This window comes from Equus przewalskii, chromosome 8 (assembly GCF_037783145.1).
Source record: "Equus przewalskii isolate Varuska chromosome 8, EquPr2, whole genome shotgun sequence".
NCBI lineage: Eukaryota > Metazoa > Chordata > Mammalia > Perissodactyla > Equidae > Equus > Equus przewalskii.
In genome coordinates this window covers 85034619-85145959 of record NC_091838.1, presented here as the reverse complement: position 1 = coordinate 85145959, position 111341 = coordinate 85034619, and the positions used below count along the sequence as shown (strand labels likewise).

The 111341-nt window shown below is 41.5% G+C and overlaps 2 protein-coding genes and 1 long non-coding RNA gene across 23 annotated transcripts; 1 reads left to right on the top strand and 2 right to left on the bottom strand.

Annotated features, from left to right (window-relative positions):
- Window positions 1-19720: 19720 nt before the first annotated feature.
- On the bottom strand, window positions 19721-64932 carry C8H8orf33 (chromosome 8 C8orf33 homolog). 19 transcript variants are annotated; one of them, XR_011543588.1, is made up of 13 exons: window positions 64586-64921; window positions 62108-62168; window positions 57221-58128; window positions 57084-57129; window positions 56826-57007; window positions 56597-56681; window positions 56306-56452; window positions 52570-52858; window positions 29728-29748; window positions 29613-29639; window positions 29476-29502; window positions 28129-28287; window positions 19721-21785 (listed from the first exon to the last, which is right to left on the bottom strand). XR_011543588.1 is itself a non-coding variant. In XM_070632405.1 (8 exons), the coding sequence occupies exons 3-8, from the start codon at window positions 57224-57226 to the stop codon at window positions 55824-55826; spliced, it is 606 nt and encodes a 201-aa protein (XP_070488506.1). In that variant the 5' UTR covers window positions 57227-58128; window positions 62108-62251; window positions 64586-64915; the 3' UTR covers window positions 55353-55823. The 19 variants fall into 19 exon arrangements, 10 of the variants coding, with proteins under 10 accessions (XP_070488506.1, XP_070488504.1, XP_070488508.1 ...); XR_011543582.1 differs by having other exon boundaries at window positions 52570-52861; window positions 64586-64904; XR_011543584.1 differs by having other exon boundaries at window positions 52570-52861; window positions 57221-58032; window positions 62108-62251; window positions 64586-64895.
- On the bottom strand, window positions 54388-55047 carry LOC139085312 (uncharacterized). Its single transcript, XR_011543593.1, has 2 exons — window positions 54862-55047; window positions 54388-54722 (listed from the first exon to the last, which is right to left on the bottom strand). It is a non-coding gene; the product is annotated as an uncharacterized lncRNA (long non-coding RNA).
- A 55-nt stretch (window positions 64933-64987) lies between the features above and the next one.
- Window positions 64988-93218, top strand: LOC103554898 (zinc finger protein 3-like). Of its 3 annotated transcripts, XM_070632402.1 has the most exons (4): window positions 65010-65272; window positions 84336-84381; window positions 85491-86215; window positions 87359-93218. In XM_070632402.1, exons 3-4 carry the CDS (start codon window positions 86155-86157, stop codon window positions 88432-88434), a joined length of 1137 nt encoding a protein of 378 aa, XP_070488503.1. In that variant the 5' UTR covers window positions 65010-65272; window positions 84336-84381; window positions 85491-86154; the 3' UTR covers window positions 88435-93218. The 3 variants fall into 3 exon arrangements, 2 of the variants coding, with proteins under 2 accessions (XP_070488502.1, XP_070488503.1); XR_011543580.1 differs by lacking the exons at window positions 84336-84381; window positions 85491-86215 and having other exon boundaries at window positions 64988-65272; window positions 87359-92304; window positions 92409-93218; XM_070632401.1 differs by lacking the exons at window positions 84336-84381; window positions 85491-86215 and having other exon boundaries at window positions 64988-65272.
- Window positions 93219-111341: the final 18123 nt, after the last annotated feature.

The window sequence follows — 111341 nt, the reverse complement described above, 5'->3', positions numbered from 1 at the left end:
GGCAAATTGTGCTTTTCAAGGAGTTGGTCCACTGCCACAAAAATTTCTAAAGAGAGGAATAATAAGTATAGAAGATAAAATGGGATAATAATAAATATTTAATTAATATAAAAGGCAAAACAAGAAAGAAAGAAAATCACTTTAATGTGAATGATCTAAGCACACCAGATAAAAAACACAGATTATCAGACTGGACACCAATGCAAGGCTCAACTATATGCTATCTACATAATATTCACTTTAAATATAAATATATAGATAGGTTAAAAACAAAAAAAAATTTAAAAAGACATGCTATGCAAACATTAACCAAAAGAAAGCTAAATGCTGTGGAAGTGTTGAAATTTCCTACCTCTCTTCCATCACTCCTTCAGTGCCTTTCGTATACTTTATTTTTAGGCTGTACCTACACCACTTGACATTTCTTAAATATGATAATTTCTACTGTTGTTGATGTACTTTATTTTGTCTCTTATCTGCTTGAGGGTAAGGACAGTCCTATATTATCTACCGCTGCATTTATCTAAATATACTTATTTTATAGTTATTTACCTATCTATTTAAATCTCTCCTTATTAGATTAAGTTGATGAGATAAAAGGATGAATCACAATGGCATGATGCAAAAAAAAAAGAAGAGTCAGAATAACTCATTGTGAAACTATAATTACTAAAAAGGTCATGGTAATATAAATAAGGGACATTAAAATAGGGAAAGGTAAAAGGAGACATAAAGTGTAAGATGAAAGGTAGAATTAATAAGGAGAGAATAAGAACAAGGGGGATATAAGAAAGAATAAAGAGCTGAAGAATCTAATGGCTTTACCAGTGTCACCTGTAACCGTCAATGGAAAATATGCTTCATTGTAGAATGTTAGGGTTTGAAACACACAGCCATACATTCCTTCATCCCAAGGGTAAATGCCATGGAGCCTCGATGCAAAAATGCCTCAGGTAAGGTTTTCCATTAGAAACTCAGTTCTTGCGTGATGTTCCTTTCTTTGTAATTTCATATGATCCTGACCATCCTAATACATCTGTACCAGAAATGGGATTTGCTTCTGGAACCATCTAACTTCCACGTCCTAGGCATCAATTGAGGGACTGAGGTGGCAGGAGAACACAGTATCTTTATCAACATGAGCAATGATAGGTGGGGCAGGTCCAATTACTGTAAATTGTTCTGGAAAATAAGTCCAGAGACTGAGTCAGAAAAATAAAGTTAATCTAGATTGGGGATGAGTAAACAGGAATTGCAATGTATTTGGAAATTCAGCAATTAAGAAGAAATAACTCATGTATTTATTTGGTGACAAATAAAAATGGCAAGTAATAGGATATACTGGGGTATATGAGGAAGCCATTTTGTGTAAACCTAATTCGGCCTTACCTTGTCTTTTCAAAAGGGCCTGACTGCGGCCCTCGAGCATGCATTGTATATCTGCTTTAGATATTCCCTATGGCAAGAGCAAAGGCCCTTGAGATAAAGGTGCAACTCCCCGCCCCCACCCACCCACCCAACGTCAGCATTTCTTTAAGGATTAAGCATCTTCCCTTAGGCTAGAAACTGATTGCTGTGCTCACCTGTGACCACCAGCTCAAGACAATAGACTTGCCTCCTGCTATGCCCTCCGAGAGAGCAGACCCACTACCTGCTGTGTCCATCAAGCACTGTGCCGACAGGGCAATCTTGTGACTATTGTAGGAGGGACATTTCAATCATATGTGAAACGTCCTGTATGGGGGTATATAACCACTCTGTATACCTCACTTCCTTGGTGCCCTTTCTTCCTTCAGGAAGAAAGGCCCCAGGCCATGGTCCTCAGATTTCAGCTCAGAATAAACTCACCCAAATTTTCATTTATAGATTGGTTATGGATTATTTTCATTGACATTGGTAGTTCACTTACAAAACCATCTTTGAGTAGTTTTACACAAAGCTGCAAGTTAGAGATAAAACAACCGTAGGGGAGGAAGACATTTTCACTACCCTCTCTGGGCTCTTCTGGCCAGAGAACAAATTAAATTCACATGAGACAGAATAACAGGAGAAAATTAAAGCTTTATAACATGTATACATGGGAGAGGTTCAGGCAAGCAACTCACCAAAATGGCTGAAGCCCCCACCTTAAACATCATCTTCAGCTGACAACAAAGGAGGATGTTGAGGGTGGAGGGGGAGTCAATCGTGGGATATTACCTCACAAGTACAGTAAACAAATGCAGATTAAACCCTTGCCTTTGGCATTGATTAAGAGTTTCTAGAGATAAAGTCATCCTCCCTTCTTCCTGGCACAGAGAGGAAGACATCTTTACAGATAGAGATTTCCTTTACAATGTAAATGTCTCTTAACAAAGGGCAAGCAAGTTCCACTCCTCAGAGCCTCCTTCCCTGTCCCGGTTTATTAAAAGTAACCAGCCCCAAACAATCCTCATGCCAAAGAGACATATCTTGGTGTGACCAAGGCCGGTCCCCCACACAACTCACCCAATTTTAAGCAGAATAAATAAAAAAGACTTACAGCTTATACATGTAGTTGTGAAAATTGAGAGGACTAAGTGTTACCAAACCAAAGTGGGTCCCCTTCTGGCGAGTTAAATCCAACTCTACACCAGACGTAGTTGTCTCACAAAGTAGCGTATATTTGTGGCAAATAGGAGACAATGAGGAATCATTTCCAGAGTCCTAGTGTCCATGAACAAAGGGAAACAGGGGCATTTATTTTGGATGGGGAATGAATATTCAAAAGGGAGAGGTGGGTATCTCATTGCACAGGCTCAGTTGGAAAAAAATGCTTCCACCTACACTGCAGGTTATAGTAATAAGGCCTAAGCTCCTCCTGGAGAGATTGTAGCATTAAAAATAAAGCAAAGTTCACAGGCATAGCTCTTGTGGTGAGGCTTGGTCTGGTCCAGGGTGGTTGGTGACTACGTCTCCTTAACATAACAAAAGGAAAAAGAACAACTTGGAAAAACAGTTAAAATATCCAAACCCACCCTTGAGTTCCTCAGGGCAACCAGCCGGTGATAAAATCCCTCTAGTTTTTATCCTGCTCATTCTTGAGGGGCACAGGTCAAAAGTCCATCTTCTGTGACCACTTCCTGCTGAGTATGAGCATTGTTATAGGGACCAGCAGACGAGCAGAATTTCCAGCTAATCTCAAATAGGTTTGGAGGTCACCTCAGGCATAGCCCCAAGTTGTTCATAACAACTATCTGTAATTTTATAGCCTCAACGCATTTAGCGTATGTTTAGGATCTGGGCATACTTGCCCCTTCCCTCCAGATTCCACCAGCTCTTTTATAGTGTAGATACTGGGTTGCCCATCCTTCTCTAATGGACCTAGTCTTGATGCCCAGGAACATGCAACCTCCTTGGAAACATACTGTGGCTAAATGGTATGGGGTTCGTTAGGATCCAGGACAGAGCCTGGGGTGGATAGCCAGTCATTACTTACCTGTATAGTGTCACTGAAACAAGAGTTTCAAATCAGAGAGTGGTTTGCAGGAAACCTGGAGTCCTCAATTGTCTGTGATGACCTCTCTTGATATTCAGGCCTGGGTGCCTTTTTTTATTCATGTGTGGCAGAACCAAGGGGTGACTCCTTTTAATTTTAGGGAAGAGTGTGTGGACAGTAACACCAAGAGAGGCCCTACCCAAATAGGGTTTAGCTGATCTTGGGACAAACCACTTTTCCAAGTGTTAAGACAGCATGAGCACTCTTAAGGATCCCCCAAGCTATTTGTTTGGGGACACAAATCTACCCTTGATGGTTCATCATCCAGCCCTGACTATTGGGGACCACTGGTAACCCTGTGTAGAGGCTCCCCTTAGTTCATCAGGGGGATAGAGTGGTGTAAATTCATAGGAGGGTAGAGTGGGAGTTAATGGTAATTGGAGAAGCTCTCCTGGTAGAGTGGCCCTTTCTGCAGCGGCAGCTGCCAAGTTATTCCCTTTTATGGTCTCTGATTCCCCACTGTGATGGACTTTACAATGGACCACAGCTACTTCCTTGGGGCCCTGTACTGCTTCTAGTAGTTTAAGGATCTCTGATTCATGTTTAATTTCAATGGTTCACTCTGGAGATCCCTGTGGCTAGCAATCACTTCTGGGCAATGTCAATGAAAATAATCCATAACCAACCTATAAATGAAAATTGGGGTGATTTTATTCTGAACCAGATCTGAGGGCTAGCTTAGATAGGGGCTTCCTTCCCAAAGGAAGGGCATTAAAGAAGTGGGGGTGTACAGAATGGTTATATACCATCAAAGAGCATGTATCACATATGATTGAAATGTCCTTTTCACAATAGTTATGAGATTGCCTTGTTGGCACAGCGATTGATGGACACAGCAGGATGCAGGTCTGTCTTGAGCTGTGTGGTCACAGTGTGGGTGCAGCAATCAATTCCTAGCCTGGGGAGAGATGCATATCCTTAAGGAAATACCAGTGTAGGGGGAGTTGCAACTTTATCTTAAGGCCATTTGTTCTTGCTTTTGGGACATGCTTAAGCAAATGCTTAAAGTAGACATACAATGCATGCTCAATGGCCATGTCAGACCCTTTTGGAAAAACAAGGCCAGGCTAAATTAGGTTTATACCAAATGGCTTCCTCTTGTACTCCAATATCCTATTGCTTGCCATTTGTTTGTCAGCAAGCATGGGTAATAGGCCCATTGGAACCAGGGAGCAGAGTAAATCTAAGAGGAATCAGCATAGCCTGATATTGTAGTATTCTATTCTGGGATAGCCATAGGTGTCCTTTAGTCTCTAGTAGGCTAGAGACTTGATGGGGTGTCCACACCATCAGAGGTTGGCCCATAGTCAGTTTTACTGCTGTCTTGATTAAGAGGAAGGCGACAGCTACAGCTCTCAAGCATGGGGGCCATCCTTTCACCAGGGTGTCTAGCTGTTTTGAAAAAAACGCTACCACTCCTTTTAGGGGTCCCAACATTTGGGTTAGCCCTCCTATAGGTATTCCTTGTCTTTCATGAACCATATAGGTCAAACATTTTGCTCAAGTCTGGTAAGGCCAGTGCAGCTGTTTCCATTAGCAAGTTTTTAAGCTTACTGAACCCTTGGTTACATAGCTTATCCCACTCAAAGGGTTCCATTTCCAGCCCCTGTAGTTTCAATTGCAAGTTCAGGTTGTCATCTGTGCTTCTGACTAACCAGCCACAGGCCAGAGGTTCCCACAACCCCCTCCTTGGGTTTAATTTGATAGAGTGGCTCACCAAACTTGGGAAAATATTTTACTTAACCAGATGGAAGAGATGCATAGAACAAAATATGTGGGGAAGGGACGTGGAGCTCCCAGACTCTCTGGTTGTGCCCCTCTCCCCGAACCTCCATGTGTTCACCAACCCAGAAGCTCTCTGAACACCATCCTTTTGGGTTTTAATGGAGACTTCATCACGTAGGCATGGTCGATTAGATCATTGGGTGTTGACAATTGAACACAACCTTCAGCCCCTGTCCTCACCCAGGAGGTGTAGGGAGGGGGAGGGGGCTGAAAGTTCCAACCCCCAAATCATACAGTTTGTTTCCCTGGCAACAAATCTTCACCCTTAAGGGTTTCCAAAAGTCACCTTATTAACATACACTCAGGTGTGGTTGAAAGGGTCCTGTTAGGAATAACAAAAAATGCCCATTTCACCTTAATTGCTATGGAGCTATTTCAGGAACTAAGGACTAAATTGTTTATTATAACAAAAGATGCCCTTATGGTTCTTACATGGGCAATTACAAGAATTTTAGAAGCTCTATGCCAGAAACAAAGAGAAGTACTATTATAAGTCCAGTACTGTACAGCCTTGACAGCGCTAAGGTCTTGAACAAAACTAGAGTCCCCCATTCCAGCTTATTAAGTCCCCTAACTTAGATAGCATGTCCGCCCTAGAAGAGGAACAGGGCATTCTGGTACACAGAAAAGAATGCTTCAGCATTTTTTGTCCTATTTCACAAGTCAAGGGCTCCAGAAATCTTTTGGCTCTCCTTTTCCAGATACCTCTTTTATGTCACACTTTCCTTCAGAAAGGTTTCTCTTTGTGGGCATTCAACATGGAGAATGCGGCTCCAGTATTGAGCAAGAATTCAACCTGCTCTCCACCTACTGCCAAGGTCACCCAGGGCTCCTGGAGCCAACTGGGGAGACCCATAGCCCATCACACCTCATCTGTAGTCAAGGGAAGTTGCCACGGCTTGGTCTTTTTTGATCCCGTCCCTCTCTGGGGATTGTTCGGACAATCCTGCCGCCAACGCCTTTCCTGTTTGGAGTACGCACACCAATTAGCCCCAACTTTGTTGGTGGCTTTCTGGTCCCTTGGTGGGGACCAGGATCACCCACCCATAGCGTATTCCTTCTCTCCCTTGCGTTACCTTGAGGAGACTGGCGGGCCACAGCTAGCAAGGAGGCTTGCATTTTCATCTTCTTGTCTTCCTTTTCATCCTCAGCTTCATCCCGGTTATTGAGCACCCTCAGTGCAGCCTCTACTAGTTGTGCAGGACTGGTATCAGGACCTACAGCCAACTTTTGGCGTTTTCTATGGATATCTGGAGCACTTTTCAGATAGGAAATAAGTATTAAGAACCACTGTACTGCCCTGGGCCTCATGGTCCCAATTTGTATATTGTCTGAAGCAGTCCCACAGCCTCCAAACAAAAGTGGAGGGGTTTTCCTCAGGGCCTTGTTAGATCTCTCTTAAGTTAGATCAGTTAACGGGTGCTGGCATACTAGTTTCATGGCTTTCAAAAGCAGACCCCAAAAATATCCTAACTTTTCTTTTTTTTCTTCTTCTCAAAAAAAATTTTATTAGATATGAGTTGTTAAAATTATTGATCTGATCGCTAAGGGCCACTTAACAGATTAAGATTGAGAACAGCAGTTTTCACTCCTATTTTACTGAACATGGTCTTCCATTATACTTTTTTTATTTTTTATTTTTATTTTTATTTCTTTTAATTGAGTTCATAGTAGTTTATATCATTGTGAAATTTCAGTTGTACATTATTTCTTGTCTGTCACCACATAAGTGCTTCCCTTCACCTCTTGTGGCCATCCCCCACTCCCCTCCACCTGGTAACCACTCAACTGTTTTCTTTGTCCACGTGTTTGTTTATATTCCACATATGAGTGAAATCATCTGGTGAAATCATCTTTCTCAGTCTGGCATATTCACTTAGCATAATTCCCTCATGTTCTTGCAAATGGGATGATTTTGTCTTTGTTTATGGCTTAATAGTATTCCATTGTGTATATACATCACATCTTCTTTATCCAATCATCAGTCAATGGGCACTTGAGTTGTTTCCATGTCTTGGCTATTGTGAATAGTGCTGCAATGAACATAGGGGTGCATACCTTACTTTGGATTGTTGATTTCAAATTGTTTGGGTAGATATCCAGTGGTGGGATAGCTGGGTCACATGGTAGCTCTATTTTTAGTCTTTTGAGAAATCTCCATATTGTTTTCCATAATGGCTGCACCAGTTTGCATTCCCACCAGCAGTGGAGAAGGGTTCCCTTTCCAACATTTGTTATTTTTAGCCTTAGTGACTATAGCCATTTTAACAGGCATAAGGTGGTATCTTACTGTAGTTTTAATTTGTATTTCCCTGATGCTTAGTGCTGTTGAACATCTTTTCATGTGTTTATTGGCCATCTGTATATCTTCTTTGGAAAAATGTCTGTTCATATCCTCTGCCCAGTTTTTGATGGGGCTGTTTGTTTCTTTGTTGTTCAGTTGTGTGAGTTCCTTATATAATATGGAATTTAACCCCTTATTGGATATATGATTTTCAAAAATTTTCTCCCAGGGCCAGCCCGGTGGCACAGTGGTTAGGTTTGCATGTTCCACTTCTCGGCAGCCTGGGGTTCGCTGGATCGGATCCTGGGTGCAGACATGGCACCACTTGGCAAAAACCATCCTGTGGTAGGCATCCCATGTATAAAGTGGAGGAAGATGGGCATGGATGTTAGCTCAGGGCCAGTCTTCCTCAGCAAAAAGAGGAAGATTGGCAGTAGTTAGCTCAGGGCTAATCTTCCTCAAAAAAAAAAAAAAGACGAAGAAAAAATTTTTCTCCCAATTGGTGGCTTGTCTTTCTTGTTTTGATCCTAGTTTCTTTTGTCTTGCAGAAACTCTTTAGTCTGGTGAAGTCCCACTTGTTTATTTTTTCTTTTGTTTCCTTTGTCTGAGAAGACATGGTACTCAAAAAGATTCTTTTAAGTTTGACATCAAATAGTGTACTACCTATATTGTCTTCCAGGAGTTTTATGGTTTCAGGACTTATCTTCAAGTCTTTGATCCATTTTGAGTTTATTTTTGTGTAAGGCATGAGATGGTCTACTTTCATTCTTTTGCATGTGGCTGTCCAGTTTTCCCAACACCATTTATTGAAGAGACTATCTTTTCTGCATTGTATGTGCTTGGCACCTTTGTCAAAGATTAGCTGTCCATAAATGTGCAGTTTTATTTCTGGGCTTTGAGTTCTGTTCCATTGATCTGTGTACCTGTTTTTGTTCCAATACCATGCTGTTTTGAGCACTATGGCTTTGTAATACATTTTGAAGTCAAGGATTGTGATGCTTCCAGCTTTGTTCTTTTTTCTCAGGATTGCTTTAGCAATTTGGGGTCTTTGGTTGCCTCATATGAATTTTAGGATTCTTTGTGCTATTTCCATGAAGAATGTCATTAGAATTCTGATTGGGATTGCAGTGAATCTGTAGATTGCTTTGGGTAATATGGACATTTTAAATATGTTTATTCTTCCAATCCATGTGCATGGAATCTCTTTCCATCTCTTTATGTCATTATTTCTTTCAATAATGCCTTAGAGTTTTCTTTGTATAAGTCCTTCACCTCCTTGGTTAAATTTATTCCTAGGTACTTCATTCTTTTTGTTGCAATTGTAAATGGAATTGTATTCTTGAGTTCTCTTTTTGTAAGTCCATTATTAGAGTATTGTGGGGGCCTGGAATTGTCTCTTTGGCATGAGGATTATTTTGGTCTGGTTACTTTTAATAAACTGCAGACAGGAAAGCAACTGAAAAGTAGAATTTTACTTACCCTTTGTTAAGAGACATTTACATTGCAAAGGAAATCTCCATCTGTAGAGGTGTCTCCCTCTCTGTAGCAGGAAGAAGGGGGGATGACCTTATCTCTAGAAACTCTTAATCAATGCCAAAGGCAAGGACTTAAATCTGCATTTGTTTACTGTAGTTGTGTGGTAATCTCCCATGATCGACTCCCCCTCCATCCCCAATATCCTCCTTTGTCATTAGCTGAAGATGATATTTAAGGGGGGCTTCAGCCATTTTGGCAAGTTGCTCAGCTTGCCTGAGCCTCTCCCATTATACGTGTTATAAAGCTTTGTTTAATTTTCTCCTGTTATTCTGTCTCATGTGAATTTAATTTGTTCTCTGGCCAGAAGAACCCAGAGAGGGTAGAGGAAATGTCTTCCTCCCCCACAGAATAGATATGCTACTGATTTTTGTGAGTTGAGTTTGTACCCTGCAACTTTACTGTAGTTGTTAATTATTTCTAATAGTTTTCTGATGGGTTCCTTAGGGTTTTCTATATATAAGATCATGTCATCTGCAAACAGCGAGAGTTTCACTTCTTCACTCCCTAGTTGGATTCCTTTTATTCCTTTCTCTTGCCTAATTGCTCTGGCCAAAACCTCCAGTACTCTGTTGAATAAGAGTGGTGATAGTGGGCATCCTTGTTGTGCTCCTGTTCTCAGGGGGATGGTGTTCAGTTTTTCCCCATTGAGTATGATGTTGGCTATGGGTTTGTCATATATGGCCTTTATTATGTTGAGGTAACTTCCTTCCATCCCCATTTTGTTAAGAGTTTTTATCATAAACGGCTGTTGGATCTTGTCAAATGCTTTCTCTGCATCTATTGAGATGATCACGTGGTTTTTATTTCTCATTTTGTTAATGTGGTGTATCACATTGATTGATTTGACTGTGTCCCTGGTATAAATCTCACTTGATAATGATGTATGATCTTTTTGATGTATTGCTATATTCAATTTGCCAATATTTTGTTGAGGACTTTTGCATCTATGTTCATCAGTGATATTGGCCTGTAGTTTTCCTTTTTTGTGTTGTCCTTATCAGGCTTTGGTATCAGATTGATGTGGGCCTCATAGAATGTGTTAGGAAGAGTTCCATCTTCCCTAAATTTTTGGAATAGCTTAGAAGGATAGGTGTTAAATCCTCTCTGAAAGTTTGGTAGAATTCCCTAGGGAAGCCATCTGGTCCTGGGTTTTTATTCTTTTTGATGCTTTTGATTAGTGTTTCAATCTCTTTACTTGTGATTGGTCTGTTCAGATTATCTGTTTCTTCTTGATTCAGCTTTAGGAGGTTGTAAGAGTCTAAGAATTTATCCATTTCCTCTAGATTGTCTCTTTTTTTTTTGGCATATAGTTTTTCATTGTATTCTAAGATACTCCATTGTATTTCCGTGGCGTCCATTGTTATTTCTCCTCCTTTCATTTCTAATTTTATTTATCTGAGCTTTCTTTTTTTCTTTGTAGGTTTACCTAGGAGTTTGTCAATTTTATTTATCTTCCCAAAGAACCAGCTCTTATGTTTCATTGATCCTTTCTATTGTCTTTTTTGTTTCAATAGCATTTATTTCTGCTCTTGTTTTTGTTATTTCTCTCCTTCTGCTGACTTTGGGTTTTGTTTATTCTTCTTTTTCTAATTCAGTTAGGTGTAGTTTGAGATTGCTTATTTGGGATTTTTCTTGTTTGTTAAGGTGAGCCTGTATTGCGATGAATTTCCCTTTTAATATGGCTTTTGCTTCATCCCATATGAGTTGGCATGGTATGTTTTCATTTTCATTAGTCTCCAGATATTTTCTCAGTTGTCCTTTAATTTCTTTTATGATCCATTGCTTGTTCAATAGCATGTTGTTTAGTCTCCACATCTTTGTTCCTTTCCCACTTTTTTTCTTGTAGTTGATTTTTAATTTCATAGCATTATGGTTGGAAAAGATGCATGATTTGACTTCAATCTTCTTAAATTTATTGAGGCTTGCCTTGCTTCCCTACATATGATCTATCCTTGAGTATGTTCCATGCCTATTTGAGAAGAATGTCTATTCTGCTGGTTTTGGATGCAATGTTTTATTTCTATCAATTAAGTCCATTTGGTCTAGATTTCGTTACTTCCACAATTTCCTTGTTGACTTTCTGTCTGGATGATGTATCCATTGGTGTAAGTAGAGTCTTGAGGTCCCCTACTATTACTGTGTTGTTGTTAATATTTCCTTTTATGTTAGTTACTAGCTACTGTATGTACTTTGGTCCTCCTGTATTGGGTGCATAGATATTTATAAGTGTTACATCTTCTTGGTGGAGTGTCCCTTTTATCATTATATACTGCCCCTCTTTGTCTTTCTTTACCTGTTTTGTGTTGAAGTCTACTTTGTCTGATATAAGTATGGCAACATCTGCTTTCTTTTGTTCACCATTATCTTGGAGTACCATCTTCTATCCCTTCACTCTGAGTCTGTGTTTGTTGTTGGAGCTAGATGTGTTTCCTGGAAGCAGAATACTGTTAGGTCTTGTTTTTAAATCCATCCTGCCACTCTGTGTCTTTTTATTGTAGAATTCAATCTGCTTACTTTTAGAGTGATTATTGAAATATGAGGGCTTAATGCTGCCATTTTATCACTTGTTTTCCAGTTATCTGCATTTCCTTTGTTTCTCATCTTATGTATTTCAGACTACCAATTCGGGTAGGTACTTTTCTATGCTGGCTTTCTCAGTTGTCTCCTTATTTATTATTTGTGTCTCTGTTCTACTTAATTTTTCGTGGTTACCATGAGATTTGTATGAAAAATCTTGTATATGAGATAGTCCATTTTCTGATAATCTCTTATGTCCTTAGACTAGGCTGATTCAATCCCTTTCCTCTTCCCTTCGTATGTAGTTTTTGTCACACCTTATTCCATCTTCCGTTGTGAGTTTGTGGTTAAAATGACAAGATTATATTTCTTTTTGGCATTTTCCTTCTCTTTATGTTTAATGTTATACTTGAGTGTTTGCTAACCTGTTCTGACAGACAGCTACAATTTTTTTATTTTGTCTTCCTATTTATCTCCTTACTCAGGGCTTTGTAACTTTTTCTTATTTTTTTTTAGGAGTGAATGTCTTCTTGAGGATTTATTGTAGGGAGGGTCTTGTAGTGATGAACACTCTTAGCTTTTGTTTTTCCGGGAAAGTTTTTATTTCTCCATTATATCTGAAGGATATTTTTTGCTAGATAGAGTATTCTTGGCTGAAAGTTTTTGTCTTTCAAATATTTGAATATATCATTCCACTCTCTCCTATTCGTAAGGTTTCTGCTGACAAATCCACTAAAAGTCTGATAGGGGTTCCTTTCTGAGTTATTTTCTTCTGCCTTGCTGTTCTTAGTGTTTTTCTCTGTCATTGACTTTTGCCAGCTTCATTACTATTTACCTTGAAGGTCTTTTTACATTGATTTAGTTAGGAGATCTGTTGGCTTCTTTTATTTTCATTTCCAGCTCCTTCCCCAGGTTTGGGAAGTCCTCTGCTATTATTTCTTTGAACAAGCTTTCTGCTCCATTCTCCTTTTCTTCTCCCTCTTGAATATCTATAATCCTTATGTTGCATTTCCTAATTGAGTCAGATATTTCTCAGATAATTATTTATTTCTTATTAGTCTTAGTTCTCTCCTCCTCCATCCGAAGCATTTCTATATTTCTGTCCTCAATATTGCTGATCCTTTCCTCCATAATATCAGCTCTATTGTTCAGGGAATCCATATTCTTTATCTCATCCATTGTGTTTTTCATCTCCAATATTTCTTCTCTTCTCTTTCCATTTTTTTAATTTTAATTTTAATTTTTATAACAGTAACATTGGATTATAACATTATATAACTTTTAGATGTACATCATAATATATTTCCACTTCTGTGTAGATGACATCATGTTCACTCCCCAAAGACTAATCATAGTCCATCACCACACATGTGTGCTTAATCACCCCTTTCACCCTTCTCCCTCCCCCTTCCCCTCTGGTAACCATGAATCCAATCTCTGTTGCTGTGTGTTTGTCATTGTTTTTATCTTCTACTTATGAATGAGATAATATGGTATTTGATTTTCTCCAACTTATTTCACTTAGCATAATACCCTCAAGGTCCATCAATGTTGTCACAAATGGCTGGATTTCATCATTTCTTATGGCTGAGTAGTATTCCATTATGTATACATACCACATCTTCTTTATCCATTCATCCCTTGGTGGGCACCTAGGTTGCTTCCAAGTCTTGGCTATTGTGAATAATGCTGCGATGAACATAGGGGTGCATGTGTCTTTGTACATTCGTGTTTTTAAGTTCTTTGGATAAATACCCAGCAGTGGAATAGCTGGATCATATGGTAGATCTATTCTTAGTTTTCTGAGCAAACTCCATACTGTTTTCCGTAGCAGCTGCACCAGTTTGCACTCCCATGAGCAGTGTACAAGGGTTCCCTTCTCTCCACGTCTTCTCCAACACTTGTTTCCTGTTCTGTTAATTATAGCCATTCTGGCCGGACTGGGGTGATATCTCATTGTAGTTTTGATTTGCATTTCCCTGATAGTTAATGCTGTTGAAGATGTTTTCATGTACCTGTTGGCCATCCATATACCTTCTTTGGAGAAATCTCTGTTCAGATCTTTTGCCTATTTTTTAATTGGATTGTTGTTTTGTTGTTGTTGAGATGTATGTGTTCTTTGTATATTTTGGCTATTAACCCCTATCCAATATATGGTTTGAAAATATCTTCTCTCAGTTGTTAGGTTGTCTTTTTGTTTTGTTGATGGTTTCCTTTGCTGTGCAGAAGTCTTCTAGTTTGATGTAGTCCCATTTGTTTATTTTTTCTTTTGTTTCCCTTGCCCAGTCAGACACGGTACTTGAAAATATGCTGCTAAGACTTATGTCAAACAGCATGCTGCCTATGTTTTCGTTTAGAAGTTTCATGGCTTCAGGTCTTACATTCACGTCTTTAATCCATTTTGGGTTGATTTTTGTGCACAGTTTAAGATAACAGTCTACTTTCATTCTTTTACATGTGGCTGTCTAGTTTTCTTAATTTATTGAAAGACTCTCCTTTCTCCATTGGATGCTCTTGGCTCCCTTGTCAAAAATTAGCTGTCCGTATATGTGTGGGTTTATTTCTGTGCTCTTGATTCTGTTCCACTGATCTGTGTGTCTATTTTTGTGCCAGTACCATGCTGTTTTGGTTACCATAGCTTTGTAGTATATTTTTAAATCAGGGAGAGTACATCTCCAATATTTCTGATTGTTTCTTCTTTATAGTTTCAATCTCTTTTGTGAAGTACATCCTGAAATCATTGAACTGTCTATCTGCATTTACTTGTAACTCATTGAGTTTTTTTATGATAGCTATTTTGAATTCTTTGTCATTTAGATTATAGATTTCTGTGCCTTCAGGATTGATTCCTGGGTCTTTCTCATTTTCCTTCTTGTCTGGAAATTTACTATATTTTTTCATACTGCTAGATGGCATGCATTTCTGCTTCTGTATTCTGGTAGTATTTGATCACCACTACCACCTGCCACCACTGGGTGGGGTCAAGAGCTGCATATTCTGAGCCCTCCACAATCTGTGGCACAGTCCCAGGTGCCGGTCTGGGGTGCTGGGCAGGTGGAGGGGTGCTTTCCTCCTCCTGCATGATCCTGGGGTCTTCTCCCTCTGCCATTGCTATCTGCTCTTCTGGAGTGTTAGCTTGATGAAGACACCCCTAAAATAGTCACCTTTACGTGGGGCTTTCCCCAAGGCTGTGAGGGACCTTGGAGAGCAATGGTGTCCCCGTGGAGGGCCACACCCCCCATCCCTCTCAGAGCCATCACAATCCCTGGGTCACTGCCCTTCAGGGAGGAAGAGAAGATTTCTCTTACCTCATTCCACTTCTTCAGTGTGGGGGGTTCCAGCACCTCCACCTTCTGAAGTATAGCTGCATGGGTCTCTCAGACATCTTTTGTGTCGTGTAGGTGTTCTCTTTCATTGTATCTTTGAGGGAAGAGTTTTTGGGGAGAGCTCACTGTGCTATGATGCTAATGTCACCCTCACTCATTTTTAATTAAATGGACTGATTCAACCAAAGTAATTTAAAATATCAATGGCCATTATGGGAAACTTTTGAACTCCGTAAACTTGCTTTTCTTAAAATCAAATTGGACAATCATAGTTCTGTAATTTCCAAAACTGAAAGGAAGAGCTGTTTTTATTTGCATTTTGAGGCTTCCAAATGTTATCAGGAGTCTACAGTTACCTTTTTGAAAAATAAAATTTTAGTATTAACTGAGGCAAACAAATAATTAGAGAAAGGTAAAATGAGTTCTGAAGTCTCATGTCCCATTCCTTTGGTGCCATCTTGTTTCTCTTCCCTGGCTTCTTTGTCTTAGGCTCTGCCTTTGGTGCCATCATTTTTCTTTCCCGTGGCTCCTCATGCTCAGAGTCCATTTCTGGTGCCATCTTCCTCCTTCCTTTCTATACTGCCTACACCTCCTCTATACTCTCAATTCCCCCACACTAACACTCTCATTGAACTTTTTTTCTCTGGATCTTTCTTCACCCCTTTTCCTCTGAACCTATCAGAACCTGTCCCTTTAAAATTAAGCCTTCTTAAGATCCAACGTTTAAATTCTTAATTTTTTATTTTCCCTGGACTAAAGCTAGACTGCAAGCCATAGTCAAAGACTTTTTCCGAAGCAACCAAGGATTGTCACAGATTTGCTCAGGAGTTTAATATAGTCATTCAAACTTATTAACTTCATTTATCTGACTTATATTAGCTAGCTATATGCTTACTGGTAAAGGCCAGGCCCAGCATTGGATAAAAACTGGTAATTAGAAAAATTCTGAAAGGTCTCTAGAATAACAACCAGGAGACCAACCTGTTGTATGATCAAGCTTGGGAAACCATTAGATGATTTCATCAGGCAATTCTTAAGCCTTTTGCAAACACTGTTGATTGGAATAAAATTCACGGATGTGCACAAAAGCCTGATAAACTTAGTCATGACAATTACAATTGACTTCAGATTGATTTTAAAGAAAATTCCATTTTTTCATATATTGAATCTACCAAGTAGTTTTTCTTATTCTAAGATCTATGATAACTTTTATTATAGTATATTGTTATAATTGTTCTATTTTATTATTAGTTATTGTTAAACTTTTCATTTTTAAAAATTAATTAATTAATTAATTAATTAATGTTTTATTTCAATGACATTGGATTATAACATAGCCAAGTAGCTTTTAACTCTATGTTTATTAACGGGCTTAACTGGGACTTTTCCTTTATAACAAAAAGGGCCAGAGTGGAAAAATAAACTATATCCACTCTATTTAATTAATCTGGCAAAGCCACTCTCTCACACTCTAGATGAGTCACCTAAAAGAAAGACTCCTAAAATTCTTAATCTTCAACACCAGTAAATGAAGCTCTCTAAACAAAACAAAAAACCTCCTAGTTTTGTTATTATTGCAAATAGCCAGGACCTTGGAAAATAGATTTCTGCAAATTTAATTTTTGAAGCACCTTCAGCCTTCTAACCACGCTTTCCAGTGTCCTCCAAATTCTTAATGACAGGGCTCCAAGTGATGCGGGGTCAGTGAGCCAAGGAGTCAAAAGAAAGATTTCTTGGACTCTCAAGGTCTGGCAGTGGTGCTCTTTTTATTTAGAGAGTAGTGTGGAATAGCATGGGGACAGGACCCATGGGCAGTCAGAGCTTCTGCTGCATGGGGACAAGACCCATGGGCAGTGAAGAGCTGCTGCTGCTGCTGCATGAGGACAGGACCCATGGGCAGGAAGAGCTGGTGCATGGGGACAGGACCCATGGGCAGTCAGAGCTCCTGCTGCTGCTGCATGGGGACAGGACCCATGGGCAGTCAGAGCTCCTGCTGCTGCCCTGAGTTGAGGGTTAGGGCTAATTTTATAAGGCATGGGTACGTGACTTATTTTTACTGGTAAAAGAAAAGATGATGTAAAAAGTCATTAAATGATTTCAGTGCAGATGGGGTCTCATTATTGTGCGGTCATATAACTTTAGATATGAATCTGGTCGTATAGATTGGCATGTAGGTGAGGATGCCCTGGGCTTCTCTCCCTGGGGCAGCCCTAATTCATACCATAAAAAAATCCACTGGGTCATATAGTTTGGCATGTAGGCCAGGTCACCTTGGGCTTCTCCAGCTGGGGCAGCCTTAATCCACATCACAAGGAACTACAAGGGCTCTTCCCAATCCTCCCTCTTAATTAGATTGGAAAAACATTTCTCCAGGTTGGAGATGAATCTCTTTCTGTTCTAATTGAGACCAGAGACACACTGTCAGTGCTCAACTGCACTATTATAAAGCAGCCCTGCCTTGGAGTACTGAAACAGTTCAAACAGTGGGAATTTCTAATAAACCTCAAAATGTTCTTCTCTCTAAACCTATTCCCTTGTGGTCAGGCCCTTAGAGAGATGCACATCATTTTCTTCTTAGTTCCTCCACCCCTAATTATTTATTAGGCTGAGATTTCTTAGAAAAGTATCATGCTAGAATTTCTTTTTCCCCAAAGAGGGAAATAATTCTAGAATTTTACAATAACCATCAAAATGGCCAACCATGTGAATTAAATGACATTTGACCTGTTTTGTTTGCTCAATCTCTGACAGTACAAGGGCTGATTTGAGAAACACTGATTATTTTCCCTATTGAATCAGCTACAACCCTCCTTATGAGCAAAATTTCCAAATGATATTGGTAAAATTTACAGCACTCCTTCCATCAAAGTTCAAATAGATCCCTCAAAACTTCTCCCCAGAAGGAGTCAATACTCTATAAGTAAAAAAGCTCCTCAAGATATAAAGCCCATAATAGAAGATTATAAGGCTCAAGGCCATATTATCTCTTGTACTATTCCTGTAATACTCCTTTTTCACCTGTGAGAAAACCCAAGGACCAAGGGTGGAGGTTTGTCCAAGACCACTGAGCAATAAACAACATGTTACACTTGACACCCTATTGTTCCTAACCTTCATATGCTGCTAACATTTATTCCCAGTATAAGTAAATTCTTTATAGTAATTGATTCTTTAACATTCCAGTTGATGAAGCTAGTCAGTATCTTTTTGCCTTCACTTGGGAAGAAAAACAATTCACCTAGCCAGTAATGCCTCAGGGCTTTACTGATAGCCTTTATTTTTCAAAAATCCTGAAGGCTGATATATAGTTTCCTAGGGGTTCTCCTTTGTTGCAAAATTTCTCTTTGCTACTTTGCTCTCCCTTCCAAGTCTCCTCGCAGGAAGACAGCGTCCCCTTGGTAAAACTTTTAGCTTTAGAGAGACATAAGGTCACCAAAGAGAAACTGCAGTTTGCCCAAACCTAAGCTCAATATTTAGGGCATTTGATATCAGAACAAAGGCTATGTCTATATCCAGATAGGCTTCATTGTTTTCTAAGTTTCCCCAAACTCAAAACTAAGTGACAACTGTGAGTTTTTTCTCAGGCTAGTTGGTTATTGCCAAAATTTCATTCTAAATTTCTTTCTTATTGCCAAATTTCCATATGTTTTATTAAAGAATCACAATTCTGACCCAATTTTATGGGAAGAACTGAGTGACATAGCCTTTAAAATCTTAAAGAATTTAATAAGCCCATCTGTCTTTGGACATGCCAAATATCACATTCCCATTTTCTTTCTTGCATATCAAAAGAAAGAGAATGCCCTTGGGATACTCATCTAAAAATATGGGGACCATCATCGACTCCTAGTTTATTACAGCAAGCAACTGAATCCTGTCATGAGGGGATATATCTCTTGCTTTGGAGCCATTACTGCCACTGTCCTTTTGGTTAAGGCCACTGAAAAAAATTTTGTGGGATCTCCTTTAAACATTTTGTATCTTATGTGGTAGATGCCCTCCTGAATACTCATCAAACTCAACATATTTTAGTGAGCTCTCTCACGTCCTATGAAATTCTTCTGTTAACTGTTTCTCATGTAACTCTTTTACATTGTCATAACCTCAACTCTGCAACTTTTTCCCCTTCTCATCACTGTTAAATGCCAAATCTTAATTCTTTGTGAAGATCCGCAGGAAACTCCTTTGGGTAACGTCAACTTCTCATGATTTACTCATAATTCTTATTTAAAAGGTGATCATGGCCAATGTTGTACTGGGTATGTTATTGCAACTCCTTTTGATATCATTAAAGCAGAGTCTTTACCTATGGCTACTTCAGCCCAATGGGTTGAATTACATGGTCTTACACAAGTTTGTACTGTAGCTAAGGGCAAAACTGCCAATATTTATACTTGATAGTAGATACACTTTGAGAGTAACTCATGACATTTGAATGTTGTGAAAGTAACATGGCTTTTTTACCCCCAGTGGAAATAAAATTAAATGGACACTATGTTCAGAAATTATTAGATGCTATGATTTTACCTGCTGCTTTAGCTATTATTAAAATCCCAGGACATTCTAAACTTGACTCTCTGGAAGCTAATGGAAATTATCTTGCTGACATTTCCACAAGGAATTCAGCCCTTAAAGGACCCCAAAACATCAAAGCCTCTGTCATGGACCAAAGGGATATTTTCCTAAATCATAACTTAGAAAAACTGGCAAGAAACCTAACAATTGGCCTCAGAAAAAGAAAAATAAGATTAGAAATTCAGCAACTGTTGGTTTAATATAAAGAAAAAGCTCTCATTTGGACCAAATAACAACTCGGTCCTACTGGAAACTTTAAAATTCCCATGCCTAACTACTGTACATACAATAATCCATTGGTTTACTGACAAAATAACATTTATAAATCAATATTGATAGAAAATATTAACAAACCCACAAAAAGTACCTCCCTCCCTTGTCCCACTTGTCCAAAATACAATGGAAGAAAGTCTGTTTCTGCTGCTCCCAGATATTCTAAGCTGTCTAACGGACCACTTAAGTTTTGACAGATGGATTTAATACAACTTCCCTCACTTCATGAATATAAATATCTTTTAGTCATGGTTTGCATATTTTCTCACTGGAGTGAAGCCTTTCCCTGTAGATAGTCTACCACCTTTTCTGTGATGAAAGTCCTTTTTGAAAGAATTATCCTTACCTGGGGAACTAACTCATCTTGAGCTTTAGAGTGATAAAAAAAAAAAAATTTACTGGTCAGGTACTTTGGCAAGTCTGTGCTGTTTGATAACTTTTGCAACACTTTCATTGTGCTCACCACCCTCAATCTTCTGGTTCAGTTGAACACACATTATTTAGACTCAATTGGCAAAATTTGTAGAGAACCTCCAAATACTTTGGCCAAAAGCATTACCATTGGTTCTTCTAAAATTTAGATCTACCCTCTTTGGAACTCATAAACTCTCACCCTCCCAGATAGTCGTGGGATGCCCATGGCCCTGGGCTCCTGCCTCTTTTGACCCACCGCTAATAAAAGGAGATATACTCTAATATTGCAAATGCCTAATTGTTTCTATTAAAAATAACCATGTTTCAGCTGAGCAATCTTTTCACAGTGCACTTGAGGGAGATGAAAATCTTAAGCATCACACTTTGCAACCTGAGATTGTCTATTGGAAAAGACATTTCTAGAAGAATTCTCTTCAATCTCACTGAAAAGACCCTTATCTGGAACCACGAATTAACTTTTGTGCCATGAAACACCAGGGAATAAACTCATGGATTCATGTGACACACCTAAAGAAAGCATCGAACCCTGACTGCACCTGCACATCATCTGGTGACATGAAAGTAGAGATTTTCTGGAATTGAAGCAGACAGCATCTGATGAGACAGCTTTCCCAAGATGTCCAGACCAGGCCTGTTGAAAGTCTAACAAACTTTTGATAAAGACATAACACTTCAGATGATCTCCAATGTCTATGATCTTGATAACATATAAACTTTAGGGAAAAAATGCCTTAAAATTCTCCTTCTACCCCTCTTTGTTACTCAAATGTGGCCTCAGTAGGTTTCCAATTTGTGCATTTTCCCTCTGACGTGGGACATGACACCATAAAAAGATCCTCCCTGGCATTGAGAGACAAAAGACTGCTAAAACACAAAAACATGACTTTGTTTCTCTTAAAGTTCAGGTGTGCATCATTATATTTTGATTTCTGTGTAGACTACATCATGTTCACCATCCAAAGTCTAATTACCATCCATCACTGTGCACATGTGGCCTTTTACTCCTTTTGCATTCCCCCTCCTCCCTTCCCCCCAGTGACCCCCAATCTATTCTCTATATCTATGTTTTGTTTGTTGTCATTGTTGTTGTTTTTTATCTTCCACGTAAGAATGAAATCATAAGGTACTTGGCCTTCTCCATCTAACTTATTTCACTTAGCATAATGCTGTCCAGTTCCATCCATGTTGTCACAAATGGCAAGATTCCACCTTTTTTTAATGGTTGAGTAGTATTCCATTCGTCCATTGATGGGCCCTAGGCTGTTTAGGAATTTTCAACGTGACTGTATCAGGATTATTTCATCTGAAGCAAAACAATGCCAACTGAAATTGGACAGTACTGACTCAAAAAGATACAATTGCAAAAATAGCCAAGACTCTGGTTCCTTCAGTTCTTTGGGTATAATTTCAATTCTATGTAGTTCCTTTGGTTCTGCTTTCTTCTCTGTGTGAGTTTTATTCTTAGGCTTCTGAGAAGATGGTCCTCCAGATGAATCTTTGTTTTCCATTCTTGTCCGTATCGCCACCAACCTTCTCTCTACACAGTAGTCAGAACAAATTTTTAAAAACATAAGTCAGATCAATATTGCTTTTCTGCTCACAACTCCTACACTGGCTTCCTATCTTCATCATCATAAAACCCAAGGAATTTATAATGACCTGACGAATTTTTCTGATCTCAGCTTCTTCCATTCTCTCCTCACTCACTCTGCTCTAAACACCTTGGACCCTTGATGCTCTCAAACAAAGCAAAGAAGCTCCCCTTGGTGACTCTGCACCTACTAGTCCCTCTATACTTCTTATGGGGGTCCACCTGCATTGCTCCCTACATTCCCTTCAGATTTATATCTCATCACATGGCCTTGTTTGGCAGTGCCATAGCAAATATCTTTGTACATTTCCATTCCCTTAATCAGCTCTATTTTTCTCAACTAAGATGCTATGTATCTATTTGCTGGTTGTTTATTTCCCTGCAATATATTTTAAGCCTCTGAAAACAGTGACTAGTTTTGTTCCTTCTGTCTTTCTTGAACCCAGAACTGCAAATGGCATATATAAGGCAATAAATAAAATTTATTGAATAAATGTGTATAGCTCTTGTGGGCCTTGTATCATATAACACAAAAGATGAAAGAGAGAATACTGTTTCTGGAAACTATCTCAAAACAGCAAAAGAAAACTATATTTTCTGAAAGGCCTCCAGGAAATATATGCTTGTTCACACCCATTTTAATCTGTTCATTTGCCCATTTTATTGTCAATCTTTGGCAAGGAAGAATAATTAAACCTGACCTTGAGATTGGGGTTTCTGTCATTTTCCTTTAAGGCAGAGAGAGTCTAAGGTCATGGCCAAATTGGAATTATTTCAGGAAGGAAGAAGGGAAGAACGGTTATTAGGTAAGAAATCAAGACTATTTCTGTCATCAGACTCTTTAGGTATCAAATTCTTGGGCTGTTAAAACAATAATACAAAGCATATGTAATAAGGAATTTCAGACATTGCATTTTTTTCTCTTTTCTTCTAGCATACATGCACCTAATTTCTGTGAATGAGGGTATAGAATAGCTAGTGTTCTTAACAACAATATCTTCCGGTAAGTGCTAAATTTGTTCTGGATCATAGAATAGCAAGTGATGTGATCTCGATAGGTCACATTTAAAAGCTTTTTTACTAATCCTTTTTTATGTGGATGGTGGGTGAAATGTCAGGAAAGCCACTGGAAGAAGGAATATATTGTTACAAATTGGCTTACAATCTTACTGTGGAATATTTTTCTCTCCATTAGGGTTTTATCAACACTACCTTACTTCCACGATAGAAAATGACACGATGGATATGTATATTGATAGATATTATCTGTCCAATGCATTTTTAGAAGGAAGCAGAGGTTATTTGACTGGGGCCATTCAGTTACCTTTTGTTTCATTTTGTTTTGACATATAACATTATATTAGTTTCAAGTGTATGACATAAAAATTCTATATACGTGTGTGTGTTATATATATATATATATATATATATACATATATGGAAATAATTACTACGATAAGTCTAGCTTATTGTGGTAATGTTAGCATCCACTACCACACGTAGTTACAATATTTTTCTCTTATGATGAGAACTTTTAAGATCTGCTCTCAGCGGGGCCAGCCCCGTGGCTGAGTGGTTAAGTTCAGGCGCTGCGCTTTGGTGGCCCAGGGTTTCTCTGGTTTGGGTCCTGGTGCGGACGTGGCACAGCTCACCAGGCCATGCTGAGGCGGCATCCCACATGCCACAAATAGAAGGACGCACAACTAAAATATAAAACTATGTACTGGGGGCATTTGGGGAGAAAAAAAGCAGAAAAAAATCTACTCTCAGCAACATTCAAATATACAATACAGTATTAAGTATAGTCACCATGGTATAATTACATCTCTAGGATCCATTTATCTTATAAATAGAAGTTTATACCTTTTGACTACCTTCACTAATTTAACCCCCCAACTCCAACTGTGGCAACCACCAGTCTCTTCTCTGTATCTATGAGATTTTGTTTTGTTTTAGATTCCACATATAAGTGAGATCACACAGTATTTGTTATTCTCTGTCTCACTTATTTCACTTAGTATAATGTCCTCAAGGTCCATTTATTTGCTTTATATATGTGTAAATACATATAATTCTTGGACCCATTTGAAAATTAACTGAAGACACTGTGTTGTTTTTTTTAAAGATTGGCACCTGAGCTAACATCTGTTTCCAATCTTTTTTTTTCTTCTTCTTCTCCCCACAGCCCCCCAGTAAGTAGTTGTATATTCTAACTGTAGGTCCAACTGGTTGTGCTATATGGGACACTGCCTCAGCATGGCTTGACGAGCAGTGCTATGTCTGTGCCCAGGATCCAAACCAGCAAAACCCTGGGCCAAAGAAGCAGAGCATGTGAACTTAACCACACAGCCACAGGGCTGGCCCCAGAAACTGTGTTTTTATTTCACTCAATAATCTACTAACTTACTGTGCATTTCCAAAGAAGAAGGATATTTATGATACCAAGTACAATTTTTGAAGTCAAGAAACTTAACGTCAATGTAATACTATTATCTGATGCATAGTCCATATTCAAATTCTGTCATTTTTCCCAATGATGTCCTTTGTAACTATTTTTTTTCTGTTAGAGAATTAAATTTAGGACCATGTATTGCTTTGCATTCTCATGCTTTTAAGATTCTTTTCTTTGACCTTTAATTTTCTTCACTTTGCATTTTGAACAAGATAGTTATTCTATAGAATATTCTACAATTTGGTTTTGTCTGAAGTTTTCTCATGATTACATTTAAATTAAGTATTTTTGGAAGACAGATCAAGAAGGTGAGGTAGCATCACTCTCAGTGCATTATTAGGAGGCACATAATGTTGGCTTGTTCCAATATCTGATATTAGTGATCCTATGATCGTTTACTTTAGGTAGTGTCCATCAGGTCTATCAACTGTCAAGTTATGACATGAAACCACTATTTTGTAGGGAGATAATTTGAGACTATGTAAATAGCTTGTTTCATATCATACTTCTATCTTCCTTCTACACTTATTAGTTGGAATTGTAATGTTTGAAAGAACTTTCCATTTGTCGCTATTTATTCATTCGCTATTATTATTCTTTTTTTTTTTTATTTTTTGAGGAAGGTTAGCGCTGAACTAACATCTGCCACCAATCCTCCTCTTTTTGCTGAGGAAGGTTGGCCCTGAGATAAGGTCTGTGCCCATCTTCCTCTTTTATATGTGGGACACGTGCCACAGCATGACTTGACAAACGGTGCATAGGTCTGCACCAGGGATCCAAACTGGTGAACTCTGGGTCACTTAAGTGGAACGTGTGAACTTAACCACTGCAACACCAGGCTGGCCCCTAATAGACTAATTATTGATTTATATCAGTAAGAGCCACAGAATTTTATTTACTTAATTTCTATGATGACGATGATGATGATGAAGATGATGATGTCTCAAATTTAGCCAGAAGAACATTTCTAGTTGTCTTGTGTATCCTTTAAATACGTCCCCATTAATATTTGAGAACTCACTTTCTAGTATAAGATGTTGCAGGCTTATCTTATACTTTCTTTACCTTCCTCTTCCCTGGAATCAAGCTTTTCTCCAAAGATCCCTGGTTCCTTTTGGTGCAGAATAGTTAAAAATGAAAATCTGGTCACTAAGTGTGGTCATTGCTACTGGGCACGTAGGTCCTCTTCAGCAGACAGATGTATACGTATATATAATATTTACACAATATTATATATAATATGACATGATATGTATAATATTATTATAATTATATATTACAATCTATTATATAATTAATATTTTATGACAATGATTAATAATGTTAATAATAACACATATATTTATGTTAGGAGTTTATACTGATACATCCAATTTCAATTCAAAACATCATAGGGTACATTCTATCCTTCCCTCTTTTTCATAGGTATAACTATCTTTTCTACTGAAGAAAATTCTGGGTCTTATTATTCTTAATATATTTACTCATTTTTTAAACCTAAATAAACAAAAAATATTTTAGAATTGCTAAATAATAACATTGCAAAAAATATTAAACAGAGTTTTTATTTATAATTCATTACTTTTTGATTTAAAATTTACAAACATTGTACGTTACTTATTCAATGCCAGGTAGCAAATCATCTCAAAACTTAGTTACTTAAAAGAACAACAATCATTCATAGCAATTTTTCATGATTCCTGTGGTTCAGGCATTTGGGGACTTGGTTGGGTGGTTGTGGCTCCATCTCTCATGAAGTTGCAATCCAGTGTTGGTTAGACGGGGCTGGATGAGCCACTTCAAAGTGATTCATCCTCATGGCTATTAGCAGGAGGATTTGGTTTCTCTTCACATGAGCCTCTCAATAGGACTATTTGCACGCCCTCATGGCATAGCGCCTGATTTTCCCAGAGTGAGAGACCCAAGGGATAAAAGCAGATGCTGCAATGCCTTTTAGGACCTAACCTGGAGTGCTGTTAACTCCACTGTGTTCTATTGGTCATAACTCTTATTCAGTGATGGAGTATCTACAAAAAGGCATTAGTAACAGGAGACAAGGGACAGTGGGGCCACCTTGGAGAACGACAGCCACACCATGAAATGCAAAAATTTTCAATGTACACCCAGATGTATTTTGGCCCATGCATACATCAATGAAATCCTTATCCCTATTGAGATATATAACATTTCTATTACTCCAGAAAGTTAACTTATGCTCATTCCCAATCTGTCCCCAAAGCAACTACTTATCTGATTTGTTCATGATACATTAATTTTATCTCTAAGAACTTCCTTCATATGGAAATATAACACTATGTAAATTGTGTCGTTTCTCTTGCTCAGCATATCTTTGAGAATCATTCATATTATTGCATATATAAGTATTTATTATTTTTAAATTTCGAATACTACCCCACTGAATAAATGTCTTGAAATGTATTTATACATTCTCCCATTGATGGACATTTCTGTTGTTTCTAGTTTATAGCTATTGTTAATAAATCTGCCATGACCATTCTTGGACAAGCTCTTGTATCCATATGCTTTCATTTATCTGGAGTAAATATGTAGAAGTTGAATTGCTGATCATAGAATAGTTATATGTTTAACTATATAAGAAACTGCCAAGCTTTTTCTAAAACGTATTGTACCATTTTATACTCCCTCCAGCAACATGTGTCAGCTCTACTACTTCATTGTTTTTGTTTTCTTTAATTTTAGCCTGTCTATGGGTGGTACGTAGGACCATATACCATTTATATTAGACACCACAGTGTAATGGCATGGGCTTCAGAGGCAGATGGCATGGGTTATATCTCAGACGCATAATTTATAGTCATATGCCTTAAAGGAGCCAGAGAAGGGGCTACGAAAAATGGTAGAAGATGCATAAAAATGTCATTGAACACATGTGTCAGTCTGGTTGTAGATAGGATTCAATTATACTGAATTCAACGTTATCCAGTATAGGAACCTGCTTAAGGCACTCATTTTGACACAAAGATGGTAAAAAAACAAATAGCACATGGTCTCTGGCCTTGAGGAGCCGAAACTTATTGGTGAAACAGAAACATACATAAATCCATCTGGTATAATGCACACTGAGAAATGTAGTCAGTGATTTGTTGAGGAAAGTAGCTAACTAGTTTCAGAATCTTGCCCTCAAATCTAGGAAGGATGAGAGAGCTCTGCATTTCTTAAAATCAAAAGGGATAAAAGAAAGTGCATTAAGGGAAGATGGGTTGCAGAGATGAGCAGTGGAAATGCCCAATGAGAGGAATTATTCTCAGTCTCCCACAAGACTGTGAAGGAGACTGGGTCCTGAGAGCAAATCCTTACATTCCCCAGCTTACAGCCTTCTGGTTGGGAAATGGCTCCATGCTTTCATGATCCATGCAGATGAGCCCTGTATTATCTAGCTGTGTTCTAAAGAGAGACAGCAAGAGAGACAGCAGGATCTGTTGCTGATACCTCAAGAATGGTGAGGCCATTACTGTTATCTTGACTGAGACGTCCAGGATAGAAATATGGCTTCAGGGGCTGAGTAAACTTACTTTTGAAAGTGTGGAGAATGGTAAAGTCTGTCACATTGTAGAAAGAGATCAACCCTTTCTCGTATCTCAGAAAAATACCCACTATCAAGGGAGGTTCTGGGACATTAAGAACAGAACGGGGGGGTGGAAAGGGCTTTGTATACATCATTCTTCAGGGATATGGTCCAGAAGGCATTCTCAGGGCCAGCAGAGATGTCTTGCCCTTTCCGGTTAACTGAGTCCACACACAGTCCTATTGCCCACCTGTTCTTCCCTGCTACTTCAACCTCCCAGTAATGCTCACCATCAGAGAAGCTGTTTTGACCAAGCACAGCCACCAGAGTATCAAATCGCTCAGAATTGTCAGGAAGGTCCTGTTTTTCTGGAACAGATTTCACACATTTCTCATCATCTGACACAGCAAGGTAAGGGTGAGCAGTGGCTTTATCCAATATTATGTCTTCTGCAGAAAAAGGAGTACATCAATTGATTTTAAGACTTAAGATAAGACTTTTCAGCCTCTAAGAGAAAGGTCAAAGCAGGGGTGAGGAACAAAGTAGATTACATTCTAATTTCCTTTTTATATACACAGAAAATAAAAAAATAAACTTTGTCTGTATGCATCCCATACCATTTCATCTGTGAAAATGACTTGGTGTTATATCAGAAGTTCCAAGGATGCAGCCAATAAGGTTAGAGGGATACATGGGCACTGTCCTATGAAAGGTCTAACAATGGTCCAAATCTCAAAATGTTTCCTCAACATTTGTAATAGAAACATTATGCCAACCATAGATAAAGCGAAAAGTTTAACAGAGAGATAGAGAAATGTCAGGGAGAAAACCCTATCTGCAAAGAACAGAGGCTGAAGCATGCCCAGTGTGTTCAAGGAGAGGGAAGTGTCCAGTGAAGCTGAAGGAGAGTAAGAGAGAGAAGGAAGGGGATGGAATTAGAAAGGCAATAAGAAGAGAAAGGGGTCAGAGTCATTTATGCCTATCAAGATCATTTTCAGGATTTTGGCCTTTTTATGGATGAGATGAAGAGAAATGGGAGGATAAAAATTAGAGAGAATGTGTATTTACAACTATTTAGTAGAGTTTTGTTGTAAAGGAAAGATAAATTGGTTAGTAGTCATATAGAAAAAGAGTATCAACTGAGATTGTTCTTTACCTCTTTTTTTAAGATAGCTTGTTTGTATCCTGATGAGAATGACTTCATAGACATAAAGGAATTGAGGTTTCAAGATAAGACAGGAGAGACTAGAAATAAAATCTTGTATTTTACTCATCTTCCTTGGCTCTGGATAATCTGGTGGTTGCCATATTGTGGAAGTAGGATAAAATGAAGACATTTCTGACTGATCTACAACTTGCAATTCAGAAAAAGATGACCAATCACATTGTATCAGTGCTTTGCATAGCTTGGGTGTTCATTTAAAGCAGTCTTTTCTAAAATAAAATTTCTCCTATTTAGTAACTTGGTTCTTATTTAACATTAGGTCCAAATATCCAAAATCAAGTGATTTTCTAAGTTCAAATATGTCTTATAGATTAGGTGGGCAAAATCTTTTTCTTTTGCAATAGAATTCCAGAGACATTAAATGACAGGCATAAAGTCATTCTTAACCATATATTTTTCACTTGGCATTTACCTGCAAATCTTCGAGCTTTATTCAGACCTACAAATGGATAGAAACATTCTAGGTTAGCTAGATAACTGGGAAAGACATGGGCTGTTATAGGTAACAACATACGGTGTGTCAATAGTGAGAATCTTGACTTCACTTACCTGCCTCTCCCAGGACTTTTCTTCGGTCTGCAACCAATCAAAGAGATTGTTAAGTGTTCTGAGAAGACACAGGCATTGTTTTTAATTTGGCGTAGGAGAGAAACACAGAACTTACCAAGTTCTTCACTGATTTCATCTAAAAAAACATAATAAAGAAGAATATTAATTTCTGAGATTCCAAGGAATTTGATGCAAACTTTGGCTTTATATAAAGTTATCAGTGAATATTTGTGTCAGATTTATGGAATTTGAGGCTCAAAGACTGAAAGGGCAACTTGTACTAGATGTCTACATGAGATACCACTTAGTTAGTTAGAGCCAAACTGCCATTGAGGCTTGTATAATTTGCTCTCTATCATAAGCAAAACTCAAAATTAAACTTAAGACCTGATACCATAAAACTCCTAGAAGAAATATAAGGAAGAAGCTCCTTGACATGGATCCTGGCAATTAATTTTTTGAATATGACACCAAAAGCACAAGCAACAACAAACAAAAAAATTAAGTGGAACTACATAAAACTAAAAAGCTTCTGGACAGTAAAAGAAACGATCAACAAAATAAAAGGGAAACCTGTGAAATGGGACAAAATACTTGCAAACCATATATCAGATAAAAGCACTAATATCCAGAATATATAAAGAACTCATACAACTCAATACCAAAAACACAAGCAATCTGATTAAGAAATAGGCAGAGGAATTGAATAGACATTTTTCCAAAGAAACCATACAAATAACCAAAGGGCACATGAAAAGATCCTCAACATTACTAATAAGCAGAGGAATGCAAGTCAAAAACCACAATAAGATATCACTTCACACATGTTAAAATGACTATCATCAAGAAGACAAGATATAAGTGTTGGTGAGGATATGGAGAAAAGGGAACCCTTGTGCACTGTTGGTAAAAATGTAAATATGAGGTGATGGCAGCATCATGGTAGAGTGAGTTGTTCCTTTTGTCTCTCCCCTCTAAGTTACATCCAAATGGACATTCATTAACCAACAGAAGATTCCCTACACAAGAGGACACCTGAGAGATGCAGACAGCCATACATCTGAAGGTGGGTGGACTGGATCCCAGGAAGCAGTGGAACTAGGTGAGTGGACTTCTGTTCCTCCCTGGGGACAATGGTCCAGGTCACAGATTCTCACACAGCAGCCAGTGTGACTGTGAGTGCAGGCAGGGCAGCCCAGCCTGCGTGTGAACACTTTTGGAGTGGTAGCCCAGCCTGTGGGAGCACCCACCTACTGACGTGGTCCTGCCAACATGAATGCTCCCCACCAAGTGGTGGCAGCTTAGCCCATGTGGAGATGTCCCACACACCAAGCACAGCAGCTCTTGCAGACCCACCGAGAAGCACAGTGGCAGCCTGCACAAAAGCACCACTTCTGCCTAGTGCAGCAGCTTAGCCAGATCTGCATGCTGAGTGCAGTGGCCCTGCCCATGTGAGCACTATCCACCCACTGAGAGCAGTAGCCCAGCAGTGACCCACCTATAAGCACAGAGGCCACATCCTCATGAGCACAACCCTCTGAACAGCTGTGCCCAGCCCATGTGGCCCAACTGGTCTAACTGCCAACAAATGGGGTGGGATCAGAAAACACAGTTACTCCCCCCCCAGGTGGTGGCAAGTGGAATCTGGGATGTGCTACTACTAAAAATGCACCAGAAGAGGATCAATTCATCAAACACCATAAAGAACTATAGTAACACTGCAGAAGAGAAGGAAAATGACAAGTCTCCAGAAACTAATGCTGAAGTCACAGAAGATTACAATCTAAATGACAGAGAATTCAAAATAGCTCTCAGAAAGAAACTTAAAAAGTTACAAGAAAACTCAGAAAGACCAGCTCAATGAGTTCAGGAAAAAAATTAATGAATAGAAGGAATACTTCACCAAAGAGAATGAAGCCTTAAAAAAACTATACAGAAATTCTGAATATGAAGAGCACAATTAATGAGATAAAATATATTGTAGAAACCATAAAAAACAGAGTGGAATTTGTGGAGGACAGAATTAGTGAATTAGAGGATATAAATATAGAAATGCATCAGGTGGAGGAGGAAAGAGAACTAAGACTTTAAACAAAAAGGCAAAGGTCTACAAAGCTTTGGGCAAGGAGATAAATAGACAATCAGAAAATTGCAGCTCTCTATCAGAATAGGTTAGAAAACACTTAAATATAACATAAGAGATAAAGGGAAGGAAAGCATCAAAAATAAGTATGAACACTTCAATTTAGTGACAAACTCATAACACAAAAAATAATTTGTGACAGCAATAGCTCAGAAGGGGAAGAGGGAGGGATGGAATGCGAATAGGCTAATGGAGGTAAGAGGCTATCAGAAAACGGACTACCTCATCTACGTGATCTTTTATACAAACCTCATGGTAAACCAAACAAAAAATCAGAGCAGAGTCATAAATCACAAATAAAGAGAAAACTGAGAAAACCATCACAGAAAACCACCAAACTGAAATGGCAGTCAGAAATACAAGATAAAAGAAACAATGGAAATATAGAACACCCAGAAAACAAGAGATAAAATGGTAGTATCAAGCCCTCATATATAAATAATCTCTCTAAAGGTAAATGCATTGAATTTTCCAATCAAAAGACACAGAGTGGCCGGATGGATTAAAAAGCAAGATCCAAAAATACGTTGCCTCCAGGAAACACATCTCAGCTCTAAAGACAAACATAGGCTCAGAGTGAAAGGATGGAAGATGATACTCCAAGCAACTGTCAAGCTAAGGAAAGCAGGTGTTGCCATACTTATATCAGACAAAGCAAACATCAAGATAAAAAAGATAATGAGAGACAAAAAGGGGTAGTATTAGTAATAAAAGACACATTCCACCAAGAGGACATAAGATTTATGAATATATATGCACCTAACACAGGAGCACCAAAGTATATAAAGCAACTATTAACAGACCTAAAGGTAGAAATTGACAGTAACACAACATTAGTAGGTCACCACAACACCCCACTTACATCAATGGATAGATCATCCAGACAGAAAGTCAAAAAGGAAATAGTGGCCTTAAACAAAGACTAGACAAGGTGGACTTAATAGATATATGTCAAACACTCCATCCCAAACCAGGAGAATCCACATTCTTCTCAAGTGCACATGAAACATTCTCAAGGATAGACCATATGCTAGGAAACAAGGCAAGCCTCAACAAATTTAAGAAAATTGAAATCATATCAAGCATCTTTTCTGACCACAATGCAATGAAACTTGAAATCAACTACAAGAAAAAAGCCAGGACAGTCACTATTATGTGGAGACTAAACAACATGCTACTGAACACCCATTGGATCAATGAATAAATCAAAGGAGAAATTAAAAAAATACCTGGAGAAAAATGAAAATGAAAACACTACATAGCAATTCCTATAGGACAGAGCAAAAACGGTACAAAGAGGGAAACTTATAGCATTATAGGCCTACGTTAACAAACAAGAAAAATCTCAAATAAGTAATCTTAGACTATACAGAACAGAATTAGTAAAAGAGGAACAAACAAAGGCCAAAGTCAGCAGAATGTGAGAAATAATAAATATTAGAGCAGAAATAAATAAAATAGAGACCAAAATAACAGTAGAAAGAATCAATTGACTAAGAGTTGTTTCTTTGAAAAGATAAACAAAATTGGCAAACCTTTAGTCAGACTCACTAAGAAAAAAAGAGAGAAGGCTCAAATAAATAAAATTAGAAATGAAAGAGGAGGGGCCAACCCGGAGGCACAGTGGTTAAGTGTGCACATTCTGCTTCAGCAGCCGAGGGTTCGCTGGTTTGGATCCTGGGTGTGGACATGGCACCACTTGGCAAACCATGCTGTGGTAGGCATCCCACAGATAAAGTAGAGGAAGATGGGCCAGCCTTCCTCAGCAAAAAGAGGAGGATTGGAGACAGATGTTAGCTCAGGGCTAATCTTCCTCAAAAAAAAAAAAAAAAGAAAGAAATGAAAGAGGATAAATTACAATGGATACCACAGAAATACAAAGGATTATAAGAGAATTCTATGAAAAACTGTATGTCAACAAACTGGATAACGTAGAAGAAATGGATACATTCTTAGAATCATACAACTTCCCAAAACTGAATCAGGAAGAAACAGAGAATCTGAATAGACCAATCACAAGAAAAGAGATCAAAACAGTATTCCAAAACCTCCCAAAAAACAAAAGTCCAGGACTAGATGGCTTGCCTAGAGAATTCTAGCAAACATTCAAAGAAGATTTAATACCCATCCTTCTCCAAACTATTCCAAAAAATTGAAGAAAATGAAATGCTTCCTAACTCATTCTATGAGACTAAAATCACCCTGATACCAAAACCCAACAAAGACAGCACAAAGAAGGAAAATTACAGAGCAATATTTCTGATGAATATAGATGCAAATCTCCTCAAAAAAATATTAGTAAACGGAATACAGCAATACATTAAAAGGATCATACACTATGATCAAGTGGGATTTATATCAAGGATGCAGGGATGGTTCAACATCCACAAATCAATGCGATATACCACATTAACAAAAGGAAGAATAAAAATCACATGATCATCTCAATAGATGCAGGGAAAGCATCTGACAAGATCCAACAGCCATTTATGATAAAACTCTGAATAAAATGGGTATAGGAGGAAAGTATCTCAACATAATAGAGGCTATATATGACAAACCCACAGCCAATATCATATTCAATCGTGAAAAACTGAAAGCCATCCCTCTGAGAACAGGAACAAGACAATGGAGCCCACTCTCTGCACTCCTATTCAACATAGTACCAGAGGTTTTGGCTGGAGAAATCAGGCAAGAAAATGAAATAAGAGGTATCCAAATTGGAAATTAGGAAGTGAAACTCTTGCTGTTTGCAGATGACATGATCCTGTATATAGAAAATCCTACAGAATCCACCAGAAACTTAGTAGAAATAATCAATGACTACAGCAAAGTTACAGGGTAAAAATCAACTTACACAAGTCAGTTGCATTTCTATATACTAATAATGAACTAGAGGAAGGAGAATTCAAGAATACAATCCCATTTACAATCACAACAAAAAGAATAAGATGTCCAGGAATAAATTTAACTAAGGAGGTGTGAGACCTATACACCAAAAATTATTAGACATTATTGAAAGAAATTGAAGAGGACATAAAGAAATGGAAAGATATTCTATGCTCATAGATTGGAAGAATAAATATAGTTAAAATGCCCTTATTACCTAAAACAATCTACAGATTCAGTGCAATCCCAATCAGAATCCCAATGATAGTCTTCACGGAAATAGAACAAAAAATCCTGAAATTTATGTGGAACAACAAAAGGCCCAAAATAGCCAAAGCAATCCTGAGAATAAAGAACAAAGCTGGAGGCATCACAATCTCTGACTTCAAAACATACTACAAAACTATGGTAACCAAAACAGCATGGTACTGACACAAAAATTGACATACAGATCAATGGCAGAACTGAAAGCCCAGATATAAAACCCCTCATCTATGGACAGCTAATTTTTGACAAAGTCTCCAAGAACTCAATGGAGAAAGGAAAGTCTCTTCAATAAATGGTGTGTGGAAAACTGGACAGCCTCACGATAAAGAATGAAGCAGACCATTATCTTATACCATACACAAAAATTGTCAAAATGGATTAAAGACTTGAATGTAAGACCTGAAGCCATAAAAGTCCTAGAAGAAAATATATGAGGTACACTCTTTGACATTGGTCTTAGCATTATCTTTTCAAACACGATGTGTCCTTAGGCAAGGGAAACAAAAGGAAAAATAAACAAATAGGACTACATCAGACTAAAAAGTTCCTGCGAGGCAAAGAAAACCATGACAGACACCAAAACAAAAAGACAACCCACCAACTGGCAGAAAATACTTGCAAATCATATATCTGACAAGGGGTTAATTTCCAAAATATGTAAAGAACTCATATAACTCAACATAAAAACAACCAGATCAAAAAATGGGCAAAGGAACTGAACATCTTTCCAAAGAAGATACATAGATGGCCAACAGGCATGAAACGATGTTCAACATCACTAATTATTAGGGAAATTTAAATAAAAACTACAATGAGATATCACCGTACACCTATGAGAATGGCTATAATTAACAAAACAAAAAATATCAAATATTGGAAATGATGTGGAGGAAAGGGAAACATCCTACACTGCTGGTAGGAATGCAAAGTGGTGCAGCCACTATGGAAAACAGTATGGGGATTTCTTGAAAATTTAATAATAGAAATACCATATGACCTAGCTATCCCACTGCTGGGTATTTATCCAAAGAACTGGAAATCAACAATATAAGGAGACTTATGCTCTACTATGTTCACTGTAGCATTATTCACAATAGCCAAGACATGGAAGCAACCCAAGTGCCCATTAAGTGATGAAAAGATAAAGAAAATGTGGTATGTGTGTGTGTGTGTGTATTATATATATATATATATATATATACAATGTAATACTACTTAGCCATAAAAAAGACAAAATCATTCTATTTGCAACAACATGGGTGGACCTTGAGGGTATTATGTTAAGCAAAATAAGCCAGAGAAAGACAAACACCTTATGATTTCACTCATATGTGGAAGATAAACAAACACATAGCTAAGGAGAACATGTTAGTGGTTACCAGAGGGGGATGGGATGGAGGCGAGGGTGAAAGGGGTAAAGGGACACGTGTGTATGGTGACAGATAAAAACTCAACTATTGGGGGTGAACCAGATGCAGTCTATACAGAAACTGATATATAATACACTTGAAATTACACAATGTCATAAACCAATATGACCTTGATAAAATAATTTTTTAAAAACATAAATTGATTCAACCCTGTGGAAAACTATATAGAGGTTTCCCAAAAACTCAAAACTAGAACTACCACACGTCCAGTAATTCCACTTTTGGGTATGTATCCAAAGAAAATGAAAAGAGAATATTGAAAAGATATTTGCACTTTCCATGTTTATTGAAGCAGTATTCACCATAGCTGAGATATGAAAACAACCCAATTCTTCTTTGGATAAATGTATAAAGAAGATGTGTATATATATATTTCATCCATAAGAAAGAAGGAAATCCTGACAACTGCAACAACGTGAATGGGAATCAAACTAAGGGCATTATGCTAAATGAGATAAGTTAGAAAGAAAAAGACAAATACTGTATGATATCGCTTACATGTGGAATCTAAAAAAGCTAAATTCATAGGAACAGAGAAGAATGGTGATTACTAGGGATTGGGAGATGGGGGAATTGAGGAGAGGTTGGCCGAAGGGTACAAAAATACAACTAGAAGATGAATACATTCTGACATCTAGTACACAACATAATGAATAGTCAACAATACCGTATTATAAACTTCAAAGTTGCTAAGAGACTAGATCTTAATTGTTCTTAAAAATTAAATAATTATGTGATGTGATAGAGGTGCTAGCCAATGCTACAGTGGTGATCACATCGCAATATATAAATGTATCATATGAGAAAATAAAGAATTATTGTGAAGATAAGTTTTGTCAGATATACTACTGAGCATATAACATGTTCACTATGTACTTGTAATTGATATGTGACTTAAGAATGATTAGCATCCAGTCATCAATATATATATTTTTCTCTGCAAAAGTAACATTTACTAGAAATTCACATTAATTTTAGATAATATGTACTATCAATATGTGTGTACTCCATGCATTCATCTTCATCAAAATCGTGAATTTTATTTTATAATACAGACAACAAAAGGCTACTCTAGGAAAACTGAAACCATAATTGTTCACCATTTCAGCACACTGAATTGTAAGATGTAATCATGATTTATCATTTTATCTTTTCTTGCTGTTTCTTTATGTGATATATACATTAGCACAAGAATATCAGATATAATAGAAATTACAGTTACATAAACTGAGGGCGAATTTATTTTCAAAGACATGGCATAGGCTTTTAAATAATACAAAGATTTATTGGAACAGGTATGAAATTCTCATGCAGTTAAAGAAATAGGAGTTACATCATTTTATAATATAATTCTAAAATAGAGTCTCATGGTAGTCAGCTAAAGATGATTCAAAATAGGAACAAAGATTTCTCAAACTGTAACTAAATTATATCTCTACCATGTGTGGTCTGTGTGATAACAAGCAAACACCTTAAGTGATGATGACACCATTATCTACAAAGTGATGGATAAATGAGCTAACACAAGAAAACACCAAACCTTCTTGTGTCCAACCTATGGTAGTTAACTTACCTGACTTCCCCACAAGCAACCCATTACTCTTCATTCACAATATTTCTCATTTAACTGCAAACATTTCTTATTTATCTAGCAAATTTTTAGTGGGTCTACTTTAGACCAAAAGCTATCTTCTATACCAGGGCCACCATGATGAGTGTGCCACAGTCCTCCACCCGCAGGGTCATCAACAAGCAACCTGTCAATTAAAACACCATTCTGGGAGCAACGTGCTTCAAGAGAACACAAAGGGTCACCCACAGGCATTTCTGCTGGTTTATGACAAGGAGACTTTTTCTTTTTGCTTAATTATAAACAGTTTATTAATTACAAAAGCAGTATGTGCTAATTAAATTTTAAAAAGAGAGAAAAAACTCAATCCCATCAGTTTTCTATTACCCAGCTACAACCCCTTTAAAGTATCTTGCCATATATATATTCAGAATATTTTTACCCCACAACAAAAAGGATAATCCAATACATGCTTATTTATAATGTGCTCTATTTTATAAAAGATAAGTTTAATATTTTTCATGAAAATGAACACTCTTCTGTAGCATAATTGAGTGGTTAAATGGTTAACTTTTTATAAATGACATTTAATAAATTAGTTCTTTCTTAGGCATTGGAGGACTGACTTTTTTCCTTATTTTGATAAAAGCAATAAAAAAATTATTTATAAATCTCCTCCTTGAAAAGATCTGATAGAAAGAGAAAAAAAGACTAATGACACATAAAAAATAACTCTGAGTCAATCAACATACAAAGTGAAAATGCAGCTTGTGGCTACAAAGACCAAAGACAAGGCAAAAAATCAAAAGCAGAGAATTGAGGTTAAACCTCAATTTTCTTAGCCAAATGTCACTTAGGGCCTGGTACTGCCCATCAGAAGACTGGGCAATTAAAGAGATTACTAATGTTAAGAGAGTTGATGAATTATTAAATTCTGTAGAATTAAATTTAATAATTATTAAATTCTGAAGAATTAAATTTTTCACCATCTTTTTTTTTTTGGATAGAGTTTTTTTTTTTATTAATGTTATGATAGATTACAACCTTGTGAGATTTCAGTTGTACATTTTTGTTAGTCATGTTGTGGGTACACCACTTCCCCCTTTGTGCCCTCCCCCCACCCCCCCTTTTCCCTGGTAACCACCAATCTGATCTCCTTATCAATATACTAACTTCCACCTATGAGTGGAGTCATATAGAGTTCGTCTTTCTCTGACTGGCTTATTTCGCTTAACATAATACCCTCGAGGTCCATCCACATTGTTGTAAATGGGCCAATTTTGTCTTTTTTTATGGCTGAGTAGTATTCCATTGTGTATATATACCACATCTTCTTTATCCAATCATCAGTTTCTGGGCATGTAGGCTGGTTCCACGTCTTGGCTATTGTAAATAATGCTGCGATGAACATAGGGGTGCAACGGACTCTTGAGATTTCTGATATCAGGTTCTTAGGATAGATACCCAGTAATGGGATGGCTGGGTCATAGGGTATTTCTATTTTTAACTTTTTGAGAAATCTCCATACTGTTTTCCATAGTGGCTGTACCAGTTTGCATTCCCACCAACAGTGTATGAGGGTTCCTTTTTCTCCACAACCTCTCCAACATTTGTCGCTCTTGGTTTTGGCTGTTTTTGCCAATCTAACGGGTGTAAGGTGATATCTTAGTGTAGTTTTGATTTGCATTTCCCTGATGATTAGCGATGATGAACATCTTTTCATGTGTCTATTGGCCATATTCATATCTTCTTTTGAGAAATGTCTGTTCATGTCCTCTGCCCATTTTTTGATCGGGTTGTTTGTTTTTTTGTTGTTAAGCAGTGTGAGTTCTTTGTATATTATGGAGATTAACCCTTTGTCGGATAAGTGGCCTGTAAATATTTTTTCCCAATTAGTGAGCTGTTTTTTTGTTTCAATCCTGTTTTCCCTTGCCTTGAAGAAGCTCTTTAGTCTGATGCAGTCCCATTTGTTTATTCTTTCTATTGTTTCCCTCAACTGAGGAGTTATAGTGTCCGAAAAGATTCTTTTGAAACTGATGTCAGAGTGTACTGCCTATATTCTCTTCCAAAAGACTTATTGTCTCAGGCCTAATCTTTAGGTCTTTGATCCATTTTGAGTTTATTTTGGTGTGTGGTGAAAAAGAATGGTCAATTTTCAATCTTTTGCATGTGGCTGTCCAGTTTTCCCAGCACCATTTGTTGAAGAGACTTTCTTTTCTCCATTGTAGGCCCTCAGCTCCTTTGTCGAAGATTAGCTGCACATAGATGTGTGGTTTTATCTCTGGGCTTTCAATTCTGTTCCATTGATCTGTGGACCTGTTTTTGTACCAGTACCATGCTGTTTTGATCACTGTAGCTTTGTAGTATGTTTTGAAATCTGGGATTGTGATTCCGCCGGCTTTGTTTTCCTTGCTCAGGATTGCTTTACCAATTCGCGGTCTTTTGTTGCCCCATATGAATTTTAGGATTGTTTGTTCAATTTCTGTGAAGAATGTTCTTGGGATTCTGATTGGGATAGCATTGAATCTGTATATTGCTTTAGGTAGTATGGACATTTTAACTATGTTTATTCTTCCAATCCATGTGCATGGAATGTCTTTCCATCTCTTTATGTCATCATCAATTTCTTTCAAGAAAGTCTTGTAGTTTTCATTGTATAGATCCTTCACTTCCTTGGTTAAGTTTATCCCAAGGTATTTTATTCTTTTCATTGCGATTGTGAATGGGATTGAGTTCTTGAGCTCTTTTTCTGTTAGTTCATTGTTAGTGTATAGAAATGCTACTGATTTATGCACGTTAATTTTATACCCTGCTACTTTGCTGTAGTTGTTGATTATTTCTAATAGCTTTTCTATGGATTCTTTGGGGTTTTCTATATATAAGATCATGTCGTCTGCAAACAGCGAGAGTTTTACTTCTTCGTTACCTATTTGGATTCCTTTTATTTCTTTTTCCTGCCGAATTGCTCTGGCCAGCACCTCCAGTACTATGTTGAATAGGAGTGGTGAAAGTGGGCACCCTTGTCTTGTTCCTGTCCTCAAAGGGATGGCTTTCAGTTTTTGTCCATTGAGTATGATGTTGGCTGTGGGTCTGTCATATATGGCCTTTATTATGTTGAGGTACTTTCCTTCTATACCCATTTTATTGAGGGTTTTTATCATAAATGGGTGTTGGATCTTGTCGAATGCTTTCTCTGCATCTAATGAGATGATCATGTGGTTTTCGTTTTTCATTTTGTTGATGTAGTGTATCACGCTGATTGACTTGCGGATGTTGAACCATCCCTGTGTCCCTGGTATAAATCCCACTTGATCATGGTGTATAATCTTTTTGATGTATTGCTGTATTCGGTTTGCCAGAATTTTGTTGAGGATTTTTGCATCTATGTTCATCAGTGATATCAGCCTGTAGTTCTCCTTCTTTGTGTTGTCCTTGTCAGGTTTGGGGATCAGAGTGATGTTGGCTTCATAGAATATGTTAGGGAGTACTCCATCTTTCTCAATTTTCTGGAACAGTTTGAGGAGAATAGGTATTAAGTCTTCTTTGAATGTTTGGTAGAATTCTCCAGAGAAGCCGTCTGGTCCTGGACTCTTATTTTTGGGGAGGTTTTTGATTACCGTTTCTATTTCCTTACTTGTGATTGGCATATTCAGATTCTCCATTTCTTCCTGATTCAGTTTGGGGAGATTGTAGGAGTCTAGGAATTTGTCCATTTCTTCCAGGTTGTTCAATTTGTTGGCATATAGTTTTTCATAGTATTCTCTTATGATCTCTTGTATTTCATTGGTATCTGTTGTGATTTCTCCTCTGTCTTTCCTAATTTTATTAATTTGTGATTTCTCTCTTCTTTTCTTGGTGAGTCTGGCTAGGGGTTTGTCAATTTTGTTAATTCTTTCGAAGAACCAACTCTTTGTTTCATTGATCCTTTCTATTGTCTTTTTTGTTTCAATATCGTTTATTTCTGCTCTTATTTTTATTATTTCCCTCGTTCTACTGACTCTGGGCTTTGTTTGTTCTTCTTTTTCTAGTTCTGTTAGGTGTCGTTTGAGGTTGCTTATGTGAGCTTTTTCTTGTTTAGTGAGGTGAGCCTGTATTGCGATGAATTTCCCTCATAGGACTGCTTTTGCTGCATCCCAAATGATTTGGTATGTCGTGTTCTCGTTTTCATTTGTCTCCAGATAAAACTTGATTTCTTCTTTAATTTCTTCAATGATCCATTGTTTGTTGAGAAGCGTGTTGTTTAGTCTCCACATTTTTGCACCTTTCTCTGCTTTTTTCTTGTAGTTGATTTCTAGTTTAATAGCATTATGATCAGAAAAGATGCTTGATATTATTTCAACTCTCTTGTATTTATTGATGTTTGCTTTGGTTCCCAAAATATGGTCAATCCTTGAGAATGTTCCATGTACACTTGAGAAGAATGTGTAACCTGCTGTTTTTGGATGAAGTGTTCTATATATATCTATTAAGTCCATCTGGTCTAATTTTTCATTTAATTCTATTATTTCCTTGTTGATTTTCTGTCTGGATGTTCTGTCCATTGGTGTTAATGGTGTGTTGAGGTCCCCTACTATTATTGTATTGTTGTTGATGTCTTCTTTTAGTTCTATTAAGAGTTGCTTTACAAATTTTGGTGCTCCTGTGTTGGGTGCATATATATTTCTAAGTGTTATGTCTTCTTGGTGGAGAGTCCCTTTTATCATTATATACTGTCCCTCTTTGTCTTTCTTTATCTGTTTTGCTTTGAAATCTACCTTGTCTGATATTAGTATAGCGACACCTGCTTTCTTTTGTTCATTATTAGCTTGGAGTATTGTTCTCCATCCCTTCACTCTGAGTCTGTGTTTGTCTTTGGGGCTGAGGTGTGTTTCCTGGAGGCAGCATATTGTTGGATCTTGTTCTTTGATCCATCCTGCCACTCTGTGTCTTTTGATTGGGGAGTTCAATCCATTTACATTTAGAGTGACTATTGAGATGTGGGGGCCTACCACTACCATTTTGTGTCTTGTTTTCCGGTTTTCTTCAATTTCCTTTGTTTCTCGTCCCATGGTTTAATCTGTTCTGATGAAGAGCTGCTACTCTCTGTTGTTGTCCTACTACTTATCTCCTCTGCTCTTGGTTTTGCAGTCCCTTTCCTTTTTTGGATTTTTCAGGAATGAGAGTTTTCCTGAGGATTTCCTGAAGAGGAGGTTTTGTGGCAATGAACTCCCTTAACTTTTGTTTATCTGGGAAAGTTTTTATTTCTCCATCGTATTTGAAGGATATTTTCGCTGGGTAGAGAATTCTCGGCTGTAGATTTTTGTCCTTCAGATTTTTGAATATATCATTCCACTCTCTTCTAGCCTGTAAAGTTTCTGCTGAGAAATCTGCTGATAGCCTCATGGGGGTTCCTTTGTAGGTTAGTTTCTTTTGCCTGGCTGTCCTTAGTATTTTCTCCTTGTCGTTGACTTTTGCTAGCTTCACTACTATATGCCGTGGAGTTGGTCTTCTTGCATTGATAAAGTTTGGAGATCTATTGGCTTCTGTCACCTGAAGATCCATCTCTCTCACCAGATTTGGGAAGTTCTCAGCCATTATTTCTTTGAATAGGCTTTCTGCCCCTTTCTCCTTCTCTTCTCCCTCTGGTATACCTATAATCCTTACGTTGCATCTCCTAATTGTGTCTGATAATTCTCGGAGAGTTTCTTCATTTCTTTTTAGTCTTGCTTCTCTCTCCTCCTCTGCCTGCAGCAATTCTATATTGCCATCTTCCAAATTGCTAATTCTTTCCTCCATATTATCGGCCCTACTGTTCAGAGCATCTAGATTTTTCTTAATCTCCTCTATTGTGTTCTTCATTTCCAATATTTCTGTTTGGTTCTTCTTTATCGTATCAAACTCTTTTGTGACATAGCTCCTGAACTCGTTGAGTTGTCGGTCAGAATTCTCTCTTAACTCATTGAGTAATTTAATGATGGCTGTTTTGAAGTCATCATCATTTAGGTTATATATCTCATTTTCTTTGGGATTGTTTTCTGTGTCTTTGTTATTTTCTTTCTGTTCTGGAGATTTAATGTATTTTTTCATATTGCTTGATGTTGTTGATTTGTGCCTCCGCATGGAGATAGAGTTTAGTTGCTCCTTTCACTTGTTTCAGCTGCTGCAGTGGGGGAGCAGCTGTTTATACTGCACCAACCAGGAACCCTGTCCGCAGTTGCTAACTGGGCCTGGGCCCCTCCTCGTAGTCCCAGTGGTCCTTTGGATTCCCTCCTCTGCCGTGGGGGCTGTCACAGGGGGGCTTCAGGCTGCTGGTGCCTACTGTTGCAGCCCACCTAGACGTGCTCCCTCCTTGGGGTCTGCAACGGTGTTATGGGCTTTTCCAGCGGCCAGGGGTGGGATCACTTATATTTGTTGCTCCGTTGCTGTCGGCACCCACAAAATCTCACTTGTCCACTATGGGTCGCAGGAGAGCTATTGGCATCTTCTACAGTCTGTGGTTAGTTCACCTAGCTATGCTGCTTTTGTCCTGGGGTCTTCCAGCCTTGTGGCTGCCGGTTGGGTGCTTTCTACTGGTGCTGTGCAGAGGCTGTCCCTGAGGCTGCTGTGAGCCTATAGGGTTTCCCCCCTAGGCTACGGAGCTGGGTCGCTGGAACTCCCCCCAGCCCCAGTCCTGTTCCCCAGGAACTCGGGGAGCCCTTTGCCCTGACTTGGGGAGATAGCCGGAGATCCTGATTTCAGTGGTAGCTGGTCAGCTGCTACCCTGCCTAATATTCTCCTCTCCGGGACCCTCCCAGTATTGTGGATGCTGGGTGTGGCCCCTCCGCTAATAGCAGACAGAGAGTTTTGTCTGCTGCCTGGGCAGAACTCTGGATCTTCCCCTCTGGGGCGCAGAGCGGGCCTCTGGAGCTTCACCCAGCCCCAGTCCTCTCCAAGATCTCCGGCAATCCCTAGCCCCACGGGGAGGGCAACGGCAGCTGGAGGTCACTTCGCCCTCTGGGATTCTCTCCCGGACTTTCCCAGAGTTGAATGCTGGGTGTGGCCCCTCCGCTAATGGCAGACAGAGAGTTTTGTCTGCTGCCCGGGCAGAACTCTGGAGCTTCCCCCAGCCCCAGTCCTCTCCGAGATCTCCGGCAATCCCTAGCCCCACCGTGCCAGCATTGGCAGCCGGGAGACCTCCGTACCTTCAGCGACTCTCTCTGGCACCCTCCGGGCACCGCGAACACCAGGCGGGATCTCCAACGGCAGGGAGAGACTCTCCCCGCGGGCCCAGGTGTGCAACTCCAAAGTTTCCCTCTGCATTTAGGAGTAATTGCGGGGGGTTTAGGTAGGGTTCTGGTCACCTGTTTCCACCGTCGCTCTTCTGTTGTGTGCTCGCTCCTGCCCTAGATGTGTGTTGATCTTCTGGGGGCGTCCATTGGAAGAAAGCCGCTTGCGGGTACTAGGCTGTTCGGTCGGGGTCGGAGAGTTTTCACCTATTTCCACATCCTCCCGGAGGAAAGTCCGTCCGCCTTCCGATGTATAGTCGCGTGGGTCTCTCAGACGTCCTGAGATGCTGTCTGGATATCCTTTGTTAAGCGATAAGTGTCCAAATAATTGTAGACTCGAAGGGGGAGAGACAAAGAGGACTACTCACGGCGCCATCTTGGATCCCCCTCCTTTTTCACCATCTTAATGAATGAAATCAATGTATCCAGTTGCACAGGCCAAAAAAAGGAAAGTTTTCTTTGTATATTCTTCTCCATCACCTCCCACTTCAACCTCCACATTGAATTCTTCATCAAAGCTTCTTAATTCTACCTCTATCATAGGTCTCAGATATTTTGTCTTCTCCGTTGACCACTTCCACCATCTTCATCCCCATTTTGAGTCTTTGTTAACTACTGGGGAAGCTCCTTTACTGGTCTCCCAAAGTCCTCTCCTGCACACACCAATGGATTGTATAGTGTAGTTTTTTAAAAATCCAAATCTTACTATCTCATTAGGTTAAACCCTTCTTCACTCAAAATCACTTAGTTCATTTCACCATTCATAGGATAATTATTAAATTCTAAAAGTGACCTGGACTGTTTTTAATGATCTGCCTTCTGTCTACTTATCTAGTTTCATATCTTCTGCTAGTCTTGTGACATCATATTTCTTTAATATTTTTAATGTTAGACAAATGAGGAAAAGGAATAGATGCATTTTATTTATCCATGTTATCACCATTGTAAAACACAATTTCTTGAATATGAGAAGGCTTTGATAAATGCAGGATGATGATGAAACAAATTTTCCTGTCGTGATTTTTTTCACATGATTAATGTAACCTGGTTAAAATATAGTTAAATGCTTTCATTCTTCTAGGTATGATTTTTTTTCTTTTTTAATAAGAGAAGAGCTGTTTATTGGTGTTCTTTGTAAAATGCTTTCAAGTTTTTCTTTACTCCAAATAAGTATTAATTCAATTCTGGGAAAATGGGAAGACTCATTGGAATTGTAGACACATCAGGGTGCCTTGATTTTCAGGTTTGGATTAGTCTGCAGTCAATGCTGATTTCAATCAGAATGGGTTTATATTGTTTAGGCCCATTTGGAGTAATTTTATATTTGATCAATAATTTTTCTTATGTGGGAAGATTTTGCAAGGCAGAAAATCTGAATCTGAGTATGATATCAAAGTCTGATGAATCAGGGACAACATTGCAAACACCATCATATAGGCCTTCAGTCCAAAAATCATAGAATTTTGCCCGATGTCTACAGTGAGAGATGCTGTATATAAAACCTTTGAAATAGTTTTAGTTCATGTTGTTGTTCATTTAATACAACAGCCTCCACAAGACTTTGGGAGCACGGAGAAGCACAGCTTCGGAAAAGGTGAGAATGTGGCACACGCTTGATGGAGCAGCTTTCTCATTCCACGGAGGCAGCCACCACACCAGAACCATCTCACCTGCAACAGTATCATGCCCATAAGCTTTAGAGGGCTCTGGCGGCCCGGGAGTGGGCTGGGGCCAGGCTCCTCAGGGTAGAAAGACACGCCTCCCCTCGAGGGGCACTGAGTCTTCACAGTGGCACTGTATGAGCGGGACAGTCCCCAGAGCCTCTACAGAGGCCACGTGGGGAGGACTTTCTCATCCACTGGGACAGACAAGTGATGGGCGCACTTTGGGATCTGTCTGTCTACAGAGGCAAGTTTCATTTGTGGGTGGGATATGCACTTTGAAAGGCAAAATCATGTTCCAATGACTCTGTGAAAGGATCCTGGGCTAACTAAATATTATTTGTTGCTGAAATAGTGAGGAACTTTAACTTTGAGACTAGAGTATAGGGAAGTAGACACACACTTCATCCAGTTGATAAATTTATCCCGTAGCCATTCCCTGGACAAGGACTAAATTATCACTTTATTGAGGTTATCTATGGATTTATCTTCCTAAAAAAGAATGATCCATTTAGATATAAAATGCTAAACTAAGACTTAACCACATTTCGTGGAGAGTCTTGCTGAAAAACAAACAAGCACACCAAATGAGCAGGCAATAGTGAAAATGGAGCTGTAGCAAATGTCAAAAAATTCTTCTACTACCCTATATCTACAAGTTAATAATTTTGGGTCATGTGGTATTGGTGACATTTGAACATTTTACGATTACTTAGTACCAGGTCTAGCTGAGTCAATGTAACTGAAGCAAGCATGTGAGAGGAGAATATCCAGTCTGATGATACATTGTTGTCTACATGATAATTTAAAGGAGCCAATTTATTCGTTTCATGGAAATAACTGAGTCAAAACTAAATAGATTCACTAGGTCCATTTTGGTTTCATTAGGTGATAATGATACTGGGAGTAACATTATCCATAGATACAATTATCATAGCTGTATTACGGAGAAAAATATGCCCTGGGAGATTAAAAATCTTCTGCAACATCATGAAGCTACTAAATGATAAAGATGTAATTTAAACCCAGACAGTCTGATCTGAAGGCCAATTAAAAAGAAGAAAGATTAGCCCAACTATTGCTTATTTTTCTCTGCTTTCAAATGAGCCAAAATAAATGAAGGAATGAATGAATAAATGTAAAAAGGAACCACAGATTTTATAAAGGATTTTTTTCCCCACTGGAACTGTTTTCATTAAACTATTAGATTTATATAATGACTAAAGAATAAATACAATTTTTAGCATTGAAGACTAAACACTAAATAGTAAATAAGTGGGGGCTGGCCCCGTGGCCGAGTGGTTAAGTTCGCGCGCTCCGCTGCAGGCAGCCCAGTGTTTCGTTGGTTCGAATCCTGGGCGCAGACATGGCACTGCTCATTAAACCACGCTGAGGCAGCGTCCCACATGCCACAACTAGAAGGACCCACAACAAAGAATATACAACTATGTACTGGGGGGCTTTGGGGAGAAAAAGGAAAAAATAAAATCTTTAAAAAAAAATAAAATAAAATAAATAAATAAATAAATAGTAAATAAGTGTAGATTAAATAATAAATAAGTAAGCATGGACAGACCATTTAGAGCTGTTTAATTAGCTGAGTGTCTATCTCTGAGTAGACTCCCCCTAAATTTTCTCTCTGAAAACTTTTACCCTTAACCGTATAATCCATTCTCTACCCTCAATAAAAACGACATCTTTAAAATTAAAATCTAGTTACTATAACCATTTTCTGTTTAATATTTCAATGATTTCCTTGTTTTCTTGGACAACATTCAAAGTTCTTAGCATGCTAAGGAGACGATGTGCTTCCTACACCATAATAAGATCTGGCAAGTAATAACTAGAAACTAGAAAAACAAATGTGAAAGTGAGGATTTCTTCGGAGGGAGAGATGTCATTGGACAGAGGGTTTTGGAAGAAGACTGCTTAACCGTACCTTGCACTAATGAGGGTGGTGCTTTTTGCACACTCAGCTTAAGCAACAAAGCCTTTATTTGAACAACGCTAAAACCTCAAGCCAAGTCTTCTAGAGTCTCAGAAATAGCAAGGCATTTTCCTCAGCCACACCTTAAAATGTTCCATAACCATGGGCTGCTTAGCTGTTTTTCAGCCACAGAAGTCTGCCACAATTGATCTTTTTTTTGTGCTGCGGTAGTTTTGCTCTGAGGTAACATCCGTTGCCAATCTTCCTCTTTTTTTTTTCCTATGTGAGCCACTGTCACAATATGGCCACTGAGAAGTGAGTGGTGTGGGTCCACACCAGGAACCAAACCCAGGGCCCTGAAGCAGAATGCACCAAATTTAACCACTAGGCCACTGGGGCTGGCCTCACAGTTGATCTTATATTGATCTGAACCTCATGGAGAATTAAACTCTAGAAAAAACTTTACATGGCTACAGACTTAGGGACAATTGGGATTTCCATGGTACTTCCCCTCAACCACAGCATACTAACTTATCTTTTTGAGTACTTCAAGTATCAAGAGTCAGAAAATGTCCTCATGAAGGCCTTTTTTAAAAAGTTTCCTAAGTAGATAACAAACTATTATATTTCTTGGACAATGCCAAATTTATCTGTATAAGTACATTTTTATTTTTGAGGAAGACTGGCCCTGAGCTAACATCTGTGCCCATCTTCCTCTACTTTATATGTGGGACGCCTGCCACAGCATGGCTTGCCAAGTGGTGTGTAGGTCTGCACCCAGGATCTGAACTGGCAAACCTCAGGCCACAAAGCAGAACATGCAAACTTAACCTCTGTGCCACCAGGCTGGCCCCTATAAGTACATTTTAAAAATAGCTATTTATTAAACATTTAACCAAATGTGACTATATGGCACACAGTTACAGATGTCTTTGTATCTGGTTTATGGAATGGCCTGGAACCCGTTAGTTTGGAACTCAAAGCAATCTCATATAATCTCACAATTAGCCTTCAAATAACCTTCCCAGAATCCTTTTTCCATATAGATTTTTGATATTAAATTGTCCAGACTATGCAGTGCCACCTCCCACTTCTGCCCCAAGTCTGCCACCTCCTCTTATCTTCCACACAGCTTCCGATTCCTCCAGGAAATAAGAGCTAAAAGTGGGGCAGGATTTGGGTTTTTGGAAAGGAAAAGAATGAACTTATCTGACCTCAGGGTCATCTGTGTATTTAGATGCTCAAAAGCTCACTGTTTCTCTTGAGGAGTATTTTGTTGGATTCCTCAAGGTTTTCCCTCCCATTGCCCAGCCCCATTTATGTCCCTTCAAAGGAGTACTTAAGAACTCCCTTAGGGGTGGAAGACAATACTCCAAGCTAATAGCAAACAAAAGAAAGCAGGTGTCTCAGTACTTATATCAGACAAAACAGATTTCAAGATAAGGCAGGTAAAGAGAGACATAGAGGGCCAATATATAATGATCAAAGGGACACTTCATCAAGAAGACCTGAAACCATAAGGCTTCTAGAAGAAAATGTAGGCAGTACACTCTTTGACATCAGTATTAAAAGGATCTTTTCAGACACCATGTCTTCTCAGACAAGGGAAACAATAGAAAGAATAAACAAATGGGACTTTATCAGACTAAAGAGCTTCTTCAAGGCAAGGAAAAACAGGATTGAAACAAAAAAACAACCCACTAACTGGAAAAAAATATTTGTAAGTCATACATCTGACAAAGGGTTAATATCCATAATATATAAAGAACCCACACAACTCAACAACAAAAAATCAAACAACCCAATCAAAAAATGGGCAGGAGACATGAACAGACATTTCTCCAAAGAAGATATATGGATGGCCAATAGGCACATAAAATGATGTTCATCATCATCGCTGATCATCAGGGAAATGCAGATCAAAACTACACTAAGATATCACCTTACACCCATTAGAATGACAAAAATAACTAAAACAAATAGTAACAAATGTTGGAGAGGTTGTGGAGAAAAAGGAACCCTCATACACTGCTGGTGGGAATGCAAACTGGTGCAGCCACTATGAAAAACAGTATGGAGATTCCTCAAAAAATTAAAAATAGAACTACCATACAATCCAGCTATCCCACTACTGGGTATCTATCCAAAGAGCTTGAAGTCAGCAATTCCAAAAGACCCATGCACCCCAATGTTTATTGCAGCATTATTTACATTAGCCAAGATGTGGAAGCAACCTAAGTGCCCATCAACAGATGATTGGATAAAGAAGATGTGTATATATACACAATGGAATACTATTCAGCTGTAAAAAAGAACAAAATCGTCCCATTTGCAACAACATGGATGGACCTTGAGGGAATTATGTTAAGTGAAATAAGCCAGATAGAGAAGGACAATCTCTGCATGACTTCACTCATATGAGGAATTTAAAAATGTAGACAAAGAGAACAGATTAGTGGCTACCAGGGGAAAGGGGGGGTGGGGGTGGGCACAAAGGGTGAAGGGGTGCACCTACAACACGACTGACAGACAATAATGTACAACTGAAATTTCACAAGATTGCAACCTATCATTAACTCAAAAAAAATTAAATTAAAAAAAAAAAACTCCCTTAGGAACCCCATCTATCCACATGTTTCTCCTGAAGTCACATGGAGTCTGGCTAGAAGTCCCATAAACAGGTCCATTTCTAGGCAGTTCCAGACCAAGTTTTTTCACCTGGGTATATTTTTGGCCCATAGGAGCATGGCTAAAGTCACGAGGTTCAATCAATATAAGCCCAAGCGAATATAAGAAATTAATGATGACATAAGAGATTATGTGAAAATTTGTTGTTATATGATATTTAAACCCTAGACAAAAAGAAAACAGAGTTCATGTTCTCTTTTATTACATGATCTGAAAAAATAAGCAAAACAAAGAAAGAAAAAAATTATAAATATCAGTCATTTTTTTACCCAACAGATATTTGTGGACTGGCCACCCTGAGCTGGGCACTGAGCAGCCCACGGAGTCTTTTAGTGAGGAAGGACACATGGGACCTGGCCCGTCACATGCGCAGAGCAACATGCAATGTGATGATGACGAGATGCGCTGCTGTGGGAGTCTGAGGGCAATTTCATCCCTCTCTGAGCCGGTGAGGACTCACCAAGCTCTCACAGGGAAAGCAGGGTAACTGGGGAGATGATCAAAAAAACAGAGATTCCAGGAATAGGAAAAAGTAAGCACAAAGCCCCAGAGACTAAACCACCAGAAAAACACTCCCTAAGGAACATAATTGAGAGAGTTAAAAAAAAAATTATGGAGAAAATCATTAAAATATGGATATAGTGTATCAACATTTATGCATATTATATTTTAACAACTTACATATCTTAAAGAAAAAAATTTTTAAATTTTAAAAGGTCAAATGGTGTTGATATATTTGGTTGGCTCATCCTCACATAACAAAATAATATTAATTATTTTTAATATTAAGGGACAAAATAAGCACTCATGAATTAGAAGAAAATCGAGGTGAAAATAAAAATTCTGAAGCTGCTTTCTAAATTAGAAAAATACTATAAAGGAATATACAAATACTTTAATTGTCCTTTAAAAATTAAAGCACACCTAATAAACTGGGAAAATTTTCCAACAAATGTACAATCTACAATTAATAACATTATAAAAATAACATTTTCAGCTGATAACTGATATATGTGTAGACAATTTAAAAGAATCAATAGCATGCTATATGGATATTAATTGTTAATATTCTTTTATTAGATCAAATATATTTTTCTATAATATATTTGCCTTCAAAATAGAAAAAAATACTACTCACCTTTCTCTTTAGTTAATCAATTTGACTGGAGGGTGGTTCTGGCCAGGTGATCAGCTTTTAGTGAATCCCACAGGGCACAGCAAGTGGACAAACTAGGCTGGGGGCTTCCCGGGAGCTCCAGGACACCCAGGGTATATGCAGTTGCAGGTGGCCACTGATGGGGCTCTGAAACCTCAAGGGACTGAGGGTGTATCACTGAGCCGGGCCTGTCCAAGCATCCAGAGGGTGAGAGATACACTTCCATTTTTCAGGAGACAATGGGACTCAAGGAAGGGGGAGAGCCCCCCCTCTGCTAAAAAAAAAAAAAAAAAAAAAAAAAAAGTCCTAGGAACAGGCCATAGGAAACAGAGCAGGTGCTGATAGGTTTGTAGAACAAATGATCTATTTTACTGAAAACCACCATGTACGTCACATTTTACAAAACAGCATCCATTCTGACCTCTTGGTCCCTTCCCTAACTCCACAGAAGAAAGCAGGTACTCAGGGAGCCAGGAGGACAGGGTCCCTCTTCCAACACTCAAGGCTGCCCCAGGCACCCTCAGACCCCTGGTCCAGTGCAGCACACAGGGAGGTGAGGGCAGTGGAACCTGCATACTGCTCCTGCCAGCCTGGGGCACCTGGATCCTGTCCAGAATCCTCACTGCCACCCAAGGAGAGGGCCGTACCAGAACCACAGACACAATAACCCACAGCCTGAGCCTCAGCTGGACTCACAGATGGCCCTGCCTGGGCAGCTCCCAGCCCTAAGAGGAAGAGACCAGTCAGCACAATGGTTGTGGTCAACCTTGCCTAGGGCCAGCACAGCGACAGGCTGGGTTTCCATTCCAGCTCATCTTCCTCCAGGCACTGCTACAGGGCTGGGCTGAAGTAGTCCAAGATGTAGCTGACTTGGAAGAGAGGAGGGTGAGAGCTGACCAGACAGGGACCTGGGTAGGAGGGGCAGAGGGCTCCAGAGGGAGGAGGAGTGGGATACTGGGTAGAGAGTGTAAGGGGAGGGGTAGGAAGTGTGTGGGCCATGAGTAGAGCCTGGGGCCGGGGAGAGGAGGATACCAGGGGAGGAGTTGGGCGAGGAGGACTAGTCCTGGAGCAGGAGGAAGAGACCAGGGGAACCCCAGGAAAGGAGGAGGGACTGGGGAAACAGAAATAAGTTCCCTGAGTGGGATCTCTAGGCAAAGCAGGGGGACGGGTCAGGGGACTCTCAGTGAGGCTGGACACCAGGACCCCTGCAGGGGCCATATGAGAACACTGTCCAGCAGCGTTCGTGTCAGAAACATGGTGGAGCCCACCTGGAAGAACTACAGGTGAGCTGCAGAGCCACATCTTGTCCTTTAGAGCCATGGAGCCAGTATTGGCCTGAGACCACACTCAACGCACCAGGGCCTGCTGCATGGGCCAGAACACTGAGGCCAGAGGGGAGAGCAGGTGGGTCAGGGCCTCCAGGCAACCTTGCCCACCACTTCCACTCACACTGGTTTACAGACAGGTGAACTGAGGCCAGTGGGTGTGACTTAGCTGTGGCTGCCTAACATGTGAGCCACACAGGAAGCGCCGCCGAGAACACCTCTGGGGACAGGCCAGCATCCCAAGTAGAAAGATGGGATCTAAGGATGGAGATGGCAGCAAGGTCAACTGCCCACCCAGAAGCCAGGGAGCACTCTTGCATCTCGTCTTCAAATGCTTCTTGCTTCCTGGTGCCCCCCACGGTGTCTCCTGAGTCCAGGACCTGCTATTAAGTGCTCTCTGTGAAGCCCGGCAGTGTTTCACAGCAGTCCCCTCTGCGCCCCGCCCCCCCAAACTGATGAATGACAGGGCAGCAACTTTCTCAATCAAGGCTGGTGTTTACTCTCCCAGAAGCGAGTTATGCTAGGATCTGGAGGATGAGCAGGCAAAGGAGCAGTAGGACTGAGTTTGGTAACTTCAGGAGCAGACAGGAGGGGCAGTCAGGAGCCTAGACGTGTGCAGGCCCTATGTGAGGTGTCATCCACCAGCCTTCAGTACAATGAAGTCACTGGGTCAAAGAAATAGAACTCAACACACGTGGAGGATGGCTCTGGTTGCCATGAACAGACAGGAGGCAAGAGTCGGTGTAAGGGGACTAACACCTGGAGGCTCACGCAGCACTCAGGGAAGGGATGGGGCGAGGACTGGAACGCCTACCAGTGAAGGCAAAGAAAGCACAAAAGATTTGAGATTGATTGTGAAGACAGAACTCACACACCAGCTAAAGTATTTAGCATACGTGTCAACCCAGCTTCTGGATTAATCAACTATGTGGGCAGTAGTGTCACTCACTGAAAAGCAGAAGATGAGAAGAGATCCGGAGGCTGACCACATGTTTTGGACATGTCAAGTTTGAGATGCCCACAAAACATCCAAATGCAGACCTTGAGTAGGCAGTTAGGCTCCAGGCATCTATGCAGTCTGGGATGCAAGTTTGGGAGACACGGGCAAAAATGACATCACAGCCACTGAGGCCACCTGGAAAATGCAATTCAATGCAGCAGAAGGCCTGGGACTATGACCTGGAGCAGCCGACACTTAGAGAGGTCATCCACTAGGCTCAATCAAGTCTTTGGTGGGGACTGTTAGGACAAGAAGCTCTCTGCTCCTAAGAACAAAGTCTGGCCTGCTGGGGGCCATGCTGGCTCCGAGGATGACTTGCTCAGAAATGAAGGCAACAAAAATGACCAAGCACTGGGGTGAGAGCCTGGATCCAGCAATGCCAGACGCCTGCCTCATCTTTGCTTCTCCTAACAGACATAGCTAGCACACGTTTTCACTCATTCACTTTTATAAAAAGTTTTATTGGGGCAATGTGACATAACGACAGCACTACACCACATGACCAGACATTCTTCCATAAGTGAGCACCAGTGCACAACTATGCAGCTTTCCCACTAATCCTCATTACCAACAGCTACTACACCTAATACTGGAGGCTGAGTAAAATATTCTTTCTACAACTTGATGAACACTCGCTTCAGTTTTTGTTGAAGCTTTTCTAAACGGACCTCCCACTTCTGGCAAGAAGGACATTTCATTTGAAAACCTACAAATGGGGTCTTGTGCTTGTCTGACAGTACCCAACAAGGTAGTGTCACATCTGCCCAACAGCAATGGCACCAGATTCACTGACCAGCCAGGGATAGACCAACCCCACGTGTGTCCAAAAGAGCATCCCTGGAACGGCTCTGCACTCAAGATAAACCCCTATGCCACCCAGGGAGGGAGACTGTTCCAGGATGGGGGAAAGACTAAAAGAAATTGAACCTAAACTCTTCATCAGGAGTGTCCAGGGGTGCCTTGACTCCCCTTGCTAGGCGAGGCCTGCAGACCCTTCCATTCTTCTTTCTGGCGGCAGCACCCACGGGCTGCACCTGGGCTGAGTGGGCTGCTGCAGAGGAGGGCAGAGACAGTGTCAGGACTAAATAATAACGGCTAACGTGACCTGTGCCCACACAACCCTAATCCCTTTGTATAAATTAACGGGCTTACTTCTCAAAAACTAAAAGGTAGGTACTATCATCACACCCCTTTTGGCATCAGAGAGATTCACTAACTGTCCTGCTCCTGTCTCCCTGGTCCAGGCCCGAATTGTGTGTTCCTGAGGTCCAGGCTTGCTCATTCCCTGCTCCCCCCAGAGGCTTCCCTGCGCCCATCTCCTCCTCCCGCCAGCGCTGCTGCTCTGGGCTTTTACTTTCTCTCCCTACCCCTTTAACTGTTCTCGGTTGCTCACCAGTCCTGAGGGCCCGCAGCGCCTCGCGCCACTCGCTTTCCATCTGCGCCCTGTAGTCCCCAAACAAGGAGCGCATCAGCTGCCTCTTCCGGGGCAGGGGGGTTCTTTCGCTGCGCAGGGCTCGGATTGCCCCAACAGCCTGCTCTTCTGCGGATAAAAATAAAGGACAGTGACCTCCTCTATCCTCACCTCCTGTCGTCCTGTCGCAAAGGCAGCGATCCCATTCCCTAGCAACACACAGACCATAGCACTGCCCCCGTGCACCCCCAACTCCACAGAAGGGCCCCTCACTCTGTCTCGGGCTGGGTCTCTGCGTCTTGAGGCCCAGCTCCAGCTGCTCCACGCACCACGCCAGCTCCCGGGCCAGCTGCTCTGCCTGTGATGGATTGGGGAGAGTGGCTGTGCGCGCCAGGGCCCCGCGGCCTCCAGCCTCATCCCACAAGGACCCCAAACCCCCATCCCCTCCGCCTCCCTGCCTGCACCCGCCAGTCAGAGACGCGCCCAGGGACTCCGCCCTTGCCTGGGCCTCCGCGCTTAGGGGAGCTTCCTCCGGGGCGGGCTTTTCTGAGGCCTTGCTGCCGCCATTCGCTACGGAGGCCCCGCTCCAGGTTTTCTTTTTCTTCTTTTGCTTCCTAGAGGCCGCGTCGCCTTCAGCGCCGCCGGGGCGCGCCCTCGAGGCGGCGTCGCTGCGCGCTGGGGTTCCTGAGCAGAGACGGACCGCGTTGGACCTCACGGCCGGGGGCCGCGGGGCACCAGGGGCTGCGGGGCAGGGTGGTACCTGCGCCTGGGGCCGCCGCCGTCTCCCGAGGAGGACGTTCTAGGGCCTGGGGAAAGGGAGAGGGGGCAGCACGAGGGTCACGGGGGCGGCCGGCGGCCCAGGACCCGCCACCTGCGCGCCCTCTCCTCCCCGCTCACCTCCATGCGCCGCGGTCACCGCCGGAACCGACGTAGGGCCTCAGTCCGACGCCGAATTCACTCCTCCAGAAACGCGCCTGCGGCGCAGCGTTCCTCCGGACGCGAGCGTGCGGTGGGCGGGGCCGCGTTGATCCCCCAGCGCTGGCGGCCGCGGCGTCCTCCCTCCCTGGCAGCGCTGGCGGCTGTTTGGACCGCCGGACGCAGACAGCAGGGCCGTGGAGCCCCTGCGAGAGCGAGGCGGAGAGGACCCAGCATCCTCGGCGCTGCCTCCCCGCGCGGGCCGCGCCTGCACAGCCGCTCCTAACGCTCCATCCCCAGGGCCACTTCCTGGCTCTTGCACACGCCGGTCTCCACTACTACAGTCTTTCCTGCTCGCGCAGCCTCTTCAGAGGATAGATCACAAATCCCATACGTGCAAATACAGATATTCATACTCAGCCGATTCTCTTTATTCGAGGTGGTTCTATAAAGTAGCTGAGAACTGCTTCTGGGGGAACACAGTTCGGTTCCTGGGAGCTGCAGTTCGCAACGTTTTCATCAACCAATTAACACACAACCTTGTTTCATGTGTGCTGCTGTTTAAAGAAACTTTTAAAATATCTGTTGTCGATCATTGACATTGAGCTCACGGCCAGCAGCGCACACGTCCTCCACAAGGCACGTCGCAGCCTCCTTGCAGCTAGGAGCACTAGACGGCGCTTCAGCACCACGCCTCAGGGCCACCGCAAACAGCAAACCACCAAGCAGCACAACAATGCAATAAGCATGCACTGAACATACCGTGGAGAGGACACTGGTTTACAGTATAAGAACTGGAACAAAGCAGAGTGCCACCTAGTTCAGTCTCAGCTGGGAACATGTCCATCTGGTCACAGATTTTTCACTGCTCTGTGCACGTCTGTGAATGACTGTGAAAGCGCAACTGTTGATTTTGGGGTTACAAACAAGTTCTAGCAAGTAGGCAAATTTGCAAATATGAAATCCACTGTAATGAGGATTGACTGTATATATAAACGTATTTTAAGGTAAAACATTAAAATGCATGTATCTACCATCCAGTTTAAGAAACAGAACATTATCAATATCTTTGAGGACCCAGTGTACTCTTCCTTCCAAGGTCACAATCCACTCCTCCCCTCAGAGAAAACTACACTGAAATTGACCATTTCCTTTTCTTGATACTTATATAATGTAAATATGTGTCTCTAAACAGTATTGTTTAGTTTCGCATATTTTGGACTTTAAATACATCAAATCATCTATATGTGTTAAGCTTGCTGTTTCCTCAATATGTTGTGAGGTTATGCATGTTGCTGTGTACAGCTGTAGTTCATTTTCTTCACTAGTGATATTCCACAACATAAGGAGACCCACCAATAAACATCTGCATTTCTTCCATTTTTTTGCTGTTATTAACAATGCACCAGGAATATTCTTGTATGTCTCTTATGTGCAGGAATTTCTCTAAGATATGTCTAGGAGTGGAAAAGCGGAGTTGTAGGGTTATGCACATCTTCCACTTTCCTAGATAATACCAGCATCAACTTTCCAAAGTGGTTGTACCAGGTTACACTCCCACCTGCAGCGTGTTAGAATTTATATGTTCACAGCTTCACTATTCAGTATTATCAGACTTTTAAATTGTCAGTGCGATGATTAAAAAATAGTATCTCACTGAGATTTCAATTTTCATTTTTCTGAGTATCTTGTCCTATATTTGTTGGCCATTCATGTTTCTCTTTCTATAAAGTTCTTGTTTATGTCTTTGGTTCAGTTTTCTATTCGATCTACTGTTTCTTATTGAATGTATAGGAGCTATTTATACATTATAAGCTCTAATCTTTTGTCAGTTGTATATAGTACCAATGTCTTCTCCTACTCTGTAGCTTTTCACTTTCTTTATAGTGTACTTTGATGAAAAGAAATTCTCATTTTTTAACCACACTGAATGTATCGATCTTTTTATTTTCCCTTTTTGTGTCTTAAGAATCTTTTCTTAACTTGAGATCATAGTGCTAACTTCCTCTTCTAAAAGTTTATGGTTTTGCCTTTCAAATTCAGTTTTACTCCAACTGAAATTGACTTTTGTCTCTATGTAAAGCAGAATTCAATTTTATCTTTAAAATATGGATAATCAACTTTCCTAACCTCATTTGTGGGATTCTGATCTGTGGTGCCACCTCTGCTGCAGTTCATTTCCACACACACACGGGTGTATTTCAGAACGCTACACTTTGTTCCACTAGGCCATTGTAAATTCCAGCACTATGCCACCCTGGTCAACTGCCAACCTTTATAAGTCTGACATTCAAATCAGTCCATCGATTTCCATTAAAAACAGCTTTCAGATTTTTATGAGAATTGAGTTAATTCAGCATTTTGAGAAGAATTTACTCTTTGTATTAAAATAATCATGAATCTGGCATACCTCTCATTTATTTAGGTCTTCGTCAATATTTTTCAATAGTTTTATAACTTTCTCCCTAAAAGTCTTTCACATTTTTCCTAAGTAATCCTACATATGCTATTTTCAAATTGCTATTAGGATTCAAATTGGGGCACAAATCATCTATTTACTTATGGTATACTGAGAAAAATATTTTATTCTTGTCCTTAGTTCATGGCACAGAGCTCCTAAAACCCTTGGAATTTCCTGAGTGATAAGGAGGATAGGAACACCTTTTATTCTAATGAGATGACTCTTGGTGGCCCCTAGACGGCTTCAGGGTAGGCATGATCAGAAATGCTGATCCTGGATTAGAAGCTGGGAACTTTCAGCCCCACCTCCCAAACTACAGGGCGGGGTGAGGAGCTGGAGATTGAGTTAATCATCAATGGCCACAACCATGCCTACATAATGAAACCTCCATTAAAATCCCTAAGCAAGGTGATCTGGGGGAGGTCCCAACTTAGTGAACACACCCCAGTGCTGGAAGGGTGGTGCATCCCGACTCCACAGGACAGAGGTGCCTGCACTCGGACGCTTTCAGACCTCCCCTGTGTATCTCTTCATCTGCCTGTGGATTTGTATCCTGTATAATAAACTATAATAGTAAGTATAGCGTTTTCCTGGGTTCTGCGAGTCATTCTAGCCAATTATTGAACCTGGGGCAGTGGGGCTGTGGGGACCACTGACTTCATAGCTCAGTCACACAGAAGTGTGAGTACCACAGGCACTTGACACTTGTGACTGACGTCTGAAGTAGGTGCAGTCTTGTGGGCAGAGCCCTTAATCTGTGCAGTCCACATGAACTCCAGGCCGTTAGTGTCAGAACTGAGTCGAATTATAGGACCCTCAGCTGGCGTTGGAGAGGACACCATGTATTTGGTGTCAGGAGGGAAAAAAACTCTCAATCTTTAATGATTTTTGTCTGTCTGATCTATCAATTATTGAAAGAGGCATATAACACCCTCCCACTATGATAGTTTGTTTGTGTATTACTCTTAGTGATTCTATAATTTTTGAGGTATATTTGAAACTATTTTATTCTGTGAATTTAACATATTTGTATCTTCCTGGGTAAATAAACATTTCAGAATCTTGTAAAGGCATTCTGTTATCCACAGTAATGACTTTGGCCTTCAAGCTGACTTAATCGCATGGTTGTACAGCTTCAACAGCTTGCTTCCTTCATCTTCTTACTCTCAAACTTTGTCTTCTCAGGGTTTAAGCAGGTCTCCGTATAGCTTGATCTTTTAAAAAATCCAGTCTGGTATTCTCTGCCTCATAGGAGAGTTTAACCTACTGATATTTTTATCACTTGCATCCTGCTTGTCTTTTTTCCCCACCTTTTTTCATTTCTCACCTTACTTTGGATTGATCGGGGATTTTTTCTCTTTCTTGATTCCCTCTCTACTGGTTTGGAAATTATACACTCTATTACTGTTCTTTTATCATAATCTTGAAATTTTAACACGCCCTCTTAATGTATAAAAGCCTTAGGTTAATCAACATTTTTATCTTCTTCCCGAACAGTGCAAGGACCTTTGACTGCTCCAGCTGTATCCCCACTTCCTGACTCATCCGCTATTCTTGTCTTGACTTTATTTCTATTTTGGTTTTTAAACCTCCCAAATTAGACATAATTTTTATTTACAGTCAATGTTTTTAAATATACATCATACTCTTTGCTCATCGTTCCTTCTTATATCTCAGTTCTTCCATCTGGTATCTTCTTTTTTTAATGTACAGACTTCTCAAGTTCCTTTAGTGAGGTCTTTTGGTGGTGTTTTGGGTTTTGTTTATCCCAAAACATCTATTTTTATTCTCACTCTTGGACGATAGCTTGGATGGAAATAAACTTTGAGGTTAGCAGTTACTGTCTCTCAGAATTTTGAAGATGAGCCACCTCTGCAGACCTCTCCCACCTCTAGGACCCCACCCCACCCTGTCTCATCTCTATTACTGTACTGAGTGCTGCCTGGCTCGATGTACATTTGTCTCCTGGCTGGACTGACAGCCCTGAGGAACAGAGACATGTCTTTCCATGCCTTTGATTTGCCATTGCTCAGCAGACCACCTGGCACATAGGAGCTACACAATAGATGTAGTTTGACTTAATCATGAATCATATTGGATTTGAACTGTTACTCTCCAAATATCATATTTTCTATGGTTCCTCTCCTGACATGAAACATGTGAGTTCTTAAAAAAGATTTTCCTGTATTTTCCATAGCCCCAAATATTTATTAAAGTCTGGTATGAATAAGATAATGAGAGAAGTATAATGAAACAAAAAGAGAAGTGCCCTGACCTTGAAGAACGTTGTTTAAGAAAACATACATCCAAACACACTGTCTCTCCATTAACATAATTAGACATTTGGATCAAACTTTTAGTTTTTCCCATTTTTTTCCTATGACAAAACGTGATTTTTTAAAACTTACCTAACCTGAAGACTTTGTCACAATCTTTATGTTCATGAAGTTTCTCTTCCGAGTGGGTTTTCTGGTGGTGAATAAGCATCACTCAAGGCATTAGTGAATACTTGGGGGCTCTAGATTTCCCTCCATGTCTCCTGAGTAGTGGCCCTTGGTGTAGAGGGGCAGTGAAAGAGGGCAGCATAACTAAACCCACACAGGGCACAGTGTTTGCAGATGGCCAATGACAACACCTCACCAGAGTTATGGACCCTCTACCTCAGACCCAGTGGACTGCCCAGGGACAGGACACAACAGGAGGAGGCTGGGGTTCAAAACTGACCCACCACTGAGCCTAACACCCACTGGGCACTCACTGACACAGCCCTAATGCATGCAGGAGGCTGGCTCCTCCCTGCTTATCTGGGCAGCAGAGGTCGTCTCCTGGGAGTTCTCTATCCTTGGGTTTTTGTCTCTCTGGGACCCACGGCTCTCTCCTTTGTTTCAGCTGGGATATCACACCAGGTTTGGAACATGGGATTGCTGCTCATAGAACAGCAAATGCTACATCTTGGGTGCACAGAACACATCTGCACTGGTGCCAGACTCTAGGTGTATGAAGCCCTGTTGTTAGAGACAGGGACTTTGAGAGAAGCCATCATTTTAAAAGTCCAGGGGAAGCTGTGTCTATGGGAAGATGGGTTTACACAGTGGGTTAAGGGTGATATTTGAGCACAGAGAAATAACAAGCTTGTGTGTGCTTTCCTCACTGGAAGGCAGAAAAGCAGTATGGTGCAGTGGTCAAGAGCACTACTGCCAAGGCAGGCAGATCTGCACTCAAATCTCAGCTCCAACACTTACTGTGTGACTTTAAACAAGGTACTTAACCTCTCTGATCATCAACTTATCCATCTGTAAAGTGGGGGGAGTAGCTGCACCTGCCTTCATTGGTTTGTTGCAAGGATTAAATGAGATAATGTTGGGAAAAGAACTTTGCACAGTGCCAGGATAAAGGCAGTACTCATGGTTGGCATTTATTGGTTTTGGGCTTTCTAGCACCTGCTCCCCTTCTAATAGCAAACAGTTTCCTTTTGGGGAACTATCTCCACCACAGTGTATGTGATCTTGGAGGGATGTTAACTCAAGTTTCCATATTCAGAAGCTGATGGGTCATTAGCTTCCTCTCCCTGCCACAGTCCAGTGAGGGAGAACATGTGACCTATGTATGTGGACTGGAGAGAGGCAGAGGAAACACTGGCGGTAATGTCACTCGGCAGAGCAGACCATTCTGGTGTGTGGGGCCTGCTGCTCCCTGTTTCTCCAGAGCACCCCTGCTTCCCACACTATCTCCCGGGATTCTGTGAGCCTCCCGACTTCCTTCCAACACTTCTTGCAACCAGGAATCCTAGATGGAACAATGGTGACAACGACAAATCAGCCAACACTGGGGTGTGGGCTCCATGCGAGACCTTGGGAGGATTCCTGGAATTGGAGTATGTAAGTTGGTTATCAATGGAGCTCAAAAAGGAAGAAAGTGTAAAACCAGGGATCCCAAAAGGGGATCACCCATTTCCAACTCTCCGTAACAATGCAGAAGAGGAAACTGAACTAACTTTTTTTTTTCAGTCTCTACTATGTGCCAGGTATTCAACTAGGAACTTTAATATACTGGTACCATTTAACTTAAACCACCCTATGAAAAAGGAATTATTCTTCTCTTCATAGAAATCAAGGCTCAGAGAAGTTAAATGTCTTGAACAAGATCCGAAGTACAGAACCCACCCCATCCCAGGTCTGACATTGAATCAGTGGTCTTCCCAGTGTAAGTACAAGTGTAAGACAAGGCCTTCCCTTGTTTCACAGCCCTGATGGATCCTGAGCCCAAAACTCGGTCAGCTTCAGAACCTATGGCTGTGCCCAAGAGAGGATGAAGCTAAGATGCACAGTTAAGAACTGCAGGGCAGGTTTACCCAGCAAGACCAAGTTCCTGGAGGTTTCCAGCATCAGGTCCCTACAGAGGCCCCACTCCACCAAGGAGAGGAGCACGGCCCTGGAAGGTCAGGTTGGCCTGGAGCAGCGAGTAGGAGGATGCAAGCCTGCATGCTTGGAGGGTGCATCAGAACCAGGGGGGCACAGCCAGAGAGCCCACTGGAGGGGGCACCTGCACTCCCCTCATCCTACTCCCCCTTCCTGCCTCCCAGCCTCCTGGTCTCTCCCATCTCTCCTGCCCTCGCATGGCCCTGGGCAATCCCACTCTCCAACACCAACTTCCTTCCAAACTAATGTGAATTACCCCCTCAAATTCGCTAAGTCGCCCAGTTGACGGGTTCACCTAAGAGCCACCAGAGAGGAGCCCGGTCCACACGCCTGGAAGCCCTGGGCTTTTCCAAGAGCCTCAGCGGCACTGTGGTTTGTCCCCGCCCCCCCCGCCCCCCCCCCGTTGGCTAATTCACGAGATGACTGTGCAGTTGCCCAAAGGTAAGAAGACTCCGGTAGTTTACTTACTTTTGCACTTTGGAAACTCTGAGCAGCGTCTCGGGCTATCTTTGCTTGTCCGCGATCACTGCACTAAGAATGCAGTTAGCACCGACGGGCTACAGAAAGCGACTCCAGACCCGAAGTAAGGCCACCTCTATGAACCAGTGGGAATCAGCATATCATGGAATTTGGTACCTGTAGATGTAACCCTGAGATTACGACGTGCAGCTGAAGAGGCTGGAATATCAGTCCCATCACGGTGACTCGGTTAAAATCTAAGGACACGACCCTCGGTAACGGTAGTTCGACTTTCCTAGCCCGCAGGGGAACCACGAACTCGGATCCTGACCTGCCAGCGGCTCCGCCGGACTTCCGCCGGAAGGGACCGTGGGGCCATGTTTGTTGGGGGCACATGAGGGCAGCGACCCTCCTTCCTGCCGCCATGTTTGTTGGGGACAGAGAACAGGGAGAGATCCTGGGGTCTTGTTTGTTAGGGGCACAGGACTGGCGGGGCCTGTGCCTGCTCCGTTTGTACGGCGTGGAGAATAAAAACCCATGGCTTCCCTGCCTTGGGGGCGATGAAAGAATCAGAGACGCAGAAACGTGGAAGACCCGGGGGAAACCCGGAAGCGGGCGGCGGGGCCCCGTCGCCGGCGGAGGCGGGTTCCGGCCGCCCCGGGCACCGCGGCCCCCAGGCTGCCTGTCTCGGCTCGGGTGAGTCCGGGAGGCGGGGGTCGGCGCGGTGAGGGGCCTCGGGCAGCGCCGTTCCAGGCCGAGGTCGGCGGACCCCGCTACGTCCGGAAGGGGGCGGGCGGGACGGTGAGGGACGCGGGGCAGGCGATCACCTCCGACAGGCACCGCGGCCCGCCCCGGGCCCTCCAGAGTCCGGGAGGAAAAGCGTGGCCGGGGCCGGGGCCGGGGCCGGGTCGGGGCCGTGGAGCGCTGAGTGCGACTCCCAGGTCTGCCCGGCAGGCCTCCCACCCCCACGGGCGGGCTACGCGCTGAGATGAGGAAGGGAAGTGGGAAACACCTACACGCTCTCGGGTTTCAACTAACGATTCCCCCACAAGTAAAAATCAACAAGCTGAAAAGAAAAGTCAGTTGTTTCCAAAGACAGGAATCCGACCTCATTACCGGATTGGCCGTTTGAGTCAGGCTGGCCAGTCCTATGGCAATCATCTTACCTAACCATTCACCCTATTCATACTCCACTTCTAGAAATCCTCCCAGTAAGTCACTGGGACAGGTGGACTGGATGGGGCAGAGATGGAGTTCAGTGCCTCGGCAAGCGACTGGGCTCAGGCAGGGCCACTGTCATGCAGGGGGCCTGTGAAGGTTCTCTACTGATGCCTTCTGTGTTTATTGGGAAATAATAAGCAAGGTCATCCTGAATGGGCAAGGAGAATCATAAAACGAGCAGGAGTGAAGTGGTCATCACATACAAGGGATTCTCAATAAGATTCTAGCAGATTTCTCATCATAAACTTTGGAGGCCAAAAGGCAGTGGACCAGAATGTTCAAGGCGCTAAAAGAAAAAAACTGTCAGTGAAGAAACCTCTATCCAGCAAACAGTCCTTCAGAAGTGAGGGAGAAATTAAGACATTCCCAGATGCACAAAAGCTGAGGGGGTTGGTGACTGCCACACCTGCTCTGCAAGACCTGCTCAAGGGAGCCCTGCACGGTGACGTGAAAGAGCACTAGACAGTGACTTGCAGCCATGTGAAGCAAAGATCTCAATAAAAGTAAACGCACGGGCAGTTATAAAAGCTAGTGTCATGCGACAATGGTTTGTAACTCCACCTGTTGTTTTCTACATGATTTAAGAGACTAATACATTTTATAAAACCCAATTGTTAGTCTAAAAGCTAGTAATATTGTAACTTTGGTTTGGAACTCCAAATTTTGTTCTTTACATAATTTAAAAGTTCAGTGCGTTTAAAATAATTATTAGTTCATGTTTTGGGGCACACAGTATTTAAAGATGTAATTTTGTGATATCAGCAACCAAGACGGACAGGGATGAAGCTGTAAAAGAGCAGAGCTTTTCTGTTATTCAAGTTAAACTGGTGTAAATTCAAATTAAAGTGTTATAACTTTAAGATATTAAATGTAATTCCCTAGTAAACACAAATAACAATAGAATATACACAAGAGGAAGTGAGGAACGAATTTAAACATTTCACTACAAAAAATCAACTAGGGGCCAGCCCCGTGGCTGAGTGGTTAAGTTCGTGAGCTCCACTTCAGCAGCCTGGGGTTCACTGGTTGAAATCCTGGACACAAACCTACGCGTTGCTCATTGATCCATGCTATGGTGGCATCCCACATAAAAGAACTAGAATGGCCTACGACTAGGATACACAACTATGTACTAGGGCTTTGGGGAGAAACAAAAGAAAAGGAAGATTGGCAACAGATGTTAGCTCAAGGCCAAACTTCCTCACCAAAAAGAGATCTAACCTGATTGAAGTTATCAGAGTTGCTTCATTTAAAAAAACAAAAAATCAACTAAACACAAAAGGAGAGAGTAATACAGGAAATGAGGGACAACAAAGCTACAAGGCATGTAGAAAACAAATAGCAAAATTACAGAAGTTCCCATCTATCGGTAATTACTTTGAGTATAAAGGGATTAAACTCTCCACTCAAAAGACAAAGACTGGCAGAATGGATAAAAGAACATGATCCAACTAGATGCTGCCTATAAGGGACTCACTTTAGATCCAAAGACACAAATAGATTGAAGTGAAAGGATGGGAAAAGATACTCCTTGCAAATAGTAACCAAAAGAGAGCAGAGAGAACAGACTTTAAATCAAAAAAGTTTACAAGAGACAAAAGACATTATGTATTAATAAAAGGTTGGCTACAGCCAGAAGATATGACAGTTAAAATCATTTACACACCTAACAGTGGACCGTCAAATATATGAAGCAAAATCTGACCAAACTGAAGGAAGAAACAGGCAGTTGTAGAATAGTTGGAGTTGGAGACTCCAGTACCCCACTCTCATTAGTGGATAAAACAACCAGACAGAAGATAAGCACAGAAATAGAGGATTTAAACACAGTAAATCAACCAGACCTAACAGACATATAGAGAACACTCTACCCAACAGCAGCAGCATACACACTCTTCTCAAGTACACATGGAACATTCTCCAGGATAGACTATATGTTAGACCACAAATTAAGTCTCAATAGATTTTAAAAGATAGATCTTCAAAATATCTTCTCTCATCACAACAGGATGAAGTTAGAAATCAATAACAAAAGTAAAACTGGAAAGTTCACAAATTTATGGAAATTAAACAACATACTTTTAAACAACCAATGAATAAAAGAAGAAGTCACAAGGAAAATTCAAAAATACTTGAACATGAATGAAAGTGAAAAAATATGAAAACTTATGAATGCAGCAAATGCAGTGCTGAGAGAGAAATTTATAGGTGCAAATGTTTACATTAAAAAACAAGAAAGAACTCAGTCAACAACCCAACTTTACAAATTAAGGAACTAGAAAAGGAAGAACAAACTAAACTGAAAACTCTCTGAAGGAAGGAAATAATAAAGATTAGAACAGAGACAAATGAAACAGAAAACAGAAAAACAATAAAGTTAACAAAATAAAAAGTTGGTTCTTTGAAAAGATTAATAAAATAGGCAAACCTTTAGGTAGATGGACTGAAAAAAAAGAAGACTCAAATTACTAAAATCAGAAATGAAAATTGGGACATTACTACCAACTCTACTGAAATAAAAAGGATTATAGGGGAGTACTATGAAAAATCTTACACAAATTGGATAACCTAGATCAAACACACAAGTTCTGGAAGAACAGAACCTACCAAGACTAAATCAAGAAGAAACACAAAATCTGAATAGACCTATAACTAGAAAGGATATTGACTCAGTTAAAATAAAAAAAATCTCCCAACAAAGAAAAGCCCTGGGGCTGATGGCATCGCTGGTGAATTCTATCAAACATTTAAAGAAAAACTAATACCAATCCTTCTCAAACTTTTCCAAAAAACTGAAGCAGAGGGAACACTTCCTAACTCATTCTATGAGGCCAGCGTTACCCTGATACTAGAAAAAAAAGCCAAAGAAAAACATTAACGAGAAAAGAAAACTTTAGACCAATATTCCTTATGAGCATTGATGTAAAAATTCTCAACAAAATAGTAGCAAACTGAATTCAGAATCATATTAAAAGGGTTATACATCATGACTAAGGGAGATTTATTCCTGGAATGCAAGAATAGTTCAACATACGAAAATCAACCAAGGTAATACACCACATTAACAGAATAAAGGGAAAAAAACCAAATGATCATCTCTATGCAGAAAAAGCATCTGACAAAATCAAGCAGTGTTTCATGATAAAAACACTCAAGAGGGGCTGGTCCCATGGCCAAGTGGTTAAGTTCACGTGCTCCACTTTGGCGGCCTGGGGTTCTCCGGTTCAGATCCTGGGCATGGAACCTACACACTACTCATCAAGCCATGCTGTGGCAGCATCCCACATGGAGGAACTAGTATGACCTACAACTAGGATATACAACTATGTACTGGGGCATTGGGAAGAAAAATAAAAAGAGGAAGATTGGCAACAGATGTTAGCTCAGGGCCAATCTTCAAAAAAAGAAAGGAAAAGGATAGAAAAGGCTAGGGGGAAAAACACTCAACAAACTAGAGTTAGAGGAATAGAAGGAACCTGTCTCAACATAATAAAAGCCTTATATGAGTAACCCACAGCAAACATCATACTCAATGGTGAAAGATTAAAAGAGTTTTCTCTAAGATCAGGAGTGAGACAAGGATGACCATTTTTGTCACTTCTATTCAACATAGCACTGGAAGTTGTAGCCAGGGCATTTGAGCAAGAAAAAGAAAGAAAAGGTATCCCAATTGGAAAGGAAGACAGAAAATTATCTGTTTGCTGATGTTATGATCTTAAATGTAGAAAACCACAAAGATTCCACAAGAAAACTCTTAGAGTAAATAAATGAATTCAGCAAAGAGCAGGATACAGTCAGCACACAAAAATTATTTGCATTTATATACAGTAACAATGAACAAAATAAAAAGGAAATTATAAAAACAATTCCATTTACAATAACAGCAAAGAATAGAATACTTAGGAGTTAACTTAACCAAGGAGGCGAAAGACTTGTACAATGAAAAATACAAAACACTGCTGAAAGAAATCAGAAGGGACATAAATGAATGGAAACACATCCCATGTTCATGGGCTAGAAGACTTAATATTGTTAAGATTTCGACACTACCCAAAGCAGTCTACAGACTCAGTGCACTCTATGAAATTCCAACAAAAATCCTTTGTGGAAATCCAAAAGCCCACCCTCAAATTCATATGGAATCTCAAGAGACCCCAAAAATAGTCAAAACAATCTTGAAAAAGAACAGAGCTGGAGGACTCACACTTCCTGATTTCAAAACTTTCCACAAAGTTACAGTAATCAAAACTGTGGTAATGGCATACAGGCAGACATATAGACCAAATAAACAGAAAAGAAAGCCCAGGAATAAACCCTCACATATATGGCCAAATGATTTTTGACAGGGTGGCAAGAAGATTCAGTGGGGAAAGGACAGTCTTTTCAACAAATATTGCTAGGAAAACTGAGGATATCAAGTTCATTGAATGAATTTGGACACTAACTGAACACTATATACAAAAAAGGTAACTCAAATTGGATCGGAGACCTAAATGTAAGACCCAAAACTATAAAACTCTTAGAAGAAAAATTAGAGCAAAAGCTTCACAGTGTGGGATTTGGCAATGATTTCTTGGATGACACTCAAAGCACAAACAAAGAAAAAAAAATTGGACAACATCAAAATTAAAAACTTGTGCTTCAGACAACACAATAAACAAAGTGAAAAGACAACTCTCAGAATGGAAGAAAATATCTGTAGATCATTGTTGCTGACGAAATGAATACACGAACACCGGTTGCTGTGCAGTAGTCTTCTTCTCTATACCCCGAGCTAGGCGGGCTCTTTATTATTCTAGCCTCTAAACAAAGCCGGCCTTTTGCCAAAGCAGTGAGTCAGCGACCTAAACCTGCGCAAGCGTCCCACAATAATGACCTTTCCCCTACACATCTGTTCATAACAGGTTCCTTCATAATGTTTCAAACTCCCAAGGTCCCAGGCTTGCTCCTTTTGAGGAGCTGATAAAACATTCTTGTTTGCAAGCAGTGTTTTCCCTGGGGCCTTGTGAGTTCACCAGGCAGAACATTCTGTTTGCAGAAAAGTCCAGCCAGTCTTGTGGATGCCTCGCGTGCAAGAACAACCACATTTCATGCCAGGTCTCCTTCAGATCATATATTTGATAAGGAGTTAATATCCAGAATGTGTAAAGAACTACAAGTCAACAACAACAAAACAAGTAACCTGATTTAAAAATGGGCAAAGGACTTGAGTAGACATTTCTCCAAAGAAGATATACAAATGTCAAACAAGCATATGAAAAAATGCTCAACATCACTAATCAGTAGGGAAATGCAAATCAAAACCACAATGAGATATCGCCCACATCCATTAATATGGCTACTATCAAAACCACAGAAAGACAAGTGTTGGTGAGAATGTGGAGAAATTGGAACCCTGCGCACTGTTGGTAGGAATATAAAATGGGCTAGTCACTATGAAAAACAATATAGTGGTTCCTCAACAAATTAAACATAGAATTATCATACGATCTAGCAATTCCACTTCTGAGTATATATCCAAAAGAATGAAAGCAGAGCACAAAAAGATATTTGCACACCCATGTTCATAGCACATGGCTATTCACAATAGCCCAAAGGTGGAAGCAACCCAAATGTTTGTCAGTGGATGGATGAATTAAGCAAATGTGGTATATACATACAATGGAATATTATTCAGTCTGAAAAAGGAAGGAAATTGTGACATAGACTAAAACATGGCTGAAGTTTGAGAACATGCTGAATGAAATAAGCCAGTCTAAAAATGTGTATACTTATGATTCCACTTATATGAGATATTTAGAGTAGTCAAAATCGTAGAGACAGAAAGTAGAATGGTAGTTGCCAGGGGCTGGGGGAGGGAAGAATGGGAGTTATTGTTTAATGGGTGTGGCATTTCGGTTTTACAAGGCAAAAAGTGATGGGGATGGGTCGTGGTGATGGTTGCAAAGCATTATGAATGTATTTAATAGCACTGAACTGTGCGCTTAAAAAAAGGTTATGAGAGTAAGTTTTATGTTGTGTGAATTATACCACAATGAAAAAATGGTTAAGTGGTAAATTTTATGTTTTGTGTATTTGACAAGAAAGAAACTGTTAAAAATATATACAAATTCTTCGACTTACAATGGGGTTACATCCGATAAACCTATCATAAGTTGAAAATATCATGAGTTGAAATGCATTTAATACAGCTAACCTACCAAATTTCATAGCTTAGCCTAGCCTGCCTTGGTGATCAGAACACTTATGTTAGGCTACAGTTGCGCAAAATCCTCTAACGCAAAGCCTGTTTTATAATAAAGTGTCGAATATCATGTAATTTATTGAACACTGTTCTGAAAGTGAAAGAACGGTTGTATGGGTACAGAGGGTTGTCAGTGTGTCAGTTGTTTACTCTCCTGATTGTGTGGCTGCCTGGAGCTGTGGTTCACCACCACTGCCCAGCATCACAAGACAGTATCCCAAGACATAATGCTAGCCTGGGAAAAGATCAAAATCAAAATTTGGAGTCCAGTTTCTACTGAATGCATATTGCTTTCACACCATTATAAAGTCAAGAAATTGTAAGTTGAGCCATTGTAAGTCAGGAACTGCCTGTATATACTATGGCTTTGCATGTTTTTAAACTTTGAACGTATTTTCCATATCATTTTGCGACTTGGTTTTTTCGGTCAACAGTGTGTTTTAAAACTTTTCTCCCTTGTTGGTTCAGGTGGCTGCTGCACTCATTGTAACTGCTCTAGTCTCTGTGCTTGACGGTCAGTCAGTTCCCCTGTTAAAAGGAGTGGAGGATGCAAGCCTCCTTATGCACAGACACTGGAGTGGAGGCATCCCCCGCAGTTGGGGCTACTCAGTAGGCACACCCCCCACCTGGTAGGCCTGAAGGCTTCCACCCACAGTGTGACCCACACGGGGTTGTCTGACCTCCCCAAGCTGCAGCTGTGGGTGTGCAGTGGTCCGCTCCCCAACAGCATGTGATTATGGTCAGAGTTTCCAGGACTCTGGTTTTCCCACCCCTCAGTTATTTATTGTTGTTATTTGTTGTTTTACTGCCAGTGTTTGTTTACCTCTGCCCACATGTGTATAGGCTTATTTGTTGGTGGCCTTCTCTTGCAATCATCACCTCCTTCTGGCTGAGCTTCCTTCAGGGTAGAGTACATTCAGTGGTAGTTCCTTCAGTGAGGGTCGACAAGTAGCAGACTCCTTCAGCTTGTCTAAAACTGGTCTTATTTCTCTCTTGAATGATAGTTTAACATGCACAGAATTATAGGTTCACAGTTATTTTCCCAGAGGACTCTGAAGATAATCCTTTTTCTTCCAGCATGACAGGTTTGCTGACTTCTCTCTGACTCCTTTAAGGTTTTATTTTATTTTTGTTTTGCTGGGAAAGATTTGCCCTGAGCTAACATCTGTTGCCAATCTTCCTCTTTTTCTTTTTCCTCCCCAAAGCCCCAGTACATAGTTGCATATTCTAGTTGTAGGTCCTTCTAGTTCTTCTATGTGAGCCACCACCACAGCATGGCTACTGACAGATGAGTGGTGTGGGTCCATGCCTGGGAACTGAAACCAGGCCGTTGACGTAGAACACACCAAACTTCAACCACTAGGCCATCAGGGCTGGCTCAAGGTTTTATTTTTTAACTGTTTTTCTGCACTTTTGCAGTAGTATGTCTAAATATGAGAAAAATTTTCTTGCCTGGGACTTGAGATTCTTCTTGAATCTGAAATTCATGTACATCTTAAGTTCTGAAAATTCCTAGCCATCATTCCTTACAATGATGCCTTTCCTCCATTCCCTTCCTTTCTTCTTCTGGGTCTTTTGACATTTGAATAGTGAGGAGTTGAGATGTCTCCCCTCCAAAGATGGCTGTTTCTCCTTGTGGCAACATTTGGCTCTGGAAGTCTCCTTCATCATTTCTTCTCTGCCCTTTCTGCACACTTGTCTTTTGGGACTTCTCTTTTTCTGCCTCCCCAGGTGGTGATGTCATGGGACTCTGCCTTTCTCCTTCTATCACAGCACATTCTCCCTGGGTGGGCTCATCCCCACCCATGAATTAAGTGTCATCTCCCTGAACCCCAGACATACCTGATTCATTTTGCTTTCCCTGTACCAGGCACCTCTGCACACAAGCTGGCTGAGCAAAGAAGTTACAGCACCCCAGTGTTTGTGAGATTTACCCATGTCCCATATTGTAAAGATAGTCCATCTGTGCTTGCTGCTGAGTGAATTCCAGTGTGCAAATGTACTGCACATGCTTTATCCATTCTTTTGTAAATAGATGTTTGTGTTGTTTCCAGTGTTGGGCTATTACAAATTATAGTGCTGTGGATATTGTGTATCATAGTCATAGTTCTTTCAATAAGGATAGTGCAGGGGCTGGCCCTGTGGCCAAGTGGTTAAGTTTGTGCACTCCACTTCAGCGGCCCAGGGTTTTGCCGGTTCATATCCTGGGCGTGGACATGGCACTGCTCATCAGGCCACACTGAGGCAGCGTCCCACATGCCACAACTAGAAGAACCCACAACTAAAAATATACAACTGTGTACTAGGGGGCATTGGGGAGAAAAAGCAGGAAAAGAAAAAAGAAGATTGGCAACAGTTGTTAGCTCAGCTGCCAATCTTTAAAAAAGAAAAGAAAATGATGAGGTTTGAGCCAAGTTAAAAAAAAATAAATAAAAGGATAGTGCTTGCTTTAGAAACACGGTGGTGACTAGGGGATGCGAGGGTGAGAGGCTTCTGGAGTGCCAGTTCCACGACTGTTTTCATCCTGTGAAAGTTCATTGAGTTTTTTTATTTGTGCACTTTTCTGAATATGTTATGTGGACAGGAATATTCAACGTTGAAGACAACTTCAGGGTAATGGTTACTTCTGGGAATGGAGTGAGAAATTGGGATAGGGGATGGTCTTTGTATCTGTAATATTTTATTTCTTAAAAATGGATATGGCACATTTTTGGCAAAAGACTAACACATGAAATTTAGGTACACAGGTGTTTGTAAGTTAATTCCAGTGCTTTTTCATATATTTTCATATTAAATATGAAATATTTCATAGTTAAGAATTTAAAATGTAGAAAGTTCATAGTAAAAATGTAGGTGAGCCTCCCTCTCTCTCTTCCTTCATAATTCAGACCAACAGATATCAAGTGTGACTAAGCAAAGTAGGTGCCCACATTGGGGTGGGGTCCACAGCCTGGCACAGTGGAGCCCGAGCTTGCTGAGGATGGTGTTTGGCAAATTAGTAGCAGCAGTGTGGCAGGGCAGGGTGTTGGAGCCTGAGCAAAAAGACAAGGTGCCCACATTAGGGGTGGCAGTGGTCCAGCATGGGTGTGTGAGTGTTGGGTTGGAATTGGAGGTATTAGCATGAACTCTTGGTTTTCATACACACAGGTAGATACAGAACTAAATGTAGATGTAAACGTGTGCATATGCATGTAATGTATGTGCCTAAATGCATATATCTCTAGCTCTGTCTACTGAGAGGGCCTAGGAGCACTGAGCACACCATGCAAATGAGTCCTGGTTTTTCAATATCACTCTACTTAAAGGAACCAGCCTGCCTGAATAAATGGCTAATTCCAAGACCTGGCAGAGAAAGTACAAAATAAGCTCAGAACATCTTATTGTGCCAGGAAATAAGGAAGCAATCAAGGACCAATGAGATCATATAAGGACCCTGGAGCCAGTTTAAAGGGGCTTCCACTGGCCACATCTGGGACAATTTGAGTATCAAAACTAATAATGACAATTACAAATTATAACATTAAATAAAATAGGGAATTATGACTCATTACTGATATAAATGAACAAATGAAAAAAATAGTGGAATTTAGGTCAGCATCATGGTGGAGTGAGCTCTTCCCTTAGACTCTCCCCCCTGAGATACAATGAAAACGACATTCATATACCAACTGAGGACATTCACACAGCACAAAAGTCATCTGAGAGACCCACACAGCCATGTGTCTGAAGGTAGAGGTACTGGACCCCCCCCCCCCCAAGGGAAGTAGAAGGAAGTAAGGGGATCTCCTTTACTTCCCACAGTGGTTGTGACCTAGGGCACAGGACTGCATGTGTGGCTCTGAGAAAAGAGGGGGGTGGGGTAGCCCTCTGCAGGAACATCTTCACTCTCAAAGTTCCCTCACAGCCTGTGGGAAAGCCCCACACAGAGGTGGCTAAGCCATTTCAGGAGTGGCTTCATCGTGCCAGCACCCCAGGAGAGCAGATAGCGAGGATAGAGTGAGAACACCTCCCTGATCATGCAGGCAAAAGAAAGCACCCCTCCCCCTGCTCAGCGTTCCAGCTCAGCTGTTCAGCCAGAGTGCCTGTGCATATGATAGAAAAGCAGCAACTGTGAGCGAATAAGCCATGGATCCTGGCGGCAGGCTCAGAGTACACAGCTCTTGACCCCCACCCAGTGGCAGCAGTTGGAAGCTGTGACAAATACTACCACTATATGGAGGCACAAATCCACACCATCAAACAGTATGAAAAAATATATTAGTACTCTAGACCAGAAGGAAAATGACAAGCACCCAGAAATCAATCCTGCAGGCATAGGAATTTATAATCTAAGTGACAGAGAATTCAAAATAGCTATCATAAAAAAAAACTCAGTGAGTTACAAGAATATACAGATAGATAGTTCAATTGAATCAGGAACTTCTTCACAACACTCCATCCAAAAACAACAATACACATTCTTCTCAAGTGCACATGGAACATTCTCAAGGATAGATCATATCTTGGGAAAGAAGACAAGTCTCAATAAATTTAAGAAGATTGAAATAAAATCAAGCACCTTTTCTGACCATAATGCTGTGAGACTAGAAATCAACTACAAGAAAAAAGCTGAGAAAGTGACAAATATGTGGAGACTAAATAATATGCTACTGAACAACCAATAGATCAAGGAAGAAATTAAAGGAGAAATCAAAAAATACTTGGAGACAAATGAAAATGAAACTATACTGTACTAACTCATATGCAATGCAGGAAAAGCAGTCCTAAGAGGGAAATTCATAGCTATACAGGCCCACATTAACAAACAAGAAAAATCTCAAATAGGCAGTCTTAAACTATACCTAAAAGAATTAGAAAAAGAACAAACAAGCCCGAAGTCAGCAGAAGAAGGGAAATGATAAAAATTAGAACAGAAATAAATGAAACTGAAACAAACAAACAAACAAAAAACAGTAGAAAGGATCAGTGAAACAAAGAGCTGGTTCTTTGAGAAGATAAACAAAATTGACAAATCTGTAGCCAGACTCACTAAGAAAAAAGAAGGCTCAAATAGATAAAATCAGAAATGAAAAAGGAGAGATTACAATGGATAACTCAGAAATACAAAGGATTCGAAGAGAATAGTATGAAAAACTATATGCCAACAAATTTGACAATCTAGAAGAAATGGATAAATTCCTAGATTCATACAACCTCCCAAAACTGTATCAAGAAGAAATAGAGAATCTGAATAGACCAATCACAAGTAAAGAGATTGAAACTGTAATCAAAACCCTCCCAAAAAGTAAAAGTCCAGGACCAGATGGCTTCTCTGGAGGATTCTACCAAACATTCAAAGATTAATACCTCTCTTCAAACTATTCCAAAAAGTTGAGGAAGATGGATGCTTCCTAACACATTCGACAAGACCAACATCACCCTGATACCAAAGCCAAACAAAGACAAGACAAAGAAGGAAAATTACAGGTCAATATCACTGTTGCACATAGATGCAAAAATCCTCAACAAAATATTGGCAACCAAATACAGCACTACATTGAAAAGATCATACACCATGATCAAGTGGGATTTATACCAGGGACACAGGGATGGTTCAGCATCCACAAGTCAATAAATGTGGTACACCACATTAACAAAATGAGGAGTAAAAGCCACATGATCATCTCAATAGACACAGAGAAGGCACATGACAGGATCCAATGTCCATTTATGATTTTAAAAAACTCTCAATAAAATGGGTATATAAGGAAAGCACCTCAATGTATTAAAGGCCATATATGACAAACCCACAGCCAACATCATACTCAATGGTGAAAAACTGAAAGCCATCCCTCTGAGAATAGGAACAAGACAAGGGTGCCCACTCTTGCCACTCTTATTCAACAGAGTACTGGAGGTTTTGGCCAGAGCAATTAGGTGAGAAAAAGAAATAAAAGGAGTCCAAATAGGCATTGAAGAAGTGAAACTCTCGCCATTTGCAGATGACATGATTTTATATATAGAAAACCCTAAAGAATCCATTGGGAAACTATTAGAAATAACAACTACAGCAAAGGTACAGAATACAAAATCAACTTGTAAAAATCAGTTGCATTTCAATACTGTAATAATGAACTAACAGAAAGAGAACTCAAGAATACCATCCCATTTACGATCTCAACAAAAAGAGTAAAATATCTAGGAATAAACTTAATCAAGGAGGTGAAAGACCTATACAATGAAAACTATAAGACATTATTGAAAGGAATTGATGATGACATAAAGAGGTGGAAAGATATTCCACACACATGGACTGGAAATAAATATAGTTAAAATGTCCATACTATCTAAAGCAATCTACAGATTCAGTGCACTCCCAATCAGAATCCCAATGACATTCTTCATGGAAATCGAACAAAGAATCCTAAAATTCATATGGGGCAACAAAAGACCTCGAATAGCTAAAGCAATCCTGAGAAAAAAAAGAACAAAGCTGGAGGCATCACAATCCCTGACTTCAAAATATACTATAAAGCCCTAGTGATCAAAACAGCATGGTACTGGTACAAAAACAGGTACACAGATCAATGGAACAGAACTGAAAGCTGAGAAATAAAACTGCACATCTATGGACAGCTCATTTTCAACAAAGCAGCCAAGAACATAAAACGGAGAAAGGAAATTCTCTTCAATAAATGGTGCTGGGAAAACTGGACAGCCACATGCAAAAGAATGAAAGTAGACCATTATCTTTCACCGTACAAAAAAACTAACTCAAAATGGATTAAAGACTTGAAGCTAAGACCTGAAACCATAAAACTCCTAGAAGAAAATATAGACAATACACTCGTTGACATTGGTCTTAGAAGGATCTTTTCAAATACCCTGTCTACTCAGACAAGGGCAACAAAAGAAAAAATAAACAAGTGGGACTTCATCAGACTAGAGAGCTTCTGTAAGGCAAAGGAAACTAGGAACAAAATGAAAAGACAACCCACCAACTGAGAGAAAATATTTTCAACTCATATATCCAACAAAGGGTTCATCTCCAAAATATAGAAGGAATTCACACAACTGAACAACAAAAAAAACAAACAGCCTGATCAAAAAATGGGCAGAGGATATGAACAGACATTTTTCCAAAGAAGATATGCGGATGGCCAATAGGCACATGAAAAGATGTTCAACATCACTAATCATCAGGGAAATGCAAATCAAAACAACACTAAGATACCACCTAATACCCATTAGAATGGCTATAATCACCAAGACAAAAATTAACAAATGTTGGTGAGGATGTGGAGAAAAGAGAACCCTCCTCCACTGCTGGTGGGAATGCAAACTGCTGCAGCCACTATGGAAAACAGTATGGAAATTTCTCAAAATATTAAAAATAGAAATAGCGTATGACACAGCTATCCCACTACTGGGTATTTATCCAAAGAACTTGAAATTTACAATTCAGAGAGACTTTTGCACCCCTTTGTTCATTGCAGCATTATTCACAATGGCCAAGACATGGAAGCAACCCAAGTGCTCACCAACAGATGATTGGATAAAGATGTGGTATATATAAACAATGGAATACTACTCCAGACAAAATAGTCCCATTTGCAACAACACAGATGTTGTATTGAGGGTTAAGCGAAATAAGCCAGACAAAGACAAACTTATGATTTCACTCATATGTGGAATATTATCACATGGACAAAGAGAATAATTTAGTGGTTACCAGAGGGGAAGGGGGTTGAGGGGACACAGGGGTTAAGGGGCACATTTATATGGTGACTGACAAATAATAATGTACAACTGAAATTTCACAATGTTATACACTACTATGACCTCAAAACAATAAAAAAAATCACTCCCCCTCAAAATAGTGGAATTTAGAAGGAATGATGAATTTAGAACACCATTGACAACCATCATGTTACTAATGTGAAAAACATCAATGGGTGCTAAAGCTGGTGGGTGAAAATTTCACAAATGGGACACTTATACAAAGTACCTCCCCACAGAATACTTGTTAATTTCAAAGGGGAAAGAATCATTTTGCAGGGGGGAAACCTGGCAACACCACTGTGGATGATACTGAATGTGAAGTGAGTTTGCTCACCCGTTGCACAGCAAGCCAGTCTCTGACACTGGGGGTGGTGGAAGAAAATAGGAATTATATTATTGCACAGCGCTGAGCAAGGAGAGAGGGCAGCTAATGCTGAAATCCCAAACTCCCCAAAAAGCTAAAAGCAAGGGTTTTTACTTGGGGTTTTAAGTAGGGGAGGGGGAGCATATGGCCTTGCTGGTCAGAGCTTTCCCACCAGCCTGTCTTTGGCCTTGAGACTACTTGCAGAGAGGAGGGAGCCCATGACCTTTCTGGTCAGCAGCCTTCCCACCAGCCTCTATCTCTTTGTGGGGAGGAGATAATGAATCCAAGTGCTTGTCCTTGGCGGTATCTGTCTCCATGGACGACAGTGGATTCTGGAGCCAGGAAGCCAGAGAGTAAGCAGGGAATGAATGTTTTGGTTTTAACCCGATATATGCTGGGTTTAATGTAGGGAAACTGATATCAGGGTAGGTATCATGGAGACCATCAATAATGGGAGAATTATTGCTATCTATGCATCCTGGTGGGAGGCCCAGAGAAGACAGTGTCACTTCCTTGATAATCCTGCCAAAAACGCATCCATGGAGACATCCCACAGAGGGGCATGTGATAAGAGCACAGTGATGGCCTGTGCTCGTTAGAAGTTCAAGGTCAGAGTCAAGGGGCATAGAGGAGACGTGAGAATGTGTGACTTGGATCTAGATATCACGAACGTCTTTGGGACAATTGGCAAACCTGGAATGGAGTCTGAGGATTAGTCGGTAATAACAACGTTAATGTCAAAAAAATTTGGTTGTTGAATTGTGATTATGTGGTTATATGGGAGAATGATTTAAGGAAAAAAGTCTTGGTACTATTCTTGCAACTTTTCTGTAAGCTTGAAACTTTGCCAAAATTTTTTTGAAAACGTGTTGGTATAATAAATGAACACATGTACAAGTTTTTTGAAATGTAGGTGAGAAATGAGGGCCTGCACTCAGGCAGAACCACTGAGGTTTGGGGAGGATTTGGACGTTAGAAATAGGTTTGGGAGTAGAACACCTGGAATGACTGGACGTGGGGAAGAGGGAAGAGTTTAGGTGCCTAGCTAAGGCACCTACGTGGACAAAAGGGCCATGGCCTGGTAGGTTAGTGGCCAGGATGCTGCCTCCTCCATGTGGCACCTGATGTGTGTGGGCTGCCAGGGAAGAGGAGGATGGTAGATGGAGAGACTGAGGCAGATGCTGAGGGGACGGCAGGAGGAGACAGGAGCATTCCACACATTAAACTCTGCAGAGGTCAAGGGGAGGCCTGGCCAGAGAGAATCTCAGGCAGGGAGATGTGTCCTTGGCAGAGTTATTCATCAGCCACTTTTTCCACCAAGGATTCTTCTCATTTGTGCTTTTCTTTTCTTTTTGTTGAGGAAAATTAGCCCTGAGCAAACAGCTGCTGCCAATCCTCTTTTCTCTGAGGAAGACTGGCCCTGAGCTAACATCCGTGCCCATCTTCCTCTACTTTATACGTGGGAGGCCTGCCACAGCACGGCTTGACAAGCGGTGCCATGTCCGCAGCCGGGATCCAAACCAGCGAAGCCCAGGCTGCCAAAGTGGAACATACGCATTCAACCACTGTGCCACTGGGCCGGCTCCTGTGCTTTTCTTTTTTAAAAAAAAAATTGTTTATTTTTTGCTGAGAAGATTTGCCCTGAGCTAACATCTGTTGCCAATCCTCCTCTTTGTGCTTGAAGAAGATCCACCCTGAGCTAACATCTGTGCCAGTCTTCCTCTCTTTCATATGTGGGTCACCACCTCTGCATGGCTACCAACAAGTGATGTAGGTCCACACCCAGGAACTGAACCTGGGCCGCTGAAGCAGAGTGTGCTGAACTTAACCACTAGGCTACTGGGCCGGCCCCTCTGCCTTTCAACTTTATTTTTAAATCCATCACATCTTATGGCCTTTCCTGCACATATCTAACCCTGATGGGGCTCTGTTGCACATTTAGATATGTAACCCCATGTTTAGCTTGCTGTTCCTTTTTGTGTGTGTACACATGTGCCTTTTTACCCCTTTCATCCTCCCTCCCACCCCCCTTTCCTTCTGGTAACCACCAGTCTATTCTCTGTGTCTGTGTTTGTTTTTGTTGATCTTCCACAGGAGCGAAATCATACAGTATTTGGCTGTCTCCATCTGACTTTTTTTCTTAGCATAATTACCTCAAAGTCTGTTCATGTTGTTGCAAATGGCAAGATTTCCTCTTTTTTATGGCTGAGTAGTATTCCATTGTATATATACCACAAAGTTTATCCTTTCATCTGTTGATGGGAACTTTGTTTCTGAGTCTTGGCTATTGTGAATAATGCTGCAGTGAACATAGGGGTGCATATATCTTTTTGAATTAGTGTTTTCATGTTCTTTGGATAAATATCCAGAAGTGGAATAGCTGGATCACATGGGTGTCCTATTCTAAATTTTTTGAGGACACTCCATACTGTTTTCTATAAGTGGGTGCACCAACTTACTTTCCCACCAGCAGTGTACAAGGGTTCTGTTTTCTTCACATCCTCTCCAACACTTGTTATTCCTTGTCTTCTTAATAATAGCTATTCTGATGCATGTGAGGTGATATTGCATTGTAGTTTTGATTTGCATTTCCCTAATAATTAATGATATTGAACATCTTTTTATGTGCCTGTTGGCCATCTGTCTTGGCCATCTGTTGGCCATTTATCTTCTTTGAAAAAATGTCTGCTCAGATCCTCTACCCATTTTTTTAAATAGGGTTATTTGTTTTTTGTTGTTGTTGAGTTGTATGAGTTCTTTATATATTTTGGATATTAACCCCTTATCTGATATATGATTTGCAAATATCTTCTCCCAGTTCTTAGGTTGTCTTTTCATTTTGTTGATGGTTTCCTTTGCTGTGCAGAGGCTTTTTAGTTTGATGTAGTCCATTTTATTTTTTCTTTTGTTTCCCTTGCCTGAGGAGACATGATATTAAAAAAGATACCACTAAGGCCAATGTCAAAGAGTGTTATGTTTTCTTCTAGCAGTTTTATGCTTTCAGGTCTTACACTGAAGTCTTTAACCCATTTGAGCTAATTTTGGTGTATGGTGTAAGACAGTGGTCTTTCATTCTTTTGCATGTGGCTGTCCAGTTTTCCAGACACTATTTATTGCAGAGACTTTCCTTTCTCCATTGTATGGCCCTGGCTCCTTTGTCAAAAATTAGTTGTCCACAGAAGTGTGAGTTTATTTCTGGACTCTCACTTCTGTTCCAATGATTTGTGTGTCTGTTTTTGTGCCAGTACTATGTTGTTTTGATTACTATAGCTTTGTAGTATATTTTGAAATCAGGGAATGTAGCACCTCTACTTTGTTCTTTTTTCTCAGAATTCCTTTGGCTATTTGGGGACTTTTATTGTCCATATAAATTTTAGGATTCTTTGTTCTGTTTATGTGAGAACTGTCATTGGGACTTTGGTAGAGATTGCATTGAATCTGTAGATTGCTTTAGGAAATGTGGACATTGTAACTATGTTAACTTTTCCAATCCATGAGCATGAAATATCTTTCCTTTTCTTTGTGCCTTCTTTGATTTCTTTTAACAATGTTTTATAGTTTTTACAGTACAGGTCTTTTACCTATTTGGTTAAATTTACTCCAAGTATTTTATTCTTTTTGTTGCAAATGTAAATGGGATTGTATTCTTGATTTTTCTTTCTGCTATTTCATTGTTAATGTATAGAAGTTAACCAATTTTTGTATGTTGACTTTGTTCCCTGCAACTTTACTGTATTATTTCTAATAGTCTTTTTGGTGGGTTCTTTAGGGTTATTGATATATATAACCATGTCATATGCAAATAGTGACAAATTTACTTCTTCCTTTCCAATTTTGGATCTCTATTATTTCTTCTTCTTGCCTGAAAGCTCTGGCTAGGATTTCTAATACTATGTTAAATAAAATTGGTGAAGATGGGCATCCTTGTCTGGTTCCTCTTCTTAGAGGGCTAGCTTTCAGTTTTTCACCACTGAGTATGAATGTTAGCTGTGGTTCTGTCATATATAGTCTTTATTATGTTGAGGTACTTTCCTTCCATTTCATTCAGAGTTTTTGTCATAAACGGATGCTGTATCTTGTCAAATGCTTCCTCTGCATCTATTTAGGTGATCATGTGATTTTTATTTTTCACTTTTTTAATGTGATGTATCATGTTGATTGATTTGCAGATGTTGAACCATCCTTGCTCCCCGGGAATAAATTCACTTGATCATGGTATGTCATCCTTTTAATGTATTGTTGTATTTGATCTGCTAATATTTTGTTGAGGGTATTTTGCATCTGTGTTCATCAGTGATACTGGCCTGTAATTTTCTTTTATTGCATTGTGCTTGTCTGGTTTTGGTTTCAGGGCAATGTTGGCCTTGTAGAATGAGTTAGGAAGTGTCCCCTCCTCTTCAGTTTTGTGGAAGAGTTTGAGGATAAGTGAAACTTTCTTTGAATGTTTGGTAGAATTCACTGGGAAAGCCATCTGGTCCTGGCCTTTTTTTTGTGAGCTTTTTGATTACTGTTTCAGTCTCCTTACTAGTAATCAAACTATTGAGATTCTCTATTTCTTCTTGATTCAGGTTTGGGAGGTTGTATGATTCTGAGCATTTATCCATTTCTTCTAGATTATTCAATTTGTTGGCGTTTAGCTTTTCATAGGATTCTCATAATCCTTTGTATTTCTGTGGTGTCCATTGTAATTTCTCCTCTTTCATTTCTCATTTTATTTATTTGAGCCCTTTTTTCAAGGTGAGCCTAGCTAAAGATTTGTCAATTTTGTTTACATTTTCAAAGAACCATCTCAGTTTCATTGATCTTTTCTATTGTTTTTAGTGTCTATTTCATTTATTTCTTCCCTGATTTTACTTCCTTCCTTTTGCTGATTTGGGGTTTTGTTTGTTCTCTTTCTCTAGTTTCTTTAGGTGTATTGTTAGATTGAGATTTTTCTTGTTTGTTGAGATAGGCCTATATTGCTATAAACTTCCTTCTTAGTACCGTTTTTGCTGTATCCCTTGCTGTTCTATTTTAACCTGCACCACCAGGGTGGAAGCCACACCCTTCTACTGGCCACTCTCCTATGTTGTGTTTTCTGCTCATCTGCATAGGCTTGGCCATGGCCAAGGCAGGACCCTGTGCCCTGATGAGGGAACAATACTTCAACTCATCCTGAGGAAACCCAGAGGGAGAAATAGATACAGAGGCTGAGGCCAGCCCTGTTTCTTAGCCCCAGAACCCCAGGGGAGGTGAACACTCCACTCCCCTGCCCAGCTGGGTCCTGAGCGTTTCTCTGCCATCCATATCCCATCCTTACCTGCCGTGTGTCCAACTGTTCCCAGGTCCAGGCAGCAGCAGGAGCTCTCCCAGGATATAAAGGTGGAAGAGAAGAGGCTGGTTCCAGAAGTGTTGCCAACATCCCCTCTCACCCAGCCCCACGGTGAAATCCCCTCAGCAGGTCATCAGGAAGTGCCTTTTGGTTGTGACAATGCCCAGCATGGTGCTGGTCACTTACATCCAAGGTTCCGATCCCTGGCTTGTTCCTGAGCCTCAAGAGTCTATCCTTTTGTGTGATGTTCTGTGATCACCCTCACTCCAAGTTACCAAATGACCCGCTTCTCTCTGGTGCCCCGCCCCCATCCTTTTCACCATACCAGGCCTTCAGCACATTGTCACCCTGTGATCAGCCTGCCCACTCCAGGCCTGTGGGAGCCATATGCCGTCTGGCTGCACCAGCCCAGGGCAGAGTCTGCTCTGCTGAGATGTGATGGCTGCTATTCCACAAGTTCACTTTTATCTGCCTCCATCATGGTATCCTTGACATGGGTCACTAGGATTGACTCCAGTGTCCATCTGCTGGCTGGTCCCTCCCCCTACATCTGTATATTGTTTCTGACCAAGCTGTCCCTTTCAGCCATTATTTTGATGAATATTTATGGAAGACCAGGCACTGAGGACAAACGTCCCTTTTCTCAGAGTCTGTAGTCCAGTGGGGGCACCTCAGAGATGAAGCTCATCCTTCCTCCTTGCCCACCCCCAGGACTTCATGATGGGCTGGATACAGCAGGTGAGGGAGGGGGAAAGTTGCAGATTTCTAGGTTTCTGACTTGCAGAGAGATGTCTGGGATGTGGTAACGGGACGCTAGAAGAGAAGTTGTTTCGCACAGGAAGATCAAGAGACAATTTTTTGACATCTTGGTTTTGAGATGACTTTGAAGCATCTTAGTGGATATGTTAGTAGGCAGTTGGGGCCATAGGCCTAAAAATCAGAGAAGTCTGGGCTGGAGTTACACATTGGGTTTTTCTCAGCATATAGGAGATATCAGAAGCCATGGGGGTGGATGAGATTTCTGAGAGAACAGAAATAGGCCCAAGACCAAACTTGGAGGAACTCTAACACTGAATGCCCAGGTAAACAGGATGAGCCAGCCGAGACACTCAAACAAGTATCAGAGAAGTAGGAGGAAAACCAGGTAAAAGTGGGATCCCAGGAGACAAGGGTAGAGGGAATCAAGGAGGGAGTGGAATGCTGCAGAGAGGAACAGAAGACGAAGGCTGGATGCTGCCCTTTGGAGCAGGACCAGGGGTCACTGGTGACCTCAGTGATAGATGGAACAATGGGAGCAGAAGCCAAATGAGAGTGCATTAGGGGCAAGGAGCGATGAGGAAGAAGAGGAGAGTGTGGGCACTTCTTGCTAGTCGTGTGGCTGCGATGGGAGAAAAGGTTTGGTTTCACTGGGAAAGTGGGTGAACCGTTAGGGAAGGGTGGTCAGTGATATAGGCAGTTCTTGAAGAGGTGGGGGGATGGGATGCAGGACACAGGTGGGAGACTGACTTCAGAGGAAGAACTGAGAAGCAGGTGGGTCCAGATGTGTGTTCTTATGCAGGTTTGGGTGGGAAGTTGAGGGAGCTCCAGTCTGATGGCTTCTGCTCTTTCTGTAACGTAAATGAGGCTCTAGACTGGCCGTCGGAGGTTGAGGAAAATGGAAAGTCTGGGATGGCTGTGGAGGGACTAGAGCTGCCTCTTGTCACCTCTTCTCCTCAGAACACTGCTCAGCACTTGGCCTTCTCCTTCCAGAATGAGGCCAGTGGTAATACTGCAGCCAAGAGGAGCGATGGATTTCAGATGAATTTTGTTTGCTCTAACTGGAAAGTTTTCATTCTTCTGTCACCAGGAACTGACATGTACGCTGTGTGTCTTTTCTCCCAGATTGTGAGACCAGACCTGACAGCAAATTGTGGATGCCCAAAGAGGAAAGTAAGGAGGACCTAGAATCTCAGGAGCCAACATTTAAGAGAGTCAATAGGAGTGAGCCTGGAGAAGCATGCAATTCAGAGAGGTATCAGGGAAACTCTGAAGGGGAGAGGCTGAGAAAATCTCTTTTCCAGGAGAGAACTTTACGACAGGAAACAGTCATCCATAAAATAGGCCACTCTGGAAAAAGAAGCCAAGTGTGTGATAAATTTGAGCAAAGCTTCATTTTGAGCTCGAGCTCTGCTTCCCTTCAAAGAGTTCCGACAGGGGAAAGATCTCATCAATGTGGTGACTGCAGCCAAAGCTTCAAACAACAAGCAGATTTGACTCCACATCACAAAACCCATACATCAGAGAAACTTCCATTAGGAGCTGCGTGGAGAGAGTCACTCTCTGATGATGCGGACCTTCCCAGTGTGCAGAAAACAAGCCCTGCATGGAAACCTTTTGAGTGTCTTGACTGTGGAAAGACTTTCAGCCGAAGTGCCACACTTATGGAACATCACAGCGTCCACACAGGAGAGAAGCCCTATGAATGCAGAGCCTGTGGGAAGGCCTTTAGCCACAGCTCAACCCTCATACAACATCAGAGAACTCACACTGGCGAGAAACCTTATGAATGTCATGAATGTGGGAAAGCCTTTAGCCGAAGTTCTAATCTCATGGAACATCACAAAACTCACACTAAAGAGAAACCTTACGAATGCAATGAATGTGGCAAAACCTTCAGCCGAAGCTCAAATCTGATAGATCATCAGAGAATCCATACTGGAGAGAAACCTCATGAGTGCATTGAGTGTGGGAAAGTTTTCAGCCACAGCTCAACACTAATTCAGCATCAGAGAATTCACACTGGAGAGAAGCCCTACAAATGTGGTGAATGCGGGAAAGCCTTCAGCAGGAGCTCGTCCCTCATTCAACACCAGAGAATCCATACTGGAGAGAAACCCTATGTATGTAACACTTGTGGGAAGGCCTTCAACCAGCGATCCGGCCTCCTTCAGCATCAGAGAACACACAGTCAGAAGTAACCATCTGACTTTGGGAGAAAACTTAGACAGCCTCACTGCTCCTAAAATCCAGTGAACCTACAGGTAAAATTTACTCCCAAAAGAAAAAGCTCCTTACCGGACAGCAGTCCATCTCCCAAGAGCCTCCATAAGTGCCAATTTAATGAAAGATTAAATATGCAAATAGCTCTTACAGTATAACAGGTAATCTCTGAGAGACTGAACACAGGCTCTACAGTCAAAGGGCCTGGAGTCCCATCCAGTGGCCGACTCTGCTAAGTGAGCAACCGCCATTTCCTCGTGTGTGTACAGTGAGAGAACAGTATCTACCTCGAAATGCTGCTATAAGATAGAACAGGGTGACCCTCATGGGACATTTTGCCTCGTTCCCGGCACACCCCAAGAACTCACAGGAGGTTGGTGCGGCTGTCACCCTCTGGGGTACAAGCACTCAGCAGGGGGCTGCAGCCACCTGTGCCAGCATCACCAGGAGGTGCTGGAACCAATTCCTGCGGCAGCTCTTTCTACTAAGTTCAATTCAGTAAACATCCTGAGCCTTCCAGCTACCAGGCACTTATCATGGGAGGACACATATGACCTTCTTGGCCAGGATCGCTTGTGCCCCTGGTGGGGTCTTCAGCTAAACGCCCACTTTCCTTGCTGCGACTTCACCTGTGTCCTGCAGCCTGGCTGATGGTGGCTAAGCATGTAGTACCAACCCTCTGCTCCAGTTCCCAGTGGGCCTCAACTCCCCAGACCTGGCCACTCACCTTCCTCCACACACCTCAGCATGTGAAGAGAGGATGAATTTATTCTAACTTCAGTAAAACATTCCCCTTGGAAATTTTGCAGGGGGTAGGGGATGGTGGAGGACTTTCTGGCTGACCAGAAACACAGTCCCAGAGAAGGAGCCTGGGCTCTGGCACCTGTGGTCCATGCTGCCTGGGCTGGCCTGGGGACATTGCTCCCTCGGGAGCATATAAGTGAGATCCTTCATCCCTTTTTTCTTTTCAGGTTAGGAAAGGCCTAAAAGAAATGCCTCCATTTCTTTTTGAATCATGCCTGTGGCAGGCCTAGGGACTTCATGTACTCAGGAATCTCTGGCACTGCTGCATCCTGAGCAGGGGGGCTCATCGTCCTGGGCTAGGTGGTCCCCATTCCTGCAGGCTCTAGCTCATCTGCCACAGGTCCCCCAGGGGCCTCTCTGCCCTCTGATGTTAACTGAGGGTCTGTTAGTTATCTGCCCCACTCTGAGGGTCTTCTCCACCCACAGGGGAGGGGGCAGGGAAAGAGTGCTCCAGGCAGGGACAGAATTGATTCTGAGTGCTCCTTGTCTGATGCGCTTGGGAATTTCCCCCATGGGACACCCCAGGCATGGCTGGGGAGAGAGTCCTGGAAGAGTGGCCAGGGGAGGAATCAGCAGGAGACAGGGAAAGAGCTGAGGACTGGGTCTCACACCTGAGGAATACTGTCTTGTGTTCACAGACCTCAAAGGGTGGGCCCCACCTCTGGTGACCCCCAGCCACATGATGTTGGCACCTTGGAACACTCACAGTCCCAGCGGAAGAATGTGATGCCCTCGAGAGGAGTGGTGATATTGTTGGCACAATGAGGGAGCCAAATTTCTGGTGTTAAAGCAACGAGGGGCCTCCCCAGGATGAAGCCTTGAGGAGTGGGTGGCAAACCCCACCAGATAGATCTTCCCCTTCTTCTGACCCTCAAAGGAGAGCTTGTGCAGGTCCCTGTAAGAGACAAGAGGTGGGAAGTGCATCCTGAAGAAGAGGGGGCAGATGGGCCACCAAGCATCCCATTTCCCCACATTCCTGACTTCCGATAGTCCTTCTGTCCCTCCCCCCAAGGCTCCTATCACATCACTTTCTCTATGCTTCTCCCTCCCGGGTGAACCCCGTGCTGCACGGGCCCTGGAAATCCATGGGGAAGCTGGGGAGAGGAAACCTGGAATAACAGAGAGTAATTACCTTCTCTCTAAAGGGTCAAGGTCCATCCATTGCCACTTTAGGCTCTCTCAGGAGAGCTCGCTCAGCTAGGAAATGGGAGCCCAGGTCGTAGTGTTGAAGGGAGGAGCAAAGGGACCTTGTGGGAGCCTGAGCAGAATGTCTTCTTGGGCATAGACTACTTCAAAATTTGACGGTCAGCACCCCGGGAATTAGTGTTCAAGGTCACAAGGTCAGTGAGCACAGCAGTAATGCCTAGTCTGTGACTGCTGGGTCACGTGGAAGGTACTTTCACCACACGTCCCAGTGGCCATCACAAAAACCTGCCATGTGGGGCCAAGTGCACTCTCAAAGGAGGAATCTGAAAATTAGGGACCTTAACAACTTGTACAGTCATGACCCCAAAATTTTGCCTCCTAAACATCCAAGAATTCTCCTACTATGTGTCACTGTCCCCTAGAGGGTAAGATGCCTGCCCAGCTCCATCCCACAGAAGGGAGAGCAGGACGAGGAGTGTGCCAGGCCCTGATACCCCCAATGAGCTCCTCGGAGAGCTCCGGTTTCTGAGAAGGACTGGTGTCCTCCGTGACGGGGGACCTGGGCCGGTGGAGAGAGCGACGAAGGTCAAAGCTGTGAGCCCAGAGCTGAACAGCAGAGCCTCACCTTTAAAAGCTCCCACTCGTTTCTCCCTGCCTCTCTCTTCCTGCTGCAAGACAAAAAGAAAGAAACCAGAAAAGAGTTCAGAATCCATTTTTTGCTCCCCTCATTCTAATCAAGCAGCAGACATAATAAGATTTTCCACATTAATTTAGTTGAGATCTCTACAGTTTCCATGTTCACTTTAAAAGTGCTGAAAACATTTTCGACTGGTCATTTTCTGTCAAACCCAAATAAAGTGTTTTATGCACTGGTCCCCATTGACATTTTAGTGTCCTCTGCTGAAAGGGGCCCAGATGTCAGATTTGGGGGACAGCTATGCTGCATTTCTTGGATTCTGCTCCCTGAGGACAAGTGGAGTCATTTGTGGTTGGTCTTTCAGGCTCAGTGTTGGCTCTAGGTAGCCCTGACACAGGGATAGCCTGGGCCCAGAGACACCTGCAGTGGCAAGGTGAACCAGTGTGAGCCCTGTCCTTTAGGTGTCCTGACTCTAAGGAGAATCACGGTGTTTGGGGTTTTACCCTGGACCCCTCCACCACACTAGGAACACAGGCTGTGGGTTTCAGATAGAAGCCCTAGGCTCCACCGGACCCCCACCATGCCTCACCTGTTCTTAGAGTTTCATGATGTTCCCATTTCGTCCTAGAATCCACTGGGGACAGCCTTCTGCTCCAACACCTGCTTTAGAAAAGTGGAAATGGGAGAACAAGAGGGTACCTCTTTTGTGGGCTGCGCCTTGGATTCCCTTACCTGAGTGATGTTTGTGTGTTTCTCAAATCTTGTGACATCCAAAACCAGTGAACTCAGCAAGATGACAGGAAGATGATCCCAAGGACATACAAATAACAAAGGATGGAGCCAAAGCCCCAGAGCTCACTAAAATGAAAGTTAAGGGGAAGTTTTCCATCATGGAAAGTGCACTGCTGCCTCAGGCAACCGAGCACAGGATGCACTCCAGCCTCGAGTTCCAGGCCCACATCACAGAGCGATGGAACAGTCACCGAGCTCCTGAGTGCAGGAGAGGGGACAGGAAGCAAGGTGACGCCAGGGGCCCTCCCCACCATCCACTCAGCAGATCCCACACCCCTCATGGACACTGGATCCCTCCACCCTTCACTCTTCCTTCCTGCTTTCCACCCACAGCCCTTCTGCAGCACATTGTACAGGATCACCATACTATGCCACTTTATATAAGGGACTTGAGCATCTGCGGGGTTGGTATCCACGGGAGGGGCAGTTATGGAACCAATCCCCTGTGGATACAGAGGAACAACTGCATGTAAGTTATATATAAATGCTGATGTGTGTATATATTACCAAACTGCTTTTTTCTCTTTATTCCAACTCTGCCCTTGTATTAGCTGGTTTCCTCTTTTCTCTCAGGGATATAGCCTTGAGCCTCACGCCTCCACACCTTTCACAGGTCTGAAGATCTCCAATGGATTCTACCAGGCACGCATTTTTAAAACGTCTTTGTAGAAGTGTAATACAAAGACCAGAATTGAGAATACCTTCCGCATACAGCAGAGGAATCCTCACACCCTGAATGCCTGTGAAACGAGCACCCTGTCGACAAGCTGACTGTGCCCAGGACCTTGAAGCCTCCTGGGGCTCCCTTCTGGTCACTTTCTCAGACCGCCTCTCCTGTCTGCGCCTGAGTGTGGCCACTCTGTGACTTCTACAGCCCTGGTGACTTGTGTGTGTTCACTCATTTAACCCTCACAGTAACCCTATGAAATGGTATTACTCTTCCCATATTAAAGATGATGGGAGCATAGGGTTCTGTTATTTGCCAAGTCTCACTGCTCTTAGTAGCAGAGCTGGGATCCAACCCCCAACTCTGTCTCCAGGCCATATTCTTTAACCATTAAGCTGCTGGGAAAGCATTGTGGCAAGAGAGGAAAACAGGCCAGTTCAATAAACTGGGTGTGAAGAATTTCCACTCACCTCCACATAGCACCTTGTCTAAAAACTTTAAGTATAACATAAAAGTTTGAAGTGTTAAGAAAGCAAAGTCATAATTGGCAATGTTTTTTCTCTTAGCAGTACATAAAATCATTTACAATCAGCTGCATCTTTGATCCAGTTAAATATGGTATTAAGTAGCCACTTTGTGTTATTTTCTTCTCTGTCCCCTTTACATGCTTTATAAATATCTAGTCATTCAATAAACAATTATTTATTGACTTCCTATTTTGCCAGGCTCTGTTCTAGACACTTGGAGTACAAACTTCAAGATTTCATGGAGCTGACATTTTTAGTAAGGGAGACAGACAATAAACAAACATCAGGTAGTGACGAGTGTTTTAAAGAGAAATAAAACATGGGGAATGGAAAGTAATGAAGGTATATTTTAGATAAGGTAATCATGAAAGGCCTTGCTAAGGTAGTATTTGAGCAGGGAGTTTAAAAGAGGGAGCAAGCCTTTCAAATATCTAGGAAACCTCCAGGGAGAGGTAATATCAACTGCAAAGACCCTGAGAGATGAGCATGCTTGCAACATAGGGAGGCTGAGGGGAAGAGTGGTAGCAGATGATGTCAGAGGCAATCAGGAGCTGGATCACCTGGGACTATGGTAAAGCATCTGTTTTATTCTGAAGGACATTGGTGGGGTGGGGGGGCCAACTGGAGAATTATGAGTAGGGCAATGGAAAGATGTGATGTTTCTAAATAATGGCTCTGAACTGCTGCAAGAAGCAAGAGTGGAAGCAAGGAACCCAGTTAGGCAATTGCAATAATGAGATAAGAGATAATAAGTACCTTGGCCTATGGAGATGAAGAGAAACACTCAGATTTGGATATTTTGAGGATAGAGCTGATAGGATTTGCTGATAGTTTGAATACTGGTTCTCTAGCACAAAGATCACTAATTATAAGCAGGATTCCCTCAGACTCACCAGGCTACTCAGGGGTGAAATGGAGCTACAAAACCAGAGTATAATTTACCTGATGGCCACCTGGCTGGTCTTTGCTCCCCCTTTCTGCAATCATATTCATAAGGCCATTTAATTAAAGATGTGGTAATATTTCTTTACCATTCTGACCCATGAGTGTAATAGTCAGACACTAAATTAGAACTGTGAAAATGGCATTTGAACTACAGGGACAATCTATCTCATAAGATTTGGAGGGAAAGTCCTACTTAAGGTAATTTCTTCATGTGAATTCTCTGATGTTGTATAAGATTGGAACTATGATTGAAGGCTTTTCCACATTCACTGCATTCATAAGGTTTCTCTCCAGAGTGAATTCTCTGGTGTTCAGTAAGTTGGATCCTCTGCCTAAAAGCTCTCCCACATTCACTACACTCACAGGGTTTCTCTCCATTATGGGTTCTCTGATGTTGAGTAAGATCGGTGCTTTGCCTAAAAGCCTTCCCACATTCATTACTCACACATGGTTTTGCCCCATTGTGGATTCACTGACGCTAAGATTTGAGCTCTGGACAAAGGCTTTCCCACATTCCTTACACACATAAGGTTTCTCTGCAGTGTGAATTCTGTGATGTTCAATGAAGACAAAGAGCTTACTAAAAGATTTCCCACAATCATTACATTCTCTCCAGTATGAATTTTCTGATGCTGAATAAGGTTAGAGATCTGAATAAAGGCTCTTCCACAATCATCACACTTATAAGGTTTCTCTCTATTGTGATACCTCCGATGTCTGATGAGGCCAGTACTCCATCTGAAGGCTTTCCTACATTCAATACCTTCATAAATCTTCCCTCTATTTTGAACATGCTGCCTTTCATTAAAAGCTTTGCTGCAACTGAAGACTCTTGGAGATGCAGTACATGTTTTTTCCAGTATCTGTGTTCTTTGATAGTCACTGTTATGTGGATTCTGTTTGAAGCCTTGATCAAGTGTATCACATTGCTGGGGCATCTCTTTTGCAGGAAATCTTGATAGAGTCTGAGTTCAGATTCTAAATTTCCTCTGACTTGTTACATCCTTGCCTTTTCTCTCTTGTGGAGACTTCCTCCTGGATAACTGTCATTGGCCTGAAACCAGTCTTCTCAGAATGAGACTGTTTCAGATTCACACTTCCCTCAATTCTGCATAATTTCACATCTTCCAAGCTTTCACTAAGCTTAGATCCTGCTGTAACCATTTCTTGTATTTCCATTTCTTCAGAAATTTTCTGGTTTGATTTAAACCTTTCTTCTTAGTCCTGGCCTCCAATTCTGAAACACAAATTCTTGATATCATCTGTCCTTTAATCCTGGAGAATTATTGTTACATGCAAAAATAAAAACTGTATGAAATAGATATTTCCTAGGAAATATAGGAATCAGTGCTGACTGATCCTATGTGCCTCAGCTAGAGAATGGAAAAGAGGAAGAAAGAAGTAAGGAGAGCCAAAATGGTAGGAGATGTGGTAGTCCCAGGATAACTAGTTTATTGTGTGTGTGCAGGGATGACAAGAGGGACAGTCAAAATGGTAACCTGAATATCAGGGAGTGAGAGGTGAGCTGAGCAAGTTGTGAGATGAAGAATCTTCAAGGAACATGGAAAGGGCACCACAAATAAGTTCTGCCTTAGACTTGAAGGCAGAAAAAAATAGAAATAGGACACTTGGATTCTTTTAATTTATATTTAGCCATGCTGCTTCATCTCGGCACTGGAATTCTTCCTTTCCATCACTTACCACAAATTAGCACTGACACAGAAATATGTACTTAGTGACATTCTTCCTACAGGGAGAGAAAAAAATGGGAGGGGCTTTTTATCACAGGCAATAACTCAAGATTTTTAAATATTTATCGAGCATCTACTTCTTTGTACCTCCTTAGCACTTACTCAGAGCCTCTTTTAATAACTACACAACCACAACCTATGTGTTATGGGCTGAATTTTGTTCCCCCCAAATTCAGATTTTAAAGCTCTAACATCCAATGTGACTGTATTTGGAAATAGGGCCTTTCGGATGTAATTAAGGTTAAATGAGGTCATAAGGATGGGGCCCTAATCTGATAGGACTGGTGTCTTTATAAGACGATGAAGAGACAGAAGACAGCTCACTCTGCAAGCACACACAGGGAACAGGCCATGGAGGAAAGAAGGAGAAGTCACTATCTGCAAGCCAAGTAGAGAGGCCTCACAAGAAACCAACCCCGATGGCACCTTGATCTTGGAATCCAGTCTCCAGAACTGTGAGAAAATAAATTTCTGTTGTTTAAGTCACCCAGTCTGTGGTATTTATGGCAGCCTAAGCAGACTAATATATGATTTTTTTAAGGACAAAAAAACCTAACCTAAAAAGATAATTGGCCTGGTTGATAATTCAGAGAAAAGTGGCCAAAGGAAATGAATGTTAGAACAAATTACTGTAAATGTTGCAAGTAAGGGGATATTTTGATTAAGATGATCTGTGAGAGACTGGGGAAGGGGGACAAAATACATCTATACCTGGATAGTTACAAAACTTGGGAGTCTTGCTTATGAAGCACATGAGAATAGGATAACGATTTGAGGCAAGAAAACTTCTATTGAATCTCTGAACATGGAAGATCCACATTTAACCAAAAATGGGGGTTTTTTGATACAAATATAAAAAAGCTTCATGACACTGGATTCAGCAATGATTTCTCAGATATGACACCCAAAGTACAAACAACCAAAGGAAAAACAGAAATTTAAAATTAAAATTAAAACTTGTGCATCAAACAACACAATAAACAGAGTGAAAAGGAAACCCACAGAATGGGAGAAATATTTTTGGGTCACATATCTGATAAGGAATTCATATCCAGAATATGTAGAGAACTCCTACAACTCAACAACAGAAGAAGTAACCTGATTTAAAAATGGGCAAAGGACCTGACTAGAAACTTCTCCAAAGATATACAAATGGCTTACAAGCCTATGAAAAGATGCTCAACATCACTAATCAGTAGGGAAATGCAAATCAAAACTGCAAAGACATGTCGCCTCACACCCATTAGGATGGCTACTATCAAAACCACAGAAAGTAACAAGTGTTGGTGAGGATATGGAACCCTGTGCACTATTGGTAGGAATGTAAAATGGGCCAGTCACTATGAAAAACAATATAGTGGTTCCTCAAAAAATTAAACATAGAATTCATATGATCTAGCAATTCCACATCTGGGTATATATGCAAAAGAATTGAAAGCAGAGTGCAAAGAGTATTTGCACACCCATGTTCATAGCATATTATTTACAAGAGCCCACAGGTGGAAGCAACCAAAGTGTCCATTGACAGATGGATGGATAAGCGAAATGTGGTATATACATACAATGGAATATTATTCAGGCTGAAAAAGGAAAGGAAATTCTAACATAGACTAAAACATGGATGAACCTTGAGGACATTATGCTAAGTGAAATAAATCGGTCAAAAAATATACATACTGTTTATGTTTCCACTTAGATACTTAGAGTAGTCGAAATTATAGAGACAAATTATAGAATGGTAGTTGCCACAGGCTAGGGAGAGGGGAGAATGGAAGTTGTTGAATGGGTAGAGTTTCTCAGTTTTACAAGATGAAAAGAGTTATGGGGATGGATGGTAGTGATGGTTGCACAACATTACGGATAAATTTAATACCCCTGAACTGAATACTTAAAAATGGTTAAGATGATAAATTTTATATTATGTGTATTTTACTATGACTAAAAAATTTTAAAGGATGTATAGCTTCTAGTGTCTGAGGCAGTTAAGAATTGGTATGTGTCCTGCCTGGTCTCCCTCTCACATCTGTGCAGCTGGAGGCAAAGGCCTCCATCACGGAGGAGTCGTAGGACAGAAGCAGCTCAGACCTGAGCCGTAATTTGACAACAGCCAAGAAAAGCTACTGATCTACAATATGAGTGGGAGAAAAAACATCTTCTGTTGGAAAAAAATACAAATATAACAGTACTGTTGACCAGTACAATGAAACTAAGGTGAAAATATGAATAAAATACTGGAAAAACTAAAAATTAGGCCAGTTCACCACAATGGACTAATTTCAATTATTTATTCAGAAAATGAGTGTAACATGTCTGAAGACAAGAACTTACTGAATGTCTTTGCCTGGACAATCCAGATAACTCAAACTCAACTTGTCCTAGAATTCATTATCTACTCAGTTTCCAAATACTGCTTCTAAGTCCAAGTTCGTCATCAAAGTTCATAAGACCCCTCACGATAGAGCTCCTTAATCTCGCTTTGACTTCATCTCTCAGGCCCACCATGCTCACAATTATACCTGAAAAAAACTGAGAGCCCTGCAGTTCCTGAACTACACAGCCCCTCTAACTCCTGGGCCTTTGAAGATGTAGTATCCACCCCTGGCTGGAACACTCTTCCCTGAAACATTTTGCCCTGGGATAACTTCTGTTTATGTTTTACTACTGTTAAAAAGCAAAGCTCAACTGAGTAAATTTGAAGATCTAATTGGCTTTATTAAACAATTCATGAACTGGGCAGCATCTCATGTGGCAAGAAAAGGGATACCCCTAGGGGTTACACAACAAGGAAGGTGTTTATAGTAAGGAGGGTGGGATGAGGAAAGCAAGTCATCAGAAGAAAAAATGAAAAGTTCACTGGAGGAAAGTAAATGACAGGTGACAACAGCTTCTCATGGGCTTGTTGCTGGGCAAGAAGCAAGTCTTCCTTCCTCCTGCTGGAGCAGTAAAGTAGTTGCACTTCCTCTTTGGGAAGCTCAGACACCCAGTCCTCTGGGAAAGACTCCTGACTCCCTCCCTAAGCTGGGGTGAGTACTCTTCCAGAGGATCCCCATGGCAACTGTAGCATTCCCTTGTATCAAGACTGTGCTAATCCTTATCCCCTGTAGGTATTTCTTGGGTCATACACTGTGAGACATTCACAATTCTACCTCAAGGGCCTACAATAAACTCTATTACATTGAAGAGGCAAGGGAAGGAGGGAGGAAGAAAGCAGTCCTTTATAGGCATTTCTCTCCTCACAGCATATTCTGCCACTGTCCTAGCTCTGCACACATATTTCTCATCTAACATGCCATGGTCTCACCCCTCTGTCGTGATGACTTCCTGACTTGTCTGTTTCTTTGCTTCCAGGCTCTTGACTCTATAATTTATCCTCCAGTTAGAAGAGTAAAATTACTAAAACAGCCTAATTATGCTGATCTCCATCTTAAAACCTTCCAATGGATCCCTACTGGTTACAGAAAATAAAACTCTAGGGCTGGTCCTGTGGCACAGTGGTTGAGTTTGGCCTACTCTGCTTTGGTGGCAAGGTTCAAAGATTCAGATCCCAGGTGCAGACCTACACCACTTGTCAGCCATGCTGTGGCAGCAACCCACATATACAGTGGAGATGTTAGCTCAGGGCTGATCTTCTTCAAGCCAGAAAAAGAAGATTGGCAACGGATGTTAGCTCAGGGTTAACCTTCCTCAGCAAAAAAGAAAAAAAGAAAAAAAACTCTTTCTTAACAAAGTATACTAAATCCTCCCTGATATATGTCTGCCCATCTCCCCAGCTCATATCTCCTCTTCCTAGCTCTGCTCATAAAGCCCTCTCAGATGGCAACACCCCTCCTACTTTGATGCTTCAATCTCAAACAGCCAGGGTTCAGTCCTGGCTCCAATACTGACTAGTTTGGTATCCTTAGGAAGTGATGCAGCTACTCTGTGCCTTAGTTTGAACATATGAAAATGGGAATAATGGTATCTATTGCAGAGCCTTGTTGTTTAAGATTAAATGATAATATGCATAAAAGGCTTACAGCACTTCCTGGTACATGACACGCACTATTTAGTTGGCAGCTATTATTATCACCACCATCCTCTTTGAGGAGCAAAGCATCACCTCTTTCATAAAGAACTTATGACTGCCTGTATTATTCTGCTAGGGCTCCCATAACAGAAGACCACAGACTGGGTGGCTTAGGCAACAAAAACTTATTTTCTCACCGTTCTGGAGGCTAGAAGTCCAAGATCAAGGTATTATCAAGTCTGGCTTCTTTTGAGACCTCTTTCCCAGGCTTGCAGGTGGCTGCCTTTTTACTGTGTCCATACATGGTCTTTCTTCTGCACACATGCATGTCTCTGCACTATTCCCTTTTGTAAGGACAAGTCATATTGGATTTGGGCCCACCCATAGGACCTCGTTTTACCTTAATTACCTCTTTAAGAGTCCTATCTCCAAATAGTCACACTCTGAGGTATTGGGTATTAGGACTTCAACATATGAAGTGGGGGCGGGAGGAGGGGACGACGGACAATTCAGCCCATAACGTTGCCTTACCCAAAACTGGTCCATTTCCTCCCTTGTATCCCCACAGCATCCTCAACATAGCATCCTAAACGTGCCGTTATTAAAGTACCTGCCAAACTTTGTTTCGTATTCAGTTGTTGCAAACATGTTCCCTCCTACACCTACTAGACAGCACATCTATTTATTTTTGTATCTCTATTGCCTAAGAATGTACGTGGCACATAGCAAATGCTCAAAAGTGTTGAATGAGTAAGAAATTAAACGAATGAATGAGAGATAATGAGGCTTGGTCAAAGGGAGGCCAATTAGGAGACCCCTGTAATTTACTGAGAAAGAGAGATTCAGGTATGACTGTGGTAGTAGCAGTAAAATGGGCTTATTTATCCATTCCAAAAACATACACTGAGAGCACAAATATGAGTAAAACAGTTCCAATTTCCACCATAATATTAATGACAATAATCAAAAACGTTCATACAGCTCACATTAGTGCCAGAAACTCTCCTAGGACCTCTACACTTAGCAACTCATGTAAATCCTCAAAGCAGCCCTAGAAGCTAACAGCTTATTGTTACAGGCACCAAACAAGAGGTCAGAAGTATAGTTGCCCCGGGCGAAGCATAAACTCAGAAACTGCTAATCTCTAGTCTGGAGTGCTCCGAGAATGCTAGGTAAATGAAGTTTAAACTGAGACCTGAACAGTGAGTAGGAGGTGGCCATGTAAACAGCAGGAGACGAGTGTTCTGGGCAGAGGCAACGGCTTACAGCAAAGCAAAGATTCTGATGAACAGGCCAAGTGCTCAACTTTGCACACTCCACTTCAGCGGCCCGGGGTTCACCTGTTCGGATCCTGAGCGCAGACCCAGTCACTGCCCATCAGGCCATGCTCCGGTGGCTTCCCACACAGAAGAATTAGAATGACCCACTACTAGGATATACAACTATGTACTGGGGCTTTGGGGAGGAAAAAAAAGAGGAAGATTGGCAACAGATGTTAGCTCAGGGCCAATAAATTTTTTTTAAAAGATTCTAAGGAAAGTGTGTATTTGAGAGTACAAAGGAAAGCCAGCAAGGCCAGGAAGCAGGGTAAGGTGGGAAGTGGCTTGAGATTAAGCTGTAGAATGCGCCAGATAATGCAGACCTTAAAAGCAAGAGTAAGGATTTTGAACTTTATCTTAGGAGCAGTGGAGGATTTTTGAGTCCCCACTGCAGTGTAGGAAAAAGAAAACAAGAGACTCAGACCCAGGGGATTTGGTGGAAGCGAACCTCAGTTTGGACATTTTGACTTGTAGCAACTTCAGGAATTCTGGGTGGAAATTTCCAGCACACAGGTATATGTGACGCTGTGCAGATCAGGTGGTGGCCGAAGCCATGAAAGAAGAGTTCCTAAGAAGACTGTGTAGCCAAAAAAGAGAAGAAGGCAAGGACAGAACCCAGGGAAACGCTGACACTTAAAAGCTTCGATCAAAGTCCCCTTGAAGAACAACAGGAGAGAATTGCTGAGAAGGTAGGAACACAAGGAAAGACCAGTCACGAAGCAAGAACTTTCAAGAAGGACTAAGTAACTACAATGTCAAATTCAACAGCGGTCAAGGGAATGAAGAAGTAAAGCACCCACTAAATCTGGCAATAAAGGGGTCATTTCTGGTGAAGAGGAAGGAGAAGAAACGAGAAGGCAGTGGTTGAGGTACACAAGAGGTGAGAAAGTGGAAACTGCAGTCGTAGAAAACCTTTCTGTTAGCTTGACTGAGGCAACACAGTAGCTAACAGGGAGACACCAGATCAAAAAGTGTTTTCCTAAGATGTGAGCGCCTTACAGTTAATTTGTAGACCGAGGAAAAAGGGCTAGGGAGACTAGGAAGACACAAGAGAGGACAATTCATGGTGGAAAGTTCTGACTGGGATGGGAGCATGGGAAAGGGACTGGACCAAGAACAGAGAAGGTGGCTTTCAGGAGGAGGAAGACACCTCATCCTTTGAGTTTTCTCTTTGAAATACAAGAGGAAGTCATCAGTGAAGAGTACAAGAGGCAGAGGAACGTGACTGAAGGACCACTAAACTAAGGCCAAGTAAAAGAAGTGAGCTCCTAGCAGAGACTGGATGCCATGGAATCCTAGGGAAACCAAGGAGAGGTGTTTGTGGCTGCTCAGCATCCAGGTACGGGAACAAGAGGGGGACTGTGGGACTAATCCAAGACAATTCCCACCGGCCACGAAGAGACAAAGGTGCTGATGATTAACAAGGCCATCAGGGCTTGTAGGAAAGGAAGAGAGGCCAGAGGGCATGACAGGCTGGGAGAATCCAAGGAATCAACGAAAAGTGAATGACAAGTAGAGCAAATATGGAGAGAAAATGGGAAATCGGGGCCTTTCCTCTAACTTTACTCTCTCTCCTCCCAGCTAAGCTGAGAGCTTTTGGAGAGCGGTGTCCCATTCGCCCTCTAAGCCCAGCGGCCAGCAAACCAGCAAACCACCGGGCGATCATGAGGCGGCTCATAAAGCCTTAACGAGGCGATGGTCAAGATTACAGATTAAAGTGTTGTTTCCTCAAGCACTGTTAGAAATCTCAAGGAAAACAAACTATGAGAGATGACTTTAAAATAGAGAAGACTGAGTGTCAGTAAATAATTGAGAATCACCAAATCATTCAAGATATCCCAAGAAAGGAAAAGCCCAACAGTTTATCATCCAATTTTTCAATAAGGAAGCACTAATCTATAAGAAAACCAGAGGGTCACTGCTTAAGGCCGGCCCGTGCCCGCGGTCAGAGGGGCGCTCGGGGGGGGGCCGTCTGCGAACCCCGGGGGCGCGGGGCCGGGCACCGAGGCGCCGGCCCGTCCGAGGCAGCTCGGGCGGATTTCCGAGGGCCCGGGCGCCCGCGGGACCGTGAGGCGGGGCCGTCGCTCCTCCGACGGCGGCGGCGGCGGCCCGAGGAGAGGAGACGAGCACGCGCCCCGCGAGGCTGGGAGCGCGCCGGCCCGGGCCCCACGGTCCCCTGACCCGCAGCCGGCCTGCGGGGCGAGGCCGCTCCGTCAGTCTCCCCTCCAGACGCGGCAGCGCGGTCTCGGGGCGTCAGGAGCCCCCCGGCTCGGCCTCGACTGAGGCCTCGGCAGGCGGACCCACGCCGCGCCCACAGAACAGGCAGGCGGCACGGGCGCTCGCTCGGGCGGGTCCCCCTCAGCAAAGGCCGCCGGACACCGCTGTCTCGGGAGGGCGGCCCCTCCGCCCCGGCTCTGCGGGACCCCGCCCGGCCGGCCCTGCAGCAGGGCGCCGACGCGAGGCCCGAGCAGACGCGGCGCTCGCAGCTGCCGAAAGACCGGTCCGCGTCTCCCCGCCCCCCGCCGCGCCGACGGCCCAGCCCGCGGGGCTGCGATGCCGGACAACCCTCGGGAAGGGACGCAGGCTCGGCGGGCCCCAGGCGCTGACAGGAGAGCGGCCCTGCAGTCGCCGGGAAGACGGCCGCGCGGCACGAGAGGCCGCAGTCCAACGCCCAGGATTCACTCCGGCTCCCCGGCGCGAAAGAGCAGACGCCGCCGCGCCGGAAGCCACTGCTCAAGCGGGCTGCGGTCCTTCCGGGCGAGCGCAGCTGGAGCCGCTCTAGGCGCCGCGGAGGACAGTGGTCTCGGTGGTTGCCCTGCCGCTCTGGAGCCGGAGAAGGCTCGAGACTCCCCTGAGGCGGAAGGCCCTGACAAGCTTCCATGCCCCCGGTCCGCGCGACCCGGCCCAGTCTCCCCCCAGCTCCCAGCATCAGCCCTGGTGCAGCTCCGCCGAAGCGCAGCGTCCCTCCAGCCTCCCCAGCATCAGGCCTGGCGCGCAGCTGCACGCCCTGGAAGGCGCCTGTGAAGGGAGCCTGGCCCTGTGACCCCTGCAGACCACCACGCCATCCCCAACTCTCTCTCAGGGACTGGTCCTCTCCCGTCTCTCCAGCTCACTTCAGAGTTGAGAGGTTTTTTTATTGTCGAGTTACAAGCATTCTTTATATATTCTGGGTCAGATATGTTGTGTCTTGGGTCTTAATTGATAAAGATGGGTGAGTGACCACATGGAGAGGTCAATGTCATTGAAAGGAAAGTTTAGTGTCACTCAGTTCCCCCAGAAACGGCACCACTTGCCATGCACGGCCTCAGGATACCAGGTTCGGTGCGGAAGCAGAAGCATGAGCCAGGGGGGCGTAGGCCACGGCCTTTATTGGGGTTTCTGCGGGGAAAGGCAAGACAGGGCAGGGTAAACAGTTTAGGATTGGCTAGTTTGAATAATTTTGGCGGGCTCTAAGCTACAGACGTGGTCCCTAGTTGCCTAGCTCCTGGCTCTGGGATGGTTAAGGTAGAGGAATATCTACCTCCTGGGGTGCACAGGCAGGGAGAGGAGGCCCAGCTCTGCACTGGTCAGTTTGCATAAGGAAGGCATGATCACATCCTGAGCCCTTGTTGTCTCTAAGAGTTGGCTAGCCCGGGGAGGGGCAGCCTCTCCCTAGCAAGAAAGGTATTTTTTAAGATGTCAAAACATCATAATGTACAGAAAATTTAAAAACATGATTAATACAGATATATGATTTAGGAATATTTTCTTCCATTCTGTGGGTTTTTCACTTTCTTGATGGTGTCCTTTGAGGCACAGAACTTTTAACTTTGATGAAATCCAATTTATCTATTATTATCTTTGGTTGCCTGAGTTTTGGTGTCGTATCCAAGAAACCATTGCCTCATTTTAGGTTACAGAGATTTTTATACCTATGTTTTCTTCTAAGAGTTTTATAGGTTTTGCTTTTACATTTAGGTCTTTGATCCATTTTGAGTTAATTTTTGTATATTCTGAAAGGCAGAGGTCCAACTTCTTTTTTTTTTTTTTGCGAATGGCTATCCAGTTACCCCAGCACCATCTGTGGAACTCTACTACTTTTCATTTGCCATCCTCTCCCTCCTGTCCTTACATCCCTTCTACCTGGCTAAGACACATGGTTCTCTATTTTATTAACTCCTCTGCTGACAACTTAAGCTCCCTGGCCCCTCTCTCTCACTAATACTTTGCCTAGCAAAACTCCAGTTGGCAGACAGAAAAGGCTCACTGAGTTCCAGGTTGTATTGATGAGAAATGACATATCCTGGTAAAATTCCTGAATTCTTAGAAATAAAGCAAGAGGTACTACAGTCTTCTGGATGGAAAATCTAAGTTTTTTGCAAAGGAAAAAGAATCAGGCTATCATCAGAATTCTCGTTGTCAACACTGAAAGCAGGAAGAGAATGGAATAGTGGAATAGTGCCTACAGACTCCTGAGAGAAAGGGACTACAACCCAAGAACATTAAGTCAGATGCATGCTATCAATGACATTACACTGTCAGGGCAAATAGGTATTTGAGACTGTGTGCTGTATGTCAAGGTTCTCCAGAGAAACAGCACAACAGAACTAAGGGGAGATATATATGTATGTTCATTATAAGGAATTGACTCACATGATTATGGAAGCTGACAAGTCCTGAGATCTTCAGTCACCAAGCTGGAGTCCCTGGAGAGCTGATGGTGCAGTCCAAAGGATTGAGACCCCATGAGGAGATGGTGCAGTTCAGTCTGAAAGCTGGCAGGCTAAGACTCGGACGAGCCAAAGTTTTAGTCTAAGTCTGAAGGCAGGAAAAGAAAAACCCTGATGTCCTAGCTCAAGGCAGTCAGGCAGGAGGAAATTCCCTCTTACTCATGGAAAAGTCAACCTTTTTGTTCTATTCAGGCCTTCAACTGATTGCATAGGGCCCACCCACATTAGGGAAGACAACCTCCTTTACTCAGTATACACATACAATTGTTAATCTCATCCAAAAACACGCTCAAATTAACCATCACGTATCCCCTTGATACTCCAGTTGAAGAAAATACCTTAGAAAAGACTTTAACACAGCAGCAAAAGAAATAGCACGCAGACCTCAAATGAAAGAAAATAAAGAGGGGAAAAACCTACTGATGAGTCATGACCCCCACTATAAATAAGGACAGACTGGGAGTTTGTAATAAAAGAGCCAAATATTCATGAAATAGATGGGACATACTATAAGAAAAAGATCTAACAATAAACTAAACTGAAAGCACTAACCATATCAGTGAAATTCAGGAGGTGGGGATGAAGCATTTTAAAGGGCTCAGTTGGGGGTGACAGTAGATGTGGGAAAGAGGTTGGATATGAAAGTATTCTAAAGAATTCATCTCATTAGGAGTGAAGAGAGTTGAGAAAATATAGAGCATATTGGTAGAAGAAATAGTTGGCATCTTGATTTCAAATAATAGCGAATTGTGTGTCTGATTTGAAGAGAATGTACAGGAGACAACAATTAATGAAATAAAAAATTTAGTATGGTCAAGGGCAATGTATATGCAGGCTCAGTAGGTTCTCTGGTTCCTAAAGAGATAAAGTCATAAGGATAGTTGATTTCCTCCACCAGTCCAGCTCTGAAGGTGCCAGTGAGTAAGATCCGCCCCCCATAACTGATAGAACATGGCATGTTACCTGTAAGAGAAAGTTAAATTCTCAAAAAATGGTAAATCTTTATGAAGTTTTACTAAAAAAATACTTTTCCCCTTTTAAAAGTCTATTATTAGGTCCCCTTTCAACAGGCTTTTTGAAGTACGCTAACTTATGACTACAAGGACTGCTGTCCCTCCCTTGGCAAATCATATAAGATCTCACCTTCCCTTATCTGAGCATCAGGAAGCCCACCCCCTCTCTTACTCAAGTGGCCCTTTCTCCACATGAGCGTCACAGACACTACCTCTCTGACCACAAGGCATTCCTGGGGGTTGGGGTTTGCCTTAGATTGTACCTGTGTGTAAAAGAAACCTGTCTTTTTGATGAACTAAGAAACTGAGGTGTGGTGGCCTCCCAATGTCTGGCTGGTGGCGTCCTTTCTACATGCATATTTTCAGTTAGCAACACAGTCTTATTTTAAATTCTGAGTCCATGATCTTATTTTCATACCACAAAAGTAAGTGAAAAGTATATGGCGCTGGAGGACAAAAGTAAATGCTGTGAGAACTATCCTGAGAGAGAAAATCATTGGGGAGAACTGGAACCCTGGGGCGGTGGGCCAGGCTCCAGTGGAGGAGGGACGGTGCTGAGCCCTTGAGTTGTGCTCTTTTTTCCCCATCTCATTGCCTTCGAAGAATCACTACTTCCCCTCTTACCACTATGAAGCTGTGTATCATTACGTAGGGCTGCCAAACAAAGTATCACAAACCAGATGGCTTAAAACAATCAGGAATATATCAACACACAGTTCTGGAGTAAAAGTCCAAATCAAGGTGTCAGCAGGGCTATGCTCCCTCTTAAACCTGTCGGGAAATCCTTGCCTCTCCCTAACTTCTGCCGGTTCGCTGTCAATCTTTGGTGTTCCTTGGCTCGCAGCTGCACAGCTCGAATATCTGCCTTGGTCATGCCATGATGTTCTCCCTGCGCGTCGCTGTCTTACATGGCCATCTTCTTATAAGGACAGCAGGCATACTGAATCAGGGCCCACCCTACTCCAGTATGACCTCATCTTAACTAATTACATCTGCAACGACCCTATTTCCAAATAAGGTCACATTCTGATGTACTGGGACTAGGACTTCAGCTTATCTCTTTTGGGGGTTGGGGGGATACAGTTCAGCCCATTACAGGGTGATACACACAAACACAATTCCAGCAGCACAGGGTCCAATGGGGTTATGTCAGGAGTCACCAGAGTCTAGTTAACCCCTGAGTATTCTATTTCCCCTTCTTGGTAGCCACAGCCCTAACATGAGGTGATTCCAACTATAGGAGAAAAGCCCTTTCAGAAGACTAGTGCCAAGAGAGAAGATATAAGAGGTTCCCCAAGAGGTGCAGCCACCTGACGAGGGTCAGTAAAGGGGGTGATGAAGGCAGAGTGTGAGCCGCAGGTTCTCTGCTGTGGAACGTGCCTCTTCCCCTTTAAGACACCAGGTGTGGCATAATCTGGAGCCTGAGCCCGGGGCACCTGGAAGTGAGCTTACAGGCAGAAGTTTCAGACACATTTGAAACACAATCATGATAAAAGATAGAAATAAGCCATAAAACTCTACTAGATGAACCAAAATTAAGAGAAGAGCAGAACCAGAATTTAAAATAAAATTAATATCTGCAAAGAGACGAGATGATATTATTGACACAAGGAAGGAAAAAGCACTAATAAAGAATAAAACCAAGTGGAAATATGGAATATGAAAACTAACATTTTAAGTAAAGAGCCCTGTAGCTGGGATAAAAGAAGGAATGTAATTGAAAACACATTAGTGGACCAGAAGATGAAGCTGAGGAACTCTTTAGAAGGCACCAGGAAGGAATGAAGACAAGGAAATTTTAGAGAAAATTTAAGTGATATGGATGCTGAAAATAGAAGTGTCAAAATTGATATAATAGGAATATTTAAAGAAGAAAAAGTAAATGGAGGAGAGAAAACATTTTTAATGTGATCTGGAATTAAGGATGGGTGACCTCAGACTGAAATGGCTCCTTGAGTGTCAAACAGGAGAGAAAGAAAAGAACACATGCACTAGACACTGTAATGAAATTTAAGAATATAGAAGAAAACCATATCCTAAAAGCTTTTAGAGAGAAAATATTACTTACAAAAGAAAAATAATGTGATTAACATCAGACTTAATAAGGATACTGGAAACAAGAGGACAAGAGAATAATATATTCATAGTGTTGAAAGAAAAAATTTTGAACCTAGAATCTTGTCCTTGGGGTAAACTGTCATTTAAAAGTGATGGTGCAAGATGAATAGGTGGAACACAGAGGGTCTCTTAGGGCAGTGAAACTATTCTGTATGGTTTTCTAATGGTGGATACATATCATTATACAGTTTTGAAAACTCACACAATGTACAACACCAAGAGTGAACCCTAATGGACTTTGGGTGATGATGTTCTGGTGCAGGATTTTGATAGTAGGGGAGGCTATTCATATGTGGGGGCAGGGGATATATGGGAAAATCTCTGTACTTTCTGCTCAATTTTGCTGAGAATCTAAAACTGCTATAAAACTAACGGTCTACTTTTTTTTAAGTGATGGTGCAATATACTTATGCTCTCACTGAGACCCTTTTCTGAAAACACTTATTCTTACACAGGAAGAAGTATTATAGTAAAAAAGATAGAAATCCAGAAAAACAGAGTGAGATATAGAAAAGTAAGAGTCCACTGTACATGTATACTGGGTTTAGACAATTAAGTGAATGGCAGCTGATAAGAGCCAGGTTTCCTGCTGTTGATGTGGGAGGTTATGGACAAGCAAGGGAGGAAGACTGGAGTGATCCAGGTGGCAACAGATTAAAGTTGGAGATACTGGGTTCAGCTTAATATACATACAGATAGACATATACAGAAAGATGTATACATATGTGGGTTAATATATACACATGTAATTCCTTGCTTCGTCAGCTGAGAGGACCTAGAAGCAGTGACACTCCAGTGGCAATGACCATACTTGGCACCCAGATCTTGGTTTCTAATACCATTCTCCAATAAAAGAAACCAGAGGTCCTTAGAGAAACAGCTGATTCTAGGGTTGGGACAGGGAATATACAAGATGATCCAGGAGCATCTGATAGTGCCAGAAAGTAAGGGAGCACTTTAAAAAAAACCCACAATACTAGGAATATGTCAAAGAGACACAAGAGCAAACTGAAAGACAATGGCCAAAGCTGAAACTATTTAAGCAACAAAATAAGCAACATAATATTGATTAGAACCCAAAGTGTAAAATATCTATGAGATCATATGATTAAATAAGTGGTTGATTGAACAAACAAACAAATGTGGGAGAGGAGACAAATCTGCCATGCAGAAGGATTTGAAATAATTTATGTAGATACTCTCCCCTCATGGAGGGGGAGCATAACTCCCTACCTTTGAGTATAGGCTATGCAGAGTGACTTCCTTATGCAAACAGGGGGAAAGAGTAATCTTACAGTGGAGAAGCCTGACAAACACTACTTCAAGTAGGTGACATCAAGGTTGACATCAACAATGATAAGTCGTGTTTATTTGATATGATGTGATGAGAATGGAACTCTATCTCTGTGGTATACCTCCTAAAAAAAACCTTCAAACTCCAGGCTGATCTTGAGAAAAACATCAGACAAACAGCAATTGAAAGACATTCTACAAAATATCTGACCAGTACTCCTCAAAACTGTCAAGATCATCAAACACAAGGAGTCTCAGAACGTGCCAGTCTAGAGAAGCATAAGGAGACATGACGGCTAAATGTGATGTGATGTCCCAGATGAGGTCCTGGAACAGAAAAAGGACATTAGGGGTGCATGCATCTTTACACATTCATGTTTTAATGTTCTTTGGATAAATACTCATAAGTAGAATAGCTGGATCACAGGGTAGATTTATTCTTAATTTTTTGAGGAAACTCCATACTGTTTCCACAGTGGCTGCACCAGTTTGCACTCCCACCAGCCGTGTATGAGGGTTCCCTTCTCTCCACATCCTCTCCAACACTTACTGTTTCCTGTCTTGTTAATTATAGCCATTTTGATGGGAGTGAGGTGATATCTCATTGTAGTTTTGATTTGCATTTCCCTGATAGCTAATGACATTGAATATCTTTTCATGTGCCTGTTGGCCATCTGTATATCTTCTTTGGAGATCTTTTGCCCATTTTTTAATTGTGTTGTTTTTCTGTTGTTGCAATGTATGAGTTCTTTATATATTTTGGATATTAACTCCTTATCACATATATGGTTTGCAAATATCTTCTCCCAATTGTTAGGTTGTCTTTTCATCTTGTTGATGGTTTCCTTTTCTCTGCAGAAGCTTTTTAGTTTGATGCAGTCACATTTTTTTACTTTTTCTATTGCTTCCCTTGCCCAGTCAGACATGGCACTTGAAAATATGCTGCTAAGACCAATGTCAAAGAGTGTATTGCCTATGTTTTCCTCTAGAACCCTATGTTCATCACAGCATTATTCACAATAGCCAAGACTTGGAAGCAACCTAGGTCCCCATCAAGGGACAAATGGATAAAGAAGATGTTGTATACTCCTCAGTCATAACAAATGATGAAATCTGGCCATTTGTGACAACATGGATGGACCTTGAGGGCATTATGCT

Bases quoted from the DNA above. Each gene is read 5' to 3' on its own strand.
- C8H8orf33 (XM_008526219.2), bottom strand. The intron at 57,008-57,083 runs GTACCACCCTGC...GTCTCTGCTCAG, and splicing joins GGCGGCGGCCCCAGGCGCAG to GAACCCCAGCGCGCAGCGAC. The intron at 56,453-56,596 runs GTGAGGGGCCCT...TTTTATCCGCAG, and splicing joins GAGACCCAGCCCGAGACAGA to AAGAGCAGGCTGTTGGGGCA.
- LOC103554898 (XM_070632401.1), top strand. From the start codon at position 65,137: ATGAAAGAATCAGAGACGCAGAAACGTGGAAGACCCGGGGGAAACCCG. The intron at 65,273-87,358 runs GTGAGTCCGGGA...CTTTTCTCCCAG, and splicing joins GGCTGCCTGTCTCGGCTCGG to ATTGTGAGACCAGACCTGAC.